The sequence below is a fragment of the Amblyomma americanum genome, chromosome 11 (assembly GCF_052857255.1).
Source record: "Amblyomma americanum isolate KBUSLIRL-KWMA chromosome 11, ASM5285725v1, whole genome shotgun sequence".
In the NCBI taxonomy this organism is placed as follows: domain Eukaryota; kingdom Metazoa; phylum Arthropoda; class Arachnida; order Ixodida; family Ixodidae; genus Amblyomma; species Amblyomma americanum.
The window spans coordinates 43164599-43306836 of record NC_135507.1 but is presented as its reverse complement, the minus strand read 5'-3'; the positions used below and the strand labels follow the sequence as shown (position 1 = coordinate 43306836).

The following is a 142238-nucleotide window of genomic DNA, read 5'->3' as shown; positions in this document are numbered from 1 at the left end:
ACGGACAGCTCGCTTCGACGCTAGCGCCCTCCAACGCTGCTTCGAGTCCCTCGCTCTTTCTTAGCGGGCAGGCGTCCATGAACCGACGCCCGCGGCGGCGCGCTTCGGCCTTTTGGCAGCCAGACCTTCGGGAAGAAAGCGAGCGGGCAGACAAACACGTCTGGCCTGCACAGCCCTGACCACGAATCGGCGCAGCGCCAATTATAATGACTCGGCCGACCACGCGCGCCGTGTGGAAAAAAGTGGGTTACAGGCGGCACGCCGAGTCGGGTCGGCGACGCGAGGAAATAAATCAATAAACCACGTGACGAAGTTTGGTGGTCGGCGGCGGAGCGCGAGAACTGCGCAGTAGCAAACGACGGCGCTATAGAGAGGAGGGGGGGGGGGGAAGAGGGGCCGATTCACAAAGTCAAGAATGAGGAACTTTAACGGGGTCAGGGTTGGAAAGAGAGGGAGAGGGACCTTGAGGAGAAACTGAACCATCTCGCCCCGTCTCTCTCTCTCTATTATTTCCGCTGGTTATATGACGGGAACGGTCGAAGTGCGAGCTTGTTTCCTCTAGGCGGGTACAATGTAAATTCTCGGTTACTGTGGATTAGTTACAATCTTGTCAGTCATCCAGCCGACTGGCCAGTCCAGTCAGTCCCCGGGAAGCGAATTCTGGTGTTTTAACGGAACAGTACGACCAAACGCGCCGTCACGTCCATAATACGTTCGTATTTGCGCTGGGGTGGATGCTATGTGACTACATCGTAATTTCGTCTACTCCGCCTTTGGGAATTGCCTTTAGCACGCTATAGACATTTCTACCTGTATTGCCTCCATTTCAGACCCCTTACGTTCCAACTGACATCTACGCTAATTTGTAATATTTGTCTCTACTCCTGACCTGCCGCTATTCAAACCCATCACTCCCCCCCCCCCCCCCCAACCTTCCAGCCTACTGGTGTGCCCAGCTGGCGTCACTCAACAGAACAATCAGCTAGGCCTGGTACGCAAAGCCACCGACCTGCGCACGCGCAGGTGACCCGTGAGGGCACCAGATGGCGCCAGGTATACCAAGCAGCAGCTGGGCGCGCGCCTGCCGCATCGAGATCCAATCACCGCTTGCTCACCGGCGGTGGGCGGGCTCCCGGTATTCCGGTAACGGTGACACGGTATACGATATGCTAAAGGTGTCAAATGGCTAAACATAAGGAACCTCCCTTATTAGTGAGAAAATTGGATTTAAATATGGAACCTTTTTTTATCCCTGCCACTCCAGTCAAACTCGCGATGTCAACACTGAAACAGCTCCGTGATCACCAACGTGGTGTAGGCCAGCCACGTCAATGCAGTTTTCTCAAAGGAGTAATACAGGCACTAAATTTTTGGCTCTTCATTTTCTTAGTAATGATGCGCAAGATGTTGGTACATATGGATCACCATGGAGCATTCGCTACAGCAGCTAAATTTCTAACCGAATTTTTTCTCCCATGCTGTTTCGGTTTCAACAGCTTAACAATGTCTATACAATGTCAAAGTTGAGGATAGATAACGTGAGGCATGACAAAAAACTGCGATATTCTGACACTCAGAAAGGAAGAGAGCGTGAGGGTAGGGGTGAGTCGAGTAAGGATGCAAGAGGTGAGGTGGGGGGACGGTTCTATTGGCCTATTGACTAATAGGCCCTATGGTGCCTATTGGTCGGCACCTGCGAGCCTCTCCATCTTTCTCTTCCCTACTGTCAGGGGCGTGACGTGCTAGAAATAATGAATCATCAGAGTAATAAACTTCTGACTGACGCTGCTTCAGATGCCATGGAAATACTGGGCCCTGTAGGCACACAAGATTTACAGTGGGCACTTCAATGCGAACAGAAGCACCACGAAGACCTATCTCGTCTAGCAGCTGCGGGTGTAAGCAAGACTTCAGAGACAAGACTCAAACATATGTGCCGCCAATGTCAAGGCAAAATGACATACGCGAAGGCCCGTCATTGCATGCCAGCAGAGCAGAGAAAGGGCAGGTTCAACGGCAGACACCATAATACTCACTGAGGCAATTGAGATGCAATGACTTAGGCACGAATATTCAACACTGCGTGCCGCCAAAGCAGAGGAAAGAAGGCATCAGAGGCAACTGAATGCCAAAGGAGCCCAGTCATGTTATGAGTCTTTATATATGTGTGTACGTTGTAATCATTGTAAAAATGGTGCAGAAATTGCGACAGAAGGTATAGAGCCTTTTATTACAGCACAATTGCATAAAAAAATGGGTCTTCAGACACAAAGTCACCACTGAGGCACGTGTGGCACATGTCAAAAGACTCGACACAGCATGGCACATGGAAAGAACAGTAGCTTGAGCTCTCCACTCTCTTCAAGCACAGTGGTACCTCAAGGAGCCACAAGAAAGACTAAAGGCCACTTTCTGTTGCCCTTGCAAAGAAAAATTAATATAGGACGCCGTGACTTTGCTACTGAGTCAAGACGGCAGCGAGGTACAACATCAGCTTGGAGGTGCTAGACCCTTGCTCCTCAGGAAGGCGTCCATCGTTGGGTCTCTACCCAGGAAGTTCCTTAGGAGTTCTTCAGCATCCTAAAGAGATAGACAATAACACCACTGCTTGTCACAGAGCTTGAGAAAAGTTGTGGCTGTAAATGAAAATTTGCACACCAACCAAACTCCAAATTTTAGGTGCAGACTTAAGCAGTAAAATGGCTGTTGGCAGCAGGTTTTTGCTAACCCCGCGAGTGCTGAACCTTCCCTATTCTCATTCCCATTCAAAATACAACTGCAAGGCATAAAAAGCATTTGGCAGCAATGCCGTCCATGCACTACAACATAAGACATCATTATAGACCAGCACGCAACTAGCTTTTATTTTTGTTGTGATAAAGCGATACAAGGTAACGTTAACATAAATAATGTCGAAATATAATCAAATCGGGGGATACTGCATATGAAATGTGTGTTCCCCAAGCAGTTTTGTATTTTGGGGGGGGGGTCTATAACCTCCAACTTGATGCATGCACGTCTCTCGACCCAGCCACGAAAATGCACACGCCATTTCCTCACCTTTGTCGAGCCAGGCTCAAGGATTTGCCTTCGGTAGTCCATGCCCGTCTTGGGGTTCAGGATGCCCTCCTTCTTGAAGCGTGTGTCGAAGAGGTCCATGCTGAACACTTCGCTCCACTGTTGCCATGGCGGGGCCACCAATCAGAGCACAGAAGCCAGAGGCAGAAGCACAGGGAGAGATACCAGTTCATACCAGTTAACCTTTTGCACCTCTCATCTATTCTCTAAATCGTCTCATTAAAGAGCCATACTTATGGCCATTGATATGGTTCTTAAATGCCGGCCCCACTCTGCTTCAAAGAAACTTTCAGAGCGTTCTTCCTTCAACAGCAGAACAAAATTTCTCAACACGCCCATGTTTACTGAGTATATTTGCTATGCTCAGACACAACCTAAGTCTCAGGGACAAAGCCATTGTTGCCAATGCTGCTTTCTTAAGTTCTATACCACTACAACTCCCCCTACAGGACAAACAACCAATAATAATGCTCCGTGAGGGATCCGAGAACCAACAGAAACCATGCCTCATCGCTAAAGGTTTCGCAGTCTGACATTACAGATTGTACCAACTTCTTGTGGTCACGCTTTCCGCTGAATGCTGTGGGTTGTGCTCGGATGAACCCTAGTTATGCTCTTGTCAGACAGAATTACATGCCGTAATGCGAGTTACATCAGCAAGTTTGAGGTAAAAGTTGTTGACAATGTTGGCTTGAATGGAATACACACTGAAGAGTGCATTTTGTTATGTTTAGACTGCGTGTCATACATGATTAGCAAGCAGGGCTGGTCCAAAGCATTTTTTTTTTGCTCTGCCGGCAGATGGCAGCATGGGCATTAAATGAGCATTTTGATGCCATTTTTGAAAAAAATAAAAGAGTCCATTAAGAGGTTAAGTGCTCATTTCCCAACATACTTTCTGCCCTATTTTTACTGCTTAAAATTTTTTCTACATATTGTACTCTGCGTACTGACCCCCTCCCCCTTTTTTCACAAATTTTTGGCAAAAAGTGTGCTCATTATGCAAGAAAATACAGTAGCCGACGGGTAATTCGGACTCCAATAATTCGGACTTGTGACGGATATTTCGGACTTTAAACGTCCGAAAGTTCGATTTTTCGGACTAATTTCAGTTGCCTGCAGGCCAAAATAGGCCATCTTATTGGCTTTTGCCAGCGCAAAAGGTGCCATATTGGATTGGGGTGTATTTACTCAGCAGTTGGATCGGACATACTTTCGGTACCTCATTTTTGCCAGTATAGGTCCCTGCGATCTCTGCCACTTCGAGGTGGCATTTGGATTGTCATCGCAGTCAACTTGCTTTTGTCGCCAATGTTGTAGCGGGCAGTTATCGCTTGTCTCATACGTTGAAAATTGGTAAATTGGTTTTTGGGGAAAAGAAATGGTGCAGTATCTGTCTCGCATCTGGGCTGACACCTGAACCGCGCCTACGGGAAGAGATAAAGGAGGGAGTGGAGGAAGAAAGAGGTGCCGTAGTAGAGGGCTCCGCAATAATTTATACCACCTGACAACGCACAGCACACGAGCACCTTTGCGTTTCGCCTCCATTGGAACGCGGCCGCCGCGGTCGGGTTCGAACCCGGGTACTTTGGATCGGTAGCCGTACGCCCTAACCACATTCTTCGTTTCGTCACTTGGGTTTCTCCAACCGCGTCGACCGAGTGGCGCTCCGTCTTCACAAAGTTACATCCGTTCACCGTTTTGTGGTTGCGTCTGGCGGTTCCACCGCTTTGAACGAAAAGTGCCGCGGTGCGGTGCACGTTGTGGACAACATGGCCCCGCCGGTACCGCCGGGTCCGTCAAAGAAGCATGGGAAGTATTCAACTGAACGCCATGACCTTGCTGTATAGCGTGTACAGTGAAAACACAACTTTGGCGCAAATACAGGTGCACATCGGCGCCAGCAACAGAAATTTTTTCCGCAAGATAAAATTAGTGACTTTCTTGAGCCCATTTCATCTCAATAAAGTGACTTTTTTGTACTTCACGGATTTTTCGGACTGTTCAATTAATCGGGCCATTTTTCGGGTCCCTTCGGGTCTGAAAAATCGGTCGGCGACTGCATAGCACAATATTTTACTGCTTTTATGCTGTCTTGCCACGCACTTTTACTTTAATAGAACACCAGTCTGCAGCAAGTAATAAACCACAAAGAAAGTTTTTAAGCTAAAGTATTTGCCCATACCTCACACAGATAGCTTGCACCTGTACAACACAGTTCAAGCAACAATAACGTTGGTACACTGTTCAGGGCACTACAATCGTTTGGTTCCCCTTGTGGGTGCAACCACACATTTTCGACAGGGGGAAAAGTTCCCTTTCACAGAAGTGCTTTTTCTCTACATACTGTATAATCGTATAACTGCCTGTAAGGGCGCACCCTGTTTTCCCTAGGGAAACATAAAAGCGGGAACTCGCGGCGGGAAACGGACTCTCGCTGCCGGACCTGACCTGAGTGTCCCGAGGAACCCTTTCGCTGCCCGCCAGCCCCCGAACCCAACGCCAGTCGACGCCAACGACTTGGTGAGCTACTGAACATCTATTTTACGGATAGAACATTCTTCCGCAGTGTGCTTTGCCTTGCGGTAGGATAATAAACTATTTCCTAGCGTGCTCAGTCGTTGCCTATTTCGTCCGAACCTGCCGTGGCTGCGACTCTGCACCACGGGTTGGGGAAACGTGTTGCATACTTGAATAACGCCTGTGTGTAGCTGGCACGGAAGTTCACCTTCCCGGCCGGCTGGACGCAGAGTGACCCCATAAAATGCAAGCGTCTCTCAAACACAGTCCCAGCTTCCATACTACACAGTGCCGTGCCATCCGCCAGTCACGAGAACTCTGCAAACAGTGATCGATACATAGCATAAAAGTAAACGGCTCAGCCGTACGTACAAGGTAGCCATAGTAGCGTGCGTCGTATCCGCCCATCAGATGGTTGAAGTTGGCGGCAAAGTTGGTCCCGTCCTGGGGCTTGTAGCCCAGCAGCCGCTCCTGAATGTCGCGGTACAGTTTGCCTGTTTCCGCCTGTTACGGGAAGGAGACACACGGCAACACTTTTAATTTTGCAACACCAAAAGACTCTGACAGCATGATGTGAGCAAATGCTTCAACGTGTACAACATACAATACCTACGTCGCAGAAGGAGCAGTGTTGAATTCAATTCAACTCCGTTACGTACAACTAATCCTTTATGACCCAGTCATTCCAAATAGAATCACCACGTTTAGTAGCCAGTAGACTTCACCACAGGAGAAAATTTCTATTGTTCTCGCAGTAAATTCAAGGCTTTGCCATCCACAAGCGCTAGCCACCTTTCATCACTTTACAAACGCTGCTATCTAGCATTTTGCCTCCACCGAAATGCGACTGCCGTGGCCAGGATCGAATCCGCACCTTATCTTTCAGGTCAGCAGCTGAGCACCAGAAACACTGAACCACCACAGTGGCTTTGAAACAAGAATGCAATCAGCATATGTAATTTTTACTCAGAAAAGAAGAATCAGTTGCAGCTCGCCCCACATGGTGAGCTGTCAGATACCGATCCCAATTCCCAATTCATTTGATCCCAATTCATTTGATGACAAAGTAGTAGCCATCGCAACAACAAGCAAAAACACAACTTGAAAGTCATGAACCCGTAACGATGTCAGCCTCAAAATCAAGATTGAAAATTGCAACAGCGGTGCTGAAAAGGTAATGCGGCAGTGCCAGAAAATTGATCTGAAGGTCTATCGCATCAGACTTCCAGTTTGATAAAACAGAAGTCCTGCAGAACCAATCTTCCGACAAAGTGAGCTAATCAAAGACATCTCCCTCAAAAGTCTACCTCAATGTAAGTTGGCCTAGCTATATACACAGAAACCAAGCAGAGACTTCCTGTAGCTCAAGAGTTCGAGAAAAAAGCGGAAGTTGTGCCTTCAAGGAATTGGTCTCTAACCACCACAGAGAGCAAAGTATCAGGCTACACACCTCCGGTCTGACGTGCAGCTCCAGGTCAAACATGGCCAGGGTGATCTGGCGCAGGTTAAACTGCGCCACGTTGGCAAGCCGCGAGGCAATCAGAAGGTCGGCCAGGTCCTGAGGCAGTGGCTCCCCCGTTGCGTGGTGCTTGGACATGCGGCGCAGCCCCTCCAGGTCCCAGCACCAGTTCTCTAGCATCTGGGACGGGCACTCGATGAAGTCCCGCTCCACTGTCGTACCCCTGCAGCAAACAGTTCAATTCCGTTACTACTAAGTTTCAGTAATGCACTGCTTTGCTAACAAGGTCTGCAAAGACAGTATATATGCTAGCAAACGTGAGAACTTGTGACTAGTGATAACATGCAGCGCCATCTCTTGACAGCCATAGTTACTTAAGTCTTATTAACAACTACTGATATATATATATGATGCAAGCTCAATGAGAGTCCTATTAAAAACACTGAAGAGTACAATGAGCTACATCACTGTTGCTGCTTCACAACTGCACAGTTGTGGGCTGGGTGGTTTTCCACCATGAGCCGAGGATACAAAGCACAAGCCAGCATGCACGAAAGCTTCGTAGCAAGTGAACACAAAAACAGCTATCCCTTCCTTTTCGTCATCTCACAGAAGTGCAAACATGTTTTCTGGATGGCTCAAGTGAAAATATTTCCTGTACATCATGGTACCAAACTGGACATCCCACAAACACGAGGTCAGCAGCTTGCCCATTATGCATCATGCTAGTGAAGGGGAAAACCACAGAATTATTTAATTATTTTATTCATAAAATACTGTTGGCCTTGATCTTAGGCCGCCTCAGAAAGGGGTGGGCAGTACGATTTAGACATGAACGAGAAAAACGTCAGTAAAAGGCCTTATAAGAATTAAACTTCACTGGAAATGGTTACAAAACTTTGATGATGTAGCGAATAAGCAAACATTTCGCGATCCACACAAGTTACGCACACTACTTCAGCAATAAGCAAATGAAATGAGCAATAAAAAGAAGATGACATCAATAACAAAATATGGAAGGAGGTAGTACAACATTCACACTGATACAATGAAAAGACAACGGACACTCGACTGCTTGAGCACAATTGCTACATTTTCAGCATGTCGAAGAAAAAAAGCTCTACCAAGTAACCTGAATAACTTGAAACTGACTGTTAAAAGGACAACAAAACAATCCTTTATTTAAGTACGCCATCTCGAGCGGTGCAGAGGGCGCCAGTTTCAACCTAAATTCACTATCTGTCGCCTGCTGTGAGAACGACAGCTGCCTGGGAGTGAATATGGCAGGCAGCCACTTGACAGCTGCTCACCACCATGGACATCCACGTTGGCAAAATGACCACAGATGAAAGCCACCGAGCTGAGCACCACTGAAGGGCATCACTGTAAACTAGTGAGGCCTAAGGAACCGGACGCATTTGGCTGACAATGCAAGCACACCTAAGTCTCGCACATGGGAATTCCCGCCCAATATGCTGCAACACATTATCATCATCATAGTTAATATTAAGTTGTAAATGAATTGCTTGTGCAGTTCTCATTTAGAAGCTGCAATCCCACTAAAACCCTGTCATAACTCATCATCATGGTTGTCATCACCAGTACTGCTCCGCCAGCATGTGTAGTTAATGTACAGCAAAACCTTATAGACGTCAGGTCACAAGGACTGTGAAAAAAGGTCTAAGTGGGCCTTCGAATTAACTGAGCACAGCAAAAAAAAATATGAGACAAGTAAAAAATGACACTGCAGGAATGCGCTGCCTTTATTGGATGAACTTCGCTAGTAATTAAGCAATCAGAGATGCTGCTAACCCAACCCGCTAACCACGGCACACCGCACAAAGAAATGGTGCAAGCAGGCCTGGCAAGCAGTCAGCCTGTTAAAGGCAAGGAGAAAGAACAGTTGAGTCATGGGACACGTGCTGTCACTGCCATAGGTGCGAGACATTAAGATGCCAGAGCGTTCAGTCTACTCAAGTCTTGATGAACCGCCGAGAGCATGTGACACGGGAACTGGCATTCTCTGCTGCACTGCAGTGAAACAGATTTTCCCCTCCACATGTGCACGCTTTGCCAGTCTGCAGCCGGTTTTTGTGCTTTGAATACCGGGCCTAGGGCATCAAGCCTATGCTATGCAAGCACGCCGATGCCTATCAAGCATCGGCGTCACTCTGCGGCATCGCCTCACGGCTCCAAAGAGCCGTCGCTTCAAGTTTGTGGTGAATTCGGGATCCGACATTCGCACATAGCACACCAATCGTCGAATTAACCAGACTGGCACAGGCCGCCAGTTCGAATTCTCCAGTGAAGTTTACAGCACGAATTGTGAGATGGCAGAAATCCGTTGATTTATCCGGGGCTTCGAATTTAACAGAGTTCACATTATCGAGGTTTTACTGCACTCACGTGGCGACCAAAACCTAGGCTGGCACCAAAGTGCATTTCTCGCACATTTCAGGCACATATTTCCGACCGCATCCACAACCACTGCAATAGCTCTTAAAGACAGCCGGGGAATGAAGCTATCAACATTAGTTATGACAATGGTTGCCGGCCCTGCACAAGTCTATGCAAAATGTAGGTGAAGCAAGAAGACTCAAACTCCAGCCCTCAATCTGCCCCAATCTTCATTCTATACAATTCCAAGCTCTGCAAATCAAAAGAAATTTTCTCCACCGCTACAAATTAAGTCAAACAGCCTCCATTTGTGATGCACACGCTAGTCTATGCCTCTGCTGTAGTTTGGCAGCATCAGCAGCTGTCGAAATAAAAAAAGAATAGGCAGCACTCACTCGAATATGGCCAGGTTTGCCCGACTGCAGATGTGGTGCATGGTGTGGCCAAACTCATGGAAGAACGTCTCCACCTGGTGATGGTAACAATGTTTGGAGTGCGACACATGATTGTATTTCTTTTCCTTTTAGCGTTCCCACTTCCAATCTCTCATACACTCTGTGCTACATTACGGTATCAAAAATCGTTCAATTTGACGCAGGATAGACCAATTACAAAGTACTTTTAACTTGGAAGTAACATCAATATGCCCGAGCCGCACTGAAAACATCCAAGTGCCCACTATTTGACCTGTTACCATCACAATCAACGTCTATCATATATCTGCAAAGTTCTGTTTCCCATTACTGCCTTTCTTCAGTATTCTATATCAGTGGTCCTTAAAATGGGCTGCTTTTCGCGCTCTTGGATTTCCACATGCATTTCACGTCCTGCACCACAGTTCTAGCAAACACCGTATTCGTCAGTTAAAAAAAAACAATAAAAGCATATAAACCCACATCAGAGTGAGTCAGTAGCGAGGGCTTGTCTGCTGTGGGCTTGGGGAAGTTGCAGAGGACAGCGACGACTCCAACCTGCCACGAGCCGTCCCGCTTGCGGCAGCAAGGCTGCAAGGAATGTAAAGTGCAAGTAAATTTAAAACGCGCGCGCCTTGACCTTTGGGCACAACTGCTGAGGAGACACACAGGTCAACCACAGAGGCACACACCCCAACTGTACTCACTGCACAAATTGCAGAAATGACTGGAAGCCACGAATAACGTTAACCAAGACTTCTTTAGAAGACGACTCTGCAACACAACTCACCCAAAAGCAACCTAGAAAATGCTACCAACAGCTTGCTTTGAGAAATTTTTCATTTTATGTTGGCCTTCAGGTTTTGTGTGCTGCCATGTTGCACAATTTATTCAGTGAATGCACACACTGCAGTCTCAAGACCAAGGCAAAGGGGAGGTTGCGAAAAAAATGGACAGAGACGTGCATCTGTTATGTGGCTGTGATCTTTTTTTCAACTGGCTGTCACAAGCGAACACTGCTCAAGGAATAGGAGCCTGGATAACTGCCAAGGTAACTGCCAAGGACAGTTGTGAGCGTGAGGTTCTTTACAGTGGCTACTGCAGGAATTAAAAGCACTTCTCAGTTCCAGTTTTCCAAGAGAGGCCTAGCTGTGTTACACATCTGATGCGACAGCTGCACCGCTCTCAGGAGAAACAGTACAACGCATTAAGCCAGCACGGTGTCAGTTTGATCACAGTACTTAAAAGCATCCCCAACGATGCCACCGACAGCAAGTATCTCTAGTCGCACTGCAAACTTCGCCTCACACGCATTGAGGAAATAGTGGCACAGCATTAGGATCGAGGGCATTCACTGTCATGACAGCGTGGCCAGTGCTCTCCACAAATGAAACCAAGCCCGGTCCTCACAAATGATGAGGCAGTGGAGCAATAGAGGGCATTGACCAACTGCTATGAATACCTGTTCACAAAAGGAAAAAAAAAAGGGAACAAGAAGCTGACAAACTATGGCGTTATGGCGAGTAATGCATAAGCACAATGTCCTCTTGCATTGTGCTTTGGTGCCTCATCCTCTTCCAACCAGCTGCACTGTAGCTGCTAAACCCTTATCGCACCGTCTAAGGCTAGGCCTCCGTGTTCCCTCTCCACATTGCTGCATGGCACTGCACCTGCTAGATCCCCCGACCTTCATACTGCACCTCTACAGCACAGTGCTTCCCTCTTACCTTAACCACTGCACCCTACTACACCTAATAATCCCCCCACCCCGTTTCCTACCCCCCTCACCGTGCAGCAGACACCTACGACACTACTAAGGCAGCATAGCCTCAAATTTCATTCCATCCACCAAAACCTCCAAACAATGCACACTCCGAGAATCTTGAAAACGAGGTCTGTCCTTTGCTCACCTGCAGTGTAATGTTGCAAAAGTGACTGTACTTCCCCTCGCGTGGGAACAGGTCCATGATGAAGTAGCCCAGCAGTTCCTTCGTCTCACTGTCGGTCACCTTGAACTGGAACATCGGAGAAAAAAAATAATAAAGCCAGTTCAGGTCACTACAAAGACCAGGTGTAAGCGTGAAATGGTTCCCTATCAGCAACTTACAACCATTTGAAGTTTCACACACACACACACAAAAAAAGGGATCTTGCTGAGTCACGGTCCCCACCATGCTCCCGATGTCAGTGTTACACACTCATATATCGGCAAAGAAATGACCCACAGATTCATGAAACAAAATAAGGTTAAGCTTTGTGCATCACCAGCCACAAGTTTGTATTAACGTGAACAGTTTCTCAACCGTGGCCTAACAAGGAACACACCCTTTGTATAAGACATTTCACCACTGCATCACGCATTTTACGGTTGAACACCGGGCACTAAGATATGGCATCAAGCCACCATTTTTGTTACGTAGCCCAACGTTCTTGTTTCGTTTTCTCTAAAAGCCAGAAAAGGAACAATGCCACAGTTTCAGCTTTCTGTCCCAAACAGAAGATGGTACAGTCTGCTCGAATATAATACAGAACGTCCAAAAGCAAGTGACTAACAATTAGACCCCAGACTCTGTAGTCATTTGTCAGTGTCAACCCTGTGGCTCCTTCGCTAATGTGACCACTTCAGGCACGACTCCAAGCCAATGCTGTTTTTTCCAATCTTGCCAAGCTCACAGCACACATGCACACTTCCTGCTGAGGACCACGACATCCATGGGTGCTCACCACTGCACCAATGCAAACAGAGTATAGCGGCAACTTTGATCCGACATGCACCGTCACTACCGTTTCCAATGACAACCTTTTCCAGAGTGTACTTTTCTTGGTGTGCTGGCTAAAGCATGCTTTCAGACACTGCTGTCTGAGAACACATAAAGAAATAAACACAACAAGCTTCGTAGCTTTCACTGCGCTCCCAAGAGATGCTATGGGAAGAAACCCTTTTCCCACAATTTCTGCGGATAAGTGTTTCCGAATTCATTAGAAGTGCATCTGCAACAGCCAATACATGGTAATTTATTGCTCAACTAATTGCACCTTGGACATTTGCAGTTCCAACTACGGCCACAATTCGGCATCTGCAAACAAAACTGCAGCTAACACCACAGTTTGGCAGCAGTGGTGTGCTAAAACTCGAAAGATCAAGTATATCTGACGACACACAACAGAAACTCCACGGGGTTGTCTCAACAGTGCACTGAGTGAAACAGTGTGCAATGTAAATAGGAAGCAGCTCAGCTCACTCACCATCTGAGCCTCAGGGTGCCACAGGGCAGGCTTCTCAACCTCTTCAAACTTCAGTCCCAGGAGGAGCTGCAGACAGAGGGAGACGATACGAGGTTTCAATGGGACACTGAGGATACACTGAAGATGGCGGGTATCAGTCGATTACAGAATTCTGAAAACAGAGCTCTCATAAGCCGGAAAAGACAAGAAATTGAAGTACATGTATTACCAACTGCGATGACATCAAGACCAATTTTCGCATGAGCATTCTGTGGGTACGCAACACTTCCGAACAGTGATCACGGAATCCTTTTCAGTCTTGACGTCACAAGTTTGAAACGAGGCACAAAAAAAAAATGTTTAATTTGCTAATTTTCTCAGCAAAATAATGTGTCTTTTCCTACTGAGCAAACATCAACATATACGCAAAGAGCCAAATACTGATGAATTTTCACTGAGAACTAAAACTGACTGCAGTATAGTGTCAGTGTCTCTTTCACAGCTCTCGGCTCAAGAGTTCGTGTTCTCAAGTGGGATGGTAATGCACCCCAAGAGTGGAGGTCAAGGCCAGCTAGCAGGTTGTAAATTGATTCAACTAATACACAACATATTAAAACCCAAAAGTAGGTCAAGGTCAGGCTAGCACTTGTAAATCGATTCATCAACTAAAACACAACATATTAAACGCCAAAAGTACCCGGTACATTCCTAAATCAGAAATGAGACACACGTGATGCAGACCTTTACAATCATTAAAAGGATATTTTTGCCAATGGTTGTTTCAGGGAATACTTTTTTCAGCTGACAATTATACTCGCAGACTAGAATGACTTGCACACATGCAATTCTGGGCTGCAAGCAGTGAACTGTAGCCATCATTTCAACCTACGAGCACTCACTTTGACCTCTGTACAATGGATTACCAAGCATACTTTGTCTTTTTATACAATACATACCATTGTAACACCTTTGCTCACTCAGCAGATGCCTAACCAGTAAACTCTGTGTGGGATTTCAATTATACAGCGCAGTACACTTATAACGATACCACATATAACCGTATATCGATTATAACAATAAGTTGACTTAAGAGTATCAACTTATGCATTGAGGCTATGGAAAAAAAAAAACCATATATAACGACATGTTCGTGACCGAATATCGGATACAACGATCAGAATTTTGCCTTCTAAACATCGTTTTCCATGCTGAGCGTGACATTCGCGGTGTAAAGCTTCCTTGAACAATGTTGAGATTGGGCGAAAACTTCAGATACGCGAGTTCGCCGTGCCTGCTGTCATTTTTCCTGTGCGCGTCGATTACGAAAGCCACAAAGAGTGAGCATCGCGAGTTGGCATAAGCGCTGCAAGACGGTGCCAGTTTCTCCGCGCATTGGCCACATCGCTTGCGCTACGGAAGGAACACGGTGGGAAAGAGAGAGGGAGAAAAAAACGAAGTGGTGGCGCCCCTCGCACGCCTGTATGAGAACAAGCGCGGAAGCAGAGGGGCTGAGGCAGTCAGACCAGTGCTGTCCGCCTGTCGAAGATGGCGCCGACCAAGCGCAAAGCTGCGATGCTGGAGACTAAGAAACAAATTTTGGAGGACTCTCGCAGTGGTCAAGGCCTCCACCATAAGAAACTGCTTCAAGAAGGCGGGCTTTGTGCACCAGGACGAAACCCCCCCCCCCCCCCCGACGTGGAGATGCACACGGTGGAAGCTGCGGAGTTCTAGGAGCACGCCGCGAATGCCGACGAAAGAAATGGTACATCCATGGAGAAGTTCTTAAGCACAGACAGTGCTGCTATGTTCTGCGAGGAGGTCACCAACGGGGCGATCGCCGAGAATGAGTCGTCACGGCAGAGTGCGGCGTTGTGCGACGGCAGCAGTGACAGCGGCGACGAAATTGACACTGGCCCACCTTCGACAGCGATGACTACGCAAAATGCGCTGTGTAAGATCGACTCACTCATCGACTTTATGCATGCGAAAGGGTTGCCACCAGTGTACACACAGCAGCTGGATGCAATGCACACTGCAGTAGTGCAGTGCAGTAGCTGCTTGTTAAACGTGACAAATAAACGTGTTGTTTCTCAAATCATACGTTCTGCAATTACTGTTCTTCAGCGCAAGTGTAAAACTTGAGTCAGGAGCTACAAAGGCATGTTTGGCAGCCATTTTCATGGCAGTCCAGATATAGCGATGATCGGTTATAATGACCATTTTTTCCGGATTTTTCGATATCGAAAAATTCGGGATTGTTGTGTGGTGAAACGTAGGTGTGGTGGAGGGAGCAAGGTGCGATCCTCTCGCATGAGCTCATGGTGATTGTTTACAGTCGAGCCCATGCATAACGGCCACAATTATCGTATTTACACGATTGTAAGTCGACCTATTTTTCAAAATCTGAAAATCCGAAGTGTGTGTGTAGGGGTGTTGACTTAAAATCGAAACCTAAGCATCCCACCATAAATAAAGGCAAGACAAACGAGATATCAGGCATGCTACAGCGTCGTTGAATTTATGCTGCGCGGCTCTGTTGCATCGCTCTTCGTGCTGGCCTTGAGCAGCTGCTAAATCAGCGCGCAAAGCCGGCATTCCCACCCTGTGCGAGGCGGCTGATGGTGGCTGTCGATAAGCAGCAAACCCCACCAGTGCACTCCCCACAAGCGGCCGCAGATTCCGTCTGCTGATAAGCGACGGCGACCCGATAACGCATTCACTTTCTACTCTTAACACTCGTGGTCCAAGATTTTTGTTTGTTTGTTTACTTTCAACCGCACACTCGGCGCTCAACGGAGTGCCGATAGTTGATGGAAGGGCCGCTGTTCCAATTGCAGCGGCACCCCCACTCTGAAACGCAGCGGTGCCGGGGAGTGTCGGTTGCCAACGGAAGAGCTGATGCCGCTCACGCGCAGTTTTTCTTTGGCTCTGATGCATTTGACTACTGCCGGCCGCGTTTCACAAGTTTTAAAAGTAGTGCTTCGTCATTCATAATTTGTGCTCCGGGTCCGGTAAGCGACCGGCGCTCGTTCACAGCTACATTCGAGATGGCTGTCATTCTTTACGCCGAGGAAACGAACAACTACGCGTTGGGCCACAAGTCTGACGTCCGCAACAGGTGATCAGGTGTGGCAGCTGCAGCGAGGCAAAATTTTCAGCTGTTTCACGCGATGTCGTGATGTGGCTATTTGTGAAGTGCGGGATTTCGCTGCACGACGATGTTAGAACGACGAGCTGTGGGACCACAGCAGCGATCACGACGGCAGCGCTAGTGAGGACGACGGCGCAAGTGTGGACGAGTAGTCTAGTGACTAATACGTTTTCGTTTTGGAATGTGCCCACGGGCGCTCCCAAACGCGGCAGCCGATAGCAGCTGGCAATAAGCAGAGGCAACAGGATAGTGCTATCGCGTTCTATTATTAAAGGCCAAGGGTAAACGACCTCCAAGTTTTTTTTTCAGAAATGTGAAGTGGGGGGTTCAACTTACATTCGAGACGACTTACAATCGTGTAAATACGGTACATCAAACAAACTCTCACTACACCACACCTACAAGCCGAACACAGGCCGAACACAAAGGCCTGGATAACGTGTGAATTCTTGCTGTTATTCGACAAGCGTACAACCACATACAAGTTTCATACAGGCAATGGGTTTCATGCATGATTTGCTCACTGAGTTGCTTGTAAAGTTCAACCATGACACAGCGAAAAAAAAATTGGAAATCCTGCTCATGTCTGACAACTTTGCGCTGCACCACAAGTTACGTTCTCCAGCTATGGTGACAATGCTTTCCTCGCCATCGAATGTCAAGTGCAAGATCCACACAACCCGACATGGACGTCATTCACACGCTCAAGGTGTCCCATCATTAGCACATCGTCCAGGATGCATAGACAGCAACTATGAACCTTGGATACAACAAATGCAGTCAGCGTGACCATCATGCTCATTATAAGTGGGCTCAACTGTACCTAAAGCTTCTCTATTTTTTGAAGGTAGCGACAACTGCATGGGTGCTGTGGACCCCTCAAAGGAGCCAAAGCGCAGATGGCAAACTCGCATTGCCTTGACTCCTAAAGAGAATGCAGAGGCCAAGCACTCTGCAGTTTGTGAGTGCTTAGCACTGCAGATGAGCGACACCTGCCACTCAGTGGGAGCTTTCAGTTGTCACTTCCTCACCATATGGTCTCTGCCTGGACACACAATGTTGCCGTGCAGAAGCCTCCTGCCACCTGCCAAATCTTGGTGGTTACGAATAACCTCCCCAGCAGTGTGTTCAGGAGGTGAACGTTTGGCATTGGCACTTGACCCCAGCACATCCTTCGCCTCCCACCCTATCCTTGTCTCTCCCCACCTCTCAATGAAGCCTTTTGCCCACCTCGTAGATGCCAAAGAGGCCCTTCATGACCACGTCCAGGGGGAAGTAGGCGCGCAGCTTCTCCTGGTCCACCTTGTAGTGGCGCTCCTCCACCAGGTTCTTGTAGAAGGCCATGTCCCACACGTGCAGCTCCCCGTCAAAGGGCACCCCCTGCCGCTTGCACTGAAAGGAAGGAAGGGCACCAAGCAAGCGGATGCAGGTCAACCGCAGAGGACTGCAGCTCTCTTGTTCAACTTGCCCGCAACGACCAAGTTCAACAAGACTACAGCCATGACCAGTTACTTTCGCGAGAGAGCGCAAAGGCTTAGGATGAGAACTAAGTATAGTGCATCCATTTACACCAAAGGTAATGAGCTCAACTGTCATGACTCTGCAGAGTTCAGTTGTACGCGAAAGGATTATGCCTGCATAGAAATTACTACAGAAGATGATTAAGCTGTCTTCATTTAAAGGGTACAGATACCAAGTTCAAAGTGCGCTTTTGCTTTGGAATGATGCACAAGATATTAGTAAACATGGATCGCCATGTGAAACTTGCTTATGCGTGGTAAATAATTTATAATTGAATTTCTTCTCTGCTGTTTCGGCTTCAGAAGCTGAACGACCATTGTGATGTCATGAGTACGTATGAGTTTATATGCAGTATATAAAAACTGCAATACAATAGCCGTTTGCTCAAACACTATCATTCCGGCTTCAAGAACAGGCAAGCATAACAGCTGGAGCGAACTAAAATGACAAAGCAGCGATTATATTGCAGCTTTCGCGTGCCTCATGTGATGTCATAACCACCTATGATGTCATAACCGCCTATGATGTCACAAATGCTATTTGAGTATTGAAGCCAAAACTGCAGGGAAGAAGAAATTCAATTACAAATTATTTATCAACCATAGGCGAATTTCACATGGTGGTCCATGTCTGCTAATGTCTTGCGCATCATTTCAAAGCAAGAACACACTAATGAAATTAAGGTGTCCCCCCCCGTTTAAACAATTAGCATCGAGAGAGATAATCGTGAGACTGCCGAGCCAAATTAGGCCACATGAAAGTTGCTGATGGCTGTTCAACAGCAGCAGAATCTGCCCACCTAAAACTGGGTGTAAGGAAGATTTGGTCCATCCCTCAAGTGGCTATGTGAAAAAAGGAAAGCACACATGCTCGCTAGCACTAAGAAAAAATGCACAGCCAAGACATACCTCCTCTTCCTTCAGCTCAAGCAGCACTTTCTTCTCCTTGGCCCAAAGCGGCTGCAACTTCTCGGCCAAATCGGTGAGGAAGCGCCGCACATTGGCCGCCGAGCGAGCCATGAGCAGCTCGGTGACAAAGTCCGCATGAGTCGGATAGTTCAGGATCTGAGATTTCTGCAGAAGGGGGAAGGAGGGGCAAAAGAGGATTCATAGAGTCGTAAATACAAAGGGTAAAGAGAAAAAATCATAGGGCTCCTAATTACCCATGTGTTCGCAAGGTGACAGCATTAGAAGCTGTTACCAGAAGTGACATCATTTCCAGTTTAGTGACATCACTTCCGATCTGCTGACACCACTTCCCTCGAGCCAATAAAAATTATCCGCCTTGATGAAGTCATTTCTCTCGAGCCAATGGGAATTATCCATTCTGGTGACGTCACTTCACTCCAGCCAATGGGCGAATTTTATGACAGACACATTTTTTTTTTTGCAATGGGACTTTTAATGCTACTGCATTAAAACAACAGCAAGGATTCAAGCTGATTTTCCCTCATCAAATGAGAAGTCATAAAGTGAAAACAAAGTGCAAGTTCACTGAATGCATATAGCTGAGCTTAGGTTCAAAGGGACCCCAAAGGAAAGTTCCAAGTCAGTTCACACTGCTCATGCACCCCCATCAAATGTGAAGCACAAAAGACAATAAATTTCACCACAAGCAAAACATAAAGTGAATGCCAGTTTTACAAGGCACGTACTTTAAGCTGCATGACTACTGTAGGAGCCCTGAGGAAGATTCTACCAAAGTTACAAACTATGTCCAGTGAGATTAGGCACCCGTTGCAGAAACTATCTACTCCAAGAATATTCCTCAAATGCTAGCTCTGTATGTGAAATTATCAGCAAGTACTCATTGCTTCCAGGTTTCACTCACTTCTCTCATCGTTCCAAATGCACCACAGGTTATACATTGTCACCAGGGTTTCGAGGTGCTTGCCATGTTCCATACACTCAATGTACCTCAATTTTTCATGTGCCATTAACTCACTCACTAATGGCTTAGGTGTGCAACCCAAATGGGCTGTTCAGCATGCCTTCCCTGCCCTTCTGCTATCACTGTCGCTTCCCCTCTGCGACAATAAACCGTAACAATGCTGTTAGGTTGCTGCCAGATGTCCCTGCCACAACATGACAGCAGCCGAAACACTGCCACAGCATGGCAAGAAAAGAACAGGAACTTGAAAAAGGTACAGGAAATGGAAATCTACTATATTTCCCGCAGAATGACTGCACGGCCTTCACACCACATGGAGCAGCTATGTTTGGATAAGACGCTCATCGGCTTATGGTCTAATGAATGGGATAATTTGCCTATCATGTTGAAACAATACAACCAGCATTTATACTACCAACACAAAAACGTGAAATCCTGTGCACAACTGAGAAGTCGTCAAAAATGAACACCTGCATGGTTTGACGCCTTGACACACTCGCATACCTTGTGCCTCAGGGAGATGGCCTTCTCGAGCAACGGGATGTTTTCCTTGATGCACCTGACGAGGCAGTGAATGAGACAAGCAATGCAATCAATCAGTGACCGAAAGAAACGAGAAGAGGTGACAAAATCTGAACCTGAAAGAAAAAGCAGGCAATGCGAGCAGCACAATTAATGCACACAAGAGCATGGTAGTTAAAGCGCACTGCAATAAAGTTGAAACAGAGTTAAACATTCTTTCATCCCAATCATAAACAAATGCAAGTGGCATGCATCATTGCAGAGGTTGTACTTCCTAGCTGCGAGCTGAGCCAATACATATATTGGTATGTTTAAAGGCGCTCTGAAAAAGAGGTCTAGTAAAGTTGCGGTATGCCTGGGATGTTAAAGCAATCCATGAACAGGTATTGTCTAGCAACAATTTTTTATGTGCTTTGTAAAAGCTACCTGCAGTCAAAATTTGAATTTTAGCGTCTTTGTAGAAGCTATCTGTAGTCAACATTTGAATTTTAGCGTCTTTGTAGAAGCTATCTGTAGTCAAAATTTGAATTTTAGCGTCTTTGTAGAAGCTATCTGTAGTCAAAATTTGAATTTTAGCGTCTTTGTAGAAGCTATCTGTAGTCAAAATTTGAATTTTAGCGTCTTTGTAGAAGATATCTGTAGTCAAAATTTGAATTTTAGCATCTTTGTAGAAGCTATCTGTAGTTAAAATATGAATTTTAGCGTCTTCGCTGCTTTCCCTCTCCTCCCGTCACTTTTTGCACGCTGGAAGGTTGGCGCTTCTCCGCCAGCCGCACCTCCGGGAGCGGAGCTTCCTGGCCCACCAGAGCTACGTGGCTTACTGGCCGCGGCCACGGTAGCTGCCCGACGTCTGAAAGAATCTAACTAATAGCCACCTCTCAACTTGTATACGGAGGTGCGAGCGATGGAGGAGTGTGCGAGCATGAAAAAATCACCAGGAAGGAACTGCCAACTTTCACGTGTGATTCTGGGTTCTCTGCTGCATGCAGAAGTGCATTATTTGGCTCAGGTGTTCATGACATCCCAATGCAGTAATTGAGCGAGTTGATGTGCTCTCCTCGGAAGGTATTTCAAAGCTTCTTTAAAATCAGAAAAAAGGCTGCAGCAAGGAGATACACAAACGCAAAACAAACACGAGAGCTGCACTGATGCATAACATAATTGACAATTTAAACAACAACACGACATGTATATGCTAGTCATGTAACACAGAGAGCGGGACAACCAATGGCCCTTAATGTGAAAGAGTGGATTCCAAAGGAAGCCAAACGTGGCACTGAGTGACGGAGATTCAGCTGGGCGCATGAGATCAGGAAGTGGCCGCAGCCCCACAGGGCAAGGATAACAGGAGACTGCAAACTACGTCGCCGACAGTTTTCACGTTTACTAGGGAAGTACATTTTTCCCTATCATCCCCTCTGTCCAGTCACCCCTCTTAAAATTCCTTTTTGTATTGCTGTACAAACTGTGTGAACACTATCCTGTCCAGTGTTACTTATTTGTGCACTTACAACAGTCACACATGCACACACACATGCATATACATACACATCCAAATGTGCATACAAAAACAATGCATGCTTACCTCGCTTCGCAGGCAAAGTTGACCTTTCTGCGGGTCTCAGGGTCAGCGGCCATCTTCATGATAGGCATCACGTGTGGGTGTTTCAAGGTCACCTTGCGCTTGCCAGACTCCACCTGGGAAGGGCCACATGACTGCTGGGCATCAGACAACATAAATAAGCCGCACAGCTCACAAGACTGCTGTGTTTCCACACCCTATTAGCTTGCGGATGCCAACTGTGTACACAAAATGCCTGATTCATCATTTTCTAGTTCTTTTGCTGGGCAGGAGCATGGGTATAACATTTTGCAATTAAGAAGAGAAAAGCTATGGTGTTTCCGCACAGCCAAACGTTTTTTATTCAAGCTACACGTACACACGCAAAGCCCTAGGACCAGCATTTTGATTGAGGAAGCCTCCGGCATGCCTCGTCTCCCAGGGCCTACAGTTCCCAAAGTACCGAGAACCTCAGGTTAGACAGAATGGCGCCGCCCTCCCCCAGTGGAGCTTTTCTGCTGCACCAATGTCTCTGTACCCTCAATCTTCCTCTTCGTACTGTGTGGCTCAATGGCGCCCTGGCTGAGACATTTGGCTGGTCAACATAAGTTCACAGGTGTGACCCTAAAATATGGTGCCTGCATTGCGTTGGAGGTGAAATGCAAAAATGCTTGAGTGCTGAGATATTGGTGTGCAGTAAACAGGAAACCAAGTCTTCAATACCAATCTCGAACCTCCCGCTACATCCTGATTAATGGTTCGCCGGCTCTGTCAAATCAGAACTTTCTCGGTTACACCAGGCACACTGCCCACAACAGACTTTCCAGCAGCCTCTCTCCAGCAGAAACTCTGAACACCACTTGAACATCTCAATATGACGGTCTGAAATTCCCAAGGAAGAGCAGCATCATAGAGACCAAAAATATTAGAAGTTAAACAGACTGCACTTCGGTGCTCTGATGTCACGAAACTTGCTGGATAAGGTGGCCACACAGGGCACAGGGCAGGGGTATGTGGAGATCAGTGAAGGGTCTTTCTCATACAGTGGATGTTTTATGGCTGATGATGACAACGACAACCGTGATCATGATGATGGTGGTATGTTGCATTTAACGTCCTCATCCTGGGCATGGTTTATGAGAGATGCCATAGTGGAGGGCTCTGGATTATTTTCAATCCCCCGGGGTTCTTTAATGTGCACAGACATCAACTCTGCGACTTTGTGGCCAACCACTAAGCCATCCCAGTGGGTTGATTATGATGGTCTTTCAACGATGAAAATGTGGCTTCTGTTCTACGGTGACGAAGGCAAAGGAAAAAGTGACAACGCACCGTTTCCAGGCTCTTGATGAAGTCCTCAGGTGTTCCCTTCAACTCCTCTTCGGTGAACTCCAGCACCGTGTTCTCCTCGTTGAAGTGCTTGGTGTACTGGACTCCCAGGTCGTTAATCTCGTTCTTCAGTTTCTTCACCTCTTTCTGCACCTCAGCGTCCAGGTGGAGGCCTGCACAGAAATGAATGTGCTCGGACTACCCATTACACAACCACTGCCATTCACAAGTTCGCTGCGATTACGCCCCATAGCTGGTTTGTATATGGGTAATGAGCAATTATGAGCATTTAGCAACACAGGAGCAAGCACTGGCCCCCAAACGCATGTCACGAAACTCCATCGCCTGGCAAGGCACACGTATATCGCATTGATGCAATAATGCAGGAACGCAGACAGAAACTTCTCACGGAACCTGGACAGGTGGCATGTACACTCTAAACATGAATACGCCTACATGGGAGTAAAAAGGGAGTAAGCTGTCCTCTAGTGCATAAAAGGGTGTGCGCTGGAGGACAGCTTACTCCCTTTTCACTCCTTTCTGTTTAGAGTGTAGAGGACAGGTTACTCCCTTTTTACTCCTTTCGATTTGGAGTGTAGAAGACAGGTTACTCCCTTTTTACTCCCTTTTTAATCCTTTCTGTTTAGCTGTTTAGAGTGTACCAGCGGTTAACAAAAAAAAAAACTTCGGAGAACAGAGTAACGGACACGGACAGAACAAGGGATAGAGTATGTAAACAACGGTACCAAAAAAAACAGAAGTCTTTCATATTTATGCCTCTTTGCATACGCATGACAACAGTTGCGTTTTTTGACACTCCCCCGGTTCTGCGACTCACCGTCTCTCTTGCGGAGCTTGATTAACCGCTCGAGGTAGCGTTTCATTTCCGGTGTAAGAGAGCTGGTGTCTTTCTTTTCAAGTGCAAGCAACTTCTCGAAGATGTCGGGCCGCATCCTGAATGCAAGGATAAAGTGAATATGCCCCATGTGAGGTAGGCTTGTGAGCTAAGCCACTTGAACATGTCAACACAACTAATGAATATCGAAGGCAGGTAATGAAACAGCTGCAGCACAGGAGGCAGCTACTCTGTTTAAGCTGTACGACCGCAGTTTCAGAAGAGAACAGTCTAGGCCAACTGCTTCCAAATAATTTCCCTTTCCTCTACAACGCTGCATCTACCCAGAACACACAGATCTCAGAACAAACAACAATTTCATACACAAGAACAGATAAGGCCGAGGTTTCACAGTTACTCTCCCAGATTCACTTCATGGATATTGCTTTTCCTAGAAAATACTAGTCACAGAAACAGAACTGCTCAATTATTACAAGATTCAAGTAACAATACAACTGTCTGGAGGCACCAGAGTGCTGGCAAGTTTAATCCACCTAGCACTGTGTGTTTTGCTCTGACTTCTTTTAAAACTGTATTGATCAACCACATGAGTCATCAGTAGGTTAGTCAAAAAGCTAATCTGCTAAGCACACTTAGGATACTACTGATACAGTGAACTTGAGCATTTCTGTCTTTGCAGACATGTTTACAACTGTCAGCACTTTTTCATAGACAAGTGCAAGAAGACAAGGAAACAGGATCAGTGTACGACTGAGGGCATCGAAAAGTTATTCCATCAATTTTTACGCTTCACTACCTAAACTCCCCAACGGACAAGAATCTACAAGGGCTGCATTATGACAGACTAAACATCTGGGCAAAAAACAAAACATTTACTCACTCAATCTCAACCTCAAACTCGTTGAGCTTAGTAGAGAGCTCAGCGCTGGTGTCTCGAAGCTCCTTTTTGGTTGAAACGTACATCGGCAACTCGAGATACGAGCTCTCGTTAGTGAGCATGCGCTGAGCCTCTGCAATTTCCTGTAAGCGGAAATTACAAAATTGTCAACTAATGACACATCAAAGAAGCTGTTGACAAGTTGTATCACGAGAACACACCTAAAGTGTCATTTTCATTACAGCTCTGTCAGGCTTTTAACTTTCATGTAGTGGCTCTTAACCAGACAGATTTCAAGCTGTGGATGAAATCACTGGGTCAACTGTAACACACATTCAAAATCCTTAAATTCAATTCTGTGATGCATGGAATAGGGACCCATGGAGTAAGGATGCATGCAGCAGGGACCCATGGAACAGGTGCACCTGAAACAGGTACGCGCAGAACAAGAACCCATGGAACAGGGACCCACGGAACAGAGACACATGGAACAGAGACGCATGGAACAGTGCGTCTGTAGATAGGGATGATAGGGTGGCCATGGCTATGAAAAAGCTGGCTTATTGGAGACAAATGGGAGAGGACTTTGTCCTGCAGTGGACGCTGATGACTCAGCTACAAAACTCTTCCGCACTGATCCAATAGGTTCATGAAACAATCAAGCCATCCTAGTCATGAAGTCAAAGAGAAAAACTTCAGTTTAAGCAGCGAAAAACTTCGAGGCGTGGAAAAAATGCTTTGTGAACTTCTTTATGTTGGCTATGTTATGTTTACGTCAGCTTGATTACATGCGTCCTTAGCTGAATCTCAATTCACGTCTAAAAGAGAATCTGACCGCAACATGCACACTCCTAGTTTCCGGGCATGTCTTTTGTTCCCAGCTAGAAACGCTGGCGGGCTGAACAAATAATTGGTTTTGAGGAAAGAAAAGGTGCGGTAAAACAGAGTGTCTAGTGTTCAGTCCAGACGGAACATTTGCTGCTGCTGCTGCTGCAGTTCCGTCCAGTGGTGGTGGTGGTTATGTTGGGTTGGGTTAGGTTGGGTTGGGTTGGGGTAGGTTGGGTTAGGTTAGGTTGGTTTGCGATGGGTTAGGCTGGGTTGGGTTAGGTTACGTTCCATCTGGACGGAACTCTAGCCACAGCCGCGGTAAAAAACTCCAAATGGCTCAACCGCGCCGTAGAAGAAGGGATGAACGGGAGAGAAAGAAGGGAGAGTAAAGAGGCGCTGTAGGGCTCCGGGTTAATTTCGACTACCTGACGTTCTTTAACGTGCTCTCACATCGCACTGCACACGGTCTTACTGAGCGAGTCCAACTCGCAGACTCATCGCGGCGCTGACCACAATGACAATACACACAAGTTTCGTTGAGTACATCGCTCACCTTAAGCACCGAGTCGAAAGTGATCTCGTCACCCTGCAGCGCGCCGATCTTGTCGAAGATCTTGCGGCCCTCGTCCATGATCCTGGTCGCCCTGGTGTGCAGTTCTTGGGGCGTCACGTTGAAGTCCCATGCCCTGAGAACTCCCGGGGCCGTTCCGTTCTCAGTGTCCATGTCGAATGGTGGTGGTTGATCCCGGCTTCTAGCTACAGTTACTGCGAGCGGTGACTGGCAGAGATGCCTGGTCGAGGCGACAGAAGGCTGCGGTAAGGCTACTTTGGTTTGGGCTAACCGCGCTACGGCTCTGAAAGCGCCGGTAACCAAAACGCTAGGCGATGCTTTGGTTCTCGCAAGACGCAAGGCGGCGAGCGCGGTGACAACGCGCATAAGTGGATTCGCTCCTCGTGACTTGCAATGGCTGTAGATCTCCTGTCGAAGGCCAGCGTTAAGCAAATGTGGAAAGACCTCCGGAGATAATACGGCGACCGGTCGGCGATCAGTGCCGCTGCGTGAACAGCGTTTGTTCCGAGTTTGTTGTAAACACCGTCAACACCGTGCGCAAACAGCACATGTCACCGTCACACATGTGCACCAGTAGGTTTCGATTTTCTGGTCACCGAAACTAATGTAAAATGTGATTATTGCAAAGATAAATATATAAAAGCGATATTTCAGCTCAATGAACTTTTTAGTTTGTAAAATTTAGTTGCTAAAATTACATACACTTTTTAACTTTTCGGTTTCGAAATAGGATGGATGCCGTGTACGATTTTCTACCTGCTTGTTCAGCTACTTTGTTGGCTCTGTCGCAAAAATTATTGAGATTGTGTAATTCAGGCCACCCTCTCATTGAAGACCAGACAGCCCACAAGCTGATACCAGTGAATAACAGCAAGACCCTTACTTTCGGATCTTGAACTGCTTCCACTTTTCGTTACATGGTGATCTTCAACTGTATCGAGGATTCATCCTATTTTGAGCACCAGTTCTGAATTTTTAGCTATAAGATTGGAAGAAATCAGCTTGAAATGAGGAGCTTCAAATGCAAGAAAAATATGGCGAATTTCAACGTGCTTGGTTCTGGACTTCAAATTAAGGTGAACCTTTTTTTAAACGTTGATATCCCCAATATTCTGTTAAACCAAAAGCAGAAATTCCTACTCCATTTTGCTGTAGATCGCAGAGCTGCTCAAAAACCCACCCAAAGCAAATAAATATATGCCTTAATTACGCAATACACATCTACTTGTGGAATAGTACACTGCCTTTATTTTTCACAATTTCCTAGAAATTCTCAGAATGTATAGAAAGTTCAGTGGTATGCGATGTAGTAGAAATCTCCAGTGCATGTATTCTATAAAGCGTAGGTGATAGTCAGGTTAAAGCACCATTTGCTGACTTCATGTTACAAAACAAAAAATCTAAATCAGAATAAACTGAAATATTGACAGATGCTCATTGAATTACTCCTTAACCATTTGGCACGCCATTTTGCTTCCATCGCAACCGAATGTTTTTTTTTTGCCTAAATAGGATACTCAGGTCTCAAGTTTTCCAGTACAGAATACTATATTAATACAGTGGTGGTCCAACCATTTCAAGTTCTGAAGCAATTTTTGTAGCAGAAAAATATTCATTTTGGAGCACCTTTGTATCAAAAAGATAATTCTGGAGAAACCCGGGAGCAGCACAAATGTAACAAAGGAGTCACCCAGAAGAGTTTGTTACTAATGAGATCAGGTTTAGCCGTGTGTAGCTAGGAAGAAAAAAAAACAATAAAAGTGCTCATAAAAGCAGTGACAAAATATTTTATTTATGCTGACACTGTCTTGCACACAAGTTAAGTCCAAAGGACACCTTGAGCCATCCTTTTTTTCACATTGGCATCATCTCAACGCTTCTTGGAATTTTTTACAAATTCATCAAGCTCGCAAAGTGAATCAGCAAGGCTGAAATTCCTTTGTTCCAGCAAAGCTTGACCCCGTTGGACCTGCTTCAAGCTTTTGTTCTTTAGCCTGCTTCAGGGTTGACTGGCATGCAACCTTTTAAATTGATGCAACCGACATGATGCACAAACATGAAGGAAGGTAAACTCGGGAGAGGCCCTCGCTATCCGAGGTGCACGCCAAAAAATGTGCCGGAAGTCATGTAATTTCGCAAGAACAACTGGGAGTCTTTGGCTGAAGGCGCAGCCAATAGTAACGCTGGACTCAGTGACGTTGTCTGCTGCAATGCCTGCTGCGCATGCGCAAGCGCGCTGAGACGGCAGCCATGTGGGAGGAGCAGGGGGCAGCTGGTTTCAAAAAATACGACTTGATCACCTCTCCCATTTCTTTCCTGCCTCCATGTGGCAAATGAACTGGCTGCTAAATTCTACCACAAGCCAGCCCACTCTGGATTGCCAACTGCGGAAACGTTTTAGTATGTCGCCAACCGAAAGCCTGAATGGTTCCAAGAATAGTCGTTTTTTTTGTGACTGCGTCTTCTTTTTGCGCAGCTTAGGCGCAATATTGATCGATCAATTTTCCGCTTTTGGGGCAGACTGGAGAAGCAAAATGTAAATGTATCAGAATGGTCCAAATGGAGCAGCTGGAGCGCCACTGTTAATACTATAACAGAGATTGATTTTTTTGCAGGGATGTGCAAAATATCAGTGTCATAATTGATGAAAACAGCAACATCGAAATGCCATGACCTGTCAAGTAAATACCCAGAGGATCATGGAAATAGCTCTTTATGTAAGGTGCATGTCACACCTGAAATTCTCCCCCAAATTATTTTACTATAGGTGGCAAATAAGTCTGCACGAAAATAACAATGTGCTACCCCACTCACTCTTTCGCAAATTATTTACTGCTTTCGCTAAACACCATTAAAAACAAGCTTATTTGTCAGATGAAGGATGAGACGTTGACCTGAAGCAAAGAAATCCCTGCTAGGGGCTGCCCACAGCCGGAAAAGGCCAAGAGATCGCTTTGTACACAAGTGCGCACATAACGTGTCAAAGGGTCAAGTTTTCCTTCACCGCCCAAATCTCTACCATTAAATGAAGGACCACAGAGGACATGAATGGTAGCCAAAAAACATAGAATTCAAGAAAAAAGTGTGTCAACTTTGATGTGAAAGGCAGCAGAAAAAGATAAATTCTGAGAAAAAAAAGTTATGGTGACACATAAGTCAACGTAAGAATGAAATGAGACAGCATTAGGAGTAATGTTGCTACTACACATTTGTGCGCTTGTTTTTTTTCACCAGGTACGCAATGAAACTGTCATCGTATCTTCATTTGTACATATAAAATCGTGCACTGAGCAAGTGCAGAGTACCTGTTCCAACCTGCTTGTCTCACCCTTTCCCATTGTGCGCTCAACCCTTATTTTTCAGTTCAGATTTTTTGCGTCGTTGTCACGTGACCCTGTGACATCATCGCCCTCTCGACTAATCAGCAGCTTTTGCGACTAACGCAGGTCACGAAATAGCATGATGCGAACTCTAATGCTGTCGCATTTAAGTTTTTGACAACCTTTTACTTACCAACAATCCACATTCAAGTATCTCTCCGGATAATTTTCTGTACCACAATAGGTCAAACAGCATGGTTCTTGGTACAGCAAGTGGTGCGGTGCAGTGTAACATCCCAATATTCGACCACACAGGGCTGTTTAATGTGCACGGATATCCCATAGCACATAGCAGTTTTCTACATGTCGCTTCTGTCGAAATGCGGCTAATGTGGCCTACGATGATGTGCCAGCATCACTCGCATCATTTTCTATGCCTTGTAATACTGCCAATGACATGCAAACACCAGGATGCAAGACAATATTAATGTCATCCGCAAGCAAAACTGCTTTTTGTGTTTCTTTACATGCATTTGAATCATCATCAATGCCGTCAGTGTTTTCAAATAAATTCTCACCTACTACTTGGCTTTTGGCAGTTACTGCTTAACAATGAGATCCTACCATTGGCCGGTGTCGAAAATTTCCATGAGACCTCATCATTTTTGTTTATATCCATCACGCACAAATTTCACTGCACACATCACACAATCCACAAAATCACGAAACGAAAGAAACAATATCATATGGCCCTTTAATCCAGCATAACGCATGTAAAAAATGTATCCAAAGTCCTCACTTAGGCACATGTGTCCGGTGTCCAACAACCGTACACAGCATGGCACATAGAAAGTACAAAAAGCTTGAGCAATCTTCTGTCTTCAAGCAGCGCGACGCCACAAGCAGACACGTAAGATTAGAGGTCGTTCTCCCCACTGTTCTTGTGAAAAAAAAAGAAAAATGTTAAAAATATGCAAGTCTGCTAAAGAGTCCAGAGGCAACTGTTTGTTGTCACATCAACTCGAAGGTGCCAGGCCCTTGCTTCTGAGGAAGGCGTCCATGGTCGGGTCCCGGCCCAAGAAGTCCCTCAGGAGCTCTTCCGCGTTCTGAGTGAACAGACAACCAACATCACGGCCGTCAGCGACTTCAAATGCAAATTCATTCACGCGGCATAGGGATGAATTAAACATACTGCTTTTGTGCACAACCAAGGCATTTAATGTACCACACCTCACCACTCCCACAGTCCCCTCCCCCCCAGTACAAATGCGTGCAGGCTTTTTCCGCACCTTTGTTGAGCCAGGCTCCAGGATGTGCCTCCGGTAGTCCATGCCGGTCTTGGGGTTCAGGATGCCCTCCTTCTTGAAGCGCGTCTCAAAGAGGTCCGCGCTGAACACCTGGCTCCACTGTTGGTGGGACAGCAAGCCAACGGAGGTCAGGCAAAGACAGAACACATGAACAGGAATACCGGTTGAAACTGATCGACCCTTACTCCCAATTTGAGCGCTTTGCCTAGACTGCTTTCAGGCAAAAAGGCGTGTGTAGACAAGTAGCAGAATACACTCAAGACACAATGCACAGTACACGGGCCTCTAGCATTTCGCCTCCATCACAATGCAACCGCTGCGGCCGGGATCAAACCCGTGCCTTTTGGGTCAGCAGCCGACCTGCGTAGTATGGTGGTCCAAGTAAAACTATCAAAGTTAGTAGTTCCCCAGTAGCATTCAATCACATTTACGTCAGGAAGTTTAAGTGGAACACGTTTTGTTTGGCATGGAGTGACCCCTTCCAATGCTTTTTGATCTGTTGCAACCTCAAGTCCACGTCGGCTGTACGACTGCATGTTGTGCAAGGGCCTAAAGCATAACGGTGCATGACAGCAAGTAGAATGCTGCTACTGTTTTTAAGAAGCGTGTATATCACCCTTCCTGTAAACCTTCGAAGATTCCGAAGTATGCTGGGGCGCTTGGCACGAAAAAAAATATGAAAAAACTTCTACGCACCAGGTAGCCGTAGTACTGTGCGTCATAGCCACCCATCAGGTGGCCGAAGTTGGCAGAAAAGTTGGTCCCATCTTGGGGCTTGTAGCCCAGCAGCTGTTCCTGGATTTTGCGGAACAGCCCAGCTGTTTCTGCCTGTGAATGAACAATGAAAAGAAAAAAAAAACGGCAAGGGTAAGAAAGAACACCTTTACTCTCTATCTCAAGGGCATCAGCCCTAAAAATGGATCCTAATTTTTGTACTCTAGCTCCCTGCTGCAAGACATTGCACATTGTCAACCACAGGCTTTCCCTTCATGCCCTGCTGCCAAGCAACGATACATACCATATTTACTCGTCTAATGAACTCAGGTACGATACAAATATCTTTGGTGATCACGCGAGAGTTGTATGATTGAGACTAAAGTGTATATACTTTATTTGCTGCCACACAAACATAAACAGAGTCACAAAAAGCCAAACAACTAAATGTTACTGAAAACAGAAATTGGACTTGAGTTGTTGTCGGTGTTCCCTTAAACCTGCCACTATGCCCAATCAAGCGTCACACTCAAGGCCAAGCATTGGGCCAATTCACTGATGCGTACCTGGGGCTTGATGTGCAGCTCCAGGTCGAACATGGCGAGAGTGATCTGGCGCAGGTTAAACTGGCCCACGTTGGCGAGCCGCGAGGCGATGAGCAAGTCGGCCAGGTCATGGGGAAGCGGCTCCCCAGTCGCGTGGTGCTGGGACATGCGGCGCAGCCCCTCTAGGTCCCAGCACCAATTCTCAAGCATCTGAGATGGGCACTCAACAAAGTCCCGCTCCACTGCCAGGCCCCTACGACGGATGGATCCCACTGTTAGGCTAAAGTGGCACATGCTGTGGCCGAGACTGGTGGATCTATTCTCATACGTTCACTTTCAGGTTGATCACTTGCAGCACATGCCTTACTGGGTTTGCCACTAGAGCCAGGTGGGTTGAAAGAATTCGTAAGCAAACGCATTTTCTTGGAAGGTGAAATCAAAAACAGGAACTGGCCATGAGCATGAGCGGGCGTTCCTTGCATCTGTTATCATGCGGTGAAGTTAAGACTAGTTGACCAAAGGCTTGCAGCGGCTACCGCGTGGCCTGCTTCACAGCCGAAGGCACTGCGGAAATCACCTGTACCTTAATTTTAATTATATACCGTATTTATATACATAATAAACCCAACCCCTGATTGAAAATTTACTTTGTTCTTCTTTAAATACATATTATTGCATACCGAATCCCCTTAATAATATTTGGGCGAAAGGTAATGGTGCAGTATCTGTCTCGATTGGACACCTAGGGAGAAAGGAGGGAGTTGAAGAAGAAAAGAAGTGAGAGGTGCCGTAGTGGAGGGCTCCGGAATAATTTTGACCACCTGGGGATCTTTAACGTGCGCTGACATCGCACAGCACACGGGCGCCTTAGCGTTTTTCCTCCATAAAAACGCAGCCGCCGCGGTCGGGTTCGAACCCGGGAACTCCGGATCAGTAGCCGAGCGCCCTAACCACTGAGCCACCGCGGCGGGTTGTGTTGTTTATGAGATTCAGTTTACAAGATAGCGTGTCGTCAGGCCGCAGACCGGTTCTGATTGAATCCATTCCTTTTGCTACTTCCCTTTCCCAAGCCTCTAAAATTAGCCCAACACGTGACCACGTAGTGAACCAATGCACCTGCTTCCTGCTACGTAGCAAGTGACGCCCAGCCGTCTCCCGATCTCACCTCTCCAGTCAAGCCCTCCTCCTTTCCCGGATATAGTTACTACATACAGTACGATACAACTTAAAAAAGAAAAGCACATGGTAACATTGACAAATTCCCATTTGCAAACATTCTGCCCGAAACTTATTCTATACCTTGAGCCTGGCGCATGATGGCCTTAGCTGCCTATGTGCCATAAAACCCAACGCAACACAACACAACATTGACAACATTCCGTGGCGTATCCTGTGTTAACTCCGCTGACCAATTACAACACAAGAAAATCAGCCTATAACGTCAAGGATGTTCCTAACATAATTTTTTATCGCATGGAAATAAAATCAAAGCCTCTCGACAGAGTTGAGGGCGCCGCCCTCCTTTTTTTTTCATTTTATTAAATATATTTTCCGAAATAAAAAAAAGTCGGAAACGGGTAGAATTACGTTCGTCGCGAGAAAAATATGCCATTTAAATACTGGAGCTAAACGCAACTAATGTAAGCATCAACGTATGATCCAATCTCATTGCGAAATAATAATAATTGGTTTTTGGGGAAAGGAAATGGCGCAGTATCTGTCTCGTATATCGTTGGACACCTGAACCGCGCCGTAAGGGAAGGGATAAAGGAGGGAGTGAAAGAAGAAAGGGAGAAAGAGGTGCCGTAGTGGAGGGCTCCGCAATAATTTCGACCACCTTGGGATCTTTAACGTGCACTGACATCGCACAGCACACGGGCGCCTTAGCGTTTTGCCTCCATAAAAACGCAGCCGCCGCGGTCGGGTTCGAACCTAAGAACTCCGGATCACTGGCCGAGCGCTCTAACCCCTGAGCCACCGCGGCGGGTATAAATTGGTTTTGAGGAAATGAAAGACACTAACTGTCTCACTTCTCGGTGGAAACCCCAAAAGCGCCGCGAGGGAAGGAAAAAAAAAGTGTCAGTGAAAGAAGAAAGGCTTAGGTTTATGGGGTTTAATGACCTAAAGCGACTCGGGCTATAACGGATGCCGTATAGTGGAGGGCTCAAGGATAGTTTCGACCACCTGGGGTTCTTTAACGTGCACTGACATCGCACAGTGCACAGACGTTCAGTATTTCACATCCATTAAGATAGAGATGCCTTAGTAAAGGGATCTGGAATAATTGCGACCACCTGATTGTTCCTATAACCATGCGCTGACATCACATAGCACACGAGCGTCTTTTGCGTTTCGTCGCATCGACACCCACCCGCCGCGGTGGCTCAGTGCTTAGGGCAATCGGCTACTGATCCGGAGTTCCCGGGTTCGAACCCGACCGCGGCGGCTGTGTTCCGATGAAGGCGAAACGCTAAAGCGCCCGTGTGCTGTGCGATGTCAGTGCACGTTAAAGATCCCCAGGTGGTCGAAATTATTCCGGAGCCCTCCATTACGGCACCTCTTCCTTCTTTCATTCCCTCCTTTATCCCTTCCCTTACGGCGCGGTTCAGGTGTCCAGCGATATATGAGACAGATACTGCGCCATTTCCTTTCCCCCAAAAAAACCAAACCAACCAACCGACACCTGGCAGGGATTGAACCTGCGTCCTCAGGTTCAGCACCTGAGGGCGTCATTGTGTATTATACTGCGTTTCATACATGACAGGCAACGTTGCCAAAGTTAGCGCGCCTGTTTGCGCAGGCCAAGTGCACGCCCAAAAGTAATTCGCCCTACAACCTGGACTTATTTGGTCTCCTGCCAAATTTTCGTCCTCCAACTCCTCGGGAATTCGAGAAGTAAAGACTCATTTTCGCGGTCTGATACGTGGCTGGTAAGGCAAATCGCCCTTACTCCATCCGCGCCTAAAAAGTAGTTCGCACTCATTGCAAATTATAGGCAGAGGGTCCGAGTACTGAGCGCCTCACAACTTCGACCGTAATTTTTAATGCTGCCACTTCGTGTTATACTGTTCTTTGTTTTCTTCCAAGAACTCACCGAGGCTTCGAGAAGGACAAATAATACGTGGCAGAGTAATACAGTTTCCCGGGCACACTCTTTCCGCACCTTCTGCAGCGTTGCGTGCTATGCATGAAACGGAGTATAGTTATTCGTCACCTGCAGCACATCACGTGAAGCTCGATGCAAGGGTGTAACGCGCGACGGACATGTTCCCTACTCCTGCATCGACTATGCCGATGCAACCGTTTTACAATGAGCGCGAAGGAGCCTCGTGGTGGTGGTGGTAGTGGTTTTATTAAAAATAATAGTAAAAAGGAAGGAAAAGATTTTTGCTAGCCCAGGCATCTGCCATCGATACTGAAGCACCTGAGCTGGGGCAGCGGAAATAAAGGACAGCAGGCAGAATGGAGAAATGAAATGAAAGAGGTGAGGGTTCGAACGGGAACTTGACAGGGCGCCAGCATTACTTTCACAATGTTTCTTTCTTTGAATCCTCAGATTCAATTGTTAACGCTCACCCCCTGGAAGCACTACCAGGTTCGGCTGCGAGAAGACGTTTCCTATAGACGTCTTTCTCGTTCTTTCTTGGCAATGCTTCGACGTTTGTGACGCTGTCTTCCAGCATTGTTTTCCTTTTTCGCAACTAAGACTCTGCGAGCGCTGTCACGTCACACACGTGCGCCGGTCGAACCCCCTCGTTTTTGTCTATGTATAGCTGCGCACGAAATTCTCTTCAGAGGGACAATGGCAGGAGACTTCTGTCCTCACGACCAAAGAAAAAAAAACTAAAAAGTAAAGGCAGCAGTTTCTATGCTAGCCACGATCCTGTTGACCATTGGGTGTGTGAGCTTCGATATCTATCGTAACCTAAAGCATTAAATAAGTACCGTCTTTCTTAGCGTCGTTTGCAATAATAACTCAGAGGCTGCACATGTGCCAATATGTGACGCCAAGTGTGACGTCACGGTCCCGCGCATAAACGTGCAGCGCGTGCTCAGGAAAGACCGCGGCGCAGCTAGGGCATCCTTCATTCAGGTGTACCTTCGAGATGCGTATTGATAAGCACGTGCTCGCACAAAGGTCGCGGCTTTGCGTATAACGGAGGGAATGGAGGCCTGCGGCCGTATTCTATACGCTGTCCATTTTAAGATGGTCATTGGTCTCTCATATATACCCGCGGATTTCAAGCGTCTGTGGAAAGCGACCCGGCCATTGGGTGGTTGGCGACCGGACAGCGTTATTGGCTGGAATTGACTCTGATATGCAGCCACTGGTGAAGTGCATCGCAGTGCTCCGTCAAGAGCAGGCGATGGTGAGGTCCGGTCGCCTTCTACTCAATGGCTGGGTTGTTGTCCACAGACGCTTGAAAGCCCCGGGTACATATCAATGACCAATGACAGAGGACGAGACGGACGCGAAATTACCATTTTAAAATGGAGAGCTTACGGAGTACGATCCCTGTAATCTTCGAACACGTGCATAGCGAGACTGCACGAGCTCTGTCATTGACAGCCAGGACTGTTTTTGTTTCTTGACTGGCTCGCCTCCGTTTCAGAATAAAGCTGTAAAGATCATAACGACTGTGTAGAAGTGTAGCCCATTAATATTGTGAACTTTCCCGTGCGGGCTCACCGCAAGTGAGGAGGTGAGCAACCTTCGTTGAAGAAAACTGTCTCGTCGAAACGGTGAGGAACTTTCAGTTTGCTTTCTTCAGCCGGATCCAGTAAAGGTTTACAGCACGCGAGCACGGAAACCGGTTCGCGCTGTTCTGTCCTGTCGACTGCGCCAATGGGCCGATGCGACGTCACGTGTCCGGCCCATTCGCAGGAGCAGAAGGCGGCGACGGCTCCTTCCGGCACATGTACGACATCTGCGCCCACTGCGACTGGATCTGGAAGGGCGACGCCTGCGACGTCTTCTACCGCGAACTCGGTGCGTGAGCCTTGCCAAACGATGAAGGCGAGAACAAGTGCCGGCCTGTATCGCCGCCGAGGGGAGACCTAGAACACATAATGCTTTTCGTGTGGAGCTCGGGAAACCGCGCATAAGTTGCTACGACATAATAGGACACGACGAATTCCCACGGCATACGTAGTCGGCTGCAACAAGCTGGCCTAAAAGCAGACAACTCGCCCATGCCACCACCAGCAATTTGGCGCTACCGAACGCTGTCCCCACATGTATGTACAGTCCCCGTCAAAAGTATACAGCCCAAGGGGTTTGGTTCTAAGCTGTTTAGCAGGGTTCCTTAGAACATCTAGCAGTCCAAAGCTTGTGAGGATTGAGGACTCGAAGCCATTTAGCGTTCAAGATGTTACAGTCACCGATGGTCCATTACGAGGCGTACTGCAGATCTCAAGCAAACCCGTTGCGCTGTATACTTTTGACGGGGGGCGTACCTGTACAAAGGTGAGGTTGCTGCAAAGCAAGGGATTTAATTTGCGTATGCTAAGTACTTCGCAACGGAGACTGAAACCTCCTTGCGAACAGGTCTACAATGCTTGCGAGTAATATTACAACGCCCACGCAGCGCTGTTTAGAGACGTCTATTGGTGCGGCTACAGGAGAGCAGAGAGATGAGGGGATAGTGTGACCACAAAACAATGACTCCAGCGTACATTACCGGCTGGAGCAGACCTTTCAATAAAGACGTCGAGGGCCGCCGTCATATTTACCAGTGCACAAAGATCCTGCACTCTCTCCCCACAGCCCAGAAGTCACATGTTCTGTGAGAAACAGCACTCATTGCCACGAATTTGTTGACCGTAGGCGGCTGGGCCTTAGTGTGACCACCATACAAGGGCGTTTTCCAAGGCCCCGCTAACGAGCGCTTCCTGTGTTGCCCTGTCCTGCTTTATTAGCCCTTGGTTCCAGATTTCGCCGGAGGAGTGCTGGCAGGAGCGTACAGGGTGAGGGCTTGCTCTCACATCCCCAAAGAATATGATCTTGTGTTGCCACTTCCCGTGAAGAGCAATTTTGACATACGAGGTCATATTCCCGATTTGTGGCTAAGGATAATCTATGGGGCTCGGAATAGATCGCGTCTGGATCGTTCTCAAAGTCATGGCCTGTTTTTTGCTTAGGTCTGCATGCGGATGCGGGTACATCCGCTGTCCATAGTTTGCTTATATTCATACGCAACAATTTTGGACCAAAGCATTTTTTGGCGAGAAGCCCGTTTTTGAACGCAATTCTTTTTTTCATGTAACGGAAGATTTCACTGTAACAATCAGAATATCCACATATCACATGACAGAAGTCTTGCGTTTTTCTTTCTTAACGTTTTTGCTATCGCCAAAAGCGTTCCCCATTGGTTTTCTATGTCAGTCTTAAGTGCTCGATGCGATCGATGGAAGCACTTTAAGAGAAAGATTTTGCTACATTTCAGAAGAAAGGACAATTACCTTCTATATTTCCTTAACAGCATCTTAACATTCTCCAAATTTCAAAATTTTTGTCCGACAATGTTGGACATGTGTGGTATGTGGTCGGCACCTTGCTCGAGGACACCGGCTCTGAGGGGGCCTATCTTCCGGTTCGTCGAACCTCGGAGTATACACGTGTTCTGGAGGCTGTGAAGAGGTCCACATGGACATTATGCATGCCTAGTCAGCCCCAGCGTGGGTGAATTGGAGGTAAGCAGGAAGAGTTCCTTTGAGCCTCAGTCGACGTAGATGGGCTGATGACGATGTGGTGAGTCCGTGCCAGAGTGCCCTCCGGGTGCGAGCTGTGATTCCCGGCACGCGGTCCAGCCTGAGCCCGCCACTACCGCCGCAGCCGAGTCCCGGACGGAGAGCATCAAGTACGAGCTGGCGTCCCGGCCAAACCCGGGCCTGCTGGGGCGCTTCTTCGCCGAGAAGGGCTACCAGAGGGGTCGCCCAGTGCCAGAGACCCCGGCCCAGGCCGCGTCTCCGCCGCGCCGCGGTGGGACGTGGGAGTCGGATGCCGACTGAAGGACCCGCATTTCGGGCCTCGCCTCACACGAGAAGAGGTACGTGTGCCGACGCGAGCACGGACGTACTGATCGAGCAACGTGCTTTACAAATTAACAAGGGATGCTTCGGGCAGCATCGTGTAGCTCGGGTCTCTCGTCTGAAATCTAGAAGACTGCGGTGAGGGCTAGTCAATTGGTACATTACCAAAACAAGAACTGCGCAAAAAAGGACTGTAACTTCTCAGCCTCTTCTGGCTACCCGCCGCGGTGGCTCAGTGGTTAAGGCGTTCGGCTACTGATCCGGAGTTAACCCTTGTACAAAGCCGGCAGCGGTGGCCGCGTTTCGATGGAGGCTAAACGCAAAAGGCACCCGTGTGCTGTGCGATGTCAGTGCACCTTAAAGATCCCCAGGCGGTCGAAATTATTCCGGAGCCCTCCACTACGGCACCTCTTTCTTCTGTTTAATTTTTCACTCCTTCCTTTATCACTTCCCTTACGGCGCGGTTCAGGTGCCCGCCCAGATGCGAGACAGATACTGCACCATTTCCTTTCCCCAAAAACCAATTTTCATTTTTTTTTCAAACAGGACGGGACAAGAGGGAAAAAGCACACGGGACTGCGCTCGTCCCGTGCGCTTCTCCTCTCTTGTCCCGTCCTTTTTTGTGCAGTTCTTGTTTTTATAATCACGTCTGAACACCGACTTGCATGAGGTAACGGTAGATGATTATGGCTAAGATCATAAACGTAGAAGCTTGCGCACGGAAGTGGTACAGCTGTTTGCAGGGACTGACCAACAGATGTGTCGGCTGGTATACCTCATCAAGAATTCAGTTACTGTGCCACTGCGGGGACAGGATGCCCAGCTACACTATAATGTACCGACGCTATCGAATGCCTTCAGAATCAAGTGCGTTTTGCTTTGAGACACGTAGGCTATCCAAAATAGAATGTTCAGTGTTTCCCCTTCCTTTCTGAGTGGAAACCCTGGGCTTCCCGCAGGTCCCGGCGGACAGCCAAGCTGGTGCTGGCGCAGCAAGCACTCAGCCGTCTGCGGCGCTGGACGTCCGGTCACCACCACCGTGCGGCGGACGGATCTCCCGTCAGGCAGGACCTCATGGAGGAGGCAAAGTCGGCTGAGGAGGCCAGGACGCTGCTACGACAGCCACCATACGACCACGAGGTGCGCGCGCAACTTCCTACCCAATAATAATAATAATAATAATAATAATAATAATAATAATAATAATAATAATAATAATAATAATAATAATAATAATTGGTTTTTTGGGGAAAGGAAATGGCGCAGTATCTGTCTCATATATCGTTGGACACCTGAACCGCGCCGTTAGGGAAGGAATAAGGGAGGGAGTGAAAGAAGAAAGGAAGAAGGAGGTGCCGTAGTGGAGGGCTCCGGAATAATTTCGACCACCTGGGGATCTTTAACGTGCACTGACATCGCACAGCACACGGGCGCCTTAGCGTTTTTCCTCCATAAAAACGCAGCCGCCGCGGTCGGGTTCGAACCCGGGAACTCCGGATCAGTAGTCGAGCGCTCTAACCTTCCTACCCAAGCAGCACAACTAATCGGCCCAATATTGGAAATATTGGCAAATGCTGGTACTACAAAGGACCAGTGTGAAATCATTCATTTCCAATATTGGGCGATTACCTGTGCTGCTTGGTATTACCCCTAAGCAGACGGTCTCTGCAAGCGAATCTGCTTTTGGCGGTGACGCAAAATGGCTTGAAATGGCCAGGATTTATAAAGTGTTTGCAGAGTAACACTGTATACGGTGGGGAAAACCATAATCGAAGGCTTATATATAAGGTTCTCTGTTGTATATACGCCGTAAGCTGTGCGCACCAGTGTTTTCGTAATTAACCTCCTATTCACCTGTAAATGTTAAGAAATGCTGTTGCTGAAAACAGGGGCCACGGTCTGCTTGAACGGGATTAGTTGGTCATTGCTTCTGGAGGCTGGCAGAAATGACAGAAGTCGAAGAGGGCTATAGTTGGCTTGTTTGAACAAAAAAAAAACGAGAACTCGTTCCCACTTCGGTTTGTTCCCAATTCACTCTCGCCCTACCATAACCGCCCCTGTTAGCTCAGTTGCCACAGCGACTGCCTCGGTGAAGCGGTGGTCCCGGGTTCGAAGCCCGGGACAGGAGGAATTTTTCTTCAACTACGCAGTTCCTACGGAAGCTGTATAAAACGTTCGGCGAGAGCTGTCCTTGGTCGCAAATATCACGAGGCGCCGGCGGCTGCTGCTCGCTGCCGCTTTCTACGCTCAAAACAGCCTTCCTCCAGCGCACCCCCTTTATATAAAAGGGAGTGCGCTAGATGGCAGCTTACTCCTTTCTGTTTAGAGTGTACGGTCTCGCTTGCTGCCCGGTATTTCCAGCACGAACCTCGTCCGAGACGGCAACTGAAGGTCCGTCTTCTCGCCGTTGCTGATGTGATGCTTTCGTCGCCCGCTGTATTTCGGCCGTGGCGGCGCACGGTCTCCCTCCTTTCTTGCTTTCTGTTTTTTGCTAATTTCCCTGCAGCTTGTGGGGACATATGCGTACACCCTGCCGGGAAGGCGATCGAGCTTCTTTGCCAGGTGCGCGCAGGCGATACTCGTATACGCGATATGTTTCCTCAAACCGCGGCGCAGAGATGCGGTCAAGGCAGGTTCGGTCGAAATCGGCAACAGCAGAGCACGATATGAAACCGTGTGTTAACCTCACGCAACGTAAAACACACTGCGGAAGACCGTTCTAACCGGTAATAGAAGTTCGGGTGGTTCACCAAGTCGTCGTTGTCGAGCGACGTCGAGTTGTTCGGTGGGCAAGAAGGAATCCCTCGGGTCTCGGTAAGTGTCAGGCAAGTGGTACTTTTCCCGCCGCGAGCGCCGGTTTTATGCGACAGCTGTTTAGTTCCCGTTCCTGATCTCGCGTCGTATAGTAGTAGTCGTATGTAGTAGTCGTCGGCGTAACCGGTAAGTGCGTTGCCATGGGAGCTACTCGGAGATTGGTTACCACCGAAACCATCTAGAGGGTGGTCACCGTATAGTAGGAGGAGGGTATGAAGAGAGCGCAAGAAAGCGCGACTGGCGCAACCGGTGGGTGGTTGCCACGGGAACCACCCGGAGAGTAGCTACCCTGGAAGAAGGAAAGGGGTCACTATGGAAGGAGGAGGGCATCGCGAAAGCATAGGAAGGCGTAACCGGAGGGTGGTTAGCACAGGAACCGTCCGGAAGGTGGCTACCGTGGAAAGATGAGGGTGCGGCAAGAGGGTAAGAAGGCGCAACCGCGGTAAAATGGCCACAAAGACCAACCGGAGGATAGTTACCCGGAAGGAGGAGTAGAGTTATCGCAGAAAGAGGAGTGTATGGCGAGCACGTAAGAAGGCGTAGCCAGACGGTGGTGCTGAGTCATGGGCCACACAATGGGTCACAAAAGATTTTAAGGCGGGGTTGAGCTGTCCACAGAGACGCCGAGGTCCGAGAGCTACTGCGCTCTTTCCTGTCCTCAAAATACATGCTTTCGCATTCCTCCACGTAAGCAGACTTAAGTGCCCTCAGAATTTTTGGCGGCGCCGCGCGCCTCGAACGGTGGACTGGAAGGCGAATCGAAAAACGACTGCGTGTTGAAAACAAAAAAAAAAAGAACGCTCTAGAACTAAGATATGAAGCCGCTCTCATATTCTCTGCCTCAACATATCGAAAAACTCGCTGAACCTCGCGTTATACAGCGGTAACCGTCTTGTCAATTTTTTTCCCTCGGGTATTGCCCAACGAGGAGCAGTCATTCAACGAGCTTTGGAAAATACCCTCCCCTATTCTAGGGAGCAGGAAGGGGAGGGGTCGGGAGTGCTTCCCCTACCACTCCCAAGTGCTGTGCGCGCCTCGTTTCTTCGACTTTGGCGCACTATCCGCTGGTAAGGCGAAGGAGCCTGGTAAGCTTATGTTTTTATCTTCGTTTCATTTGTCTGCTCAAAACGGCGCCCTTCCACTTCCTCCTCTTTTCTTTTTTCTCTCTTCTTGCCCTCTTGGCGATCCAAAACCGCAACGGGCTTCAGCCACGCGACGGCTCAAGAGTGGGCTCCCTAATAACGGCTCTCGCCGCAAAAGAAGCGCAGCCGACCAGAAAGGCAGCGACATCTGCCGGGGAAGGAGGAAGCTAGTAGCATGGAAAACTGGTTCCATGATGTATGACCCCGGCCACGAGGGCCGGGTTGCCGTGGAGGCGAAATGCAAGAGCGCGCATGTGCTGAGATATCGGTGCGCGTTAAAGAACCCCCGGTGGTCTTTATTGAGTCGGAGTCCTTTAATATAGCGCGCTTTAGCTCGTTGTTGGGTTAGGTTACAAACCGAACCAGTAGTCAGTATACAAGAGGCATCGTGGCCATAGCGATTCATAGGGAATCAGCCTCCAAGTTGTGACCTAACGGCAATGCTCCGCATTGTTGCAGGCGTACTCGGAGGACGCGTCCATGGGCGGCGGAGGAGGCACCAAGACGTCGTCGTCGGCCGGCGACCTGCTGCTCAGGGCGGGGGTGCCGCCGTCGCACTACAAGGGCATCTCGCGCAGGGTCCAGTCCACCACCGCGGTGCCCGCCAAGACGCAGGAGGCGGGACACCTCAGGCGAGTCAACGGCAGTGGGGGTAAAGGGTGGACAGGGTAGTCACTTATCGAGTGACTCTGGGAGAGGACGTTACGAGGCGCCATCTGGTACTGCCTAGATGCATTGAAAACGGTTCAAAGAAGGTATTTTAGTACCTATGAGCAATCCGGCTACGCTGCAGCAAGGCCATTCGTCAGTTCCAGGCCTTATGAAAATTAGTCTTGAAGGAAAAGGGCGCAGCGGCTCTAGAGCAGCATTTCGGAATAATTTCGACCGCCAGGGGATCTTTGACGTGCACTGACATCGCACAGCATAAGAAGCATTCTGCGATTCACCATAATCGGCAGGCCTCGTGGAGCGGTCTCATCAGATGAATACAGAGGGGAGTGGGTGGGGGCTTCCCTTCTCTTATTCGCCAAGGAATAATGCGAAAAGTGGGCTTTTCCTTCACAGCATCATCTGAAATAGCCAGACTCCCTTTCACGACGTCTCGTGGTCGCCGCCCGCATGAAATGATGCCTTCAGAAAGCAGGGTCTCATGACCAATTATCATTATGCACATTACTGATGGGTGACATGACCCAATTAAAGGGCAGCTCCAGAGAATTTTGAGGTCAACATATTCTAATGTGATAAGGTAGGGTTTTGCCTTGTTCCTGATTACGTCCAAACACAAGTTTGGCAGCCATACGACGTGTCATTCTGGCGCATATTGCTTTGCCGTTTCTGTGGCCTTACTTCAGATTATTTCTACGGGCAACACTGCATTCTGGACACTACAAGTGTTCCCTGGACGTCAATACCCGCTCCCCGCTTCACTAACAAATCTGGAGGCTTGTGTTAGGCCGCCTCAAGCATTACAAGAAAGGACCAATCGTTTTCAATAGTTACTTCAGCCATTCAACGCGCGTACGAGTGTTTTTCTAGTAATGTCTGCCAAGTCCCCGGTGCGTCACGCGAAGCATCGTCCGTAGACACGAACTGAGTTTTGGTTTGTTGTTTTCACTATTTTACAATGGTCACACTCAGTATTTTGAAAATTGTTCGCTGCGGCGAAGAGAGGGAAGGGAGTCTAAGCGATACGTGACGTGAATCTGAAATCAAAATGTCGAAACAACCCCCCCCCCCCCCCCACCGCTAAGTTGCCCTGTAAAAGAGCGACATTGACCATGTGCTCCATGAGCCACGTGACATGGAACACGTGGCACATCTAAGGTATACGTGATTTGAACCTCAACTCAAAATTTCCGAGATACACTGCTCTCCCTAAGTTTCTCTTCAAAAGGGTTTATGGGGGTTTAACGTCCCAAACCGACTCGGGCTACGAGGGACGGAAATTTAGACCAACCGGGGTTCTTTAACGTGCTTTGACACTGTACAGTACACGGGCCTCTAGAAATTCGCCTCCATCGAAACCACACCGCCGCGGTCGGGATCGAACTCGCGTCTTTTGCGTCAGCAGTCGAGCGCCATAACCACTGAGCGACCGCGGCGAAGGGCCACACAGATCATGTGGCCCATGAGCCACATGACATGGGCCATGTGGCGCATCAAGGGATACGTGATTTGAATCTCAACTCAAAATGTTCGAAATACACCCCTCCCCATAAGTTGCCCCAGTAAGAGGGCCACATAGATCATGTGGCCCATGAGCCACTGACATGGACCATGTGGCACACCAATGTGACCTCCTCACGCGTACAACTAACGCAAAACTGGCAACCAATAAGCGTAAACGCCCTCGGCTTATTCTGCGAGGGACACCGTGTAGATTAAGAAGACCTCCCTTCTTTCCCGACGCAGGGCATCGGGCGACTTCTGTTTCCCCTCAACGTCCGGCGGTCCGTACCAGGAAGGACTTCGTGCCGCGAGCGCCGCCTCCTCCGAAGTGGCCTGGTCCAACGCCAAGAAGGGCCACCTGTTCGCCACCAGCCAGCGTTCCATCGACGGCTTCTTCCGCCGCTTAGTCCGCAAGAAGTGACTGACCTCCGGACGTGGCCGCCCCACTGTTGTTTCCCCCTCGTTCTCCTCCTGGCTGACCGCCCAGCTCGTTGCTCTTAAAGGCGTTCTGTTCCCACCTGTACAGACGGGCACTGCAAGAGAACTTGCTCGGTTACGTTGAAACGTTTCTTCTTTGCATTTCGACACACTACAACGGTTACACTACGACGGCTTCAATGCTGTCCTTGAAGGAAGTCCTCCATATGGCTGTCCCTAACTGTAAAAGAAACCGAGAAGCGCAGTGTTGCCAAGATGCTTTATGGACAGAATTCACGTTACAACGATAGGCGTGTAAGGGACTTCCTTCTAGACAAACGGCACGTAAAGTCCTAAGAAAAAATTGGAGGGGGCACTAAAGCGCCTTAAGGGTATGACGCGACAGCGTTCAAGGGTTAATGCTCGTTTATGTAGAATTTGTCATTCTCGACTATACATCTATAGATCCCTGGCAGTTCTCATACCACTCCTAGCAGTGGTGCAGCGGTTCAGTGATACGTCATTGCTCTGCGATGACAGGTGCTGCCATCGGTGCAGCTTGTGTGACGCAGGTTGATCTTCCCTGGCAACCTCTCGACCAATCATTAACTGCCACCTGCCACAGAGATCATTTTGCTCACAATCTAGTGGGCAGGTTTTGATGACGTCACAAGGTCGTGTCCTAGGCAGCCCACCTAGATTGCTTCTCTGCGGATTTTTCGCTCACAATACCGACACCGGATTCTCTGCAGAACGGACCCTTAACGCTGTCTCGTTAAAACGTTCCCGTTCAGCTGCTGCCCTAGGATAATGTAACCCAGGTTGGTCTGTCATAGTCCTTTGACTTACCGTGGAGTTGCGAAATTTCCAAGTGCCGCGTATTAATGACTGGGGCTCTGACTTCGCCGAAATTTGCGGATCAGCAGATTGTCACTCTACTTGCGGGGTTCAAACTGCCCTGCTTATAACATGACTGTACAGATAATCTGGACCTGCCTGGATGCAGCGAACCTCCGCGCCCGCTACACATCTGCCCTCCACACACATACAGACTGTACGGCACACAGTGGCGATGCCAAGCGGAAGGTCTGTGACCTGCTGGACTTCGTTTTTGGAGTACAGCGTCCTAACCCTCCCACTTCATCCTTAAGCCATCCTTGCCCGGTGAAAAAGATCAAATTTCCAGCTGGATTTTTAAAATGAAAATCATGCCCTTCCAGCTATAGAAATCATTCAATTCCAACAGGAATGACATGGGTGAATTTCCAGATGGATCGGCAATCGTGTCCAGCTGGAACGGTTCTTGCTTCTGGATGGAAAATTGACACTTCCTGGAAATTCAGAAATTCCAGCTGAAATGGGCGCCCCTGACGAGTCTGCCGCATCTCCGTTTCTATCCATAGTTTGGCATGCATAGCACTGTCTCTACTCTGGATCTGTCTTAGAGGTGGATTTATGGCTTACGGTTTATGGGGGTTTAACATCCCAAAGCGACTAAGGCTATGGAGACGCCGTAGTGAAGGCCTCCGGAAATTTCGACCACCCGAGGTTCTTTAACGTGCACTGACATCGCACAGTACACGGATCTCTAGAATTTCGCCTCCATCGAAATTCGACCCCCGCAGCCGGGATCGAACCCGCGTTTTTCGGGTCAGCAGCCGAGTGTCATAACCACTGTGCCACCGCGGCGGCCAGAGAGGTGGATTTAAGGCAATGGAATTTACAATGGGAAAACCGCATTGGGGCCCCCATATATTCTCTGCACTGGGCGCGGCGTGGGCAGGCTGATGGTGATGATTATCTCAACAAGAAAGACGAAATGCGTGATGCACAAAACTGAAAGCCCCTGCCCTGTCCGCTTCTTCCGAGAGTTGTCTATATAATCCCTGCCTGCAGCAGTCTACCTTCTTCCTCTCAAGCTGGATGTGAGGAACTTTTTTTTTGCGAAGGAAATCAAACACAGACGGGAGTTAAATCCTACAGAGCGGAGCGGACTGGCCGGATATCCCTGGCTGCTACACTACGTCACAGACGACGGCAACGCCAACGTACAGGCGACAAAGCAAAGCGTACAGGCAACGCCGTCTGCGAACAGCCGAAAGCTTGGCAACAGAAGAATGGTGAGTTGGATGTAGTTCATTTTGGCGGTAAATTTAGCGCGGAGGGACGAAGGACACAGAAAGGGGACAAAACAAGCGCTGTCTCGCAACTAAGTTTTATTAAGGAGCAACGCAAATATATGCATACAGAAAACCGGCATAGGTGCGATAGGCACGTAGTACAAAGATATCGTAGAGGGCACTATCACCTCCAAAGTTAAAAAAACAAATACACTTTGGAGGTGATAGTGCCATCTACGCTATCTTTGCACTACGTGCCTATCGCACCTATGCCGTTTTTCTGTATGCATATATTTGCGTTCCTCCTTAATAAAACTTAGTTGCGAGACAGCGCTTGTTTCGTCCCCTTTCTGTGTCCTTTGTCCCTCCGCGCTGAATTTACCGCCAAAATGAGCTTGGCAACAAACGGCACGCAATTTTCACCGCTCGCCACCTTTGACGGACAGCTCGCTTCGGCGCTAGCGCCCTCCAACGCTGCTTCGAGTCCCTCGCTCTTTCTTGGCGGGCAGGCGTCCATGAACCGACGCCCGCGGCGGCGCGCTTCGGCCTTTTGGCAGCCAGACCTTCGGGAAGAAAGCGAGCGGGCAGACAAACACGTCTGGCCTGCACAGCCCTGACCACGAATCGGCGGAGCGCCAATTATAATGACTCGGCCGACCACGCGCGCCGTGTGGAAAAAAGTGGGTTACAGGCGGCACGCCGAGTCGGGTCGGCGACGCGAGGAAATAAATCAATAAACCACGTGACGAAGTTTGGTGGTCGGCGGCGGAGCGCGAGAACTGCGCAGTAGCAAACGACGGCGCTATAGAGAGAGGGGGGGGGGGGGGGGAAGCGGAGGCCGATTCACAAAGTCAAGAATGAGGAACTTTAACGGGGTCAGGGTTGGAAAGAGAGGGAGAGGGACCTTGAGGAGAAACTGAACCATCTCGCCCCGTCTCTCCCTCTACTCCTATTATTTCCGCTGGTTATATGACGAGAACGTTCGGAGCGCGAGCTTGTTTCTTCTAGGCCGGTACAAAGCAAATTCTCGGTTACTGTGGATTAGTTACAATCTTGTCAGTCATCCAGCCGACTGGCCAGTCCAGTCAGTCTCCAGGAAGCGAATTCTGGTGTTTTAACGGAACAGTACGATCAAACGTGCCGTTACGCCCATAATACGTGTATTTGCGCTGGAGTGCATGGATGCTATGTGACTACACTGTAATTTCGTCTACTCCGCCTTTGGGAATAGCCTTCAGCACGCTATAGACGTTTCTACCTGTTTTTCCTCCATTTCACACCCCGTATGTTCCAACTGACATCTAGGCTAATTTGTAATATTTGTCTCTACTCCTGACCTGCCGCTATTCAAACCCATCACTACCGCACCCCCCCCCCCCTTCCAGCCTACTGGTATGCCTAGCTGGCGTCACTCAACAGAACAATCAGCTAGGCCTGGCCCTCAAAGCCACCGACCTGCGCACGCGCAGGTGACCCGTGAGGGCACCAGATGGCGCCAGGTATACCAATCACCGCTTGCTCACCGGCGGTGGGCGGGCTCCCGGTATTCCGGTAACGGTGACATGGTATACGATATGCTAAAGGTGTCAAATGGCTAAAAATGAGGAACCTCCCTTAAATGTACACTGAGGAAAGTCATTATTAGTGAGAAAATTGGATTTAAATATGGAACCTTTTTTTATCCCTGCCACTCCAGTCAAACTCGCTATGTCAACACTGAAACAGCTCCGTGATCACCAACGGTGGTGTAGGCCTGCCTCCGGGCAAAAGAGCTGTTGACGTCAATGCAGTTTTCTCAAGGGAGTAATACAGGCACTAAATTTTTGGCTCCGCGTTTTCTTAGTAATGATGCGCAAGATGTTGGTACATATGGATCACCATGGAGCATTCGCTACGGCAGCTAAATTTCTAACCGAATTTCTTCTCCCATGCTGTTTCGGTTTCAACAGCTTAACAATGTCTATACGATGTCAAAGTTGAGGGTAGATAACGTGAGGCATGACGAAAAACTGCGATATTCTGACACTCGGAAAGGAAGAGAGCGTGAAGGTACGGGTGAGCGAGCAAGAGGCGAGGTGGGGAAGGTTCTATTGCCCTAATGACTAATAGAGCCTATGGTGCCTATTGGTCGGCACCTGCGAGCCTCTCCATCTTACTCTTCCCTACTGTCAAGGGCGTGACGTGCTAGAAATAATGAATCATCAGAGTGACAAACTTCTGAGTGACACTGCTTCAGATGCCATGGAAATACTGGGCCCTGTAGGCACACAAGATTTACAGTGGGCACTTGATTGCGAACAGAAGCACACGAAGACCTATCTCATCTAGCAGCTGCGAGTGTAAGCAAGACTTCAAAGGCAAGACCCAAACATACATGCCGCCAATGTCAAGGCAAAATGACATACGCGAAGGCCCATCATTGCATGCCACCAGAGCAGAAAAAGGGCAGGTTCAACGGCAGACACCATAATACTCACCGAGGCAATTGAGATGCAATGACTTAGGCACGAATATTCAACACTGCGTGCTGTCAAAGCAGAGGAAAGAAGGCATCAGAGGCAACTGAATGCCGAAGGTGCCCAGTCATGTTATGAGTCTTTATATATACGTGTACATTGTAATCATTGTAAAAATGGTGCAGACACTGCGACAAAAGGTATATAGCCTTTTATTACAGCACAATTGCATAAAAAAATGGGTCTTCAGACACAAAGTCACCCCTGAGGCACGTGTGGCACATGTCAAAAGACTCGACACAGCATGGCACATGGAAAGAACAGCAGCTTGAGCTCTCCCCTCTCTTCAAGCACAGTGGTACCTCAAGGAGCTACAAGAAAGACTAAAGGCCACTTTCTGTTGCCCTTGCAAAGAAAAATTAATATAGCACGACGTGACTTTGCTACTGAGTCAAGATGGCAGCGAGGTACATCAGCTTGGAGGTGCTAGACCCTTGCTCCTCAGGAAAGCGTCCATCGTTGGGTCTCTACCCAGGAAGTTCCTTAGGAGTTCTTCAGCATCCTAAAGAGACAGGCAATAACACCACTGCTTGTCACAGAGCTTGAGAAAAGTCGTGGCTGTAAATGAAAATTTGCACACCCGCCAAACTGCAAATTTTAGGTGCAGACTTGATTCCAAACAAATCACGAGACACTCAACTGTAAAGAAATGCCGTTGTGCTTAAGCAGTAAAATGGCTGTTGGCAGCAGGTTTTTGCTAACCCCGCGAGTGCTGAATCTTCCCTATTCTCATTCCCATTCAAAGTACAACTGCAAGGCATAAAAAGCATTTGGCAGCAATGCCATCCATGCACTACAACATAAGACATCATTATAAACCAGCATGCAAATAGCTTTTATTATTGTTGTGACAAAGCGATACAAGGTAACATTAACATAAATAATGTCTAAATATAATCAAATCGGGGGATATTACTGCACATGAAATGTGTTTTCCCCAAGCAGTTTTGTATTTGGGGGGGGGGGGGGGGGGGGGCAGGTTCTCTAACCTCCAACTTGATGCCTGCACTTCTCTTGACCCAGCCACGAAAACGCACACGCCATTTTCTCACCTTTGTCGAGCCAGGCTCAAGGATTTGCCTTCGGTAGTCCATGCCCGTCTTGGGGTTCAGGATGCCCTCCTTCTTGAAGCGTGTGTCGAAGAGGTCCATGCTGAACACTTCGCTCCACTGTTGCCATGGCGGGGCCACCAATCAGAGCACAGAAGCCAGAGGCAGAAGCACAGGGAGAGATACCAGTTCATACCAGTTAACCCTTGCTTTGCACCCCTCATCTATTCTCTAAAATGTCTGATTAAAGAGCCATACTTATGGCCATTGATATGGTTCTTAAATGCCCCACTCTGCTTGAAACTTTCAGAGCATTCTTCCTTCAACAGCACTGAGTGTATTTACTGAGTATATTTGCTATGCTCAGACACAACCTAAGTCAGACACAACAAAGCCATTGTTGCCAATGCTGCCTTCTTATGTTCAATACCACTACAGCTCCCCCTACAGGACAAACATCCAATAATATTGCTCCGTGACGGATCCGAGAACCAATAGAAACCATGCCTCATCGCTAAGGGTTTCGCAGTCTGACATTACAGATTGTACCAATTTCTTGTGGTCGGGCTTCCCGCTGAATGCTGTGGGCTGTGCTCGGATGAACCCTAGTTATGCTCATTTCAGACAGAATTACATGCTGTTATGCGAGTTACATTAGCAAGTTTGAGGTAAAAGTTGTTGACAATGTTGGCTTGAATGGAATACACGCTGAAGAGTGCATTTTGTTATATTTAGACTGCAAGTCATATATGATTAGCAAGCAGGGTTGAACCAAAGCATTTTTTTTTTTTTGCTCTGCCGGCAGATGGCCGCATGGGCATTAAATGAGCATTTTGATACCATTTTTGAAAAAAAAAAAAAAAAAAGAGTCCGTTAAGAGGTTAAGTGCTCATTTCATCAACATACTTTCTGCCCTATTTTTACTGCTTAAATTTTTTTCTAAATATTGTACTCTGCGTACTGACCCCCCCCCCCCCCCCCCCATTTTTCACAGATTTTTGGCAAAATGTCTGCTCATTATGCAAGTAAATACAGTAGCCGACAGGTAATTCGGACTTAAAGGATATTTCGGACTTCGATGAGGCACCGTCAGTCACCACATAGAAGCGGATACATGTTCGCGACGGACATTTCGAACTTTAAGCGTCTGAAAGTTTGATTTTTCAGACTAATTTCAGTTGCCTGCAGGCCGAAATCGGCTCTTTTCGGCTTTTTGCTAATGCAAAAGGTGCCATCTTGGATTGGGTTGGATTTACTCAGCAGTTGGATTGGCTTGGCATACTTTCGGTACCTCATTTTTGACAGTAGATGTCCCTGCGATTTCTGCCACTTTGAGGTGGCACTCGGATTGTCATCGCCGTCAACTTGCTTTTGTCGCCAACGCTGTCGTGGGCAGTTATCGCTTGTCTCATACGTTGAAAATTGGTAAATTGATTTTTGGGGAAAAGAAATGGCATAGTATCTGTCTCGCATCTCGGCTGACACCTGAACCACGCCATAAGGGAAGAGGGAGGAGGGAGTGAAGGGAGAAAGAGGTGCCGTAGTGGAGGACTCCGTAATAATTTAGACCGCCTTACAACACACAGCACACGGGCACCTTTGCGTTTCGCCTCCATCAGAATGCGGCTGCCACGGTCGTGTTCGAACCCGAGTACTTTGGATTAGTAGCTGAGCGCCCTAACCACTGAGCCATTGCAGTGGGTAAAGTTCACCATTCTTCGTTTCGTCACTTGGGTTTCTCCGACCGCGTCGACCGAGTGGCGCTCCGTCTTCACGAAGTTGCACCCGTTCACCGTTTTGTGGTTGCGTCTGGCGGTTCCACCGCTTTGAACAAAAAAACCTTGTCCTTGCGTGTTTGACAAACGGTGTGGTGCACATTGTGGACAACATGGCCCCGCCGGTGCCGCCAGGTCCGTCATAGAAGCGTGGGAAGTATTCAACTGCACACCAATGACCTTGCTGTCTAGCGTGTACAATGAAAACACAACTTTGGCACAAATACAGGTGCAAATTATCGCCAGCAAGAGAAATTTTCCGCAATGTAAAATTAGTGACTTTTTTAAGCCCATTTCATCTCAATAAAGTTATTTTTTGCACTTCACGGATTTTTCGGACTGTTCAATTATTCGGACCATTTTTCGGGTCCCTTCGAGTCTGAAAAATCGGTCGGCGACTGCATAGCACAATATTTTACTGCTTTTATGTTGTCTTACCACACATTTTTATTTTAACAGAACACCAGTCTGCAGCAAGCAATAAACCACAAAGAAAGTTTTTAAGCTAAAGTATTTGCCCATACCTCGCACAGATAGTTTGCATCTGTACAACAACACTCCAAGCGACAATAGCGTTTGTACACTGTTCAGGGTATGACAATCCCTTGGTTCCCCTTGTGAACGGAAGCACATATTTTCGACAGGGGCAAAAAGTTCCCTTTCACAGAAGTGCTTTTTCTCTAAATACTGTATAATCGTATAACTGCCTGTAAGGGCGCACCCTGTTTTCCCTAAGGAAACATTAAAAAAAAATAAATACCTGTGCAAGGGCTGCATCTGAGCTTTTGCACAACCCATACGAGATTAGCCTTCAAATCGCAAGCGCCATGGCTTCCACGATCAGCTCCTGCTGCGAGCAACGGCGTGCTTGATCGCGGAGGCCGCGCACGCGCAGAGGAGCTTCCAGGTGCCGCCCATGAATGGTGCCCAACGCCACGGCTCATCATCATCATCATCAACTTTTGTAGCGATAGCTATATTACGCTAGCATTTCAAGCCTTCAGGGTGGCACACCTCGAGCTGCGTGGCCGCCCTTGAGCTCCGTGGCAGCACCGTGGCTGGTCGTGTAGTTGGTCACGTGGTGCGGAGCAGCCGCCGGAGGCTCCGCAACACGCGACCTGACCGTAATGCATTTTAGGATCGAGGAAGCCTGAGCTCTGATGCCACTGCAGTCGAAATAAAGAGAGAATGACTGACCTGGCTTGACTCAGACAATAGTGCACTACCCTCCGTAACAAGGAACAACTCCCAAAATTGTGGGATACACTGGTATCCCCCCCATCCCCCGCGCCAGCGGGGATCGTGACTTCCACGTGCACGCTGGCCACCAGGAATGTGGAGAGAAGGCACCCCTGCGACTCTGCTCATTTCCGCCCCAGCACTGACGTGACGTCACGGCAGCGCACCGCCTTCTGTGGAGAGGGTAGCATGCCTAAGCTTGTCAGCAACGACTTGCTGCTAGGAAGGCAATGACCAAGGGGATAAAAGGGGGAACTCGCAGCGGGAAACGGACTCTCGCCGCCGGACCTGACCTGAGTGCCCCGAGGAACCCTTTTGCTGCCCGCCGGACCCCCGAACCCAATGCCAATCGACGTCAACGACTTGGTGAGCTACTGAACATCTATCTTACAGATAGAACATTCTTCCGCAGTGTGCTTTGCCTTGCGTTAGGATGATAAACTATTTCCTAGCGTGCCCTGCCGTTGCCTATTTCGTCCGGAACTGCCGTGGCTGCGACTCTGCGCCACGGGTTGGGGAAACGTGTTGCGTACTTGAATAACGCCTGCGTGTACCTGGCACGGAAGTTCGCCTTACCGGCCGGCTGGACGCAGAGTACCCCATAAAATGCGTCTCAGAAAACACAGTCCCAGCTTCCATACTGCACAGTGCCATGGCATCCGCCAGTCCTGAGAACTCCACAAACAGTGATCGACACATAGGATAAGAATAAACGGCTCAGCCGTACGTACATGGTAGCCATAGTAGCGTGCGTCGTATCCGCCCATCAGATGGCTGAAGTTGGCGGCAAAGTTGGTCCCGTCCTGGGGCTTGTAGCCCAGCAGCCGCTCCTGAATGTCGCGGTACAGTTTGCCTGTTTCCGCCTGTCACAAAAAGGAGACACAAGGCAACACTTTTAATTTTGCAACACCAAAAGACTCTGACAGCATGTTGTGAGCAAATGGTTCAACGTGTACAACATACAATACCTACGTCGCAGAAGGTGCAGTGTTGAATTGAATTCAACTCCATTACGTACAACTAATCCTTTATGACCCAGTCATTCCAAATAGAATCACCACGTTTAGTAGCCAGTAGACTTCACCACAGGAAAAAATTTCTATTGTTCTCACAGTAAATTCAAGGCTTTGCCATCCACAAGCGCCAGCCACCTTTCATCACTTTACAAACGCTGCTATCTAGCATTCTGCCTCCATTGAAATGCGACTGCCGTGGCCAGGAGCGAATCCACACCTCATCTTTCAGGTCAGCAGCTGAGCACCAGAACCATTGAACCACCACAGTGGCTTTGAAACAAGAATGCAATCAGCATATGTAATTTTTACCCAGAAAAGAAGAATCAATTGCAGCTCGTCCCACATGGTGAGCTGTCAGATACCGATCCCAATTCCCGATTCATTCCAAATTTATTTGATCCCAATTCATCTGATGACAAAGTAGTAGCCATCGCAACAACAAGCAAAAACACAACATGAAAGTCATGAACCCGTAACGATGTCGGCCTCAAAATCAAGATCGAAAATTGCATCAGCGGTGCTGAAGAGGTAATGCGGCGGTGCCAGAAAAGTGATCTGAAGGTCTATCGCATCAGACTTCCAGTTTGATAAAACAGAAGTCCTGTAGAACCAATCTTCCGACAAAGTGAGCTAATCAAAGACATCTCCTTCAAAAGTCTATCTCGATGTAAGTTGGCCTAGCTATATGCAGAAACCAAGCAGAGACTTCCTGTAGCTCAAGAGTTTGAGAAAAAAGCGGAAGTTGTGCCTTCAAGGAACTGGTCTCTAACCACCACAGAGAGCACAGTATCAGACCACACACCTCCGGTCTGACGTGCAGCTCCAGGTCAAACATGGCCAGGGTGATCTGGCGCAGGTTAAACTGCGCCACGTTGGCAAGCCGCGAGGCAATCAGAAGGTCAGCCAGGTCCTGAGGCAGTGGCTCCCCCGTTGCGTGGTGCTTGGACATGCGGCGCAGCCCCTCCAGGTCCCAGCACCAGTTCTCTAGCATTTGGGACGGGCACTCGATGAAGTCCCGCTCCACCGTCGTACCCCTGCAGCAAACAGTTCAATTCCGTTACTACTAAGTTGCAGTAATGCACTGCTTTGCTAACAAGGTCTGCAAAGACAGTATATATGCTAGCAAACGTGCCAACTTGTGACTGGATGGATGGATGAATGGATGGATACGGCTGAACCCTTTAAATCGGGTGGTGGCTCAAGCCACCTAGCCATGACTTAAGAAATTTTACTCTTCTCTTGATTTTAGCCACCAATCAGATAACCTTCGCTTGGTTACTTCTACCCGCTTAAAATCTACTTTCCCTTCACTGTCCTTAAACCCCAATGCCTTGGATAAATCAGCCCCGCTGCTTTCCACTGTAGGGTGAAGCCCTTTACAGAAAAGTATCAAGTGTTCAGCCGTTTCCTCCTCCTCTCCGCACGCAACGCACAACGTGTCTATCTCGTGGTACCTGACTCTATATGTCTTAGTCCGCAAAACTCCCGTCCTGGCCTCCAACAACAAAGAGCTTCCCCTACAATTATCATAGATATTTTCTTTGGCAATTTCCTGCTTAAAAATCCTGTATGTTCCCAGTGCTGATTTCGTCAGCATTCCTGTTTTCCACAGAGCCCTCTCTGTTTCTTTAATCTTTTTCTTAACTGATAATTGCTGATTTGCCCCTCTACTGCTGTCCAGGTATTTGCTTGTCAATTATCTAGTTCACTTTCTCCATTTCGTACCAACACTCCTTAAATACAGGTATCTGAAAACTTTCCTGGATGGATGGATGGATGGATGGATACGGCTGAACCCTTTAAATCGGGCGGTGGCTCAAGCCGCCTAGCCATGTCTTGTGAAATTTTACTCCTGTCTTGCTTTTAGCCACCAATCAGATAACCTTCGCTTGGTTACTTCTAACCTCTTAAAATCCTAGCGATAACATGCAGCGCCATCTCTTGACATCCATAGTTACTTAAGTCTTATTAACAACTACTGACATATATATGATGCAAGCTCAATGAAAGTCCTATTGAAAACACTGAAGGATACAATGAGCCACATCACTGCTGGTGTTTCACAAAGCACAGTTGTGGGCTGGGTGGTTTTCCACCATGAGCCGAGGCTACAAAGCACAAGCCAGCATGCACGAAAGCTTCGTAGCAAGTGAACACAAAGCAGCTATCCCTTCCTTTTCGTCATCTCACAGAAGTGCAAACATGTTTTCTGGATGGCTCAAGTGAAAACATTTCCTGTACATACTGGTACCAAACTGGACATCCCACAAACACGAGGTCAGCAGCTTGCCCATTATGCATCATGCTAGTGAAGGGGAAAACCACAGAATTATTTAATTATTTTATTCATAAAATACTGTTGGCCTTGATCTTAGGCCGCCTCAGAAAGGGGTGGGCAGTACGATATAGACATGAACGAGAAAAATGTCAGAAAAAGGCCTTATAAGAATTAAACTTCACTGGAAATGGTTACAGATAAACTTTTGATGATGTAGCGAATAAGGAAACATTTCGCGATCCACACAAGTTACGCACACTACTTCAGCAATAAGCAAACGAAATAAGCAAAAAAATAAGATGACATCAATAACAAAATATGGAAGGAGGCACTAGTACCACATTCACACTGATACAATGAAAAGACCAAGGACACTCGACTGCTTGAGCACAATTGCTACATTTTAAGCATGTTGAAGAAAAACAGCTCTACCAAGTAACTTGAATAACTTGAAACTGACTGCTAAAAGGACAGCAAAACAATCCTTTATTTAAGTACGCCATCTCGAGCGGTGCAGAGGGGGCCAGTTTCAACCTAAATTCACTATCTGTCGCCTGCTGCGAGAACGACAGCTACCTGGGAGTGAATATGGCAGGCAGCCACTTGACAGCTGCTCACCACCGTGGACACCCTCGTAGGCAAAATAACCACAGATGAAAGCCGCCGAGCTAAGCACCACTGAAGGGCATCACTGTAAACTAGTGAGGCCTAAGGAACCGGGCGCATTTGGCTGACAATGCAAGCACACCTAAGTCTCGCACATGGGAATTCCCGCCCAATATGCTGCAACACATTATCATCATCATAGTTAATATTAAGTTGTAGATGAATTGCTTGTGCAGTTCTCATTTAGAAGCTGCAATCCCACTAAAACCCTGTCATAACTCATCATCATGGTTGTCATCACCAGTACTGCTCCGCCAGCATGTGTAGTTAATGTACAGCAAAACCTTATAGACGTCAGGTCACAAGGACTGCGAAAAAAGGTCTAAGTGGGCCTTCGAATTAACTGAACACAGCAACAAAAAAATGAGACAAGTAAAAAATGACACTGCAGGAATGCGCTGCCTTCATCGGATGCACTTCGCAGGTGCTGGTAACCCAACCCGCAAACCACGGCATACCGCACAGAGAAATGGTGCAAGCAGGCCTGGCAAGCAGTCAGCCTGTTACAGGCATGGAGGGAGAACGGTGGAGTCATGGGACACGTGCTGTCACTGCCATGGGTGCGAGACATTTAGATGCCAGAGCGTTCAGTCTACTCAAGTCTTGATGAACCGCTGAGAGCATGTGACACAGGAACTGGCATTCTCTGCTGCACTGCAGTGAAACACATTTCCCCCTCTACATGTGCAGGCTTTGCCAGTCTGGAGCCGGTTTTTGTGCTTTGAATACTGGGGCTAGGGCACTATGCCTATCAAGCATCGGCGTCACTCTGCGGCAACGCCTCACGGCTCCAAAGAGCCGTCGCTTCAAGTTTGTGGTGAATTCGGGATTCCCACATAGCACACCAATCATCGAATTAAACGGGCTGGCACAGGCCACCAGTTCGAATGCTCCAGTAAAATTTACAGCACGAATTGCGAGACCGCAGAAATCCTTTGAATTATCCGGGGCTTCGAATTTAACAGAGTTCACATTATTGAGGTTTTACTGCACTCACGTGGCGACCAAAACCTAGGCTGGCACCAAAGTGCATTTCTCGCACATTTCAGGCACATATTTCTGACCGCATCCACAACCACGACAAAAGCTCTTAAAGACAGGTGGGGAACGAAGCTATCAACATTACTTATGACAATGGTTGCCGGCCCTGCACAAGTCTATGCAAAATGTAGGTGAAGCAAGAAGACTCAAACTCCAGCCCTCAATCTGCCCCAATCTTCATTCTATACAATTCCAAGCTCTGCAAATCAGAAGAAATTTTCTCCACCACTACAAATTAAGTCAAACAGCCTCCATTTGTGATGCACACGCTAGTCTATGCCTCTGCTGTAGTTTGGCAGCATCAGCAGCTGTAGAAATAAAAAAAAAATAGGCAGCACTCACTCGAATATGGCCAGGTTTGCCCGACTGCAGATGTGGTGCATGGTGTGGCCAAACTCATGGAAGAACGTCTCCACCTGGTGATGGTAACAATGTCTGGAGTGCGATACATGATTGTATTTCTTTTCCTTTTAGCGTTCCCACTTCCAATCTCACATACACTCTGTGCTACATTACGGTATCAAAAATCGTTCGATTTGATGCAGGAGAGACCAATTACAAACTACTTTTAACTTGGAAGCAACACCAATATGCCCGAGCCCCACTGAAAACATCCAAGTGCCCACTATTTCACCTGCTACCATCACAATCAACGTCTATCATATATATGCAAAGTTCTGTTTCCCATTACTGCCTTTCTTCAGTATCCTATGTCAGTGGTCCTTAATATGGGCTACTTTTCGCGCTCTTGGATTTCCACATGCATTTCAAGTCCTGAACCACAGTTCTAGCAAACACTGCAGTGGTCTGTTAAAAAAAACAATAAAAGCACATAAACCCACATCAGAGTGAGTCAGTAGCGAGGGCTTGTCTGCTGTGGGCTTGGGGAAGTTGCAGAGGACAGCGACGACTCCAACCTGCCACGAGCCGTCCCGCTTGCGGCAGCAAGGCTGCGAGGAATGTGCAGCGCAAGTAAATTTAGAACACACGCGCCTTGACCTTTGGGCACAACTGCTGAGGGGACACGCAGGTCAACCGCAGAGGCACACACCCTGACTGTACTCACTGCACATATTGCAGAAATGACTGGAAGTCACGAATAATGTCAACCGAGACTTGTTTAGAAGACGACTCTGCAACATAACTCACTGAAAGCAGTCTAGAAAATGGTACTGCCAGGTTGCCAGGAGAAACTTTTTCATTTTAAGTTGGGCTTCAGGTTTTGTGTGCTGCCACATTGCACAATTTATTCAACCAATGCACGCACTGCAATCTCAAGACCAAGACAAAGGAAGGGTGCGAAAAAATGGACACACCTATGCATCTGCTTTTCTGCTGGCTGTCACAAGCGAACACTGCTCAAGAAATAGGAGCCTGGATAACTGCCAAGGTAACTGCCAAGGGCAGTTGTGAGCGTGAAGTTCTTTACTGTGGCTACTGCACGAATTAAGAGTACTTCTCAGGGGATAACTCAGTTCCAGTTTTCCAAGAGAGGCCTAGCTGTGTTACACATTTGATGCCAAAGCTGCGCCGCTCTCAGGAGAAACAGTACAATGCATTAAGTCAGCACGGTATCAGTTTGATCGCAGTACTTAAAAGCATCCCCAACGATGCCACTGACAACAAGCATCTCTAGTCGCACTGCAAACTTAGCCTCATACGCATTGAGGAAATAGTGGCACAGCGTTAGGATCGAGGGCATTCACTGTCGTGACAGCGTGCCCAATGCTCTCCACAAATGAAACCAAGCCTGGTCCTCACAAATGATGAGGCACTGGAGCAATAGAGGTCAATGACTAACTGCTATGAATACCTGTTCACAAAAGAAAAAAAAAGGGAACAAGAAGCTGACGAACTATGGCGCTATGGCGAGTAACGCATAAACACAGTGTCCTCTTGCATCGTGCTGTGGTGCCTCATCCTCTTCCAACCAGCTGCATTGTAGCAGCTAAACCCTTATAGCAACGTCTAAGCTAGGCCTCCTTATTCCCTCTCCCCTTTGCTGCATGGCACTGCATCTGCCTTCATACTGCACCTCTACAGCACAGTGCTTCCCTCTTACCTTAACCACTGCACCCTGCTACACCTATTAATCCCCAACCCCTTTCCTACCTCCCTCCCGTGTCTCGCTACTAAGGCAGGATAGCCTCAAATTTCATTCCATCCACAAAACCTCCAAACAATACCCACTCCGAGAATCTTTAAAAGGAGGGCTACCCTCCACGTTGTGCCTGTCCTTTGCTCACCTGCAGTGTAATGTTGCAGAAGTGGCTGTACTTCCCCTCGCGTGGGAACAGGTCCATGATGAAGTAGCCCAGCAGTTCCTTCGTCTCACTGTCGGTCACCTTGAACTGAAACATCGGAGAAAAAAAAAATAATAAAGCCAGTTCAGGTAACTACAAAGACCAGGTGTAAGCATGAAATGGTTCCCTATCAGCAGCTTACAACCATTTGGAGTTTCACACACACACACACAAAAAAAAGGGCCCTTGCTGAGTCACTGTACCCACCATGCTCCCGATGTCAGTGTTACACACTCATATATCGGCAAAGAAATGACCCACAGATTCATGAAACAAAATAAGGTTAAGCTTTGTGCATCACCAGCCACAAGTTTGTATTAACGTGAACAGTTTCTCAACCGTGGCCTAACAAGGAACACACCCTTTGTATAAGACATTTCACCACTGCATCACGCATTTTACGGTTGAACACCGGGCACTAATATATGGCATCAAGCCACCATTTTTTTTACGTAGCCCAACGTTCTTGTTTCGTTTTCTCTAAAAGCCAGAAAAGGAACAATGCCACAGTTTCAGCTTTCTGTCCCAAACAGAAGATGGTACAGTCTGCTCGAATATAATACAGAACGTCCAAAAGCAAGTGACTAACAATTAGACCCCAGACTCTGTAGTCATTTGTCAGTGTCAACCCTGTGGCTCCTTCGCTAATGTGACCATTTCAGGCACGACTCCAAGCCAATGCTGTTTTTTCCAATCTTGCCAAGCTCACAGCACACATGCACACTTCCTGCTGAGGACCACGACATCCATGGGTGCTCACCACTGCACCAATGCAAACAGAGTATAGCGGCAACTTTGATCCGACATGCACCGTCACTACCGTTTCCAATGACAACCTTTTCCAGACAGTACTTTTCTTGGTGTGCTGGCTAAAGCATGCTTTCAGACACTGCTGTCTGAGAACACATAAATAAATAAACACAACAAGCTTCATAGCTTTCACACCGCTCCAAAGAAATGCTGTGGGAAGAATCCCTTTTCCCACAGTTTCCACGCATAAGTGTTTCCGAATTCATTAGAAGTGCATCTGCAACAGCCAATACATGGTGTTTATTGCTGAACTAATTGCGCCTTGGACATTTGCAGCTCCAACTACAGCCACAATTCGGCATCTGCAAACAAAACTGCAGCTAACACCACAGTTTGGCATGTGCTAAAACTCGAAAGATCAAGTATGCCTGACGACACACAACAGAAACTCCACAGGGTTCTCTCAACATTGCACTGAGTGAAACAGTGTGCAATGTAAATAGGAAGCAGCTCAGCTCACTCACCATCTGAGCCTCAGGGTGCCACAGGGCAGGCTTCTCAACCTCTTCAAACTTCAGTCCCAGGAGGAGCTGCAGACAGAGGAAGATGATACGGGGTTTCAATGGGACACTGAGGATACACTGAACATGGCGGGTATCAGTCGATTACAGAATTCTGAAAACAGAGCTTTCATAAGCCGGAAAAGACAACAAAATTGAAGTACATGTATTACCAACTGCGGTGACATCAAGACCAATTTTCGCATGAGCATTCTGTGGGTACGCAACACTTCCGAACAGTGATCACGGAATCCTTTTCAGTCTTGACGTCACAAGTTCAAATCGAGGTACAAAAAAAAATTTTTAATTTGGTAATTTTCTCAGCAAAATAATGTGTCTTTTCCTACTGAGAAAACATCAACATATACGCAAAGAGCCAAATACTGATGAATTTTCACTGAGAACTAAAACTGACTGCAGTATAGTGTCAGTGTCTCTTTCACAGCTTTCGGCTCAAGAGTTCGTGTTCTCAAGTGGGATGGTAATGCACCCCAAGAGTGGAGGTCAAGGCCAGCTAGCAGGTTGTAAATAGATTCAACTAATACACAACATATTAAAACCCAAAAGTAGGTCAAGGTCAGGCTAGCACTTGTAAATCGATTCATCAACTAAAACACAACATCAGGCTACCACTTGTAAATTGATTCATCAACTAATACACAAGATATTAAAACCCAAAAGCAGGTCAAAGTCAGCTAGCACATTGTAAATCAATTCATCAACTAAAACACAACATATCAAACGCCAAAAGTACCCGGTACATTCCTAAATCAGAAATGAGACACACATGATGCAGAACTTTACAATCATTAAAAGGATATTTTTGCCAATTGTTGTTTCAGGGAATACTTTTTTCAGCTAACAATTATACTTGTAGACTATAATGACTTGCATACATGCAATTCTGGGCTGCAAGCAATGAACTGTAGCCATCATTTCAACCTACCAGCACTCACTTCGAACCCTGTACAATCAATTACCAAGCATACTTTGTCTTTTTATACAATACATACTAGTGTAACACCTTTGCTCACTCAGCAGATGCCTAACCAGTAAACTCTGTGTGGGATTTCAATTATACAGCGCAGTACACTTATAACGATACCACATATAACCGTATATCGATTATAACAATAAGTTGACTTAAGAGTATCAACTTATGCATTGAGGCTATGGAAAAAAAAAACCATATATAACGACATGTTCGTGACCGAATATCGGATACAACGATCAGAATTTTGCCTTCTAAACATCGTTTTCCATGCTGAGCGTGACATTCGCGGTGTAAAGCTTCCTTGAACAATGTTGAGATTGGGCGAAAACTTCAGATACGCGAGTTCGCCGTGCCTGCTGCCATTTTTCCTGTGCGCGTCGATTACGAAAGCCACAAAGAGCGAGCATCGCGAGTTGGCATAAGCGCCGCAAGACGGCGCCAGTTGCTCCGCGCATCGGCCACATCGCTTGCGCTACGGAAGGAGCACGGTGGGAAAGAGAGAGGGAAAAAAAAAACGAAGCGGTGGCGCCCCTCGCGCGCCTGTACGAGAACAAGCACGGAAGCAGAGGGGCTGAGGCAGTCAGACCAGTGCTGTCCGCCTGTCGAAGATGGCGCCGACCAAGCGCAAAGCTGCGATGCTGGAGACTAAGCAACAAATTTTGGAGGACTCTCGAAGTGGTCAAGGCCTCCACCATAAGAAACTGCTTCAAGAAGGCGGGCTTTGTGACCAGGACGAAACCCCCCCCCCCCCGACGTGGAGATGCACACGGTGGAAGCTGCGGAGCTCTAGGAGCACGCCGCGAATGCCGACGAAAGAAATGGTACATACATGGTACATACATGGTACATGGAGAAGTTCTTAAGCACAGACAGTGCTGCTATGTTCTGCGAGGAGGTCACCAACGAGGCGATCGCCGAGAATGAGTCGTCACGGCAGAGTGCGGCGTTGTGCGACGGCAGCAGTGACAGCGGCGACGAAATTGACACTGGCCCACCTTCGACAGCGATGACTACGCAAAGTGCGCTGTGCAAGATCGAATCACTCATCGACTTTATGCATGCGAAAGGGTTGCCACCAGTGTACACACAGCAGCTCGATGCAATGCACACTGCAGTAGTGCAGTAGGTGCTTGTTAAACGTGACAAATAAACGCGTTGTTTCTCAAATCGTACGTTCTGCAATTACTGTTCTTCAGCGCAAGTGTAAAACTTGAGTCAGGAGCTACAAAGGCATGTTGGGCAGCCATTTTCATGGCAGTCCAGATATAGCGATGATTGGTTATAACGACCATTTCCTCCGGATTTTTCGATATCGAAAAATTCGGGATTGTAATGTGGTGAAACGTCCGTGTGGTGGAGGGAGCAAGGTGCGATCCTCTCGCATGAGCTCACAGTGTTTGCTAACAGTCGAGCCCGTATATAATGGCCACAGTTATCGTATTTACACGATTGTAAGTCGACCTATTTTTCAAAATTTGAAAATCTGAGGTGGGCGGGGGGGGGTTGACTTAAAATCGAAACCTAAGCATCCCAAAATAAATAAAGGCAAGACAAACGAGATATCAGGCGTGTTACAGCGTGGTTGAATTTTTGCTGCGCGGCTCTGTCGCATCGCTCTTCGTGCTGGCCTTGAGCAGCTGCTGAGTCAAAACGCAGAACCGGCATCCCCACCCCGTGCGAGGCAGCTGATGGTGGCTGTCGATAAGCAGCAAACCCCACGAGTGCACTCCCCACATGTGGCCGCAGATTGCGTCTGCTGATAAGCGGCGGCAGCCCAATAACACATTCACTTTCTACTCTTAACAGGCGTGGTCCAAGTTTTTTGTTTGTTTATTTACTTTCAACCGCACACACGGCGCTCAAGGGAGTGCCGATAGTTGATGGAATGCCGCTGTTCCAATTGCAGCGGCACCCCCACTCTGAAACGCAGCGACGCCGGGGAGTGTCGGTTGCCAACGGAAGAGCTGATGCCGCTCACGCGCAGTTTTTCTTTGGCTCTGACGCATTTGACTACTACCGGACGCATTTCACAAGTTTTTAATGTAGTGCTTCGTCATTCGTAACTTGTGCTCTGGGTCTGGTAAGCGACCGGCGCTTGTTCACAGCTACATTTGAGATGGCTGTCATTCTTTACGCTGAGGAAATGAACAACTACGCGCTGGGCCGCAAGTTCGACATCCGCAATGGGTGATCAGGTGTGGCAGCTGCAGCGAGGCAAAATTTTCATCTGTTTCACGTGATGTCGTGATGTGGCTATTTGTGAAGTGCGGGATTTCGCTGCACGACGATGTTAGAACGACGAGCTGCGGGACAACAGCAGCGATCAAGACGGCAGCGCAAGTGTGGACGAGTAGTCCAGTGACTAATGCATTTTCATTTTGGAATGTGCCCAAGGGTGCTCCCGCATGCGGCAGCCGATAGCAGCTGGCAATGAGCAGAGGCCACAGGATAGTGCTATCGTGTTCTATTATTAAAGGCCAAGGGTAAACGACCTCCAAGTTAGTTTTTTTTTTTTTTCAGAAATGTGAAGTGGGGGTTTCGACTTAATTCAAGTCGACTTACAATCGTGTAAATACGATATATCAAACAAACTCTCACTACACCACATCTACAAGCCGAACACAGGCCGAACACAAAGGCCTGGATAACGTGTGATTTTTTGTTGTTATTCGACAAGCGTACTACCACATTTCAGTTTCATACAGGCAATGGGTTTCATGCACGATTTGCTCACTTAGTGGCTTGTTGAGTTCGACCATGACACAGCGAAAAAAAATTGGAAATGCTGCCCATGTCTGACAACTTTGCGCTGGACGACAAGTTGTGTTCTCCAGCTGTGGTGACAATGCTTTTTTCGCCATCGAATGTCAAGTGCAAGTTCCACACAACCAGACATGGACGTCACTCAAACTCTCAAGATGTCCCATCATCAGTGCATCGTCCAGGATACGTAGACAGCCACTATACAACAAATGCAATCAGCGCGACCATCATGCTCATTATAAGTGGGCTCAACTGTACCTAAAGCTTCTCTATTTTTTAAAGGTAGCGACAACTGCATGCGTGCTGCGGACCCCTCAAAGGAGCAAAAGCACAGATGGTCAACTCGCATTGCCTCGACTCCTAAAGAGAATGCAGAAGCCAAGCACTCTGTAGTTTGTGAGTGCTTAGCACTGTGGATGAGCGACACCTGCCACTCAGTGGGAGTTTTCAGTTGTCACTTCCTCACCATATGGTGTCTGCCTGGATACACAATGCTGCTGTGCAAAAGCCTCCTGCCACCTGCCAAATCTTAGTGGGTATGAATAACCTCCATAGCAGTGTGTTCAGGAGGTGAACGTTTGGCATTGGCACTTGGCCCCAGCACATCCTTTGCCTCCCCCCTCTCCTTGTCTCTCTCCACCTCTCAATGAAGCATTCCGCCCACCTCGTAGATGCCGAAGAGGCCCTTCATGACCACGTCCAGGGGGAAGTAGGCACGCAGCTTCTCCTGGTCCACCTTGTAGTGGCGCTCCTCCACCAGGTTCTTGTAGAAGGCCACGTCCCACACGTGCAGCTCCCCGTCAAAGGGCACCCCCTGCCGCTTGCACTGAAAGGAAGGAAGGAAGGGCACCAAGCAAGCGGATGCAGCTCAACTGCAGACCCCTGCAGCTCTCTTGTTCAACTTGCCCGCAACGACCAAGTTCAACAAGACTACAGCCACGACCAGTTGCTTTCGCGAGAGAGCACAAAAGGCTTAAGATGAGAACTAAGCATAGTGTATCCATTTACACCAAAGGTAATGAGTTCAACTGTCATGACTCTACACAGTTCAGTTGTAGTACGCGAAAGGATTATGCCTGCATAGAAATTACAACAGAAGATGATTAAGCTGTCTTCATTTAAAGGGTACAGATACCAAGTTTAAAGTGCGTTTTTGCTTCGGAATGATGCACAAGACATTAGCAAACATGGATCGCCATGTGAAACTTGCTTATGCTTCGTAAATAATTTATAACTGAATTTCTTCTCTGCTTTTTCGGTTTCAGGAGCTGAATGACCATTGTGATGTCACGAGTACATACGAGTTCATGTGCAGCATATAAAAACAATACAATAGCCGTTTGTTCAAACACTATCATTCCGGCTTCAAGAACAGGCAAGCATAACAGCTGGAGCGAATTAAAATGACAAAGCACCAATTATATTGGAGCTTTCATGTTCCTCATGTGATGTCATAACCACCTGTGATGTCATAACTGCCTATGATGTCACAAATGCTATTTGAGTGTTGAAGTAAAACTGCAGAACAGAAGAAATTCAATTACAAATTATTTATCGAGCATAGGCAAATTTCACATGGTGGTCCATGTTTGCTAATGTCTTGTGCATCAATTCAAAGCAAGAACACACTAATGAAATTATGGTGTCTCCACCGTTTAAACAATTAGCATCGAGAGAGATAATCGTGTGACTGTCGAGCCAAATTAGGCCATGTGAAAGTCGCTGATGGCCATTTAACAGCAACTGAATCTGCCCACCTAAAACTGGGTGTAAGGTAGATTTGGTTCATCCCTCAAGTGGCTACGTGAGAAAAGGAAAGCAGACATGCTCGCTAGCACCAAGAAAAAATGCGCAGCCAAGACATACCTCCTCTTCCTTCAGCTCGAGCAGCACTTTCTTCTCCTTGGCCCAAAGCGGCTGCAACTTCTCGGCCAGATCAGTGAGGAAGCGCCGCACATTGGCCGCCGAGCGAGCCATGAGCAGCTCGGTGACAAAGTCCGCGTGAGTTGGGTAGTTCAGGATCTGAGATTTCTGTAGAAGGTAAAAGGAGGGGCAAAAGAGAATTCATAAAATTGAGAAGACAAAAGGTAAAGAGAAAAAAAATCACAGGGACATCTGGTTATCTATGCGTTGGCAAGGCGACAGCATTAGAAGCTGTTATGCATTTCTGACATCATTTCCAGTAAAGTGACATCATTTCCGATCTGCCGACACCACTTCCCTCGAGCCAATGAGAATTATCCGCTTTGATGAAGTCATTTCCCTCGCGGCAAAGGGAATTATCCATTCTGGTGATATCACTTCCCTCGAACCAATGCGAATTATCCGCTATAATGAAGTCATTTCCCTCCAGCCAATGGGAATTATCCATTCTGGTGACATCACCTCTCTCGAGCCAATGAGAATTGTCCGCTCTAACGAAGAAATTTCCCTAGAGCCAATGGGAATTATCCACTCTGGTGGCGTCGCTTCCCTCGAGCCAATGGGCGAATTTTATGACCGACACATTTTTTTAATGCTACTTTTAGAGACTCTTAATGCTACTGCATTAAAACAGAAACAAGGATTCAAGCTGACTTTCCCTCATCAAATGAGAATTCACAAGAGTGAATGCCAAGTCTGTTCACACTGTTCATGCGCACCCATCAAACGTGGAGAACAAAAGACAACAAATCTCACCAAGAACAAAAGATAAAATGCATGCCAGTTGTACAAGGCACGTATTTTAAGCTACACTACTGCTGCAGCAGCCCTGAAGAAGATTCTACCAAAGTTACAAACTAATATCGACTACTAATATCATCTACTTACATCTACTATATGTCTAGTGAGATTAGGCACCCCTTGCAGAAACTATCTACTGCAAGAGTAGCTCTGTCCGTGGAATTATCAGCAAGCACTCATTGATTCCAGGCTTCACTCACTTCTCTCACCATTCCAAATGCACCACAGGTTATACATTGTCACCAGGGCTTTGAGGTGCTTGCAATGTTCCATACACTCAATGTGCCTCAATTTTTCATATGGCGTTAACTCACGCTCTAATGGCTTAGGTGTGCAACACAACTGGACTGTTCGGCATGCCTTCCCTGCCCTTCTGCTATCACTGTTGCTTCCCCTCTGCGACAATAAATTGTAACAATGTTGTTGCCAGATGTCCCTGCCACAACATGACAGCAGCCGAAACATTGCCACAGCATGGCAAGAAAAGAACAGGGACTTGAAAAAGCACAGGAAAAGGAAATCTACTATATTTCCACGGAATGACTGCACAGCCTTCACACCACACGGAGCAGCTACGTTTGTATAAGACACTCATCAGCCTGTGATCTAACGAATGGGATGGTTTGCCTACCATGTTGAAACAATACAACCAGCATTTATACTACCAACACAAAAACGTGAAATCCTGTGCACAACTGAGAAGTCGCCAAAAATGAACACCTCCATGGTTTGATGCCTTGACACAATCACATACCTTGTGCCTCAGGGAGATGGCCTTCTCGAGCAACGGGATGTTTTCCTTGATGCACCTGACGAGGCAGTGAATGAGACAAGCAATGCTATCAATCAGTGACCGAAAGAAACGAGAAGAGGTGACAAAATCAGAACCTGAAAGAAAAAGCAGGCAATGCGAGCAGCACAATTAATGCACACAAGAGCATGGTAGTTAAAGCGCACTGCAATAAAGTTTAAACAGAGTTAAACATTCTTTCATCCCAATCACAAACAAATGCAAGTGGCATGCATCATTGCAGAGGTTGTACTTTCAAGCTGCGAGCTGAGCCAATAGATATATTGGTATGTTTAAAGGCACTCTGAAAAGAGGTCTAATAAAGTTGCGGTATGCCCGGGATGTTAAAGGAATCCATGAATAGGCATTTTCCAGCAACAATTTTTTTATGTGCTTCGTAGAAGCTATCTGCAGTAAAAATTTGAATGTTTAGCGTCTTTGTAGAAGCTATCGGTAGACAAAATTTGAATTTTAGCGTCTTTGCAGAAGCTATATGGAGTTAAACTTTGAATTTTAGTGTCTTTGCTGCTTTCCCTCTCCTCTCGTCACTTTTTGCACGCTGGAAGGTTGGCGCTTCTCCGCCAGCCGCACCTCCGGGAGCGGAGCTTCCTGACCCACCAGAGCTACGCTGCATATTGGCTGCATCTGTGATAGCTGCTTGACGTCTCAAAAAACCTAACCAATGGCCATCTCTGAACTGGTATACGCGGGAACGGTGCTACGGAGGAGGGTGTGAGCATGAAAAAGTAAAGAATTCGCCAACTTTCGCAAGTGATTGTGAATTCTGTGCAGCGTGTAGAAGTGCATTATTTGGCTCAGGTGTTCATGACATCCCAATGCAGCAATTGAGCGAGTTGATGTGCTCTCCTCGGAAGGTATTTCAGAGCTTCTTTAAAATCAGAAAAAAGGGCTACAGCAAGGAGATACACAAACGCAAAACAAACACTGGAGCTGCACTGATGCATAACATAATTGACTTAATTTGGACACCAACATGGCATGTATCTGCTAGTCATGTAACACAGAGAGCGGGACAACCAATGACCCTTAATGTGAAAGAGTGGATTCCAAAGGAAGCCAAACATGGCACTGAGTGACGGAGATTCAGCTGGGCGCACGAGATCAGGAAGTGGCCGCAGCCCCACAGGGCAAGGATAACAGGAGACTGCAAACTACGTCGCAGACAGTTTTCACGTTTACTAGGGAAGTACATTTTTCCTTATCACCTATCATCCCCTCTGTCCAGTCACCGCTCTTCAATTTCCTTTCTGTATTGTTGTATAAACTGTGTGAACACTATCCTGTCCAGTGTTACTTATTTGCGCACTTACAACAGTCACACACGCACGCACATATGCATGTACATACACATCCAAACATGCATACAAAAACAATGCATGCTTACCTCGCTTCGTAGGCAAAGTTGACCTTTCTGCGGGTCTCAGGGTCAGCGGCCATCTTCATGATAGGCATCACGTGCGGGTGTTTCAAGGTCACCTTGCGCTTACCAGACTCCACCTGGGAAGGGCCACATGACTGCTGGGCATCAGACAACAATAAATGGGCCGCACAGCCCACAAGACTGCTGTGTTTCCACACCCTATCAGCTTGCGGAAGCCAACTGTGTACGCAAAATGCCTGATTCATCATTTTCTAGTTCTTTTGCTGGGCAGAAGCATGGGTATAACATTTTGCAATTAAGAAGAGAAAAGCTACGGTGTTTCCACACAGCCAAACGTTTTGCATTCAAGCTACGCATGCACACATACAACCCTAGGACCAGCACTTTGATTGAGGGAGCCTCCGGCATGCCTCGTCTCCCAGGGCCTACAGTTCCCAAAGTACCAAGAACCTCAGGCTAGACAAAATGGCGGCGCCCTCCCCCAGTGGAGCTTTTCTGCTGCACCAATGTCACTGTACCCTAAATCTTCCTCTTCGTACAGTGTGGCTCAGTGGCTCCCTGGCTGAGACATTCGGCTGGTCAACATAAGCTCACAGGTGTGACCCTAAGATATGGTGCCTGCATTGTGTTGGAGGTGAAATGCAAAAATGCTTGAGTGCTGAGATATTGGTGTGCAGTAAACAGGAAACCAAGTCTTCAATATCAATCTCGAACCTCCCGCTACATCCTGACTAACGGTTCGCCGGCTCTGTCAAATCGGAACTTTTTCGGTTACACCAGGCACACTGCCCACGACAGACTTTCCAGCAGCCTCGGTAAGAAACTCTGAACACCACTTGAACATCTCACTGTGACGGTCTGAAACTTCCAAGGAAGAGCAGCATCACAGAGACCAAAAATATTAGAAGTTAAACAGACTGCACTTCGAGTACTCTGAGGTCACAAAACTTGCTGGGATAAGGTGGCCACACAGGGCACAGGGCAGGGCTACATGGAGATCAATGAAGGGTCTTTCTCATACAGTGGATGTTTTATGGCTGATGGTGACAATGACAAACGTGATCATGATGATGGTGGTATGTTGCATTTAATGTCCTCAAGCTGGGCATGGGTTATGAGAGATGCCATAGTGGAGGGCTCTGCGTTATTTTCAACCCCCCGGGATTCTTTAATGTGCACAGACATCAACTCTGCAACTTTGTGGCCAGCCACTAAGCCATCCCAGTGGGTTGATTATGATGGTCTTTCAACACTGAAAACGTGGCTTCTGTTCTACGGTGACGAAAGCAAAATAAAAAGTGACAACGCACCGTTTCCAGGCTCTTGATGAAGTCCTCAGGTGTGCCCTTCAACTCCTCTTCGGTGAACTCCAGCACCGTGTTCTCCTCGTTGAAGTGCTTGGTGTACTGGACTCCCAGGTCGTTAATCTCGTTCTTCAGTTTCTTCACCTCTTTCTGCACCTCAGCGTCCAGGTGGAGGCCTGCACAGAAATGAATGTGCTCGGACTACCCATTACACAACCACTGCCATTCACAAGTTCGCTGCGATTACGCCCCATAGCTGGTTTGTATACGGGTAATGAGCAATTATGAGCATTTAGCATCACAGGAGCAAGCACTGGCCCCCAAACGCACGTCACGAAACTCCATCGCCTGGCAAGGCACACGTATATCGCATTGATGCAATAATGCAGGAACGCAGACAGAAACTTCTCACGGAACCTGGACAGGTGGCATGTACACTCTAAACACGAATACGCCTATATGGGAGTAAAAAGGGAGTAAACTGTCCTCTAGTACACACCCTTTTATGAAAGGGTGTGCAATATAGGAGTTTACTCCCTTTTCACTCCTTTCTATTTAGAGTGTAGAGGACAGATTACTCCCTTTTTAATCCTTTCTGTTTAGCTGTTCAGAGTGTACCAGCGGTTAACAAAAAAAAAAAAAACTTCGGAGAACAGAGTGACGGACATGGACAGAACAAGGGATAGAGTATGTGAACAACGGTACCAAACAAAACAGAAGTCTTTCATATTTATGCCTCTTTGCATACGCATGACAACAGTTGCGTTTTTTGACACTCCCCCGGTTCTGTGACTCACCGTCTCTCTTGCGGAGCTTGATTAACCGCTCGAGGTAGCGTTTCATTTCCGGTGTAAGAGAGCTGGTGTCTTTCTTTTCAAGTGCAAGCAACTTCTCAAAGATGTCGGGCCGCATCCTGAATGCAAGGATAAAGTGAATATGCCCCATGTGAGGTAGGCTTGTGAACTAAGCCACTTGAACCTGTCAACACAACTAATGAATATCGAAGACAGGTAATAAAACAGTTGCACGGACAGGAGGCAGCTACTCTGTTTAGGCTGTACGACTGCAGTTTCAGAAAAGAACAGTCTAGGTCAACTGCTTCCAAAAAAATTCCCGTCCCTCTACAACGCTGCATCTGCCCAGAACACACAGATCTCAGAACAAACAACAATTTCATACACAAGACCAGATAAGGCCAAGGTTTCACAGTTACTCTCCCAGATTCACTTCATGGATATTGCTTTTCCTAGAAAATACTAGTCAGAGAAACAGAACTGCTCAATTATTACAAGATTCAAACAACAATACAACTGTGTGGAGGCACCGGAGTGGTGGCAAGTTGAATCCACCTAGCACTGTGTTTTTTGATCTCACTTCTTTTAAAACTGTATTGAGCAACCACCTGAATCATCAGTAGGTTAGTCAAAAAGCTAATCTGCTAAGCACGCTTAGGATACTACTGATACAGTGAACTTGAGCATTTCCGTCTTTGCAGACATGTTTACAACTGTCAGCACTTTTTCATAGACAAGTGCAAGAAAACAAGGAAAAAGGATCAATGTACGACTGAGGGCATCGAAAAGTTATTCCATCAATTTTTACGCTTCACTACCGAAACTCCCCAACGGACGAGAATGTACAGGGGCTGCATTATGACAGACTAAACATCTGGGCAAAAAACAAAACATTTACTCACTCAATCTCAACCTCAAACTCGTTGAGCTTAGTAGAGAGCTCAGCGCTGGTGTCTCGAAGCTCCTTTTTGGTTGAAACGTACATCGGCAACTCGAGATAGGAGCTCTCGTTGGTTAGCATGCGCTGAGCCTCTGCAATTTCCTGTAAGTGCAAAGTACAAAATTGTCAACTAATGACACATCAAAGAAGCTGTTGACAAGTTGTATCACGAGAACACACCTACAGTGTCATTTTCATTACAGCTCTGTCAGGCTTTTAACTTTCATGTAGTGGCTCTTAACCAGACAGATTTCAAGCTGTGGATGAAATCACTGGGTCAACTGTAACACACATTCAAAATCCTTAAATTCAATTCTGTGATGCATGGAATAGGGACCCATGGAGTAAGGATGCATGCAGCAGGGACCCATGGAACAGGTGCACCTGAAACAGGTACGCGCAGAACAAGAACCCATGGAACAGGGACGCATGGAACAAAGACCCATGGAACAGGGACCCACAGAACAGAGACACATGGAACAGTGCGCCTGTAGATAGGGATGATAGGGTGGCCATGGCTATGAAAAAGCTGGCTTATTGGAGACAAATGGGAGAGGACTTTGTCCTGCAGTGGACGCTGATGACTCAGCTACAAAACTCTTCCGCACTGATCCAATAGGTTCATGAAACAATCAAGCCCTCCTAGTCATGAAGTCAAAGAGAAAAACTTCAGTTTAAGCAGCGAAAAACTTCGAGGCGTGGAAAAAATGCTTTGTGAACTTCTTTATGTTGGCTATGTTATGTTTACGTCAGCTTGATTACATGCGTCATTAGCTGAACCTCAATTCACGTCTGAAAGAGAATCTGACCGCAACATGCACACTCCTAGTTGCCGGGCATGTCTTTTGTTCCCAGCTAGAAACGCTGGCGGGCTGAACAAATAATTGGTTTTGAGGAAAGAAAAGGTGGGTAAAACAGAGTGTCTAGTGTTCAGTCCAGACGGAACATTTGCTGCTGCTGCTGCAGTTCCGTCCAGTGGTGGTGGTGGTTATGTTGGGTTGGGTTAGGTTGGCTTAGGTTAGGTTGGGTTGGGTTGGGTTAGGTTGGGTTGTTTGGGTTGGGTTACGTTAGGTTGGGTTGTTTGGGTTGGGTTACGTTAGGTTGGGTTGGGATGGGTTAGGTTAAATTCCGTCTGGACGCAACTCTAGCGCAAATTGGAGTTCCGTCTGGACGGAACTCAAGCGCAAATTGGAGTTCCGTCTGGACGGAACTCTAGCGCAAACTGGAGTTCTTGTTTGGGATGGGTTACGTTAGGTTAGGTTGGGTTGGGGTAGGTTAGGTTAGGTTAGGTTGGTTTGCGATGGGTTAGGCTGGGTTGGGTTAGGTTACGTTCCGTCTGGACAGAACTCTAGCGCAAACTGGAGCTCCATCTGGACGGAACTCTAGCCACAGCCGCGGTAAAAATCTCCAAATGGCTCAACCGCGCCGTAAAAGAAGGGATGAACGAGAGAGAACGAAGGGAGAGTAAAGAGTTAATTTCGACTACCTGGCGTTCTTCAACGAGTACTCACATCGCACTGCACACGGTCTTCCTGACCGAGTCGAATTCGCAGACTCATCGCGACGCTGACCACAATGACAATACACACAAGTTCCGTTGAGTGCATATCGCTCACCTTGAGCACCGAGTCGAAAGTGATCTCGTCACCCTGCAGCGCGCCGACCTTGTCGAAGATCTTGCGGCCCTCGTCCATGATCCTGGTCGCCCTGGTGTGCAGTTCTTGGGGCGTCACGTTGAAGTCCCATGCCCTGAGAACTCCCGGGGCCGTTCCGTTCTCAGTGTCCATGTCGAATGGCTGTTGATGCCGGCTTCTAGCTACAGTTACTGCGAGCGGTGACTGGCACAGGTGCCTGCTCGAGGCGACAGAAGGCTGCGGTAAGGCTACTTTGGTTTGGGCTAACCGCGCTCCGGCTCTGAATGCGCCGGTAAGCAAAACGCTCGGCGATGTTTTGCTTCTCGCAAGTCGCAAGGCGGCGAGCGCGGTGACAACGCGCATAAGTGGATTCGCTCCTCGTGACTTGCAATGGCTGTAGATCTCCTATCGAAGGCCAGCGTTAAGCAAATGTGGAAAGACCTCCGGAGATAATACGGCGACCGGTCGGAGATCAATGCCGCTGCGTAAACAGCGTTTGTTCCGAGTTTGTTGTAAACACCGTCAACACCGTGCGCAAACAGCACATGTCACCGTCACACATGTGCACCAGTAGGTTTCGATTTTCTGGTCATCGAAACTAATGTAAAATGTGATTATTGCAGAAATAAATATATAAAAGCGATATTTCAGCTCAATGGATTTTTTAGTTTGTAAAATTTAGTTGCTAAAATTACATACACTTTTTAACTTTTCGGTTCCGAAATAGGATGGATGCCGTGTACGATTTGCTACCTGCATGTTCAGCTACTTTGTTGGCTCTGTCGCAAAAATTATTGAGATCGTGTAATTCAGGCCCCCCTCTCATTGAAGACCAGACAGCCCACAAGCTGATACCAGTGAATAACAGCAAGACCCTTACTTTCGGATCTTGAACTGCTTCCACTTTTCGTTACATGGTGATCTTCAACTGTATCGAGGATTCATCCTATTTTGAGCACAAATTCTGAATTTTTAGCTATCAGAACGCAAGAAATCAGCTTGAAATGAAGGGCTTCAAATGCAAGAAAAATATCATGAATTCCAACACGTTTGGTTCTGGACCTTATATAAAGGCAAACCTTTTCTGAAATGTTGATATGTCTCCAATATTCTGTTAAACCAAAAGCAGAAATTCTTACTCCATTTGGCTGAAGATCGCATATGGAGCTGCTCAAAAACACACCAAAAGCAGATAAATATATGCCTTTATTAGGCAATACACATCTACTTGTGGAACATAGTACGCTGCCTTTATTTTTCACAATTTTCCAGAAATTCTCAGAATATATAGAAATTTCAATTGTATGCGATGTAGTAAAAATCTCCAGTGCATGTATTCTGTAAAGCGTAGGTGATAGTCAGGTTAAAGCACCATTTGTTGACATCATGTTACAAAACGAAATTCTAAATCTGAATAAACTGAAATAGTTACTGATGCTAATTGAATTCCTCCTTAACCATTTGGCACGCCATTTTGCTTCCATCGAAATCGAATTTTTTATGCCTGAATAGTATATTCAGGCCTCAAGTTTTGCAGCACAGAATACTATATTAATATTATAACAGAGATTGATTTTTATGCAGGGATGTGCAAAATATCGTAGTGTCATAATTGATGAAAACAGCAACATCGATATGCCACGCTGTGTCAGATAAATACCCGGAGGATCATGGAAATAACTCTTTTTGTAAAGTGCATGTCACACCTGAAATCCCCCCCTCCCCCCAATTATTTTACTATAAGCGGTAAAATAAGTCTGCACAAAAATAACAGACAACGTGCTACCCCGCTCACTGTTTTGCAAATTATTTACTGCTTTCGCTAAGCACCATTAAAAACCAGCTTATTTGTCAGATGAAGGACGAGACGTTGACCTGAACCGAAGAAATCACTGTTAGGGGCAGCCCACAGCTGGAAAAAGCAGAGACCGCTTTGTACACAAGTGTGCACATAACGTGTCAAAGGGTCAAGTTTTCTTTCACCGCCCAAATCTCTACCATTAAATGAAGGACCACAAAGGACATGAATGGTAGCCAAAAAGATAGAATTCAAGAAAAGGTTTGTAAACTTTAATGTGAAAGGTAGCAGAAAAAGATAAATTTTGAGAAAAAAAATTATGGCGACAGTTACATAAGTCAACGTAAGAATGAAATGAGACAGCATTAGAAGTAATGTTGCTACTACAGATTGTGTGCTTGTGTTACTTTTTTTCACCAGGTACGCAATGAAACTGTCATCCTATCTTCATTTGTACGCATAAAATCGCGCACTGAGCAAGTTCAGAGTACCTGTTCCAACGTGCTTGTCTCACCCTTTCCCAGTTGTGCGCTCAATCCTTATTTTTCAGTTTAGATTTTTTGCATCGTTGTCACGTGAACCTGTGACATCATCGCCCTCTCGACTAATCAGCAGCTTTTGCGACTAACGCAGGTCATGAAATCGCATGATGTGAACTGTAATGGTGTCGCATAAGTTTTTGACAACCTTTTACTTACCAACAATCCACATTCAAGTATCTCTCTTGATAATTTTCTGTACCACAATAGGTCAAACAGCGTGGTTCTTGGTACAGCAAGTGGTGCGGTGCAGTGTAACATCCCAAAATTCGACCACACAGGGCTGTTTAATGTGCACGGATATCCCATAACACATGCCAGTTTTCTACATGTCACTTCTGTCGAAATGCGGCTAATGTGGCCTACGATGATGTGCCAGCATCACTCGCATCATCTTCTATGCCTTGCAATACTGCCAATGATATGCAAACACCAGGATGCAAGACAATATTAATGTCATCCGCATGCAAAACTGCTTTTTGTGTTTCTTTACATGCATTTGAATCATCATCAAAGCAGTCAGTGTTTTCAAATAAATAAATTCTCACCTACTACTTAGCTTTTCGCAGTTACTGCTTAACAATGAGATCCTACCATTGGCCGGTGTTGAAAATTTCCATGGGACCTCATCATTTTTGTTTATATCCATAATGCACAAATTTCGTTACATCACACAATCCACAAAATCACGAAACGAAAGAAACAAAACCATATGGCCCTTTAATCCAGCATAGCGCATGTAAAAAATGTATCCACAGTCCTCACTTAGGCACATGTGTCCGGTGTCCAACAACCGGACACAGCATGGCACATAGAAAGTACAAAAAGCTTGAGCAATCTTCTGTCTTCAAGCAGCGAGACACAACAAGCAGACACGTAAGATTAGAGGTCATTCTCCCCACTGTCCTTGTGAGAAAAAAAAAAGAAAAATTTTTAAAATATGCAAATCTGCTAAAGAGTCCAGAGGCAACTGTTTGTTGTCACATCAACTCGAAGGTGCCAGGCCCTTGCTTCTGAGGAAGGCGTCCATCGTTGGGTCCCGGCCCAAGAAGTCCCTCAGGAGTTCTTCTGCATCCTGGGTGAACAGACAACCAACATCATGGCTGTCAGTGGCTTCAAATGCAAATTCATTCACGCGGCATAGGAATGAATTAAAACATACTGCTTTTGTGCACAATCAAGGCATTAAGTATCACACCTCACCACTCCCGCAGTCCCCTCCCCCCCGAGTACAAATGTGTGCAGGTTTTTTCCTCACCTTTGTTGAGCCAGGCTCCAGGATGTGCCTCCGATAGTCCATGCCCGTCTTGGGGTTCAGGATGCCCTCCTTCTTGAAGCGCGTCTCAAAGAGGTCCGCGCTGAACACCTGGCTCCACTGTTGGTGGGACAGCCAGCCAACGGAGGTCAGGCAAAGACAGAAGAACACGTGGGCAGGAATACCGGTTGAAACTGATTGACCCTTACTCCCGATTTGAGCCCTTTGCCTAGACTGTTTTGAGGCGAAGAGGTGTGTGTAGACAAATAGTAGAACACACGATCGCTGCTTTTTGTACCTGCAGTTTTGAAGCCAAATGCTTCACTATGCTAGATAAAGCAATCTTCGTCTGGGTAGGCAGCACAACAACCTTGAACGGCCTTCAGCCCAACCAAGGATAGCCGTGTATGAACGTATGTGGTACAGTTATGGTGTGGAACCCTTGACCCCTGACCTTTAGTTGACCTTTGACATTGGGCGAAGTTTGGGTCGACCTTTCACCTTAAAAACATCCAATGGGGTGATGTGAAGCCACATGACGACATCCGATGGGTGTTTTAAGCTCACGAATTCAGCTTCTCGCTCAATTCCAGGGTTAGCCAAGTTAAGGCACTGCCAATTTTTTTCAGCTTTAAAATGGGGTAGATTTACAACACAAGTGCAGCAGCGTTACATAGTACTTTTTTTTAACTAACAGCACAATGTCAATGACTCCAAGTGGATTTCCTGTTTGAAAAAGCAGACTGTCAGTTTAGCTTTCATGCTTTCGAAATTTCGACAGTAAGTATCTAGTCTTACGACGAGCCAGACTTTGCGCTCAACCATCTTTAATGTCTTTATGAAAAATATCATAATACATGGTGCTCCTGTGGAAAGTACTCTCCCAGGTGGTTTTGGAAAAAAAAAAAAACAATGTTTTCACGTGCTGGCCAGTGACGGCACCAAGGGGGGCCAAGGATGAGCCGGGCCACACAAAAATTTGTGAAGCCTGTTAACTTGGAAAAAAATTGCTTTTTGCAGCATATTCAGCCATCAGTTGCATAGTGATTGGTTTAGTTAGGTTTATGGGGGGGGTTTAACGTCCCAAAGCGGCTCAGGCTCAGGCTATGGGGACACCGTAGTGAAGGGCTCCGGGTGATTTTGACCACCTGAGGATCGTGCATTGACATTGCACAGTGCACGGGCCTCTAGCATTTCACCTCCATCACAACGCAACCGCTGCAGCCGGGATCGAACCCATGTCCTGCGGCTCAGCAGCCGATTTGCACAGTACAGTGGTCCAAGTGGAACTATCGAAGTTAGCAGTTGCACAGTAGCATTCAATCACATTTCCTTCAGGAAGTTTAGTCGGAACACTTGCATTGTTTTTTGATCTGTTGCACCCGCAAGTCCATGTCAGCTGTACGAATGGATGTCGTGCAAGGACTTCAAGCATAAGGATGCATGACAGCAAGCAGGATGCTGCTACTGTTTTTAAGTAGCATGTATATCACCCTTCCTGTAAACTTTAGAATATTCCGAAGTCAGCTGGGGCTCTTGGCAAGAATAAAATGAAAAAAACTTATACGCACCAGGTAGCCGTAGTACTGTGCGTCATAGCCACTCATCAGGTGGCCGAAGTTGGCAGAAAAGTTGGTCCCATCTTGGGGCTTGTAGCCCAGCAGCTGTTCCTGGATTTGCGGAACAGCCCAGCTGTTTCTGCCTGAGAATGAACAATGAAAACAAAAAAAAAAACAGCGAGGGTAAGAAAGAACACCTTTACTCTCTATCTCAAGGGCATCAGCCCTGAAAATGGATCCTAATTTTTGTACTCCAGCTCCCTGCTGCAAGACATCGCAGATTGTCAACCACAGGCTTTCCCTTCATGCCCTGCTGCCAAGCAATGATACATACCATATTTACTCGTCTAATGAACTCAGGTACGATACGAATATCTTTTGTGACCACGCGAGAGTTGTATGATTGAGACTATAGTGTATATACTTTATTTGCTGCCACACAAACATAAACAGAGTCAAAAAAAGCCAAACAACTAAATGTTACTGAAAACAAAAATTGGACTTGAGTTGTTGCCGGTGTTCCCTTAAACCTGCCACTATGACCAGGCATCAATCAAGCGTCACACTCAAGGCCAGCTGTTGGGCCAATTCACTGATGCGTACCTGGGGCTTGATGTGCAGCTCCAGGTCGAACATGGCAAGAGTGATCTGGCGCAGGTTAAACTGGCCCACGTTGGCGAGCCGCGAGGCGATGAGCAAGTCGGCCAGGTCCTGGGGAAGCGGCTCCCCAGTTGCGTGGTGCTGGGACATGCGACGCAGCCCCTCCAGGTCCCAGCACCAGTCCTCCAGCATCTGAGATGGGCACTCAACAAAGTCCCGCTCCACTGCCAGGCCCCTACGATGGATGGATCCCACTGTTAGGCCAACGTGGCGCACACTCTGGCCGAGACTGGTGGACCTATTCTCATACATTCACTTTCAGGTTGATCGCTTGCAGCACGTGCCTTACTAGGTGTGCCACTAGAGCCAGGTGGGTTGAAGGAATTCGTAAGCAAACACATTTCCTTCGAAGGTGAAATCAAAAGCGGGAACTGGTCACGAGCAAGACATATGTTGTGGAGAACAGAGAATGGAGAACCAGCGGATTATTACCTAGATACTAAACAAACTAAACAAAGTAGCAGAGGATGGCAGGTATAAAAGTGGACAGGTCCGGTTAGAAAATTCGCACGGATAAAGCGGCCGTTGCCAGCACAGGGTAGAGCTAACTTTGCATCCTTGCAAGTAGCAGCAGGGGTGCGGCGGGTCCTAACAGTCCTCCCCCGCAATCACTTTTCTAGTGCTGACCTGCATCAGCAGCGTAGCCTTGGACACCTGGTGGCAGTAGTAGCCACGTGAGTGCACTGTAAACCCACCTGACAAGGAAAACATGGGTTGTGTTTGTAGATAGTCATGAGTCCAGCATTCGTATTTTCATCGCGACACTCCTTTCAAATGAAGAAGCGGGCGTTCCTTGAATCTGTTTTCATGCGGTGAAGTTAGACTAGTTGACCAAAGGCTTGTGGCGGCTATAGCATGGCCTGCTTAGCTGCCGAAGGTGCTGTGGAAATCACCTGTATCTTAATTTTAATAATATTATACCGTATTTACTTACATTATGAAGCCAACGCCCCCCCCTCCCCCCCATGTTGAAAATTTACTTTGTTCTTTAAATATGGTGTTATTGTATACCAAATCATCGATACATAGAACTTTTTCTCAATCCCCTTCGATTTCGATATATCTGGAATTGACAGTAGTTGCCTTGGATATATGAAACTGCACAGAGCTGATCTTAAACCTGCGCAAGTGATTCTCAGCTACAGGAGTGCAGGCAACCTCTTGAACACCAACGAGTGCGACAGTGGGAGATTAGCAAAAGGGAGGCAGACCATCATGACGACAATGAATAGGTTACGCAAATAACTGACCATGCAAGGGCTTTTTTTTCGCTCAAAAAAAAAAATTCCACAGGCCGATTCTGCCAGTTCACCCATGCACACTCAGTTCTCCTGTTGTAACATTACTCCATTCAAAACAATGCACAGACATAAACAGGCATGCACAGTTCCACTGGGCCTTTTTGTCCACTAAAGAAAAGGGAAGAGCTTCATTGAGCACTTTCAAGGGGATCGGAAATGTCTCTTCAAGACTGTCAAAAAGTCCACAGAAGCCAAATTCGGCTGAGACCGCTCCCCACTATCCCAACCCCACAGCGAGAAGAAATTAAAGAAGAAATCGCGGTGCTCACTCAAACATGGCCAACTCTGTCCGGCTGCAGATGTGGTGCATGGTGTGGCCGAACTCGTGGAAGAACGTCTCCACCTGGTCGTAAGAGGGGGGGGGGACCGTAGGTGTTGAGCGCAGTTTTCCTTCTGTGCCTTGACCTATACCAAGCCACAACTAAACAACATGATTCGCCACTGTGGCAAGAAATAAAACCACCCTGTCAACTAAACGATGCAGTCCAATGCTGAGGTGGCCTCAGTGCTTGTGAACACCAAAACGCACATGCTCATGAACACTGGACGTGCCGCCAAGTACCGACACCATGCGAAAACCTTTCATAACGCCCTGGACTTCTGTCCTCCTGTGCTGCTCAAGCCCACCAAGTATGAACTCTGGCACAGCTGGCTAGCTTTAGGTCAATGAGAAGACACTAAACCTATAGAAAACAAGAACTACCCCACAGCACTGCAATTAGAGCACTCCTCCATTTCCCCTTTCTCAATTTATGCCTCATGGCACACATCTCAAATAATAAAAAGAAAGAGCCCTCAAGACAAAAGTCACCCTTCCGATTACACCTAGGTCTTGCCACCTCCTCTGAACACTCGTCTTGTGCAAAGACGTCCAATATTGCCTCGCAAAACAGCAACTTACATCGATGTGCATCAGCAGAGAGGGTTTGTCTGCCGTAGGCTTGGGGAAGTTGCACACGACAGCAACGGCGCCAACCTGCCTCGAGCCGTCTCGCTTGCGGCAGCCAGGCTGCAAAGAGAGCCGAGGCACAAGTGATGATGGAGCTGCTTTACACACTTGTCTAGGGCATGTAAACTGCGCACTGAGAGTTATGCTGGCATCACTTACAAGTGGCCTGGGGATCAAAGCGGCATCTTATCATGCTACATATTCATGCGGATAGAGTCTCGTTTCCCATGTCTCGAAGTGCCATATCCAGACCAGCCTGGAGATACGGATGTCACCAATGGACAACGGAGCATGCTGGTTAGCACTCTATAGACACCTGTGTGGAAGTCTGCACTACTGGCTCCACATTTAAGCACACTTACCAGCATTGAGGCATGAAATAAAGGACAACAGGCATGGGCATTCGCAAAGCATTGATCAGAATCTAGCCACAGGAGGCATCAGAAAAACTACTGACACAGTCAATTTCATGAATTTACTGACCTAAGGAATGGGCAGTTAATAAACTGATCTCATACGGTGCACGTGAAATTGTTTGCGCCGGCCGCGATACAGCCTGGTGCTTTTTTTTTTTTTAATGCTGAGACAAGTTGCTGCAGACTATTTTTCCGGACTGAAGCTTTTTCACTTTATATTATTCTTAGCCTCATGCAATACCCCCCAATGGGTGTCTTTAAGATAGTGAAATAATTCTAAAAATTGGCAATTACGACCTGTCTAGCTCATCATTCGTGGGATGGAGCAATGTGTATCGGAGCTTTCCAAAAAGTTCTGCCGCTTGTTTGTTACCGTACTGTCCAGCCTTTTACACCATGCGTAGCTCTAACTAGCTACAGGGTTCGTAGCAGTTTTAGTTGAAAAAATTCAAGGGTTTTCAAAGACTTTCAAGGCCCTGGCATAGCAATTTCAAGGACCTCAAACAATGTTGTGTTTAGCAGCTCGGACCAAAAAAGAAATTCTTCAACAACAAAATCATTCATTTTATTGAAAAAGAAAAAAGGAAAGAGGCATATACCACCTTAAAACAAATATCAGCAAACACAGACACACGTTTCCTTGAAGCACACACTCGTTAAGTATATCAAGAAAGCACTTAAGATTTTCCGCAATTGTACGATCAATTGCTTGAAGGTCCAGCATCTTTTCTTTCGCAGTTTTTTTAAGACTGTTTGATTTCACAATATATGTGACGTCATTTGCTGCTTCAGCTTTTTCGGAGTAACTGCCTGCAACTGTCTTGTGTCTGTTGGCTTCAATTTCATTTTCAATAAGGCTTCTCTTTGACTGCCTCAACTGCTCAGCTTCTTGCTGCTTCTGTTCCTCCAGGTACGCTTGGTACCGGTTCGAAGTGGCTGAAGTAGATGTCCGCAGCTCCTTTGTTTTTTCAACTTTAAGGATGCCTCCCGCCTTATCTATGGCATCGCACACAATTCTTTGCGACACGTAAGACATTTCCTTCATGTTTTCCATACAGATGTGGCGATTAATGCTAAATCCTCTTTCTACACTAGCTTGACCATGACTTAAAATAAGCGGAACTTTGACCACACCCCAGAGGTTCGAGCATGAAGTACGGAACTTCAAAAGATTGCTCTCGAATGATCCAAGTGTGTGCTTTTCTTCCTGGAGCAGCTCTGTGTACTTGGCGAGAACTGCGTCTCGCTGGTGCTCGCTCAACCGGCTTGCTTCAATGAGGGCACCCAAAACTTTCCTGAAGCCTGTAAGGCACTCATCAGGCCTTGAACACATCTGCACAGGATCTAAAGAAGAGAGGGCCCTAAAAAGAGGGTATCTTCATGGGCTTTATCCAATATCTTCTTCGTTGCATTAATCAGAAACTGTTTGCACTCCATCTTAAATGCAAATACATCCTTTGCACTTATCTTGGTAGCTTTCACAACTTGTTCTGCTGCATGATCAATGTCTACTTTTTCAAGGGGACCATGGTTCTTTGGATCATCGATGTCAAACTTCAAGAGGCTCAAGGTTCCAGCAGACGCTGCTACCACAGAGCACTTCACAAACCTTGTCATTAGTTTTCTCACAACACTTTCAAGGTTCTTTGCTAAAAAGAACACCAGAGGTATGTCAGCTTGGTATTCAGTCAAAAATGGCCTGAGTATCATTGCAATTCCCAGAGAAAATTGAAGCTTTGCTGGCATCAGCAGATCATCGCAGGCATCACACACGTTGGAATGCAATACACTTTGGCAAACTTGTTTCACTCTGGTACATTGCACATACTTGTTCACATGGGGCCACAAAAGAATGGCGCGCTCAATAACAGGTACATTGTCAACCTGGCGATGCGAAACAAAGCTGAGAGGGTATGTTGTCTGGCCAGTAACAGAGGCAAAGTCATCTCTCCGTGCAGGTGCATCGTGAAACAGGCCACATAGGCTTGAAAGGAGGGCATCCAGGCACCACTTGCTGGCAACAACACCTGCCCTGTATGCACTGTGCAGAGTATGAAGACCACAAGTCCCCAACTCCAGGCACTGAACTTGATAGTTGTTCTGAAGGTGACTTTGCAAATTTTTGAAACATTTCAAATTCACATTGGGCCCATCCATAGACAAGTGAACTATTTCTGAAAGTGGCAAACAATCCAAGGCACTCAAAAGCTTTTCCTGGATGTCTTCTGCTGCACCGTGTCCCATGAAGACTGATGTGTAGAACCTGGTACTTAGACGTTCAGAAACGGCATCCCAGTACCGCACGTGGATATCCATCTGCTTCCGCTGAAGGTAGTCGTTCAATGACTCATCGAACAGGAAAGCGTAAGAGCCGCACTGCTCCATTTCGAGCAGCAAACACGAGAAAAAATACGGCCGCAGGCCATGACAAAGGGCATACGCGCATTTCTTTTCTCCGCAGGAGAAAGCTTTCGCAATTTCGCTGTCGGGAAACATTGAAACAGTTCCCCTGTGTGCGAAGACGAATTGTACGAGTAGTGGGAAGCTGCCACTTCCCAAGTCCACAGTACCTCGGCATCGGTCACAAGTTCATTCATACCGCACGCATGACGCAAGTCTGATGACACTGAAGGCATGACACTTTCCGGTCGCTCACTGACGGTAGCCGCCACGTAGTTCCGAATCGAGTTTCCTTGCGCTCCATTTTTTACGTTTGCAATGTACTTTGTGCTTCTCATGTGACTTTTAAGTGCCGACTCGCCCATGGAGGAAACGTCAAACGCTTTACAACACGCCCTACACTTCGCACGATGAGTCCGAAGGATCCGGAGCAATCCACTGCTTATAAACATTATGGTCAAGCCAGGACCGCTGAAACTTGCACCTTCCTGGCATAACGGAAAAACTCGGGAAGTTTTCTTCATAGCCCGTGAACCACGCCATAGCCTCCTTTATACTCTCTGTGCCTGGCAACGGCGCGCTCCGCGGCCGTCGTTGCCCCTCCTCCCATCCTCCTCCACCATCGAGAGGTTACGCGGCTAGCTGCCGACAGATGGCGACGGCAACGGAGGGTGCCCTGCCGCTGGCGTATCGTGCGTAGTGTAGCAGAAAGTCGCATTTGGCGTACGTTCTTCCGTCGTGCTGCTTTCATTTCGTGCACCAGCATTGCTTGTTGCATCTAGATTTTGGTGCTACTCTTACTGCATTTGGATGTAGCAGGACTACGCCGCTGGAACAACCTGTAAGTTGCTGTTTTTGTTGTTCATGTTACAGACATCTGAGTGACAGCAATTACTTTATTGTTCAGCGATCGGGCCGTGTTTTTCGGTGAACTAAATCAAGTAATAACTCATACTCTGCTTCATTAAGACGCAAAAAGAAAGATTGATATCATTCGGAAGAGCCATATGCGTCAGTATTGCAGTTTCGATAACTTTGCGCGTGAATTTGCATTACTGTGATGCTCAAGCACGTGTGCGCAGCATGATGCACGTGTTTCTATGCAAGTTTTCTTTGCAGCGCATCGCATTATCAGCTATTTAATTAAGTGACTGTGTGTTCAACGTTACATAAGTTACAGTTGTAAGCATACGTTACCATGTCCGCGAAATCGAATATTATAATACGTATTTCAGCTTCATTTGTTTGTCAAGTGTGATTAGCAAGTTAGTTTGTGCACGAAGCGCAGAAACTTGGAACATTTTACTAAGAATAGGAATATTCAATTTACAGATCCCGATGGCATATTGCTGTGTGCCACTGTGCCGATCAGACGGGAAAAAGAAGGAACCTGGCGTCTCCTTCCACGAGATTCCTGCCGAAGCTTCGCTACGCGAGCAGTGGATGAAAAAGATAAGAAGAGATGACTGGGTCCCGAACTGCACCTCGAACTATTCGAAGGTGTGTAGTAAACACTTCACAGACTCGGACTTCTTAGAGGGCAAACGGCGCCGTTTGAAAAAGGGCATTGTGCCCTCTGTGTTTGCCGACTACCCGCCGTACATGCAACCCCGTACTTTGAAAGAAAGAAATAGTGAAACCATCAGGAAAAGATCAGCTTTGGAGAGCCAGCACAGCCAAGATGAGCCCACGAAAAAACGAAAGAGGAATAACGAAAATACAATTCCTGAAGTGTCAATATCTGGGTGCTCCTCAATGCCAAGTGAAAACTGTTTTGACGTGGAACAAGAGCAAAGCTGCATTGGTGCAAGCCAACGTGAAGCACCGATTCTTCCTGACAAAACATTAGTTAGTCATATAGCTGAGTGCTCCCCAATGTCAAGTGACAACCTTTTTGATGTGGCACAAGAGCATTCAAGGTCCATTAGCACAAATCAACATGAAGCACCAATTCTTGCTGACAAAACAACACAAGCTGACCTCAGACCTGCCAGCCTTCTGGCCGTGGAAAGAATAAAATGGAAGAGGAAGGAAAGAGATCTGAAGAAGCAAATAGAGAGGCTCCGCACCACAGTAGACCATTACAAAAGAGAGCTCAAAAGACTTAATGAGGACTCTGGATTTGGTGATATTACGTATATTAAGGAGCAGGCAAGTCAGAAGGACATTGCTGCAATATTCCTATTAAACCAAATTGTGAACTACAAGTGAAAAATGCCAACGTGGTCGGAAGATGTAGTACGCCATTGCATTGTGCTTAGGCACCTTTCTACCAAGGCATATGAGCACATCAGGAAGGAAAGACTTCTGAAGCTGCCAAGCAGGAACACGCTTCAAAACTTCATTGGGAATACCTCTGGAGAGACAGGTTTTAGTGGCCTTGTAGAAGCTCGACTAAAATCTGAGCTGGAGAACCTTAACTCTGCACAGTCCAGAGTTTGTTCCCTGATTGTGGACGAAATGAGGATTAAAGCAAAGTTGCAATATAATAAGCAATAAGATTGCTTTGTTGGCCATGTAAACATGGGTGTAGCCAATGACCCTGACAGCAAATCTGTACTGGCAAATTCTTTGCTTTGTTTTATTATTAATGGGCTGTCCACCTCATACAGGATACCTGTGTCATATTTTTTTACAAAAGGCCTCAACGGCAAGCAACTGTCAAAACTGATGCTCTTTGTTCTGAACAAGGTTGAGGAGGCCGGCTTCAAGGTGGTGCGTCTTGTCAGCGACAATCATAAAGTAAACGTCAGTGCGATGAAAGAACTCAGCGGTGGATTCCTGACCTACAGGATAGAGCATCCATGTGATCCAGAACGGCTGCTTTTTTTAAGCTTCGACTATTGCCACATACTGAAGAACATTCGCTCGCAGTTTCTTGCTCGGGACCTCGGAGAGAAGGGAGAGATATCATCATCTCACTTGTTATATGAAATGCAGAAGGAATGGATAGTAAAGCCAGTGAGAAATTTAACGCTGGTACCTGTGCTCCTGAATTCTGTTTTATATGAGTATATTATTAATCTTCATTTATACGAGCTGCATCTGCAGAAAAAGCAGAACACTGTTGATGAATCTTGTAATGGTATGTGCAGTTATTAATCTTAATTTATTCGAGCTGCATCTGCAGAAAAAGCAGAACGCTGTTGATGAATCTTGTAATGTTATGTGCAGTGCGCACACTGCATGCAATGTTGAAATTTTCACGTCTCGGCAACAAAATGCGTTAAATGGCCGTTACGCGTAGATAAGTCCGCTTTCAAGTAGAATAGAAAGGTGTAACACAGGTTTAGTAGCAAACGTTCCGCTTGTGGCAAATAGCAACGTCGCGGTACACCCCACGCTGTCTGCGCCTTGACCCTCCGTCAGTGGCGCCCCCAGCAGTGAGAACGGCGGCGTTGCGCAACATCCGCGACGGTGCCGCGCTATTGTTATCGCGCTGAGCTGACGGGCACAGAGAGTATAAAGGAGGCTATGACCACGCTAACCACCAGGAAATGGTCAAGAAACAAGTACACTGGATTGACTTGGATTAGGACTTGTTGAAAGTGGCCAGACGCTCTGTCAATTCCGCTAAGCCTAGCCGAGCATAAAATTCAAGGAGTTCCCAGCACCTAAAAAAATTCAAGGGTTTCCAAGGCCTTGAATACAGAGTTTTAAATATCAAGGGTTTTTAAAGGTTTCAAGGACCGCTACGAACCCTGAGCTACATACGGTCTCTTCCCTTTCACTCACCTGCAGGGGAATGTTGCAGAAGTGGCTGTACTTCCCCTCACGAGGGTACAGGTCCATGATGAAGTACCCGAGCAGCTCCTTCGTCTCACTGTCGTTCACCTTGAACTACAAACAAAAAGAGTGCACTGGTCTACCCCACTGCCGAGCACAGGCACAGTCCCCAAATGATTTTTCAGGATCTGGTAACACACATATTGTTGAGGCACCACCGCTTGCTTCATAGGAATGCACGCACATGCATAAGCCATACTTCAAGGCACAGAGTCCAAAATTTGGAAGTCTGAAGGTAGTACCAGCCACCCTAGATTCAAGCACGCTCAATGTGCACATCAAATGACCATGATAGGCATGGAAATTTCTCCATCTCGTTGTTTCCACTCAGGGTAATGGCACACCCTTCCTTTCGAGGTGGCTTACAAAGAGCCCGCTAGCTTCGGGCAAGTGATCACACTGGCAGTGCAACAGCAGCAGTGTCTGCTGCAGTGCAGACAGCCCCACTACTCGGGAATACTAATGGGGAGCACGGAGAGTGCTGCTGTAGGTGCTCACATCTTCCCGTGTGGCTCATCTCTCAGTGTGCCCCGGTTGCCGTTCTACCCAGTTCAATGGCCAGACTTCAAGGTATCCTAATTTCATCGTGCGCACCTTTCGAGATGAATAACGACAAAGACAAGGTACTGGTCTTTGTAAACCACACGGTAAACTTGTAAACCACAAGCAAACTACGCAAGGTGGAGTTTACTGCACAATTATGAAGAACTTTCAGCTCAACTCGCATTCGCACAGATGACAACTGATAAGGTATGTCATCAAGTCCATCCCACAGAAAGTCAACCGCGCAGGTGTGATTACGAGCAACTGAGAAAGAAGTCTAAAAGTACAGTCTGGTTCATTACTAAGGGAACACATTATTGGTGCTCGAACCTTATTTCTCTCAGTTTTGTGTCTAACTTTAAGCAAACAACTTTGCGTGATTCTTCAAAGGAAAAAACATTACCTATTAGAACAGGCAACAAGCGATGTTCCAAGGTCATGTATGGAAAGCAATCTTTCACTGCATGTTAATAAGCTGTTCCCTCACAGCCTGAACTCTACTGTACACATCAGAGCCCACTCACCAAGCGAGCCTCGGGGTGCCAGAGGGCAGGGTTCTCAACCTCTTCGAACTTCAGGCCCAGCAGCAGCTGCGCACAGAGGAAGAAGACACAACATGGCAGTTTTTCACATGCACATGCCCATGGATGTCACTTCTGGTATCATTCCACATTTCCACAGTAAGCTCACAGGACAAGGCACAACAGGTTCATATAACGCAAGGACACAGCGCTCCACACTGGGCTAGTCACTGCCACTCCACATTCAAGCAAGCAGCACAAACAGACATGAGCACAATACTGTTATTTATTTCAGAATACTGCAGGGCACTTCTTGGCCCAAGCAGGAATGAATTTACACTGTTACATAACCAACCAGAAAAAAGGCAAACATTGCACTTGCAGTCAAAATTAATGCACAAAGACAAGGTTACAATGTAAGGAAAGAAAAAATGCCTACCCCCCCCCAAAAAAAAAAAACGGAAACCGAGACAAGAAAACATCTCTATCTTCCGCAAAAGCAGCCAATCAAGGAAACAACTTCCCGTGATTAGAAGCCTGAACGTACACAAGGGGTGTAAGCTGTCCTCTAGTGAAAAGGGAGTGCTAGAGGCATCTTACCCTTTTTTTACTCCCATATACACATATTCGTGTTTAGAGTACAGCTGACACACCTAGACCTTTCTTTTTCAACATAGTACATTAATCTCGCATGTCATCTGGTCTTCATGGGGGAAGAAAATGCACATGCATGTCAAGGCTGGCATGCAGCATTTGTCTGTCTTCCTTCTTTTGCCCATTGCTCTTGTCTGTCCGCACTGCCTGCTTGAGTGTGCCACAAGAGAGACTGTTGCGCCCACCTCGTAGATGCCGAAGAGGCCCTTCATGACCACGTCCAGGGGGAAGTAGGCGCGCAGCTTCTCCTGGTCCACCTTGTAGTGGCGCTCCTCCACCAGGTTCTTGTAGAAGGCCACGTCCCACACATGCAGCTCCCCGTCAAAGGGCACCCCCTGCCGCTTGCACTGAAAGGAAGGAAGGGCACCAAGCAAGCGGATACAGCTCAACTGCAGACCACTACAGCTGTCTTGTCCCGCTTGCCCGCAACGACCAAGTTCAACAAGACTACAGCCACGACCAGTTGCTTTCGCGAGAGAGCGCAAAAGGCTTAAGATGAACGCTAAGCATAGTGGATTTATATGCACTGAAGCCAGCGAACTCAAATTTCACTACTCTGCATAGAGTTCAGTAGTGATATGACAAATGGACAAAGCTTGCAGAAATGTAATTTATACAAGACTTGACCAAGTTATGTTTATTAATTAACTAATGAACACCACGTCAACAACTGCGTAACTGCAAGGCCAAACTGGGCCGTGCGAGAGTTGTTGATGGTCAGGAGACTGCAGTATTTGTGACTTGCGGTCATTGCGAAACATGCCTGACCAGACGTACCTCCTCCTCTTTGAGCTCGAGCAGCACCTTCTTCTCCTTGACCCAAAGCGGCTGGAGCTTCTCCGCCAGCTCGGTGAGGAAGCGACGCACATTGGCCGCCGAGCGTACCATGAGCATCTCCGTCACGTAGTCGGCATGTGTCGGGTAGTTGAGGATCTGAGCCTTCTGCACACGGCAAGGCAGGGAAGGGGGTGGGGGGTCACAAAAATATGACATCAGAGGAAGCGCATCATTCACGTAAGCTCTCTTCAAATGTCCCACTTTTCTTATTTCCATGTAGCAGTCAACTCTAGACAACTCGAAATCGGAGGGGCCTGAGAATTTGTTTGAATTGTGCGCAATTTGGATTGAGGAGAGTCTTTTTAATAAAACTACGCTGGACAGTCCCAAGTGAAAGTGTCAGTTCAAATTAAGCTTAAGTTATCAAGATTCGATCGCATTTCCAATGGTAGCCTGGTTTGGTTTAGTTTGTGGGCGTTTAACGTCTCAAAACGACTCAGGCTATGAGGGATGCCATGGAGAAGGACTTCGGAAATTTGGACCACCTGGGGTGCTTTTAACATGCACTGACATCACACAGTACATGGGCCTCTAGAATTTCACCGCCATCGAAATTCAAGCACAGCGGCCGGGATTGAACCCGCGCCTTTCAGGTCAGTAGCCAAGTGCCATAACCACTGAGCCACCGTGGCGGCGCCGTTTAAAAAAATAGTCACAGCACTGGTCAAATAGCTGAGGGACTACTTGTTGTCTTCCTTGGCCCTGGCTGGACTATAGAGTTTTTTTGTTTTTTTTGATAGCGTTGTTTATTGCCTCAGGGCATAAGGAGAGTTAGGAAGAAAAGAGAAAAGAAAGAAAAGAGTGGGTGGGTGTTAAATAAAACAGGAAAGATGTGCCGATCTAATGAAGGCGAGGAGGGAGCGGTGATGTGGCCCCTGCGTACAATCAATATATGAGGACGAGTTGTCTAGGTGGAGACCCGCTGCTGCCAGGTAGCGAATTCTAGTTGGCTTCAGTGCCGGGCAATTCCACAACAAGTGGTGAATGTCAGCCTCAGTGTCTTGTGAGTTGCAGACTGGACATCCTAGGCAGGAATATAAGTGGCGAAATTGAGGCCACGTCCGAGTTACGGCAGGAGTGAGGGCAACTACGACCCGGATCCTCGGAGCACAACGTCCTCTTCACGGGTAAGACCGCGGGGGAGGGTTATTGCTCACGGAGGGACGAGAGCACGTGTGCGGCGCCAGAGGCGTTCCTTTCTTGTGAGTAGGAGGGTAGCATCATCCATACTGAGGAATTGAGGCATTGACAGGGGTAGGTTGGCAAGCAGTTTGCAGAATCTGCAGATCTTTGTGAATTGAGTAGGTCAAGTGGGACCCACTCAATTCGAATGGCTTGCGGGAGGAAGAGTTCTACCTTTCACAGTGCTGCAAATGACGTGAGAGATGAAGTACAGCTGGACAACCCAGTTCCAGCTTTATTTTACTGTGTGCGGCTGTTCTGACGTTATTTTACTTAGTATTTCAAAACGTAGATTTGTTGTCGCTAAGGCAAAAGAATTCAAGGGTACTGATGTGACCATAATCGCTAACTCCTCGTTCAGAAAGCCCCGGAATCTCCTTGTAATACAGCCTTTTTGTCACACATAGCGAAGAAGCTGTTGACGGATGGCAAGATAGCCTTGTTTGCAAGGCCTAGTCACATACCTTGTGTCTAAGAGAGATGGCCTTCTCAAGCAGCGGGATGTTCTCCTTGATGCACCTGTTGTAAGGACACAAGACAAATAAACAAACTTGCCGCCCACTCTCTCCTTTCGTCGGCACTCAATCAACACCACAAGCAAAGCAGAAAAAAAAATTTTTGTCTATCTCATTGTTGAGAGTAGGTGTAAGCATGACATGCTTTGCAGGACAGGCATAGTGCATTCTAAAGTGGCTCATAGATGGTGGCGGCTGCACACTATTGTCCGGGCTTATTGTCTGCTGAACTTGCCCCGTCCTCACCTGCTGCCATTTTTCAGGCTTCCCGACTGCTTTCTCAGATTTGTCTGCAGTTCAGCAGGTCTCCATTTAGCGACATAGGCAGCCCTTTCTGCCTCTTGGCTCAACAAACTCAACTGCACGGCCATGGTGGCAGCTTGCAAACGAGCATTCGAAAGCGCAGAACAAACTGATGGAAGATTAGGAGGACGATTACTAAACTATAGACACCAAACTTTTGCTTGTGTGTTTTCTTCCTTCAAACGATGCGCTAACACAGAGCACCCCACAGTATTCCCCTAAGACCACTAAATAATTTATAACTGAATGTCTTCTTGACGCTGTTTCAGTGTCACCAACCAAATGGTGGCTGTGATGCGTAGTTAATGTTTAGGTCACGTGAGGCACAAAAAGCAGCAATGTAACTGCTGATATCTTGTTTGTTGTAATTCTAGCAATTAAAATGGAGCGGTTAGGTGCTGTACTGAGTTAAAACTGTGCATCAGCATTTACATTACTGTTTTTTTCATGCATCACGTGACCTACACATCAACCACATGTCGCAGCCATCGTTCAATTGATGAAACCAAAACAGCATGAAAGAATAAATTCAATTACATATTATTTAGCGCTCGAAGGCGTAAACCATGCGGTGATGCATGTATTCTAATGTCTAAAGCATCATTTGAAAGAAGAAAACATGTAATAAAATTAGGTGTCTATAGTCCTTCAAGGCACAGCTCGAGGGGCTACCAGTCATAGCAAGTTATGCAAGAGGCTTTGACAATGGCTGAGTGGTCCGAAACATCAGAAAACAAAGCTGCTCTGTTTGCCCTGGCACTGGTTAGAACATCGCACTGGTCTGTACGTATGGTAAGTTTATTTCTGCTGCCTGCCATCTGGACAGAAATTTCAGCATCATCATCTTCTCCAGGTTTGGCTTAATGTTCTTTATCACATTGAGATGAGTGCTGCCTTACTTTGCCAGGAACGAGACCTAAGAGCACAATGTGCTCAACAGGAAGGACTCCTAGCAAGTAACACAGTGCACCAAAAATAGCACAGTTATCAGTAACAACAGGAAGACTGGGCAGATAACAAAGTTGGTCGAACAGCAGTAAAAAGGTTTTCTATTGTTTGCCTTCATGGAAGCACATCACTGGCCGTCTTCATGTGTACCAGTATTCTTTTAGCACTGTTGTCATGTACTTTTCCATCAAGTTGGGAACCATCCGGGAGGAAACACAAAATAAGTGAGCAAAATAGTGCACCTGTAAGTGCGTCTTCTTTTTAACTTTTTCTGCTCTGTCTTTCAGTTTCCACGATGCAGAGTGATCAACTCGCATAACTTCTCATCAAACTTTTCCCAGCTGGCATTTTCCTTCAACTGCAGGTCCTGACAACTGCTACAGAGCAGGAAGCCTAACGCATACTCCTTGTCGCTGCGCTCCAGACAGGCTGTGTGGAGTTCACAACCTTTACAGGCAACTGCCGCATACTTCACCCCCAGTGGGCACATTCACTGCTGCTGCTGCTATTACTGCCCACATGTGAAGCACTTCACTCCCTGTGCAACTCTCTGCACCGAGAGCGTTTTGCAACACCAGCTTTCTTTCTCCCACCACCATGACATTTCGTTGTATCCCTTGCAAAAACTGGAAGGCCAACGAAGTGCTGCATTATAGTCATGTTTACTTATGAGTGCATCATCTCTAGGTCGGAGAACCAATCATCCAGGTAACATTGCACTATGCATTAAATTCAAAGTACGTAATAAGAATCCTGCCTTGAACTTTACCCGGAGTATGCTCAAGTGTTATTGTCTTCAACTTAAAGTGTAAACACAAAATATTAAGTTTACACTTAAAGTGCACATCATTTCTACCAGCAGACAGTTAATTTGTCCTTCATTAGTGCTGTGTTAAGATAACATGTTGCGACGCTATTCAACAGGTGTTGCCGTCCCAATGATGCAATGTTCCTCTACGATCACAGACGTTTTTAGAGCTCCACAACCTGTACCCTTTTTTAGCTGAACCATCCCTCATCCCCACTACTTCCTCGCAGTATCAGCCACTGAAACTTCCTTGCTTGTAAACACTAACGCACACATACACACCTGGACTCGCAGGCATGGTTCACCTTCTTGCGGGTTTCCGGGTCAGCAGCCATCTTCATGATGGGCAACACGTGCGGGTGCTTCAGGGTCACCTTGCGCTTGCCGGACTCCACCTGAGAAGGGTTACGAGATTACCAGACATTAGCGATAACAGGAAATGGCGCACAAAACAAAGCAAAAGTGGCTGCGGCTCAACTCACCTGAGCCGCGATATATAAAGCGAAAGCTCTGTTAAGCATGGTTAGACACGGTTTAGCTTTGGTTCGTCTTCATTTTTTCCAAGACTTCAGTGAGAGTAAATTGTTTTGGCGAGATCAAATTACGTGATGCATCATGTGCCACAAATGCAAGAACGAGCATCCAAAGCAGCGGTCGGCGCTGCGGCGGACGTGACTGCCAAGCGTGCAGCTATGACATCGATGAAGATCGAGGCACCTGGCACACGCGATTTTGCACACGCAGCGTGCCTCCCGTTAGAGGCCAAATCCAAGAGCCAGATGACCTTCGGGCTCAGCATGGCAGAAGAAGAGCTTACCGCTCTAAAACACAATCCTCATGCGTCCAGTCAAATTTTAAACCCCAAATGCCTGAAATAAGTGCCCACACCTTTATGTCATCTCATTTTTTTTCTGCAAACAACTCGCACTAAAATTCAAACATGGCATGTTGAAAAACCATCGGGAATTTAAGAAAAAAGAAAGATATGGAAGGCTACATTATTTTACTTGCCAGGTTCACATCAGGCTCGAAACATAAGTGACGAGATTCCATACAGCAGTTTTCCCACTGGAAAATGCCGGCCAAGCAGACATATCACCATTTATGCCTCCAAATGGATGGCTCTACTCAAACGAGAGAAGTATAGCTCCAAGCTACCTGTACACTTCTTCCTTTCGTGACCCGCATTTGTCCCCCTAGTGACAGAGAAGTTATTGATGCTTCTGGTTCAGGGTGTTATTCAAAAACTAAAGTGCACACTAAAACTGAATATGAAGAGATGTGTTAAGCGGCCCACTACTGAAATTCAGAGAAAACGGGTGGGTGAAATTATTCTTTACTGCTTGCAATGGTGGCTTGGTGCCCACAACATTCCGGTGCTGTCGCACTGCACTCTCATCTACTGGCCACTACTGGCCACCTCACTTGGCCGCTCTGTGCCAAGCACGCTGTGAACTCTTCTTCTAGCCTCCTCATCATCCGTGCTTCTTACTTTCTCACTGTCGTTGCCCCAGTGCTTGTTCCTTTACTCTTTCCTTTGTTATCTCATAAAGTCCGAGTCACACAAACCGTCGCCTGATCCACTAGGCTTCCCCAGAAATAATGGCTATCAACATAAAAGAAGGGAAAGAAAAGGGCAAAGAAAAAGCAGCAACGCACCATCTCCAGGCTCTTAATGAAGTCCTCGGGTGTGCCCCGCAGTTCCTCCTCAGTGAACTCTAGCACCGTGTTCTCCTCGTTGCAGTTCTTCTTGTACACCACGCCGAGCTCGTTGATCTCATTCTTCAGCTGCTTCACCTCCTTCTGCACCTCGGCATCCAGGTGGAGGCCTGCACAGAAACGGCTGTGATTTCTGAATCCTTCAGGAAGCCCAAGCCGCACCAAAGGTCAAAGTGACAAATGAGAACGAGTATGTCTGCAATTTGCATCCAGGCCTTCCTACAGGCTGCCAACACAATGTGTTACCATAGATTCTTCCTTCAGGTCTTCAACAAGGTAATCATTCTTTCGATAGCAGCACTACCGTTGGACCAACACGGAATGATTTTCCACAAGTGCACCAGCCTGGCCACTAATGCTTCCAGCTTTTTATGTGGGAAATGCTTTTGGATGTAATTAGATTCCTTACCTTTTTCCAGTCCAAAATTATACCGAGACCTACGGCAACCAATACAGAACAAGCCAACACACGGAGTACTCTCATCAATTAAAAAAAGGGGGGGGGGGGGGGGGGCAAACAGGATACCACAAAAACAAGACAACTTCCCCCTTTTCCTCCAACCTGGCCAACATTTTTAATAGAAAATCCCTGACTACTCCCTTGATTTGCCGCAGTGCATAAAATCTCCCTAATAATAAACTTGTTTTTCTAGTTGCTAGACACCCCGAGAGCATGTGTACTGGTGCCAAAAGCACACATAAGCCTTTCATGCTCACTCATGGGATGAGAATTGTTTTTTGCGACTGACATGATTCTGTGACTCACCATCCCTCTTTCGGAGCTTGATGAGCCTCTCGAGGAATCGCTTCATCTCTGGCGACAAGGAGCTGGTGTCTTTCTTCTCCAGCACTAGCAGCTTCTCGAAGATGTCGGGCCGCATGCTGAACACAGGGGTGAACAAGACAGGCACAAGTTTTAGGAAAGAACATGAGTGATGTGACTCGTGCAAGTAGATGCTTCTAAGAAACTGCCAAATTATCCTTTTCAAATCTTTCTTGGTAGACTGCTTTGCTTGTCCACTTGTGATTGAACAATTCTTATCATAATATTCACTGATGTTAAATATACACATTAGAATACTCTCCGTAATCAAACTATCCTCCTGTCTTATATATGACCGTTATTCAAACCGTCAAAACAATTTGTTGCATTTGTGAGACTCGATAACTTTCTGCACATGCCCTTCTTGTAAAAATTCCCCGTGCAGCGAACAGCATATCTAAATAAACAAACTACAAAGCACAGCAAATGAGACCGCTTCATGAAGAAAAAGTGACCTCAGTTTGAAAGGGCGACAGCAAGAGTGAACTGCTTCCCATTTCAAGTCATCACAAACATCCAGTTGATTGTGAACATTTATGATCCAAAAATGAACACAACCACATATCAGAAAGGCCAGCGGCACCTATAATTCTAACCAAACGTTTCCAAATAAAGCTTCAAGTAAGTGAAATTAGAATCACATTAAGTACACAATGTTTCCAAATTCCATTATGCAGCAAAAATGTTAGCATACACTGAACAGGTTCGGTACGCTACCGAGAACAGTTCAAACTCAGCACTAATTACTTATCACTTTTATCTAGAACTCATTTCTTTACGCAGAAGTCCACAAGAGTCAAGACACTTGCTTGTGGTCGCAGCAAACAGAAGGGTGGCCATTATTCAGTCCACTCACTCGATTTCGACCTCAAACTCATTCAGCTTGTTTGAGAGTTCAGCGCTGGCATCACGCAGCTCTTTCTTGGTCGAAACATACATGGGCAGGTCCAGGTACAGCCTCTCATTGGCGAAGATGCGCTGGGCCTCTGCTATTTCCTGCATGGTCAAAACATGTCATACACAAATTGCATTTCATTCGTGAACTCTCTCTAGTCTCTCTCATACAGTCATTCTTTGTATTATTGTCTGAGGGAATGGCTTGCTGTCATTTCCAGCCGAATCCACTCTCATTCAGTTCGCGTCACCTTCAGCCGACAGCATCGCATGGCAAAAAAAGAATTTTGTTCATAAACTATAGCAGCAATGCTGAGTAGATGTGAAAGGCATGCAAGGTATCTTAGCACAAGTATTTCAGTCTGGCACAATTTCATGCCAATCAGAAGCAGTTGCAAGGGCTTCATTTCACCTATTAAATAGTTTACTTCAACAGTCAGGCATTCCAAGTCATGACAGGTGCAGAGAATACAAAAAAACGCACGTGTGACAGGCAGCACTGCGATGTGAATAAAATGCTGTACTCAACTCATGACATTGAGCAGAGATGACAAAATTTTCTTAGCACAAAGTCAGTTATCATTTAAAGCAAAACCTATTAGTGGATAGCTAAAATTTAGCAAAGCCTTATTCTCTTATAATGCATTTCTACTGCACCCGCTTTCATATTGCATTGAGACTACATGGACATTGTATGATTACGGAATGGAAAACTTGAGACATGGACGACAAAGATGCAAATGGTTTGACCACCACTATTTGCTCTGATGGAATTATTAATTCTTTATCAGCAAAATTGAAAACTGAAGCTAACGGAACTCCATGTAAGCATTATTTTCTCATTTTTTTCTGCAAAAATACGTCTGCCGTTGCATTTTCATTTAACAGTGAGCAATCTTCCTCACATCATCAGTACGACGTGGCAAGACCTACCAAAAGCTAGAATGCTGCCACGAGCACGCAAACAGTGGTTAGCTAGTGACAACAACAACCCTTAGTTGAGACTCCCAAAATGTACTCTAAGAAAGTAGCAACTACACTACAGGCATTAAGGCTGCTGCAGGAATTGAGTGCAGCAAACATTACAAATGGCAAGTGTTAATCGACGTTTCCAGAAAAACAGGGGAGCTTCACCTCACACTTTATTTTATGCAGTACTGTATTTGTGGCCCAATGTCATAAAAGAAAGCACAGATTGAAGTCGAATAAAAGGACACAGGCTCTGTATTAACTTCAGGTACTACATTGCAAATTCAGTATTTCAAGAATTTAAGAAAGTTGTTCTGCTTGTTTTGTCAAGTTGTGTCAGTGATAGAGTGCCTCATGTGTGCTGTGCATTGGATTGTTCCTAATAGAGTGCTCCTTAACAATAAAGGTCGGCGGCATCGCCGCAGCCACAAGCTGCAGTCTGAAGATACGGCTACATGAAGACAAAACAAAAATTAAAGCACATGCACTTCAATGCTGCTTTATGCATGCTGTTCGAAAGCCTGTGTGAAGAACTTTGCCGAGAATCTGCGCAAACAAGCGCCGATAAGGAGACCTAGGTTCAATGCTTCAGTGCAAATCCAAGTGTGCAGTGCTTGTGCAGTGCTTACTGCAGCGGGCGGATTTTTTTTTTTTTTACCGTCTCTTGTGAACAGCCGACTATGAACAAACATTAAACATGCTTTTCGTGCACGGAACATCACGGATCGCTGGCAAAGCTACCAGCAATTAATGTGCAAGTGGGGATCGTGGCTGCATGCAGAACGCATGCGGAACGCGCCTCTGTCCAGAACGCTACAACATGGCACATATCTGCATGTTAAGTTTGCGCCCAACCTGAAGTGTTGACAAAACTTTGCATGCGTCACTCATGAAAGCTTAGGCTAGATGGTGGCCCATGACCGACGAAAAAAACGTCGCACACACATCCAAGACACGTACAAAAACTTTTTTTCCGCTGCTTTTTCATTGCAGCCACCACTCACCGCGAGTACGGAGTCGAAGGTGATCTCGTCACCTTGCAGAGCGCCGATCCGGTCGAAGATCTTTCGCCCCTCTTCCATAATTTTGGTCGCCCTGGCGCGGAGGTCCTCGGGCGTCACGTTGAAGTCCCATTCCCTGAGCAAGCCTGGAGCGGTGCCTTTCTCGGTGTCCATGCTGAACAACTTTCCCTGGCTTTCGGACACGAAGATGGCAAGCGAGCAGCGGCAAAACTGTCTCGTCGAGGGCTGCGCTACCCTAGCTAACGGTACTGCGGCTTTAGTAGATGCGCCTACGGCAGCTGCGACTACGACGGTCGTTGTCGGCGACGATTTGCTGCTCCTCGCTAGTCGTGCGGCAGCGAGACGCGCGATAGCAATGCACATAAATGGATCAGCTACTGTTTACTCCCGGTGGCTGCAAAGCTTTTTATCGAAGGCCGCAGTGGTAGCAAACGGCAGATGCGAAATGAGCGCGGTGGTGAGACGGCACAAACGCCGGTCGTCGACCAGCCAAGGCGGATTTATAGTTGTTATAGTGGTGGCGAAGGCTGGGCCGAAAAGTGGTTTAGCGCGACTGCAGCACAACCAGAGGATGGGGGGGACAAAACACTCATATAAATAAATGATAAAACTACAAAATTGGAATGTAATCTGCCAATAGAAAAGAAAAAATATATTAGCACCTTGTTTTATGAAAGAGGTAAGTCATTTTATTAAAACCTGGCAAATTTTGTATTTTTTCAACACTCTTGACCTGCCCCCTATTCATGAGTGTGCGGTGCATTACAGCGCGTCTTTGCAGGCCTTGTTTCGATACCCGGCTATCCGGCCACAGTGGCGATTTCTTATCGCCAGCTGTCTGCGATGGCGTGCCTGGTAAAGCGTATAAATTTAGCTCGCCGGTCTCAAAATGCTCCTTTTGCGAAGTTTTCGTCGTCCTTGCACGTCGCTTCTTTGTCACCGTTCGGTAAGATTAGCACCCCGCTGCACCGCTGCGGCAGTTTTCTCGGTTTTGTCGTTTCCTTCGGCGTGCGGCCAGTGCGAAGTCTTTTTCCGTCTTTGCACGCTTCGCGCTCTTCTTTTGAAGCGCTTAGCGCTTCATTTCAAGATGAGCTTGCGGCATGTGAAGAAACGATGCTCCGTGGTACACCAAGGCGGTACACTGCGACAGCGTGGATAGTACCATTGGTGTCACGCTACACCGATTCCCGCTGGACTTTCACAGGTGTGTCGTCTGCTCTAGGTATGCGCGATAGCTTCGATATGGCTTCGCCGGGCTGTTCGCTCGTGTTTCATAGCTGTAACCCGTCCGTGCGTACTTGGCTTCATGTCTTTTTCAATGTATGGTATTTGCTCCTACGTTGAGCACGTTTGAGGGTGCTAAAGCTGGCTTTAACATTGCCTTGCAGATGTAAACGCACCTGCTATATTCTTTCAGCTGAAGAAATTAAATGTGAAGAATAATCCCAGTGTGCTCTATGGTCTGTGTTGATGCGCCTACTTATGTCATGTTATGTTTGCTTCAATTGAAGCTGTCGTAGCATTGTTTTCTATACTTTTCAATTTCCTGACAACTTTCGTGGCACTTCAGGGCTTTTTCCTATCTGCACTGTGACTATTGAGATGATTAGCCAAATTACACAATACTGCTTGTGCTGCCTGTGACATCTATTTTTTGTTTGTGTGCCAAGGGTGTGCTTTGTGACTGTATTTGTTTGGTTGCTGCAATAAACAATGAATATGAAACTATGAAAACCATACTTGCCGTACACTCTATTGCGAACTGTGCACTTGAGCCAGTGCTTTGTGCATCATACCTTGCATCATACCTTGCTGTACTCAAAAGCTTTCAAAAGTACTAGCACCAGTATTTGCACTACGAATCATGCATGCTTCGCCAGTGTCTGAAAGTGTTGCTGCCTTTCTATGCTGCCCCTCCTTTACCAGTCACTTTCATTGCGTTCCCAATTGCACATTAACAAGGCCATAACTAGCAGGAACTCGAGCACATTTGACTGGCAAAGGTTGGGGCGCGCTGAAAGGCAGCAACCTTCGAGAGATACGGGCTCGAAAACGCGGTTTCTACAGAAAGACCGCTTTATAATTCGCGCCAAAAGCATACGTATGCGTGACGTCATTTTACGTCACGTTTGCGTAGTTTGCTCCCCAAAATCCAGGGGGCGCTGGAGTGCCCATAAGCCGCCATTTTTTGGACCAATGGGCGTCTATGGAGCCTTCGCTACCACAGCCACAAAGCGCACAAAGCTGTCATCCATGTGCCGTGCGCAAAAACGCGGCCCTAGCGAGTTTCGCTTTCGCTCTCTGTAGTCGTGAATTGTCGCAGATGTATATTTGCATATAAATGAAATCACGTTACAAAAAACGCAACTATCAACAATAACAAATATATATATATATATATATATATATATATATATATATATATATATATATATATATATATATATATATATATATATATATATATATATATATATATATATATATATATATATATACAATAATTATTAAATTTATTATGAATTAAGTGTACGGTTTGAGTTTCGCGAAATATAAGCGCGCCAGATTTAAACACGAGTCGGCAGATCGTTTGAAAATTCGTTTTGAGAAAAGGAAATGCTACCCGCCGCGGTGGCTCAGTGGTTAGGGCGCTCGACTACTGATCCGGAGTTCCCGGGTTCGAACCCGACAGCGGCGGCTGCGCTTTTATGGAGGAAAAACGCTAAGGCGCCCGTGTGCTGTGCGATGTCAGTGCACGTTAAAGATCCCCAGGTGGTCGAAATTATTCCGGAGCCCTCCACTACGGCACCTCTTCTTCCTTTCTTCTTTCACTCCCTCCTTTATCCCTTCCCTTACTGCGCGGTTCAGGTGTCCAACGATATATGAGACAGATACTGCGCCATTTCCTTTCCCCAAAAACCAATTATTATTATTATTAAAAGGAAACGGCGCAATAACTGTCTCAAGTATCTCAGTGGACACCAGAACAGCGCCGTACAGGAGGGATAAAGTAGGGAGTGAAACACGAAAGTTATAATAGAGGCGCGGTAGTGGAGGGCTCCGGAATAATTTCGACCACGCGGGGATCTCAACGTGCACTGATATCGCACACCACACCGGCGCCTTTTTTTGCGTTTCGCCTCTATCGAAACGCGGCCGCCACGGTCGGGTTTGAACCCAGGTACTCAGTAGCCGAGCAACCTAACCACTTAGCCATCGCGGCGGGTTTGAAGTATTCTGACGACTTCACACACTTCGCATAGTAAAGCCGTTAATTATAATCATTATGAGAGATTTCGTGCGCAGGGTTTTTGTCTCGTTGTTTTTAGTTTTCTTGTAGTTGCAATTAATGCCCGCTATGTACATGTTTGACTAAAATCAACTAACTCATGGTCTGCTCAGGCTGTGGCAATAGCCAGCCACACATCTCCGAAAGCAGGAACATTTCACGTGACGTAGCCATTTTTGAAAATTGGCCGTTTTGAGTGTGGGCAATCCCACAAAATATGCGGTGTGTCTGAGAGCGAAATTTTTAAATGCTGAGATTTGGCAGGGGAGATAGGACGAGAAAGGACGCAGAAAAGAAGAAGCTGAAGAAGAGCCAGCTGTCATTGGCCGATCCCCCAGTGTGGGTATACGGCGCCATCTTTTAAAAGGCTAACACCAACAACAGTCAAGCTCTACCGTTTTTCAGTCAGCCAGCTCTTGCATCCCGTTCCCCGCGTCCCGCCAGTCTCGGTTCACGTCACTCGACCAATCACACATCTGCGTACAAACGTTCAAGTCGTTTGCGAACCGGTCCTCTAGCAACCGCCAGCGCGCAGCTATACTTATAGAAACATGGATGCCACTGTCCTGCACATCATCACCGCCATGTTGGGCCTGGCACTGAATGCTACGGTCTACGCCCTCGGCTACCTCTCCGCCGGCTTGCATCTCATCGGCTGCTTCGCGGGATGCACGGGGTAATTAATCGCACGTCCAACTTCACTTCCGAGCTGGTTATTACTGGCGCTGACGTCGCGAATGCAGTAGAGACAGGCAGAATGACTCGCACATGACGTCAGAGTCGCCATAATGGAGCACCGGCCGGACTCTGCTTCTAATCTGAGACAGGGCAGGTTCGCGGGTTTGACCCCGCCCCAAGCGTCCCATTTTGATGGGTCGAAGCATGAAAACACCTATGCATACTGAAATCTTGATGCATGCAAACTGACCCCTGTGGTTTAAACTAATCCAGCCATCCTCTCATGATGTGCTCAATAGCCCTGATCACTATGGCGCCAGTACAATGCCAGAGCAGGTCCGCCGGTGGATAAATTTATCCGAGAGCACTCCACTACGGTGCCTATTTTACTCCCTCCACCTTCCTTTCGCCCAAGGTGTTTTTAAGGTGTTCATCGAGAAGAGACAGTTACTGCGTCTTCCCATAACCGAAAGCCATTTTTTTTCGTGAGTTTACACCCGGTAAAAGTGCTTTGATGTAGCTGTGACTCACTATGACGCCCCTTTCCCTCAATAGGCGAAATACTGACCAAACACACAACAAGCCATGGGTGTCCGTTACAGCTGCACCCAATTACTGGAAGGATGTTTTGAAGTTATCTCTTATAAGTGGTATAACAGGTACTGATAGCGTTGAAAGTGGTTATTTTTGTAATTCTTTCGCTTTGAAGAGAAATCACGGCCGGTTATTTCTGAAATTCCTTCACTTTCAAGAGAATGGACGCGTAGTCACTAGGAAAAGCTAGAAACGACCTGTCACAACTCTCGATATGTTCGCGCGGTAACCGCCACTGTCATTTCACGGCCTGCTTACCATTTTTGCAGTGAGGCCGCGTCATACCCGCCGCATGTCAATGGTATGCCCTATTATGGCAAACTCTGAACAAAAAAAGATATACCTTCAAGGCTGCTAGCCTTCGAGAAGCTCGTTCACATAGCAATATGCCAGTTCATGCCGCATTGGGCTATCGAATGCAACCAGGCTACAAATGTTCTGAGGTGATAATATCCAACAAGCAAGTACAATTATTAATGCACGACAAACTTTATTCAATTTTGTGTACCCACTTGTTTACCCTCCCCCCTGCCAATCAGAGCCAGTGGCATTTAGCAGCTCAGCTAATTTACTTACCAAATTTTCATGCCTCAAATGGTGTCCAGCTTGCGCACTTCAAGCTGCAAATTTGCGAGAATGACACCTTCCGCTTAACTGCAACGAGAAAGTATGTAGGCTCAGCGAACGAGGGGCACGCGGTCTCACTCCAAAGGAAAGAGCTAGGGCACTAACTGTTAACTGCAGGCACAGCCTACGTGATCAGTGATTGCTAACCATCAGTGGCGAAGGACAAGGCGAGAAGCCACTTGTATTGACTGCAATTCTAAACACAAAATAGCCTATAAGGGAGTAGATAGGGAGTAAGCTGTCCTATAGCCCGCTCTCTTTTGTGGGCAGGGCATGCTACCTAAGTGCCAGGGTAGACTTCGATCCCTAAATATATGGAATGCTTACTTCTGGCAACAGAGGCACGTTGCCACCGCAAAGCATATGAACTTGATGTAGTTATGAATGGAAGGGGGCTTTTAAACGCCGCACCTGAGGTTACCAAATAGAGGTGAGTAAAACCTTTCAAAATCTTTGTAACTTCTAGAACTTTGCAAATTTTGAAGAAATTTGTCTACGATGACAACCGTAAGCATTCCGTATTTTTAGTGATGGAAATCTACGCCCGGGCTTAGGCAGGAAATTGCTCCTAAAAGAGAGTGTGCTACTCCAAACACGAATACACCTCTACAAGAGTAAAAAGGGAGTAAGTTCTTTAGTACACCCTTTTTATGAGTGTGCACTAGAGGACAACTTATTTTTTACTCCTTTCTGTTTAGAGTGTAAGAGCTAGGAGAGCTTAGTCCCATGTTTACTCCCACATAGCGTAGTTTGTGTTTAGAATGTGCCAGTAAACATATTGCTCGTATAACGCAGAAACCAAACCTAACAACCGAAGCAGATACCAATCCTCATGTCAGTTCCTCCGTGAACTAGCCTCCTAAAGCCTTTGCTCAACAGCCACATTTCACTGGCTGACAAGTGAAAGCGGTAATTGGTCTGAGAAAGTATGCCCTGCAACAGATGAAAAGGCAAAAATTACAGAGGGCACTATGACTACTTACGTGCACTGAAATCGAAAGCATTTATTTATTTGATCTTTTTCTCTTCCCTTCTAATCACACCTACTGATTAGTAGCATACAGCCGTAAGGCAACTCATATACTACACGTTCACCTTTGTTCGGCAAGAAGCAGTGCAGTTTTGTTGCCTATTGATTGCGTGCCCACCTCACAATCTGAAAGTACCGAATTTCAATTCCCGGCACCTTCAGAATTTTATTTTTGCATGGTGATGTCATCTGGGATTTTTGAGACCACTGCCGCTGGTCAACGCTGACGCCATGTTTCGTTGCCGATGAGTCATATAATGCTTTTGCATTAAAATGTTCAATTTAAAGATGAACCTCGTGGTAATGTGGTTCCCCAAGACTTAGCATTCCAAGTCGGGAGGCCGACCTGAGCCGAAGTCCGTGCCTTGAATGTAGCGGAGACAGAGCGAACATAGATAGACTGCTGTGATCTCAGTAATCAGGCTCTGCAGTAGCTTCCCGTACGACGTCGCTCACGAAGGACGAATCCATCAACGAGATTGTTTTTGGCTATGATATGCGACTGCGACTGCTGATACCCCATAGAAAGTTTGCTACATATTGCTGCAATGAACTCATTTATGCAGTGAATGGGGTCGAGGATGAGGAATGGGAGTCAGACTGAGGAGCAGGATCCTTGTTGGCTTGCTCCTCGGGTCTTCGTCAGGACGCGTAACCTGGCTCTCGATGCTAAGTGTCCAAGGCTGGCGATGATGGTCCTTGCGTGGGAATATCCAGTCTTCGCAAGTCTGTCGTTTTGATCGGAAACACGGAACAGTGCCACCCTAGGTGGACGATGTCTGGTCTTCCCAAGTAAAGTCATAGTCTTTAGCGTGCTTTTTTGATGACCGTTAACCAAGAACTCTTTTGCCCTTAACAGTGTCAGGAACAAGAAGACGCTGTCGCGAGTGCGGTGCCTGGCTGCGGGCATCTTCCTGGGCACCCTGTTCTTGGGTCTGATGCCTGCCGTGCGCTCAGCGGTTCAGGTAGCATTACTGGATGCGCCCTTTGGTGACGAAGGCACCGCCCCCACGTCCTTTCCGGTCGCCGAGGCGATGGTGTTCGTCGGCTTCTGTGCCACGCTGTACTTGGAGAGCCTGCTGATGGCGATGGGCCGCCGTAATGCAGCTGCTTCTCACTGTACACCCACTCAAGCGCAACAGCAGCAAGGGTCACCTGGCAGCAGCGACACCGACCTCATCGACTCGCCCAAGAACTCCTGGACGAAGCTGCTCACCAGAGGTGTGGCAGTTTGAAACGTCCGCTCTTAAGGCCAGTGTTTCACCAGTGGCTACACTTGACACTGAACAAATTTATATTATCCCGTATCTTTCAACAGATGTACGTATATGTACCTAAGGTGGTACAAAGTAGCTAGCCTGCATACAGACAGCCGTTTAGGATAATGGTAGTTAGGAGAGGGGGATTCTAAGAGAAGAAAAATGTAGCAGGGGGCTAGAGTTAGGGAGGAATAGGTGATCAGCAAGTTTGCGGGGATGGGGTAGCTGCAGCTAGTGTAGGACTGCGTTAATTGGAGATCAGTGCGAGAGAACTGTGTCCTGTTGGGCTGACGATAAGATATCCGACATCACAGCAGCCACCATGTTGATAATAATCGTGGTGCAATTCAGCTTATATCACCGCCATCTATTTCCATGTGCACCATGGAAGCAATATGTTGGCTCCACCATCACGGTGCACGTGACCAAATGCAACTTATCAATATCGGGCAATTCTCTGAATTAAGCCATAATGCCGCTGTTCATTAGCCTGAATGCTAATTACGTGTTGCCTTTAAGTGTGAACTGCACTGGCCTGTCTAGTAATTGTATTACAGCATAATGTGTGCCACCACACTGGCTACTTTCGTGACTGACAGTTTATAAAAGGCGACGATGCATAATGAAATTTGACAAATGCACTCCTTGACTTTTAGTAGGAACCTATAGGATTCTGACACAGAAGCAACCGCAACGAACTGACATCTCGGGTTCGGTCGTCAGCGCTTGCCTTGTCCGCAGCTTCATCTGGAGCCAGAAGGTTAGGTTGCTGCTTTTCCCAGCTTGAGCCTTATTTTGCTGAATTTGATGCCTCGCCAATCTCTGTGAGTGTGATTGCAGTTAGCGTCTGCACGCCAGCATTCTGCCATAGACAGCTGCATGTGGTAAGGGCACGTTCTGAATGCAGCACCTCCTCAACCCAAATGGGGGTTGCACGGCAGGTCGAGTGGAGCCCCGCACTGGCTAGGGGCTCATGCACAAACCTCTGGTAGGGTTTGTGCATAGAAAAAACATAGAAAAAAGAAGCCCTCAGGCCTCCAACAAGGACTGTAACCGGTCAATGCCATAATAAAGTAAGAGACGCTTAAGTTGTTTCAATAAATCCATTTTCTCCCAACTAGGTCCACTGCAAGTCAAAAAAGTTTCCGTTGATCTCCAAATAAACCTGCCATGTGCCAGCTGCAGGCACCACATCCTTACAGGCTTCCCAACCTGATCTTGCCACGCAACTATGTCACCTACAGGAATAAGACGCGCGACACTTAAAGGGCCACAGAAAGGGGTGTTTGAGCTTGGCTTTAAAATGCTTGCACTATGTAGAGTACAGGCCACCGAGCGTCCATGCCGCGTACGAGACCTCAAAAGCGAGCGGGAAGTATACAACACATTTTTAAAAATTGCCGCTATCGCACCTCGCGGCGACACGCGGTGCCGGGCTTTCGCGCAAAAACCTGGCATACGACATCGCGTCTTGCAAATGACGTCAGCAGCCGAAGGTATTCATTGGTTCACATTGCCAAATTCATTCAGACGTCACGCGCTACGGCGGCCGCGGCCACTCCACGCGCTCCGCAGCCGGCGGAGGTAGGGGAGGGGCCGAGTGAGTGGGGCCGGCGGAGGAGCGCCGCCGTTTTGGCGTGCGAGAGGAGAGGAAAAGGCGCGAAGACGCGTAAGTTCAAATTTTGTATGCATATAACTCAGCTTCCACAAAACGGATTAAAATAAGTCTTGCTGGGGGATAATTATGAACCGTCGTCCTTTAACATCCCAGACGTATCGCACCTTTATTGAGACCCCCTTTCTGGGTCCCTTTAATTGAAAAATAGTTGCGCTTTTCTCATCGCATCCTTTATTTTTGAAATCATTTTGCAATAACTGGTTTCTTCCTTCCCCCTCCTTTCTTAGGTGCAATGCAGGGGCAGCACCCTGCAGTCACCATGACATCCTCCTCCCAGCACGACATTGTAGCAGTGCCCTCAAGCTATGACCTGGTGGAAGATGGCCAGGACAGCGAGAGGCCTACTAGCGCTGCAGGCTACCGCCTGGCCATGCTAGTGGGCGCAATGGCTGTACACTCGGTCCTTGACGGACTGACGCTCGGTCTCCAGGTAGACCGATACCAATTTACACAGCAATCCGGCTCGACATGCGGTGAACATTGGGCCGCCATTTACGAATGCGTCGCAAGGTTTGCTAATATAAACCCGACAGAAGCGGGTCTAGTTGGCCTGTTAGGCTGAAATTTACCTGTCGCGAAAACTTAGCGGATTTGACAGAGTCGGCCAGATTGCAGGGGTTATGTTGACCCAGCCCGATGTGCTTGGAAAAGTGAATATATTAAGAGTAGAGTTCAATCTGACTCTGCCAAGTTCATAAAAACTCCGATACAATCAGCTGCGAAGTTAGTAATTGCAGCGAAAGCTACTCGGAGCATTTCTTCAGTTTTAAACAGCATAGTAACTGGACGCTCCAGTGTTGCCCCCGCCGATGGCCCCACTCTGAAACTCTACTAAGCAGTGCTGCTCCAGCACGTAGGGCGCTGCAAATATATAATTTGTTTAATGAACCCTCGTTTCATCGCAACCTAAGCTGCAAGCAAAGCCCACTGTGCTTGTTGCCTCTTCTATGCACCAGAACAAGTACCAGCCACGTGCTCAGAATGAGTACTGAAATACATTGGCAGTGTTATGCAGGACACGAAAGACAGTGTGATGAAGGCACTATGACCGACTGCTCCTGATTACTGACTCATGCTTTTTTGTGCTGAAAAACAGGACAAGACTTGGAATGTGGCATGCATGGTGATGGGCGTGTACTTGCACGAGAGCCTGATGGCAATGGCCATGGGTCTGAATGCAGCCTCCGCAGGGCAAAGCACCGCCAGCGTCGTTAAAGCTGGAATTGTGGTTGCTGCTGCCGTGCCTTTTGGACAGGTGAGCATGCTCAGAATGGGTTACCTGCCCGGGCTTACCGTCTACACATCCGTAAAGGCGCCGTTCCAAAAAATGCATGGGTTGCTCTCAAAGCGAAACTGAGTTACACGACTGCAGAGCCTATGAAGCAAATTACATCATCTGCAAAGTGCATTTGTAAAGTGGCGGCTTCTGTCTTCCCAAATGTGGTTCACTCGGCTACAGGAATTTTCCTCTCACAGAAATGTCACTGATCTAAACTCTCGGCAGCTGTAGCAAGTTTGGTTCAAATGGCGACGGTGGATCACTTGACAGACTAGCGCAAGATACAGTGCGCACGGTCGTGGTTTCTTCGCATCCATTAGCCCTGCCATGTTCATGCGTGCAATGTAAACCATTTGATGACTACAAAAAACGGTACGGCAGTCCTTCCTTAATTGAAACTCCACATAAGTGCACATTTTCAACTTGCCTGCAAAGGTGCAGATTTTTTCAAATCAAAAAACATTTCATTGCTGATTCGTAGCTGTCACCATCACGTTACAGTCTTTACCAATAAAAGTTAAACACCACAAACTCAGTTTTAAATGACTTCCGTAACTAACCTTAGCTTTGGTTTCAGTCACTTGGCACTCCACCCCATAATTTCACCTCACCAAAGTGCCCATGTTGCAGAAAACAGAACTCGTGAAATGGTGCACACGCAATCCAGCACACTAGTGGCTCCCGCATATGTGGCCAGTGCAAGCATAATATGAGGCAAAAACATGGAGGCTATCGAAAAGGGTTCAAAGGACAGCGCAGCGTGCTACGGAAAGAAAAATGATAGGCGTAACATTAAGAGACAGGAAGAGGACAGGGGATCAAACAAGGCTTTATGACATCCTAGTCGAAATCAAGAGGAAGAAATAGCTTGGGCAAGGCTTGTAATGCGAAGGCAAGATAAGCTATAGTCTACAAGAGTAAAGGAGTGGATTCCGAGTGAGGGCAGGCGTAGCAGGGGGTGGTAGAAAGTTAGGTGGGCGGATGAGAAGTTTGCAGGCATAGGGTGGGCGCAGCTGGCAAAGGACAGGGTTAATTGGAGAGACATGGGAGAGGCCTTTGCCCTGCAGTGGGCGTAGTCGGGCTGATAATGGATGATGATGATTATTTTACGACTCTGGCAGGTAGTGCCCAGAGAGCAAAACCTAGGAGGCAGGACAGGGTTAATTGGAGAGAAATGGGAGAGGCCTGTACAGTCGAGCCTGCTTATAATGAACATGAGCATCACGTGGCATCCGTTCGTTATATCCCGAAGTTCGCAGTAAGTGGACCACAGCTTTAAAGATAGTTGCTTGTCAAAACACAAAATTTTTTCTTTGCGAAAAAGTCCGTGATGAACGTCTGTTTTTGCAGCACAGATCCGATGAGAAAGGTTTTCAGCTGGTCTTAGAAAAAAATTTTTATTAATGAAGTCACAATTATGAAATCTTCAGGGAACATGTATTTTTGCGTGCTGATTCCAAATGTGGAATTTAATTTAATGTACAACAAGTCCTTGTGGACTTGATGCAATATGTTATGTAACTTTTTGTGGAGAGCTTTAACGAAATTTTGCTGCAGGGAACTTGCTAGAATGTATGCCATCCGCTTGTCTTGACAACAAGCTATGCAATAAGGGTAAAATTATTATCCTGCCTATCACAGAAGTTGAGTTACAGGGTTTTGAACTTCGTACTTCAGAAACGGGAAGAAAAATTTGTCTTCCTGTTTCTGAAGTGACAACTTCAAAATTCTATAACTCAACTTCTATGACAGGCAAGATGATAATTTTAGCTTTATTGCATAGCTTAATGTCAAGAGAAAGCAATGGCATGCATTCTAGCAAGTTCCTTGCAGCAGGATTCCTTGAAAGCTCTCCACAAAAAGTTACATAACATATTGCATAAGTGCTCAAGAAATTGTTGCATATGAAATTAAATTTCATATTTGGAATCAGCACGCAAAAATACATGTTCCCCGAGGATTTCATAATTGTGACTTCATTAATAAAATTTTTTTTTAAGACCCTCTTCCCCCATTAAAGCAGAAGCGTGCTCTTCGCCAAGACCCTTGGCATAGACAAGTTGTCTGAGGCTCTCTATGTAGCCCATTGCTACAGGCGCGCTTATGTGTGCTGGCTCCGAAGTTTCATCCTCATCCGATTCCTCCGCGCCACACTCGTCCCGCACTTCAGAAACGATGCCCTCATCCGTGCATGGTTCTGCGGTGTCGGCGTCATCATCGACAGAAATAAAATCACTCCAACCAATGTCATGACCCCCCATGTCGGAGTCGACGACGCGGTGCCACAAATCGCCGCTGGGTTAGTCATCTTCCAAAGCATCAGGCTTGGCATCAGACACTGTGTTGACGAAGGCGCGTCAGCAGGGAAAGGGTAGCTCACTTGAGAGCGGCATGAAACGGGGCGGGCAGTTCGCCTGCGATGAGGCTCGGGAAAACATACCGCGCTCTGGGCGCACAAAGGGATTGGAGGCAGGTTATCTCGCATTGTGGCACCGGGTTTATGCCGTCCGTTCGCTGTAACCGATCAGCAGGGCTTAATGACGTTTGTTATACATGTGATTTTGTGCTATTGAAACAATGTATATTTTGACGGTCGCACAGGCCTCGTTCGTTATAAGTGAAAGTTTGTCTTAAGTGGGGCCGTTATATGTGGGCTTGACTGTATCCTGCAGTGGGCGTGGTCAGTCTGATGATGACTCGGCGCCAAAGAATGATGCTAAAGGAAGTGGAAACACAACCAGCTCGTTTAATCGTAAAGTCAGTGAATAAATGAGAACAATTGAATGACTTTGATGATATGCAAGGGAGTGCCCTTCAAAAAGCCTTTTCCTTGCGTTCCTGCAGATGACCGGACTGATCATGGGTAGCCAGATTGGTGTGGTGGCCAAGGCCGTGGTACAAGCGCTGGCCGCAGGCACTTTCTTCCATGTGACCTTCATGGAAGTGCTGCCACAAGAACTGAGCCGACAGCAGGACCACATCATCAAGGTCACCTACATGATCGTCGGATTCGTCCTCCTCGCCACGGCCAACGTCACCTTGAGCCACCTCTCTTTGGCCCAGGGCTGAAACGAAAACACACCGGCCAATGGAAAGTCTGCTGAGCACGGCATAGCATGCTGCCTGTCTAGTGCAAATTAAAAAAAAAAAAAGAAATGAAATGATCTGGAAGCGACATTTACATGACATATAGGTCTGTGCAATGTGCGAATACTAGTGGTTTTTTGGTTTGAAACGAATTTAAAACAAAGAGCAATTCTTTTCAAATATTTTCGAAGTGAATATTTAGGACACTTTGCCAGACAAAAAAAGACTGAACGGCACAATAGGAATTTTCAAAATTTTGCTTTTTTGTAGCAAGGCCATTACTTGTAAAAAAAAAAACAAAGTGCACTGAAGCTTTCTCATGGTCATTAAACTTATATGCTGACTTTCTGCAAAAGTGGCCATAAGAAATTTGGGGAGTCAACCTACATCCGGAGCCAACAACATGAGGGGTGTGGGACCTATCTATGTGACCTCCAGCTGGTGGTCTTGCGACTGTTCATCTTGTAGCTGTTCAGCACAGACTCCATGGACACCTGCTAGGCATTTGCATCGTGTTCCCAGCGACACCCCCCCCCCTCCCCTTTTTTATATGGGCCAGGTGTCGGAAATGGACATCCGTCTCTATAGCCTCATGCTAGCTCCCCTTCGTGCTCGTGCTATCGGGCATTATTAGCAAATTTCATGCGGAGAAGAGATGCTGTAGCAGCAGCAGTCAGCTCAGAACTCTGTCCGCGGAAGTGAAGGAAGTCCAGTCTCCTCCAATCGATGCACGCCATCATTGCCGGTTCCGGCGCTTGTGCACTGTGGGAAGCGCAGGTGCACATCCTTGGCAGGTACAGATCGAGGAGCGATGCGCGTGCGCAGGCATGTGGCCACGTACGCCCAGGAAGTGCCCATGGGGTCGGGGCTTTGGCTTTGTGCGTGCCATGGTACCATCCCAGAGGAGGTACACGGAACCAAAAACCCCACAAAGCAAGCATTCCGGAAGCGTCACTCGCCTAAGACAAATACTTAGAGACTTCGAATACCAAACATCTGGATTGAGTCGAATAAAAAATACTTTACTATTTGACCGAATACATTCGAAAATGTCGAATATTCACACAGGCCTAGTCAAATGTTATCGCCACCTATTCCTCAGCCTGGAAAAGAAGGAAATGTCAGATTAGTTACCTTAACTTTCACAGAAGGTTAATCCCAAAACTACACTGAGCATTACAGCAAATTCTACCAAGCATTACAGAGGAGGATCCCAGACTAAAATGCCACGGGCTTCATTCAACGTACGCCAAAATCTCGGTACACAATCAACTTCGCCTGCGTTGAAAAACAGCTGTGGAGGCCAGGCACAACAACTGCTACATTTCTGTGTCCAGCTGCAGCAAAGGTCACAGCCGTTAGGCCACTATGGTGCAATATCAATGCCACTTGGCAGTGTTTCAGAAGCCAAAATTTCTCAAAATTAGGCCTATTTTCCTTATTTTTAGTCCAATCTTAATGAAACTGTATCACATTGCACAGTTTTTTATACTGATTTCAAATATAAAATTGCTTTTTAATTAATTCATTAGTTCCTAAAATGATCAATTTTAATTAGTCATTTATTAGTACCTCGGTACAAAAAAAAATGGCTCAATAAAAACAATTTTTAACCCATAGCTGCATAGTATGGTGAGTAAAGAGTGCAATATTCAAAGCAGTTTTTTCATTTTGCCCTCATTAGTAATTTTACAGCATTTAGAATAGCAGCATTCAAAGTGTGAATATCGTGCATCGATAAACTTTGCAAAATTACAAATTCTTGAGCCATGATTGAACAATTGTGCTTAGATTATTGCAAACATTGTGCCTTCAGCTTCCCTTAGCAAACAGTATGACATTTCTATTTGTCCTAGACATTGAGATATTGACGTACTAAGACAGCCAGGTGTCCAAAATTTTCACGGTGTTAAATCACCTGCTCCTGAACAAATTGAGCCCACACAGTGACCTAAATTTAATATTATGGTCAAAATACCGATTTCCTGGAGGAGAAAACTGGTAGAGTTGAAGAATAATAGCTATAGGCTCCAAGAATGTCATTTTTGATATTTGGGTCGTTTTTTGGTACCAAAGAACAGTGTCCCCCCTGAAGAAATGGTTACACAGACAGGCACCATGGCAATTTCAAAGCTTCAGCCTCACAACCTTTGCTCGTGCATATTAAAGAAAGCAGCTATGCCCAAGCACAACAAAGTCAGTCACATGGAAACATGCTGTCTAGAAGAGACTGTGGCCTTTTGTGCACTGCGTTCCAAACAGTACTAGTTGTATATATATAAAAAAAAAGACCAAATCTTCACTGCACAAAAACCTTTACCAAACAGCAAGGTTTGATGCATTCACCTCTTGTGCTGTGGCTGCACCTACTATATACAGCATTGCATGGGACAGTGATGACAGCGCATTAAACCCATGCTATGATGTTTCGATGCATTAACAATATGCCAAAACATGGATTTCCACCACGAGCTGCACCCAAGATCAATATCATGCGTTGCTAAAGCCCACATGCTGTACAGCGCTCTCTCATTAATTTGAACTCACTTGATTCAAACATCCCGTTTATTTGAACGGATGCATTGGTCTCATCAACATACAGTGTATTCAGAAAGGCTCTCCTCTGCTTGAGTCAAACATCCCGTTCTCATTTCAGTTTGAACTAATGAAATTTCACCGTACCTTGTTTGTTTATCAGGGTGCAAGTGTATCACTGCAATTAGACACAGATGCCCCACCGCCAAACTGAACAGGAGGAGGCAGAGGCCTGACCTGGGCTGTTTCTGACTAACGGTCATAGTTTCATAAGGAATCTCACACAGCCAACAAAACTGCACAAAGTCTTGACGCACCTGAGGCTAAGCGGTACCCTTGAGCGTTCGCATGGCAATCTCGACAACGCCCTCTTTGGTCTTGTGGCCGCCAATGAAACCGCTGGCGTGGATGAAGATGCAGTCGTCAATGCCGGTTGCCTTTGAGAGCTCTTCATCTCGCAGACCCCGCCACTTTTCAGGGAGATGGATTCTGCACAGCGTCGCATACCAAACACATGGCGAACATTTTGGAACCACAACAATGTCGGAAACAAATGTGGCTCGAAAGTGATCATTCGAGCAATGGAACTTGTGGAGCAAACTCTTTACCCCATTTCAAATTTTCTCCTTCAACTGTGCAGGTACGCTGGCTACCAGAGAGACTTCAAATGGGCACACAAGTTAACAGGTTTAGGAGCAGCAATACATAACAAGCACCATTAAATGTAGCCCAACAAGACGTACCATGTTTACCCAAATGTAATGCGACCACAATTTGACATGAGGGTTGCTTCTGCAGGCACACAGGACTTGCTTTGGGATACAAGGAAGAAGACGTACACATTAAACGAATTCGTTAGCATTTACACCTTCAAAGCTGCACCTTGCTCGAAAGCTTATTGTAGAGGAGGGCCCTGGATGAATTTCAACCACCTGCTTTCCCTTAGCATGCACTCAAAATCTCTGCAGATGGGCATTTTCGCTTTTTATGCCTTGACCAAGATGCAGGTGCTGCAGTTGGCATAAATCCAATGCTTCCTGCTTCAGAGCGCACCGTCAGAGCTCCAGTGTTAAGTCTGTGACAGTGCTATCTGTTAAAAAAAATTTGGAGGGATAACTAATCACTGATAACATGTGACAATGCAATCGCACAGAGTTGACCCTTTAACCCCCAACAACAAGCTGTACTCATCGTGAGACTGCCAAAGACAAGTAACGGTTCGCAATTGCGTTGGTTGCAATTTTCAACACTGGAGGGTCGTAGTTGTCCATGAAGCGTGTCTTGAACCTTTAGCGCATTTTATAGCCTTACGACGGCCATTTTCGCCACAAATCGTGAAAGGAATGTGGCGATTTCGGTATGTTTTTTTGGGAATTAATTTGGTGGTTAAAGGGTTAATGCACGCTAATGATAATTTAATTTGTTGGTTCAAATCTCCCGTCATTTCGTATGATTTGCTATATGCTTACAAGCCTGCTATTCCATGTGCCTCTTTATTTTCAGTAAAGCGGCCAAACTTCGGCTTGCATGTGCAAATACCTGCGTACTCTTTTTGGACCGACTTGAACACTGGTGGAAGATGACAAAGACAATGACATTCAACGTACAGCACGAGAGACTGGCAGTTTAGCATGTGAGATGGTAGGCTGCGGCGATGGCATAGCAGTCTAATGCAGCGGCCAGCAAAGCCGACCTAATCACGCTGCCGCCTGTTCAAGTCCCACTCGTGGCCAATTTTGTTTTCCTTTTTATTTCACACCCCGATTGAGTGCGACACGAGGAACCGTCATGGCGGCTTTTCGCCACAACAAGCTCTTACACTATCGCATAATACTTAAGTCTTCTCGGTTTGTTACTGGTCCACATAGAGGAGCTTGAAGAGCATGCTTACAACTCCAAAGCTCTGCATGGGTGAAGAAAACTAAAGCCCCTTCACATTAAATAATTTCAAGCACTGGCGATGCAAAAATCTGAAAATCAGCATCACTTCATGAAGCCCAAGGGTTCTGTGCAATTCATTTTTTTGCGTTCCCTGATCACCTACGTAAATCCACGCATGCCTCTCCTGCCACCATTTCCTTCAATCACTTTGTACTTAACTAATCATAGTGTAATTGCTCATAGCAGACTGAGTCTGCAGATAAAGTCCACAAATGATTTTTATTATAATTTGGGCATTTTCACGTAGGCCATGCACCGGCATGCTCTATTTTGTGTGTGCATCTTACGCAGGAAGGATCGGAAGCAATGGCACGTGGGGTTCGTCAGCACTCTGTGAAAACTGTTAGGGGATTCCCCGAGGCTGAAAAGCATCCCTGACCCGGAGAGAACCTCTTTAGATCTCGAAAGATGGCAGAGAGAGCTCAGAAACCTTTTATGGAAACAGTGGCCATCGGTCACGAAAAATAGTGGTGCAAAAGGAATGGGGACGACGGCAAAGAAATACCGACCACAGGAAAATGATGAACGACCAGCTAGCACACACGAAGATATTAACAGTGGCTAGACTGTTACGGTCGGCTGAGGGGCCTGATAAGCTAAAACGGGGGTTTTCAATCCTTCCAGCCTCCGGGAACCCCGATGGCTTTTGAACCCTAAAAAATTGGAAATTGGTGGTCGGAGTTTCCGGAACCCTTCACTACGGTGTCCCTCAGAGCTTCTGTCGCTTTGGGACATTAAACCTCCATAAACCTCAATAAATGCCCAAATCAATCGAATTCAATCAACAGTGAGTGGCTGTCGAGTGAAACAGTCTGCCTCAAGCGATTACAGTATGGCCAATCCCAAAATAAAGTGAATAGGAGAGGGGGGGGGGGGGGGGGGGGTAGACGCGTCAATGGATTTAGGTGCTTGGGCGGGCCCAAAAAAGCAGGGAAAGGAAACCAAAGGTTCCACAAAAGCTAGTTTGAAAACCTTTTTTTCTTTGGCATGTATGGTGCACACACAGTTAGGCCAAACACGACTGTAATGAACCTGGGCAGAGCAAATTATGCCTTATACCGAACACACAAAGCTGTTTTACCACCACTGATGAGGAACACACAGTAGACGCCCAGAAGAATGATATGGGACTATTTGGTTTCAACCGATTTCTTTTCACCGTGTCAAGTGCCGCGAATAATCTCCACTTTGTCGGAAAGTGGCAAGGCTTGTCGCTGCTTCATCATTGTGTTCACCACAAGACACATCGTGACTGCGCTTGCAGGATGAACTGCCGGAGAGCAGCAAATATTGAGATGGCCTCAAGTTAGGAATGGCCATAATCATGGGAGCAGGTGCATGGCAGGAGCACACAACGCGAACAAAGAAAGCCTAGGGGATACTAAAAAAATAATAAGCGTGGCCCGTATTTTGCCATCGATCATTCCCTTCTCCTTTCTCTCCGTATGTCTGTTCTGGTGCTCCTAATCTGTGAGCTGCCTGGAGCTGCTTGCGCATGCAGAGCACTCCCAAGATTGCTAGGAGTGAGAGAGAGAGAGAGAAACAACTTTATTGAAAATGCCTGCAGAATTGGTTAGGCTCCCTCCACGCAGGAAGGACAAGCTTTTACCGCGATGTGGCCATTACGTCAGTCTCGTGCGTTGTGCTCCTTGAGGTCTTGGTCTCTCGCTACTTCCGCAGGTCCGAGAGGGCCGCCACCCCCTTCCTGGGGGTGCTGCCCCCCTTCTCCTCGGTTTCGCTTGGTCGCTGCCTTTCTAGAGCTGCCGTGTTCAGTAAAAATTTGGGGCAACAGGTCGGCTATTGGCAAGGATGCACGTAAATGACCGAACATCCGACGGCTGTTGCATCCGCAAGCCAGTGCTTTGGCTCGACTGTCCACAACCTAGTGCCTAGCGTACGTACTATTGAAATTTGGTGTAAAAGGTTTGGTTATTTGAAACTGCTTGGTAATATGAAAAAAAAAAAATCAAGTGAATTTCTGCTGTTCGTTTCGACCGGGTGTGACTACTCTGGAGCAAAGGCACGACCGCTGGAAGTGCGCCAGCAAAAGAGTCCCGAGGAAGAGGGAACTGACCGGCACTCGAAGGAGCCAAGTGTCACGGGCACACCCTGCACCCGCCAGCTGCCGTTCTGGTCCTGGTAGAGGACGAACTTGACCTCGCCCGGGATGGCCAGCTCTTCCTCCAGCGCCAGCAGGTGGTCCTTCCAGGGGCAACCGCCCCGCTCCAGGGTCACTACGCTGCCCAGTTCACCCACCTAGACAGGCAGAGCGAAAAGAGGGATTACAGCCGCAAAAAAGGAAACTGCGGCAATTGAAACACTTGCTCAAATTAAACCGCCTCCCCCAGAGTGGAACAACTGGCAACTGCTGCAACACTGCAAGCGGAAGCAGAAACAGTACGCGCATTACTGGAGAAAACTTGAAGATTTCACCGCTCTTGAGATCGCATGGCCATTTCAAGAGCAATAACAGTGGAGCATTACAGCCCTCACTGGCTGGCCAATTACACAGGGCAGGCCACTTGACGTCGTGTGAACCAGATATCGTACATACTCGTGAAACGGTCGCACCCCAACTTGGCAGCTAATAATTCGAAGAAAAAAAAAAAGAATGTCAGCCAAATTAACTGATTCATCTGCGCATAATTTTGCTCGCGTGTTAAGTTTTGCTGGGAGCTAACAGACAGTAATAACTGCGAGCGACACTCTGTACAAACATGGGTGCATCATCTCACACACTGGACTCTGACTGGAACCACGAACGTCTTGTGCGTTCGGCGTTAGCACCAGAAAAAAACAAAATGTTGTGCTGCACACAAGCTGGATTGGGGTGTACCCACACCAGCGGTGTGTTTCCTTGCAGCGGCACGCTGTCCACCGGGCTGGGGAACTAGCGTCGAATCGGCAGCAAAAGAGCCTTGAATCTAGTCCTAGCTTATCATAAAATGTCTAACCTGGTTACCGGTTCACCATTACACAATAACCTCGCATTAAATTTAACATATAACTGGCCTCTGCAAGTCCTTCGACTGTGAAGTGCAGAAAAGCGGGCCAAGTGAAGGCACCCCACAACGATGGCCGCAGGTCACACACAGGAATCAAGCGCCCTGGCTGAACCGTCAGCCAGGGCATCATTATCGTCAGTCATGAGGCTGATATTCTGATGATGTCAGTAACTCATAATCACACGATGGCTGCAAGCAGAGTGATCCGACCAGTAAACTGTTTTACTCCAGGTGGTCTATTCAACAGTCGTCGGTCGCACGTCCTATCATTCATACCTCCAATGCACTATGTATTTGAAGGATTTGCTGGAGCTGTGCTAATTCATCATAAAGGTGCAAGTCGCAGCATAAAACGTAGATGCATTATCAGGGCTCTGCTGTAGTCAGAAAAATATTTGCGGAAAAATGCCAGTCCCGTCAAGGGGCCACAGCCCGTCAAAAAGAGCACCCCTTACATAAATATACACAGTATATGACGATGACGATTGTGTTGCTGATGGCAATGTGCACCGCCTAAGGGTGCAACAAAACGTGAGGATGTGAAACTGGCACCGATGATATATTTTCATACTGTGCCAACCTTTTTTCGCTGCTGCAATGCTGACAGGACGAGCTCCCGGGCAGGGATCCAGGAGGTGGCGTAGTAGCGGACGCGGTCCAAGAACTCTTCACCAGTCAGCTTCATGGCCTTCTGGAACTGCTCCTGTGGTTCCCCGGGATGAATTCTCATGAGCCCAGATGTAGCCAGACTTTTTAAAACAGACAGGTAGCGCGTGCATGTGCTGCCCACATCGAGTGAAGCACAAATCCGACAACCAACAGGGAAACAGCAAAACAAGAAGGCTGGAGTTGTGGGAGACCAAATACCACCACACTTGATTTTCCCTTCAATGACGCGAAGACAGCTACGCAGAAGTGTTAATGGAGATCGCCTGTCGTATACCTTATCCAGCAGATAACACGCACTGTGGGTTCGAGTTATCAAGAATTGAGAGTCAAATGTATTTTCGACGCCTGTCACGCGTTACTAATGATTTCGTTTTGTTCGGGCTCACATTCACGTCAAAATGGCATTTTAAAGTGCTCTTTTTTACACAAAATCACTTTGTGTAAAAAAAGCACTTCGCAACAGTATCCCCACAGATCACGCCAAAAGAGGAAACTGCCCTCAGGTGCAGCCCTTGGAAGAAAGAGCTTAGCCAGTCAAGTTAACTGGCGCCACCATGTGTAGCGAGAGCACATCACACAGAAGAGCCAGCACCATGTCTTCTTGGTCCAATTTTGGGCAGATCGCGAAATAGACCCGCTCTCCTCTTTAAACTCCCTCTTCTGAGGCCATCTTACAAGTTCTGGTCAAGCAAGCCACAGCGACCTTCCATTTTTATAGAGGCTATCCAGGCACTGATGCCAAGTGTGCTATTATGCAACTTGAACATTGAAGTGCGACCTCCAAGCGAAATATGCATGCCAACAAGCTGCTGGTATGAGAGGAAGCAACAGGCATGAGCAGCTTATACCCCATTCACAAAGGCATTTTAAACGCCCTGGAACCGACAGTCTATCGACTCAAAAACCATTCATCATCATCATCAGCCTGACTACACCCTCTGCATGGCAAAGGCCTTTCCTATATCTCTACAATTAACCCTGTCCTTTGACAGCTGCAGCCACCATAACCCCTTAAATCCACTCCGTCACCCTTCAGAACAAGTGGTTATCATGCCCACACATTACATGCTCTGCCCAAGCCCATTTCTTCCTCGTGATTTCGACAAGGATGTCGTTAAGCTGCATTTGTTCTCTAAACCACTCCGCCCACTTCCGGTCTCTTGATGATTGATTTTTATGGTGCAAGGGCATCTGCGGCCAAAGAGCGCCATGGCACAAGGTATTTTTCTTCTACTCAAGGTGGGGTCAAAGGCCCATTTCCCAAGCATTTCACCCTAAATAAGCCGGGCACCAGACCCGGGGAAAGCTTGTACCCATTGTATCACCAGTGGGTACCCGGCGGCACTAAAGATCGAACACCGCACCTCCCGCATGCGAGGTGTATGCTCAGACCACTAGGCCACTGCTGCTTAGTGTTACACCTATCATTTTTCTTTCCATAGCTCGCTGCGTTGTCCTTCACTTAAGCAGAACCCTTTCCTTAGCCTCCACGTTTCTACCTCATAGATGAGCACCGGTAAGATACAGCTATTGTACAAAGGCTATTGAGCACTGCTGTATGCATAGTTTCAATGGCCATCAAGTCAGTAGTCTATGGAACTCTATCGAGTGTTGCCCAAATTGCTTCGAGTGCCGCCAACACGCATTTTCGTGAACAATACTGATGATACATTCACAGTACAAAAGCGTAAACAAACCTTATTCTCCTAAACTTTAATGCCAGCAGTAAAATATTAGTCTGTACAATAATTCAAAAACTGTTATCAGTCTAGTTTAAAGCGCGATAATTTTATGCTTGCCATCGCAGAAGACAAAAGCGTCAGTGGTATCAGTGCTCCCTGAGCATTACAAAACTGCAACAAAAAATCATCAGTGTCTTTCAAGGCAACGCAGCTGGCCTTTAATAATAACTAAAACCTCTACGACTCTAAAAAATGTATTTTGACATTTAGTTTGGGTTTATGAAAATATTTTTGTCATTTGTGTAAAATCGAAAGTAGCGATTGTGGCACCACGCAAGCTTGGCATTAATCACGAGAACCATTTCAATGGCCATTCAGCTTTGCCGTGTAGCCGCAACACAGCTTAGCGGTACACAAGGAAACAGGGCTCAATGTGCACCATTGATAACCAAGAGGGGTTCGGAACGGTTTCAAAGAAAACATGCAGGTGACATGCAAGTCACGCAGCTCAAAGTAAACTTGTTCCAGAGGTAAATGAAACACAATTTTGAGAAAGACTTCTGTGAGATATTCACATGCTGAGGCAACACTGTGGGTCACGAGTCATGCTGTACTCAAGGAATTTCGATGAACTTCGACCATCTAAAAGGCTCTTCCATCTAACAGGAACAATGTCTCAGGGTACCGTCATTTTGCATTGTGCCTCCTATGAAGCGTGGCCACCACAGCTGGAAAGGAACATCTCATAAGCTCACGCCACAACCAGTGAGCCACCGTAATGGATCTCTCGGTGACTACCGCTTACTGACGGGTGCATGTGTTTCAGCCCCAAATTCGCTTAACGGCATCATCGTGCACCCGATTTCCAATACCCAAGATGGCATCGCAATTAGGTGGATGACACAGCCACGTTTCATTCTTTTAATGCAAACTATACCTTTGTAACTACACAACGTCAGACGACACTGATGGAACCGAATCAAGGACTGACTTGCGAATACGAGTGTGCCTGTTGTGTGCCAGAAGCGAAAACAAAGCGAACAGAAAGACATTACCATGTACCAACCAGATTAGTACAGCAACTTGTTTCATGATTCATTTTTTAGACCTTTTGCAGCTGGCAGCTTGTAACGTGCACCACGAAGGCTGGCAGATGACTAAAGCCAAAGTACGAATAAAGAAAAATATCACAGGAAGTGATATTCAATCTCCACCAAGTTTGAATCGCTGAAGATCGACTTAATGATTTCCAGGACAGCGTCCTCCAAAGCTGACCAAATCTTAATTATAGTAAAGAAACAAAGAGGGCTCACGTCAGGTTTGGGGTTTGGTTCATTCCAAGGAGGATTGAGGTGCGCCACTCGGGAACTGAGGTTCGTGTTTATCCGGTACCTGCGAGGCAGTCAGCAAAGAAGACATTGATCCCTGTCAAGCAATGCCAAATAAGCAACTCTGCCATGTGGCATTGCCCAATTGGCACTAATTCACAGGCAAAGCCTAACTGCAATAACTCATTCTGAGTGTGTAATAAGAGATTTCGAGATGAGTGTGAACAGTTAGCTACACTTGGGCACACATTTGCGGAGCACTGCCAGTCAACTTCAAGCATCCGGCACTATTCAAGATGCACCAGAATCCCGGTACGTGGGCATAACTGCATTTCATTTCCATTGGAATGTGGCCACAAACACTGAGAATTGAATATCTGCTATCATATCTCGCAGCAAAGAACCACAGGACCTAGCCACCACAGAGTATTTTTTACCCTTGTGGAAATATGGGGGGACAAAGCCTTTCGCCCCGCCCGCACTCCCACCCCGCGGATGCAGCGTTCCCGCTCGCTAACCGCGGAGGGGTTCGTGCTCGAGGGACAAAGGGAAGGGACGACACAGCGTTAACACTCATATGCTATTTATTACACTTGCAATCAATACACAGAGCGGGCCAGCTAGCTACAAAACATCAACGAGGCATTCCTCGGAAATAGAAGGCTACGTAAGAAGGACTTCCGACTTACCGGCTGGGGAAGGGGCGCGACTTCGGAGGTATCGGCGGCGAACGTTTGTATGCGCCGATAATGGCGGCCGGGTTCTCCCGTGCGCGCCGCATTCTTGAGGCAAAGCCATTCCCAGGCATTTGCCGGGGAAGGCGACCAGAGCGCGCGTTTGCTGCGCTCGCTTCGCTGCCTGGAACCAGAAGTCCAGCGGCAAGGCACAACGGATCCCCATGCGCCTGCCGCGGAAGGTGACGGGAGCGTGCGGCTCCAACCGCTCACGACGCTGGCCGGATCCCGAAGGGTTCTCTCCGGTTCCGCAGAATTCCGCGTAACCTACGAGGTGGCGCTCCCGTCGCCGTTCCCTTTCCCCCATAAGGGAGACTTCCCTTCTCGCCCAGCCGGGGCTGCCCGTCCCGACGGCCGACGATGAAGATGGGCCGCATCGAAACGGAGGGGGGAAACAGGTTCTCCACATCCTGTTGCATAATGCTTGCGTGACACTAACAAGAGGCAAAGGCTGCAATGTGCAAAGGCAGTCACAGTCCAGGCACAAAAGAGATGACTACAGCTTACTTGAAACTGCCTGTTTAGCGAACGGAAATTTTTGCCACGCAAACATCGGGAGTATTACAAAGGGCCCTCTTAATTCGAACTTGGCATATTTCCAGGAAGTTTTCAGTCTGCTTTGAATTCGAATTACCGAGAGTCGATTCGTAGTGCAGTGAGACCTCGTTAGTTCAACCCCCATTAATTCAGAAATCCAGATAATTAGGACAGGCGACATGGTCCTGACCAACGCCTCTATAGCTCGATGGCGTCAAACGTTCGTTAATTTTAAAGCTGCTGGGCCCACACCCGTTAATTCGGACATGCTCCCGGCTGGTTGGATACGGTGCTGCAGTATGACCGACAGTATGACCAACACAGAATGCAATGGTGCCTACACTGCACCTTACATCAGGTAATGACAGGTATGTTAACATTCAGAGGGCCCCGCCGAAGAAAAACTGTGCGACTGCATAGTTTCAGTTTTCCTTTTCAGAGTTGCACTTCAGACCACAACGATGGCGACATGACAGTGCATCGGCCTGCCAGCTCAGTGAAGTTTGTTGCAATTTGGACGCTGACTGGTACATCACTGGTCTTTATGAATTCCTAAACCAGAGGGCGTCTCGCCAACGCGTTTCCCTCGGTTCTGTCCGCGTGGCTCTTCCTTCCATTCTTATATTGTGGCAAAACAGCATGTTCGTCATGCACTGCTCGCAGTTTGCACGGTTGAGCCTCTTCACATGCCAGGACGCCACTTGTGAGTCCTGCGTTAACTATTCCGCGTTATGCATCTGATGTCAGTCGGAAAAACCATTGTTGCCGCACAGTTCTCATCTCAAAAGTAGAATACTGCTGCCTCGGTTTTACACCAAATAAATTTACTACGATGCGAACAGTTCCTGGCAATTTCGAATGGGGCCATCTGTTAATTCAGACCTCCGGATATTTTTGCCGGTCCCTTGAAGTTCGAATTAACAAGGTTTTACTGTAACATGCTGCTGTCTTTCCCCCTACCTGGGTTCCCCATCGTAGGCGCTGATGCCATTGTCAATGGCGTCAATCTCTTCCATGAAGTTCTCGTAGACCTTGTCGTAGATCTTCTCCAGACTGGGGTCGGCCACTTTCCAGCCGAGCGTCTCGGCAATCACTTCCCGCCCGTGGTGGGCATAGACGAGGCCGGCGCTGCTCAGCTTAGTGGTCCACTTCTTGGAGGAGTCCAGCGAATGCATCGTCTCCTCAAACCCCCTGGGAAGCAGAATGCAAAGCACGAGGGAGAGAGGTGAAACCCTTATTAAACAGATTTTTGCCCTCAAAGGTGGTCCACTTAGTTTAAAAATTGGCAGTGGCTTAACTTGGATAACCCTGGAATTCAGCGAAAAGCAAGGACGCTTGCTAAGCTCGTCCATGGCTCCTCCTCTACACGCTCATGACAGCCGTTCAATAGATACCCACACGACCACGTGGCTATGACGTGGTATCACATGGTCTTACGACACCCCCATCAGGTGTCATCACGTGGCTTCACATCACCCCATCGGATGTTCTTAAGGTGAACCCAAAGGCCACCCAATGTCAAAGGGCAACTCAAGGTCAGAGGTCAACTAAACGTCATGGGTTCAACACTACAACTATACCACACATGATCATACGCAGCTAATGTGGTTGAGGTCGTTCAAGGTCATTCCCCGGCCTACACGACGACTGTTTTACCTAGCGTAGTGAAGCTTTCCGCTTCAAAACCTCAGAGCTGGCTGTTATGACCTGCACATGGCAGACAAGCATAAGCTGATCACGGGCTTCCAGCATTTCGTCTCCATCGAAATGCGATTGCCGTGGCCGGGATCGAATCCACATCTTTCAGGTCAGCAGCCGAGCGCCATAACCACTCAGCCATGTGGCGGCTAGAAAAACCTCAACATACCAAGGAAGCCAATAGGCGAAAATGAAAGTTCTCCTTAACAATGGCAGTGGCACTCAGACTGGAGAATGTCTTCATTCCAGAGCGATTACGACAATAATTATGAAACCGATTCTATCCAGTTTTTGTATTTGCCAGCCTTCGTCACAGGCCAAAGTGACGCCATGCCCCGCATTCACTGTCTGTCACTGGCTCAAGCCCAGTGATAGCGAAGGTGTCACTTGAGTCAAAGAAGAACAGCAGGAAATACAAAAACAGAATGGAATCATTATATTATGCCAATCTGTACAGCTGCTACTGCTGGAAAAAAAAGGAAAAATTTCAACTTTTTTTTAGTACTTTTTTCAACAGAATATTCTTTTTGAATTCAATGAGATAACTGTGCAGCGATTAAAATCTCAACAAGAGCAAAGATTGCACAGTAGACTCTTTTATTAATTGTTAATCTGGTTTCTCAACACTGCACTTGTGTGGCAGTGCTGACTTTGCTAGCTGTCAATCAGACAAAGACTAATACCCCTGTCACACGGGCATTTCGAGGGCCCTCGAACCGATAGTCGATCGACTCAAAGGCGATCGAGCGCAGCTACACGGGCAGTTTCAATGGCGATCGAGTCAATAGCCTATCGAGTCAACGGAGCAGCACGGAACTCCATCGAGATTTCGAGGGTCTTCGAGCGCTGCCCAAGGTTGCTAGCGTTGCTTCGAGCGGCGCCAAGCGCACTTTCGTAGGTACAAAAGCATGAACAAACATTATTCGCGTAAACTTTAATGCAAGCAATCTAAAATAATTAAAAAATTGTATCAGACTGCTTTTAAGTGCATTAATTTTGCGTTGCGGTCTTTGCGTTGCTTGCGTACTTACCGTTGACAACTTGGCGGCTCCCTGCCCGCCCGCTTCACAGCGATAAAAGCTTCGTCGCTAATCCCTCAAAGCAATATTGTGTTCTAAGCTGTTGTATTCGCCTTCGATTTGCCCATTCTTACCCTCGCATAACGTTTCAAGAGACAAATAGCTTTTGTTTTTCAGATATCAAATCGACTTCCCCTGTGTTAAGCCTGACGAAGCAGCGTTCCGACGCAGTTGGACTGGCTTGGTTTTGGCTCGTCTTGTATTAGAGTGGCTACAGCAGTGTCTGCATCTGTCCGTCACGTGCGTGCAACTAAAAGGGTTTTAAACGACATGCGCGTATGCGTGTATTTAAGCATTTCGTATACATTTATCAAATATTTTTGTTATTTTTGTAAAATCTAAAGTAGCGATTGTGGCGCCACACAAGCGTAGCGTGAGACACGAGAACCTTTTCAATGGCCATTGAGATTTGCCGTGTAGCAGCGACACAACTCCTTCGAGTTCGATGGTGATTGAGAATCTCGAAGACCTTCGACTCGATCGGCATTGAAACTGGCCGTGTGACAGGGGTATAAGTCATGAACGTACATGCCTGCACTCTAGATCATAAAATGCATGAGCTGGGCCTGTGTTTCCTGTCCCAAGGATTGGTGGTCCATGCATCTAAGCTAGCTTAGTGGTAAAAAAAAGAAAGAAAATGGTCACTTTCTGCCACATTGAAGATGCGAATCAATCAGGGCACACACCTTTGGTGGTGGTCGTAGCGTTTCTTGGCAGGGTCAAACACCCCACCGACGTCCACGACAACGTCGCACGTGTCAAGGACAGCTGGGTCCCGAGATCTGTGCAACAACCAGACATAAAACAATATGTGCAGCTAGAACATGCCCAATGACCAGCATGTGCAGCATAAAAAAAGATTGCTACAATAGAAAACATTTTCTCGAGTGAAATTTTGTCTCAAATAGTGTCTTTAAAAAAAAAAAAAAAACGAATTGCAATCTTTTCTTCTCGGCCTGAGGTGAAGAAATGACAGTTACAGAAGCACCGACGGTAAGAGCTGGTGGTACGACATGCTCTTCCCTTTTCTATAGACCTTATTAAGGCATTTCACTCGTTTGCACGCCACAGCCTGTGAAGGTTACGGCTTTCACAGACTACGGGCTGCATTCTTATTTCTCAGACATAGCCAGGACCTGGCGTGGCTTGACTAGAGAAATTGTACAGTGTAGTGCTTGAACTAGCTATAACACAAGTTATTTTGCCCCTCAGATTGCAAATCGATATGTGCAATGATCTAACAAATGGATATGTTCTGAAGTTTTCAAGAGGTTTATTTAACTGCTGCTAGAATACAGGAACCAATCTGAGGTTCAATAATGAAGCTGCCTAGCTTGAAAAAGCAATTCTGGTTCCATTTATTACCACGAGGTGGCATGACTCACAACAAGAGGAGTAAAATGGTGTTCAATCAAGAGAGATGGTGTCAACTAAAGGCCAGAAGAACCCACGAGGAAAGTGAAAATTGAAGCAACTTTGTGGAAGCTGCCTGCTAAACATAGACTCAATGCGATTCCCTGCCCACCTGACAACAGTGGCATCCTTGTACTCGGCAAGCTGCTTCAAAAGGAAACAGGCGAGTGCTTCGTCACAGTGGAAAGTGCCATTGTGGGTACCGATGGTCTTGCCCATGGCTGCTGGCTTCTTTGCGGGTGGTTCGCCTGCCATTAGTGATGCTGACCTGCATGTAAAGTCCAAGAAAGTCACTATCTGGTCCATCTCAGCAAAAAAGCGCAGGAAACGGGACCAACGCTCATCAACGACAAAGGCACTAGTATGTTTCCTTTCTTGTTCACGTGTGTCATAGCGTTAGCACTAGCGGGCCCGTTCAGAGCTTTCTTTACTGGTCGGGAAACTTCACCCAAGTTTGACTTAGAGACCAAATCGGCCACTACAAGAGGCCAGTGTCAATAAGGGGCTCCAATATCCCGGCCTGTCAGCCAACTCCATGGCAAAACCATTGTGCATGGCGAGATACTGCTGTACTGACTATCATATTGACAGCACCCATTCAATAAGGTTAAGCAAACTGTGGACTACCCTCAAGAAAAACATGCACACGTACAAAACTGAAGCACTAGATCTACCCTCACTCTTGCAGTGCATTTGAGTGTGTTCAACAGGAAAATAAAGATATCTGCTATCTCTGAGGCCCATGTACACTCAAAGGCGTCAACCTCACTTTAAACAGAAGGCTGAACTTACGGACTGGCATGGTGCCATGGTCGCTCTACACAGTATATGGAGCTCTCCCAATGAGTTACACAGAACTGTTTCATAACTGGTATAAAACTAAGACCCCAGTGCCAGTATACGTTTTTCAATGTACAAGAACTATGGCATTAACAGTTCAGCTCAGTGCTCTGATTCCGTGCTTACAGATACAAGTTAGTGTTTCAGGCACCAGGGCACACTTAATGCACCCGAGTTCCACAGAGCTGACATCGGCCTCAACGCTCGGCGTAAATAACCGTGGTCATTCTTTATTGCTGAATTTTTTTGTGCCAAACCTGCACTGTGGGCTATCAGATATGTTGTAGAGGGAAGGTCTGAAAATGACGAGTCATCATGGCACGGTTTTCAATGAGCCAGGGGCCTTTAAAATGCAACAAAATCTCAGTGTCTTGTCTTGAGCGCTGGATTTCAGCAGCATGAACATACAAGCAACAAAGGCCCTGAACAAAGCAGCCCTAAAATTTGCCTTCCAGCCCTCTAAACAAACGAGCACACGCCGCCTTTGCTAAAGGTAACCGAGCAACGGTGGTTTCTTTCTTAGCCGCGTAGCGAAGCATCTATGGTAGTCCTTAAGCCCTGAATCTGTGTAAAGTAAGGTGAACCCTCGTGCTCGCGTTCCGACAACTTTCAGTATTTAGGGGTGCCGTAAAGGCTGTTATACGGTTGATAAGCAAAAACCTGTTGCTCGCTTACTTTTGGCAAAGGGGTACATCGATATCAGCAGCATGGGCACGGCGGGAATTGCGACTTCGATTATCGTAGGCGGCGCAGAAACTTTGCTATCAACGCGAAATTGGAAGGCTCACTTCGTGGAAAACCTTCCTCAGGTGGCCCAAACTTCGTAACGCGGGCTTAATGTTACGTGAAAACATATTTATTATTGTCGTTAGCAGTGTTCTGAACGTAAAAGCGCAAAAAACACAAGGACACAGACTAAGGCAGACAACACGAGCGCTTACTTCCAACTGATTTTATTTCATGCAAGAAGCGAAATTTATACTCTTGATAAGTGTCTGCACATGCTTACAGGGCAATTACCGCAGAGTTATGACTGATACCAGTTATCATGTAACACATATGAAAGATGTCAGATATGCCATCTCTTTTTGTGACAGCAGAATTGATGGAGCACTTATGCAATCATCCCCAGCTCGCGCTATCTCCAAAGCTTCCACAATTTCTCGGGTAATTTGGCATTTGTGCACGTAAAGGACTTTGCACTTGTGAAAGAGAGGACGACAACCCTCTTTACTTTTTCTTTTGCACTTTAAACAATGAATGCTCATGTGCCCCCCTTTTTTGTTGTTCACAACGTAGTCATGCTCGCTCAACCGCTCGTTCAGGCATCGTCCCGTTTGGCCTATATAGCAGTGACCGACCGTTACCACCTTCTGTCCGCTGTCTTGCCAATCGGGGGCCTTTGATGCAAAGAGGGGCGACAATCGGAAACTATGAAAGTCGACCTACCGAAAGTAAACAGTCGCCGCTTCAACTCGGAGCGCGCCAACAGATCGCACTGTTCTGCCAGTTAGATGCAAGGCAAAAAGGCCGCGGAGCATAGAGTGTACACAGACTGGAAGGCTCGGAGAAAGGCTGGGGCGACGCTAGGCTCCCACCTTATGCTGAACGTCAAAAGGTCGCAGCTGCTTGATCCGTCCGTGCTGTAAGCAGGAGCACAAGCGCTTCACACGTGCCGGTACGCCGGTACAGCCTAGTCTAGTGCCGGCCGGCAAAATATGTGGCTACGATTACGATACGGCGCGGCTTAAACTGGCTATTTAAAACACGTTTGAAACCTCTGTTTAGAAAGGCTAGTTTTGAGCACGATGGTTTTGTCCCTCGTCGCAAAAGCTATAAATTTGCCAAAAGCGTAAATGTGAAGTCATCAAATATGGTGTGATAATTTTAGAACTGTCTCTGTACTGCATAGAGTAACTCTATGCTGTACTAAACGACTAAACTTCCGCCATACAATTGGCGCGAACGCCACTGGCGCCACCAACGCCTTTGTTCTTTGAACGCTTGCGCGGTCGCGTGGTGTTCGTGAACGGTTTTCGCGCGTTGTCGTCAGTTGCGTTGCGCTAACGGTTTCCTGTTCACTTTCCGTCATGCCAAAGAAGCCGAGGGTTAAGAAGACCAGTGGCGGTCGGCCCGAAGATGCCGCTACAGCGGCGGCAACGCAAAGACCGCAGAAGACGCGGCCCGCCAAGACCGCCGCTCCAGCACCACCGGCGAAGGGCGGGAAACAACAGCCTGCTTCAACTTCAGCAACCTCCAGCCAGCTGGAGCACGCCAGCCCCATCCGTTCGCCGCAGAATTATAGAGTTCCTCGCGACGCCTCGCCGTCTGCCACCAAAAAAGCAAAGTGGGCGGCTGCGAACAGAACACAAGTTGTGGCCCCGGAAAGACCTGACCCTTCCCCGCCAAAGAATGGCGAGGCACGACCTGCCGCGGACGTTTTTCGGGGCGGAATTAGGCAAGCACCTACGCCTAAACGGCGAGCTGCGGCCCACGGCAGCCCTGACCGATCACAGCCAAACAATGGCGAGGTGTCGCCTGGCGTACCCCACGGGTCTGCGGACTCTTCCCCTGGGCCTGCTCGTGAAAAGCAACCTGCGCCGCTCAAGTCCCGTGGCCGTCCGAAGGCGAAGCGCGCTGCCGAGCTGGCAGGTGCCCGCGCCAAAGCCGGCGCCTCTGACGCAACCACACAGGAGGTCGAGCAGGCGGCGAAGCCTGCCAGGGCTGCAAAGCGAACTCGTGCAGCTACTGCCGTGGTCACCGTTCCGTCATCGCCGCAACCCAGTGCAGAAGAACCGCCCGCCAAGCGCCCTGCTGCTGCCAAGTCGTCTAGTGGCGAGGTGTCGCCTGGCGTACCCCACGGGTCCGCGGACTCTTCCCCTGCGCCTGCTCGCGAAAAGCAACCTGAGCCGCCCAAGTCCCGTGGCCGTCCGAAGGCGAAGCGCGCTGCCGAGCTGGTAGGTGCACGTGCTAAAGCCGGCGCCTCTGACGCAACCACACAGGAGGTCGAGCAGCAGGCGAAGCCTGCTGGGGCTGCAAAGCGAAGCCGGGCAGCAACTGCGGAAATCACCGTTGTTCCGTCATCGCCGCAACCCAGTGCAGAAGAACCGCCCGCCAAGCGCGCTGCTGCTGCCAAGTCCTCTAAGGTTTCAGAGAAGGCTAGGGCCGGGACGTCACAACCAAAGCAAGCTGCTCGTCCTGTCTCCGCGACTGCTGACGTAGAAGCTGACGTCACGACTACCGAAACTAGTGCAAGCCAGCGACCAAGTTCCGACAAGGCAGGCAAGAAGACTCTGAAAGCAAATGCTAAGAAGTCACCTACAAAAGACCAGACGAACTTGCCATCGCTGTCAAGTGCAAGCCAGGGACCTAGTGCTGATAAGCCAGAAAAAACAACTTCGAAGGCAAGCACTAAGAAGATGCCTACGAAAGGCAGGACCAGCTTAGCATTGCAGAGCACTGGGCAGAAGGCCAGAAAGAAGCCCGCAGCCAACGGTCGTCCGGCACAGAAACGGGCACAGAGGAAGCAGAAGGATGGTGACAACGAGGTGTCTTCAGATGCTTCGAACAGCAGCTACAAGGTGCCACGTGGTCTACTGCAAAGGGCCAAGCGCAAGGAGCGCTTTTATGACTACGTCTGGCCCTCAGAAGAGGACGACTCTGGGAGTGATTCGGAGGACATCTCTCATGCTTCGATTAACAGCATCATACCTCCAGCTGGGCTGCTGCAACCATATCGCACCAAGCAGCGCAGGCTCATAGCTGTTGGTTCCGGAGACAGCAGTTCAGACGATGCTGACGACGATGATATGGACGTCTCTCCTGGGGAGGATCTTCTGTCCAGGTGCGAAGCCCTGTTCGGCATGGACACACTTCCCAACTCTACGACAACCAGGGCTGAGGCAGTCAGCATGCTGCTGACCTTTGCAAGCAACCGCCAACTGCGCTGGGGAGCACTAGCTGAACTAGTCACCATTGTCAACAAGTTGTTTGCTCCGGCAAAGGATGTCCTTCCAGGACGCAAGGCTTTGGCCAAGATGTTGTCGCAGATGCCATGAAGCTAGGAATAAAAGCTCTGCGTGCATTCAGGAAGAGTGATCCACATTAGTGGCATATTTGCTGTTCTGTTGAAGAACATTCCTTGATTTTTTTTTCTTGCAGCATTTTAAACACAAGTGTACTTGGAGTTTTAATGTTGTCAAGTGTTCTTTACCATAATTATTCCGTCATTGTGTGTTCGCATCTACTTACGAAGGGGGGAAACTTCATTGTCACAAGTGATGGACATTGCTTTAATTATTTTAGTACATATTTTAGTAACAGTCTGCATGTCAGACTCATACTGATGAGTGAGGAATGGCTACCTTGAAATGTCATTTAAATGTGACGTCATTATGTACTGTGATATGCGAGGTAAAAGTTCGTCTAGTCTTCCATTGACTGCTCTCATCAGTACTTTATGCCATGATCATTGTGTTGAGATTTTACAGTTTTGGACCCTGAATCGGCATTGAAAGGTTCTGCTTGCTAATGAAAATAGTTTCAGGTTATTGTTCCAGGCAGACAAAAGTCCATAGCTATGTATGGGTTTGAGTGTGCCACTGTTCAGTTTAAATCTCATGCACAAGTTTGTTGTATTATAGCCTGAAGGAACTGCACTTTTGCAAAGGTATTTATCTAGTGCTGTCAAAAATAGGGATTCTTGGCGCTCGCTGTGTTTGATGCTGAAAGTAGTGCCGTGTTTTACTTGAAAATGCACATTTACTAAATCTGCTGGCCACGCCATGCATTGAGAGCTCAGTTTGTTGTTTTTAATTTAGAAAATTTCAGTTGCGTTGTGTCCTGCTGTTCATTGCTACGATCTGAATGTCACACTGGCTGGGAATCATGTTCCTGATCTGTTTGATTTTGTTATTGCACATTGCTTTGTATTTTTTCATTTTAGTTATTTTCATCATCATATTTAGTAGTTTAGTTTGTAGTTTTTGCAGACAAAGGAGTCTGCATTGTTGGTTATTGGGCAGCTTTATTCAATGACGGAACAAAATAAATCTGTGTTTTGAGTAGGCTTTTAAAATTTGTGTCTGCTTCCCTGCCCAGCAAAATTCCCTTGCCACCATAGCATGGCCTGTACTTGAGCCAGGAGCAAAGCACAGCGCTGTACACTTGGCTTAAAAATGCACTGCATGGCCCATTTGCACACACCTCTTTTTCGTTATTCTTGAATTGTGCATGGCGCCTGCTGAGAGACTGATTAAGTGCAGCTGTGCTAGGGCTGTGCCCAGTCGAAGCCACTGAATGGCTAAGCACTCCTCTGCAGGGGTGTGTATTAAGTACGTGCGGATTTGAGGCAAGAAGGCTCCAGCACTGTCTCAGGAGCGGGCTCCGTTAACCTATGTACACCATTCCCGGTGGTGAGGTTAGCTTACTACAGAATTTTTAAAAGTGAGCCAGCAGTGGTCTTGGAGCAGAAAATAACTGACGAGCACTACTTGCGTCAAGCACGCACAGGCACGTTTCAGCAATGTTGTCAATCTAGCAACGTTGTCGATGTCTCCTTGGGCGAGAAAACTACCATGACCCGCTGCTGCAACCTCATTTCGATGGAGGCGAAATGCAAATATGCCCATGTGGTGTGCGAGTGCACGTTCGGGGACACCAGGTGGTAGAAGTTAGTCCGGAGCCCACCACTACGATGTCCTTCGCAGCCAATACTGCTTTGACAGTTTTGCATTGCCCATTTTCTGAGGTCGCGTGCATAAAGGTTATAAAAACGTGCTGTCGCTTGCTGTGTCCATATCCAAGGTGCCAAAACAGTCAACATTTAATGAGGGAGCGCCCGATACAGCGGTTGTAATGGTTCGCACGCACCATTGGAAAATTCAGAACAGCCAGAGAGAAGGCTATGACCGTGTCTCGCGTGTCTCCTCTCTACTGGGGCCGCCCGCAGCATATCCCAGGGTGCCCCGACGTACCCCAACTGTTTCTGAAGCGAAAGCTTCACTACACTAGGTAAAGCTGATTTCACCGTGCGCCGCCAGCTGGCCTTCAAGTTAGCAAGAGGTCAAGTGTGGCTGTAGGCCTTACCATATGTGGTCCACCATGGTGTTGCACCACATGACCTTGACCTTTCACTTTTGACCTTTATATTCACCCTGGAGTAGCATGCCAGGCCGACAACCAGGCAGACCTCTCCTGTTCCATTAAAGTTCTCCTCCTAATCCTTTATATTCTCCGATAGGGGGCAGTAGAATAGTCACATGATGTGCGATGGAAACTGCAGTTGTGACATCAGTCTGGGGGGAGTATAAGCCAGAGCAGTGCACATTAAATTACTTAGACGCCATGGAGGAGTGCAGCAAAAAGCACACATAGCGTTCATTGGGTGACCCACCTCTAGCGATGGATGGATGGATGCATGGATAAGGCTGAACCCTTTAAATCGGGCGGCGGTTCAAGCACCTAGCCGGGACATATGAGATAGATGGATGGACGAACGGACGGATATGGCTGAACCCATTAAATTGGGTGGTGGCTCAAACCACCTAGCCATGACTTGTGAAATTTTACTCGTGTCGTGATCATTGTTGCCAATCAGATAACCTTCGCTTGGTTACTTCTACCCTCTTAAAATCTACTTTCCCTTCACTGTCGTTAAACCCCAATGCTTTGGATAAATCATCCCCGCTGCTTTCCACTGTAGGGTGAAACCCTTTACAGAAAAGTATCAAGTGTTCAGCCGTTTCCTCCTCCTCTGCGCACACAACGCACACCGTGTCTATCTCGTGGTACCTGACTCGATATGTCTTAGTCCGCAGAACTCCCTTTCTGGCCTCAAACAACAAAAAGATTCCCCTAAAATTATCACAGATATTTTCTTTGGCAATTTCGTGCTTAAATATCCTGTATGTTCCCAGTGTCGATTTCGTCAGCATCCCTGTTTTCCACAGAGCTCTCTCTGTTTCTTTGGCCTTTTTCTTAACCGATAATTGCTGATCTGCCCCCTTACTGCTGTCCAGATATTTGCTTGTCAATTTTCTAGTTCACTTTCTTCATTTCATGCCAACATTCCTTATGTACAGGTATTTGAAAAACTCTCCTAGCCCACTGCTTGTCGCCCATTTTTCTCAATCGCTTCTCAAATGCTATCTTGCTGCTAGCTTCTCTGCTCTCGAATGACGCCCATCCCATATCACCCTGTGCCCCCTGATTTGGTGCATTGCCATGTGCTCCCAAAGCCAGCCTCCCTATGCCGCGTTGTTTGATTTCTAACCTTGCTTGAACATCTGGTCCCAGGCACAGGACATGCATTACCGAAAGTCAGGTTAGGAAACATCACCCCTTTCCAGATCCCTCTTACCACTCATACCTATTGTAATTCCACAGTGCCCAATTTTTCATGACAGCTGCATTCCTACTAGCTTTATTCATTACATATTTTTCATGCTCTGTCAGATACTCAGCACTGTTATTTATCCACACCCCAAGATACTTGTACTCATCCACAACTTCTAGCATGAGCTCCTGTATTCTATGCTCCCCACCCTCATCATTAAATATCATGACTGCAGAATTTTCCTTACTAAACTTGAAACCTTTTCTATCTCCCTCTGTACCACAAATGTCTATCAACTTCTGCAAATATTCCTTGTTGTCACAATATCATCGGCATACATTAATCCCAGTAATGACTGTTTAATCCATTCTCCTCGCTTGAAAAAAAAAGGTTGAAGCCCAGTCCGCTCCTGTCTAGTTTGGTCTCTAATCCTTGCAGGTACAATATGAACAAGAAAGGAGACAGGACATCCTTGCCTAAGCCCCCGCTGTATATCTACAGGCTCTGATACATTATTTCCCCATTACATAAGCACTGTGCTACCTTTATATATATCTTTTAAAAGAATATTTACTCCACCTTCTACATCCAATGTGCCCAGTATGTCCCACAAATACTCTTGAATAACGTTGTCGTAGGCTCCCCTAATATCCAGAAATGCTAGCCATAGGGGCCCGTGTTCCTTTTCAGCAATCTCTATACACTGCGTCAATGAAAACAGATTGTCCTCCAACCTCCTTTGTTTCCTGAACCCATCTTGTAGCTCCCCTGGCTAGCACCCCCTCATTCTCCACCCAAGCCTGCAGTCTGTCCTTTATAATCTGCATCACAACCCTGTATACCACAAATGTCACTGTTATGGGACGATAGTTACTTATCTTAGCTTTGCCCCCTTTTTCTTATATATCATGTTCATTCTACTTAATCGCCATTCATCAGGGGCTTTGCCATCCACTATCATTTTATTCACTACCTCTATTAATGTTCGCTTGGATTTTGGTCCTAGCTTCTTTATTAGCTTAATCAGAATACCATCTGGTCCTGTCAACGTGCCACTAGGAACCTTCTTCTCTGCCCTTTCCCACTCTCTTTGCTCAAGTGAAGCAATTGCAGAAACCGGTCTATCCTCCTTCGATAAATTATGTGCAACATTTCTTTCTCTAAATTTTTCTGTCATCCTTGTTCCTATGCGTTTCATTG

General features: G+C 47.1%; 7 protein-coding genes across 10 annotated transcripts; 2 read left to right on the top strand and 5 right to left on the bottom strand.

Annotated features, from left to right (window-relative positions):
• Nucleotides 1–2211: 2211 nt before the first annotated feature.
• Nucleotides 2212–26704, bottom strand: LOC144109898 (thimet oligopeptidase-like). 2 transcript variants are annotated; one of them, XM_077642660.1, is made up of 16 exons: nucleotides 26181–26704; nucleotides 24803–24942; nucleotides 23905–24020; nucleotides 23070–23239; nucleotides 21762–21892; nucleotides 20159–20213; nucleotides 18673–18837; nucleotides 17474–17635; nucleotides 13114–13179; nucleotides 11778–11882; nucleotides 10351–10458; nucleotides 9850–9923; nucleotides 7049–7280; nucleotides 5971–6102; nucleotides 3061–3177; nucleotides 2212–2580 (listed from the first exon to the last, which is right to left on the bottom strand). In XM_077642660.1, the coding sequence occupies exons 1-16, from the start codon at nucleotides 26562–26564 to the stop codon at nucleotides 2491–2493; spliced, it is 2247 nt and encodes a 748-aa protein (XP_077498786.1). In that variant the 5' UTR covers nucleotides 26565–26704; the 3' UTR covers nucleotides 2212–2490. The 2 variants fall into 2 exon arrangements, with proteins under 2 accessions (XP_077498786.1, XP_077498787.1); XM_077642661.1 differs by having other exon boundaries at nucleotides 21762–21874.
• Nucleotides 26705–30534: 3830 nt separating this feature from the next.
• LOC144109580 (thimet oligopeptidase-like) lies at nucleotides 30535–32378 on the bottom strand. The gene is made up of 4 exons (XM_077642399.1): nucleotides 32106–32378; nucleotides 31522–31653; nucleotides 30808–30924; nucleotides 30535–30624 (listed from the first exon to the last, which is right to left on the bottom strand). The coding sequence occupies exons 1-4, from the start codon at nucleotides 32376–32378 to the stop codon at nucleotides 30535–30537; spliced, it is 612 nt and encodes a 203-aa protein (XP_077498525.1).
• A 4560-nt stretch (nucleotides 32379–36938) lies between these two features.
• On the top strand, nucleotides 36939–45753 carry LOC144109579 (uncharacterized). Its single transcript, XM_077642398.1, has 6 exons — nucleotides 36939–37074; nucleotides 38017–38051; nucleotides 38895–39073; nucleotides 40076–40256; nucleotides 43532–43704; nucleotides 45488–45753. Exons 1-6 carry the CDS (start codon nucleotides 36939–36941, stop codon nucleotides 45663–45665), a joined length of 882 nt encoding a protein of 293 aa, XP_077498524.1. The 3' UTR covers nucleotides 45666–45753.
• A 4680-nt stretch (nucleotides 45754–50433) lies between these two features.
• LOC144109899 (thimet oligopeptidase-like) lies at nucleotides 50434–76864 on the bottom strand. Of its 2 annotated transcripts, none has more exons than XM_077642662.1 (16): nucleotides 76302–76864; nucleotides 74648–74787; nucleotides 73749–73864; nucleotides 72958–73127; nucleotides 71651–71781; nucleotides 70210–70264; nucleotides 68598–68762; nucleotides 67396–67557; nucleotides 62939–63004; nucleotides 61608–61712; nucleotides 60204–60311; nucleotides 59704–59777; nucleotides 56179–56410; nucleotides 55092–55223; nucleotides 51350–51466; nucleotides 50434–50799 (listed from the first exon to the last, which is right to left on the bottom strand). In XM_077642662.1, the coding sequence occupies exons 1-16, from the start codon at nucleotides 76680–76682 to the stop codon at nucleotides 50710–50712; spliced, it is 2244 nt and encodes a 747-aa protein (XP_077498788.1). In that variant the 5' UTR covers nucleotides 76683–76864; the 3' UTR covers nucleotides 50434–50709. The 2 variants fall into 2 exon arrangements, with proteins under 2 accessions (XP_077498788.1, XP_077498789.1); XM_077642663.1 differs by having other exon boundaries at nucleotides 71651–71763.
• A 2486-nt stretch (nucleotides 76865–79350) lies between these two features.
• On the bottom strand, nucleotides 79351–103243 carry LOC144109900 (thimet oligopeptidase-like). The gene is given in 17 exon segments (XM_077642665.1): nucleotides 79351–79731; nucleotides 79915–80031; nucleotides 81483–81589; nucleotides 81592–81613; nucleotides 82074–82305; nucleotides 83701–83774; nucleotides 84333–84440; nucleotides 90932–91036; nucleotides 92050–92115; nucleotides 92886–93047; nucleotides 93478–93642; nucleotides 95184–95238; nucleotides 97576–97688; nucleotides 98953–99122; nucleotides 99779–99894; nucleotides 100692–100831; nucleotides 102703–103243. Coding segments are annotated over 17 exon segments (2223 nt in total). The 5' UTR covers nucleotides 103084–103243; the 3' UTR covers nucleotides 79351–79641.
• Nucleotides 103244–106340: 3097 nt separating this feature from the next.
• LOC144109577 (zinc transporter ZIP3-like) lies at nucleotides 106341–116223 on the top strand. The gene is made up of 5 exons (XM_077642397.1): nucleotides 106341–106685; nucleotides 109798–110159; nucleotides 112103–112305; nucleotides 112972–113130; nucleotides 115999–116223. Exons 1-5 carry the CDS (start codon nucleotides 106561–106563, stop codon nucleotides 116221–116223), a joined length of 1074 nt encoding a protein of 357 aa, XP_077498523.1. The 5' UTR covers nucleotides 106341–106560.
• Nucleotides 115881–135423, bottom strand: LOC144111410 (MYG1 exonuclease). 2 transcript variants are annotated; one of them, XM_077644694.1, is made up of 9 exons: nucleotides 135301–135423; nucleotides 132975–133130; nucleotides 132136–132231; nucleotides 129633–129863; nucleotides 127387–127465; nucleotides 124303–124425; nucleotides 122792–122973; nucleotides 119094–119265; nucleotides 115881–116219 (listed from the first exon to the last, which is right to left on the bottom strand). In XM_077644694.1, the coding sequence occupies exons 2-8, from the start codon at nucleotides 133115–133117 to the stop codon at nucleotides 119100–119102; spliced, it is 1020 nt and encodes a 339-aa protein (XP_077500820.1). In that variant the 5' UTR covers nucleotides 133118–133130; nucleotides 135301–135423; the 3' UTR covers nucleotides 115881–116219; nucleotides 119094–119099. The 2 variants fall into 2 exon arrangements, with proteins under 2 accessions (XP_077500820.1, XP_077500819.1); XM_077644693.1 differs by having other exon boundaries at nucleotides 135152–135400.
• Between the last annotated feature and the right edge of the window lie 6815 nt (nucleotides 135424–142238).

Coding starts and splice junctions, on each gene's coding strand:
- LOC144109898 (XM_077642660.1), bottom strand. CDS start 26,564: ATGCGCGTTGTCACCGCGCTCGCCGCCTTGCGTCTTGCGAGAACCAAA. Junction 6,103..7,048: donor AGCTGCACGTCAGACCGGAG/GTGTGTAGCCTG, acceptor TTCCCGTAACAG/GCGGAAACAGGCAAACTGTA. Junction 3,178..5,970: donor CACGCTACTATGGCTACCTT/GTACGTACGGCT, acceptor CCATGGCAACAG/TGGAGCGAAGTGTTCAGCAT.
- LOC144109580 (XM_077642399.1), bottom strand. CDS start 32,378: ATGTGCCACTTTAGCCTAACAGTGGGATCCATCCGTCGTAGGGGCCTG. Junction 31,654..32,105: donor AGCTGCACATCAAGCCCCAG/GTACGCATCAGT, acceptor GTTCATTCACAG/GCAGAAACAGCTGGGCTGTT. Junction 30,625..30,807: donor TGGAGCCTGGCTCAACAAAG/GTGCGGAAAAAG, acceptor CTGTTCACTCAG/AACGCGGAAGAGCTCCTGAG.
- LOC144109579 (XM_077642398.1), top strand. CDS start 36,939: ATGCGACGTCACGTGTCCGGCCCATTCGCAGGAGCAGAAGGCGGCGAC. Junction 40,257..43,531: donor AGCCACCATACGACCACGAG/GTGCGCGCGCAA, acceptor GCATTGTTGCAG/GCGTACTCGGAGGACGCGTC. Junction 43,705..45,487: donor CAGGAGGCGGGACACCTCAG/GCGAGTCAACGG, acceptor TTCCCGACGCAG/GGCATCGGGCGACTTCTGTT.
- LOC144109899 (XM_077642662.1), bottom strand. CDS start 76,682: ATGCGCGTTGTCACCGCGCTCGCCGCCTTGCGACTTGCGAGAAGCAAA. Junction 60,312..61,607: donor TCTGCAACATTACACTGCAG/GTGAGCAAAGGA, acceptor CATTCCTCGCAG/CCTTGCTGCCGCAAGCGGGA. Junction 56,411..59,703: donor GCAAACCTGGCCATATTCGA/GTGAGTGCTGCC, acceptor TGTTTGCTGCAG/GGGTACGACGGTGGAGCGGG.
- LOC144109577 (XM_077642397.1), top strand. CDS start 106,561: ATGGATGCCACTGTCCTGCACATCATCACCGCCATGTTGGGCCTGGCA. Junction 106,686..109,797: donor TGCTTCGCGGGATGCACGGG/GTAATTAATCGC, acceptor TGCCCTTAACAG/TGTCAGGAACAAGAAGACGC. Junction 113,131..115,998: donor CTGCCGTGCCTTTTGGACAG/GTGAGCATGCTC, acceptor GCGTTCCTGCAG/ATGACCGGACTGATCATGGG.
- LOC144111410 (XM_077644693.1), bottom strand. CDS start 135,243: ATGCTCCGCGGCCTTTTTGCCTTGCATCTAACTGGCAGAACAGTGCGA. Junction 122,974..124,302: donor CATTGCAGCAGCGAAAAAAG/GTTGGCACAGTA, acceptor CTGCCTGTCTAG/GTGGGTGAACTGGGCAGCGT. Junction 119,266..122,791: donor CTTGGCTCCTTCGAGTGCCG/GTCAGTTCCCTC, acceptor GACGCTGTGCAG/AATCCATCTCCCTGAAAAGT.